The sequence below is a fragment of the Salvelinus fontinalis genome, chromosome 9, assembly GCF_029448725.1.
Source record: "Salvelinus fontinalis isolate EN_2023a chromosome 9, ASM2944872v1, whole genome shotgun sequence".
Lineage (NCBI taxonomy): Eukaryota > Metazoa > Chordata > Actinopteri > Salmoniformes > Salmonidae > Salvelinus > Salvelinus fontinalis.
The window spans coordinates 59953598-60097776 of NC_074673.1; the positions used below are offsets into that span (position 1 = coordinate 59953598).

General features: G+C 42.3%; 2 protein-coding genes across 7 annotated transcripts in view; one reads left to right on the top strand and one right to left on the bottom strand.

Moving 5' to 3' along the window:
- Positions 1-8531: 8531 nt before the first annotated feature.
- Positions 8532-64485, bottom strand: LOC129861849 (forkhead box protein P2-like). The gene is made up of 18 exons (XM_055932988.1): positions 64480-64485; positions 64155-64333; positions 50005-50107; positions 42737-42829; positions 35848-35910; positions 35361-35465; positions 29340-29433; positions 27538-27748; positions 26423-26527; positions 26245-26332; positions 25848-25931; positions 23198-23396; positions 22877-22953; positions 22654-22755; positions 22324-22445; positions 21879-21948; positions 20665-20819; positions 8532-9556 (listed from the first exon to the last, which is right to left on the bottom strand). The coding sequence occupies exons 1-18, from the start codon at positions 64483-64485 to the stop codon at positions 9403-9405; spliced, it is 2010 nt and encodes a 669-aa protein (XP_055788963.1). The 3' UTR covers positions 8532-9402.
- A 40588-nt stretch (positions 64486-105073) lies between these two features.
- LOC129862896 (membrane-associated guanylate kinase, WW and PDZ domain-containing protein 2-like) overlaps positions 105074-144179 on the top strand; it is a 362503-nt gene continuing 323397 nt past the window's right edge. For 3 of the 6 annotated variants that reach the window (XM_055934975.1, XM_055934978.1, XM_055934979.1), the window contains exon 1: positions 105075-105750. In XM_055934975.1, coding sequence (XP_055790950.1) covers positions 105450-105750 — 301 coding nt within the window. In that variant the 5' untranslated portion in view covers positions 105075-105449. Of the gene's footprint in view, positions 105751-144179 lie in introns of all 6 variants that reach the window. The other 3 variants (XM_055934977.1, XM_055934980.1, XM_055934982.1) reach the window with 2 other exon arrangements.

Here is a 144179-nt window from a genome sequence, read left to right on the forward strand (position 1 = left end):
CAGAGGTGTATTTGGAGTGCAGGTTGGTTAGGATGATATCTATGAGGGTGCCCATGTTTACGGATTCGGGGTTGTACCTGATAGGTTCATTGATAATTTGTGTGCGATTGAGGACATCAAGCTTAGATTGTAGGACGGCCGGGGTGTTAAGCATGTTCCGGTTTAGGTCACCTAGCAGCACGAGCTCTGAAGATAGATGGGGGGCAATCAATTCACATATGGAGACCAGAGCACAGCTGGGGGCAGAGGGTGGCCTATAGCAAGCGACAACGGTGAGAGACTTGTTTCTGGAAAGGTCTATTTTTAAAAGTTGAGGCACGAATTTTTTGGGTACAGACCTGGATAGTAAGACAGAACTCTGTAGGCTATCTCTGCAGTAGATTGCAACTCCGCCCCCTTTGGCAGTTCTATCTTGGCGGAAAATGTTATAGTTAGGGATGAAAATTTCAGGGTTTTTGGTGGTCTTCCTAAGCCAGGACTCAGACACGGTTCAGACATCCGGGTTGGCAGAGTGTGCTAAAGCAGTGAATAAAACAAACTTAGGGAGGAGGCTTCTAATGTTAACATGCATGAAACCAAGGCTTTTATGGTTACAGAAGTCAACAAATGAGAGAACCTGAGGAATAGGAGTAGAGCTAGGCACTGCAGGTCCTGGATTAAACTCTACATTACCAGAGGAACAGAGGAGGAATAGGATAAGGGTACGGCTAAAGGCTATAAGAACTGGTCGTCTAGTATGTTCGGAACAGAGTAAAAGAAGCAGGTTTCTGGGCGCGATAGAATAGATTCAAGGCATAATGAATGTACAGACAAAGGTATAGTAGGATGTGAGTACATTGGAGGTAGACCTAGGCACTGAGTGATGATGAGAGATATTGTCTCTAGAAACATTTAAACCAGGTGATGTCATCGCATATGTGGGAGGTGGAACTAAAATGGTTGGTTAAGGCATATTGAGCAGGGCTATAGGCTCTACAGTGAAATAAAACAATAATCACTAACCAGAACAGTAATGGACAAGGCATATTGACATTAGTGAGAGGCATGCATAGCCGAGTGATCATAAGGGTCCAGTGAATGGTTGGGCTGGCTGGAGACACGGCGATTCAGACAGCTAGCAGGCCAGGGCTAGCAGAAAGGGCCTTAGAGGGACGTCGCGACAGAGGAAAGTCTGTTTTAGCCTCCTCGTGCGGATGGATTAGTAGGGTTCTGTGTAGCAGAGGGGTCCAGTCCAATTGGCAAATGGATCTATTCAGCTAACATTCCAATATGCCCTAGACAGCTAGTTGGCCGCGGCTAGCAGGCTAGCAGATGGACATTCAGGGGACGTCGCGACGAAGGGGCTTGTTGGGAAAAAAACTCTCGGTCAGATTACGTCAGTAGTCCAGTCTTGATGGATAAGCAGGGCTTTGTGTGGTAAAAGGGGCCCAGGCCGATTGGCAAAATAGAAATAGTGGCACGAGAAATTGGCCGATGGACCTATTAGCTAACATGCCTCAGCTAGCGCCACTACGACAAAAGACAGAAGCTTCAGAGCTGGAGAGAGAGTTCTTGCTCGGAGCTACTACAAAAGTTCAAAGTGAGTACCAGCAACAGTGGTCGCACAAACAGGACCTGTGTCCTACACAGTTCACACACCGGAGAACATAATCTGGAGGAGACATGTGGATCAAATGTTGCCAGGAACCAACCTCAGAGATGACTCATGTCAAGTGACAAACCAAGATCAGCTACTGGAGATCTACCATGACTACGAACCATCACCTGAACATCCACAGCAGCAACCTACAAATGTGGAAAGTGCACTTGACTCACCTGAAACAGCCAGAGTGCCTACTCAGGGTACTGTTACACCCCATTCTGGGCATACACCATCACCACTCAGACTCAGAGACAAAGGGACTGTAGACTCACCTGTACGTCGTCATTACCCTGCAAGAGAAAGACGACCCCTGAAAGATGAAAGGATTAATATTTAGTTCAGAATAACCTCCAACTTTGGGGCAGAATACACCACAGGGTTAAGTCTGGGAAATGAGGCAGTCTACCCTCTTTCCTTAGGTCAGAAAAGGTTATTCTGAAAAGTTCCTTTATTTACATAAAGAGAACAGTTATGTTGAAAAGAAAATAATATGAAAAACAGTGAATATTTACTTGTTCCTTACGAGGTATCAAAAGTAAAGGGGGAGGAATATGTTGTGTATTGATATTCTAGTTTGTCCCTTTATGGCACCTCTAACACCCCCCTTTTTACGTACATTGCAATGCTTGGATTTTTTTGGTCCTGTGGAACGCATTAAACAATGCCCACGTTAGTTTCTACTCCTGTCTAATGTCCTGTCCTTATATTAGCTGTAGAAGTAATAGTGTGCTATACAAATCAAATCAAATCCAGCTTTATTTGCCACCTGCGCCGAATACAACAAGTGTAGACTTTACCGTGAAATGCTTACTTACAAGCCCTTAACCAACAGTGCAGTTCAAGAAGAATAAAATATTTACCAAGTAGGCTAAAATAAAAAGTAACCCAATAAGAATAACAATAACGAGGCTATATACAGGGGGCATCGGTACCAAGTCAGTGTGCAGGGATACAGGCTAGTTGAAGTAATCTGTACATGTAGGTGACTATAGGTGTACCAAAACACTGAAGTGACATTTTTTCAAAACCTCCATACATCATCCTGCGGCTATGGTTAAGTGCCTTGCTCAAGAGCACATCAACAGATTTTTTACACCAAGGTCGGCTCAGGGATTCAAACCAGAGACCTTTACGTTTTTGTCCCAACACTTTTAACCACCACCTGCCGACTTCTCACCCACACCATTTCCTGGCAGAACATTGCTCCTGTCCTATAATTATTCTCAGAGTGTAGTGGTTAAACCATGCCCTATAAGGAATTAGTAGGAATTGTAAATTGGTAGGGGCCATGTCTATCTGTGCTTTGACTGGATGACTATTTGAATACACATTTGTGTAGGGGCCGTGGTCACCACCTGGAGATTCCTAAAGATCTATTCTCGGGTAGATTTTAGGATTCCACCAAACAAGTTTTTGGTGAGGAGCTAAGTGTAATTGTGTCGATGCAATAATTGTGCAATACTGCAACTCTTCCACTTTTCCTGTCAGGGGATGGGATTACAGTTGTGTATACACTCTAAAAGGGTTAATTGGCTGTCCCCATAGGAGAACCATTTTTGATCCCAGGCAGAACCCTTTTTGATACCAGGTAAAAACCCTTTTGGGTTCCATGTAGAACTTTCTGTGGAAAGGGATCTACATGGAACCCAAAAGGGTTCTACCTGGAACCCAAACGGTTCTGCCTGGGTTATCCTATGGGGTTAGCCAAAGAAACTTTTTAGGTTCTAGATGGCACCTATTTTTTGAAGAGTGTTGTAATGCAGACTCAGTAGCCTCGGTTTTTCTAATGGCTGCCTTGCCTGGTTCACCAACTACTTCGCAGACAGAGTTCAGTGTGTCAAATCAGAGGGCATGTTGTCCGGTCCTCTGGCAGTCTCTATGGGGGTACCACAGGGTTCAATTCTCGGGCCGACTCTTTTCTCTGTATATATCAATGATGTTGCTCTTGCTGCGGGCGATTCCCTGATCCACCTCTACGCAGACGACACCATTCTGTATACTTCTGGCCCTTCCTTGGACACTGTGCTATCTAACCTCCAAACGAGCTTCAATGCCATACAACACTCCTTCCGTGGCCTCCAACTGCTCTTAAACGCTAGTAAAACCAAATGCATGCTTTTCAACCAGTCGCTGCCTGCACCCGCACGCCCGACTAGCATCACCACCCTGGATGGTTCCGACCTAGAATATGTGGACATCTATAAGTACCTAGGTGTCTGGCTAGACTGCAAACTCTCCTTCCAGACTCATATCAAACATCTCCAATCCAAAATCAAATCGAGAGTCGGCTTTCTATTTCGCAACAAAGCCTCCTTCACTCACGTCGCCAAACTTACCCTAGTAAAACTGACTATCCTACCGATCCTCGACTTCGGCGATGTCATCTACAAAATAGCTTCCAATACTCTACTCAGCAAACTGGATGCAGTTTATCACAGTGCCATCCGTTTTGTTACTAAAGCACCTTATACCACCCACCACTGCGACCTGTATGCTCTAGTCGGCTGGCCCTCGCTGCATGTTCGTCGTCAGACCCACTGGCTCCAGGTCATCTACAAGGCTATGCTAGGTAAAGCGCCACCTTATCTCAGTTCACTGATCACGATGGCAACACCCACCCATAGTACGCGCTCCAGCAGGTGTATCTCACTGATCATCCCTAAAGCCAAAACCTCATTTGGCCGCCTTTCCTTCCAGTTCTCTGCTGCCTGCGACTGGAATGAATTGCAAAAATCTCTGAAGTTGGAGACTTTTATCTCCCTCAACAACTTTAAACATCTGCTATCTGAGCAGCTAACCGATCGCTGCAGCTGTACATAGTCCATCGGTATATAGCCCACCCAATTTACCTACCTCATCCCCATACTGTTTTCATTTATTGACTTTTCTGCTCTTTTGCACACCAGTATCTCTATTTGCACATGATCATCTGATGATTTATCACCCCAGTGTTAATCTGCTAAATTGTAATTATTCGCTCCTATGGCCTATTTATTGCCTACCTCCTCATGCCTTTTGCACACATTGTATATAGATTCTCTTTTTTTTCTTTTTTTCCCCTACTAGGTTATTGACTTGTTTATTGTTTACTCCATGTGTAACTCTGTGTTGTTGTCTGTTCACACTGCTATGCTTTATCTTGGCCAGGTCGCAGTTGCAAATGAGAACTTGTTCTCAACTAGCCTACCTGGTTAAATAAAGGTGAAATAAAAAAAAATGTCATTGTTCAAGAAAGCTGGTGATGACAATGCAAATAAAACCACAACTTTTTATCATAGATGAATATTCTGTTTCTGCACTATACCTCCTATACGAATTTGTTCAGCTAACACCTTCCTGTTTTCACCATGATCTATTGGATACATGCCATGATTTTGACTTTAATTATAACCTTGTTTATGATCTGTTTGATGTTATGTACAGTAAATAACTGACAAGCGAATTTATGAAGAATGACAACCATCCATTGCGGTCTGGTTTCTTTATCAGCAGTTCGCCCACAAGTCTCCAGAAAAAGTGTGTTTTTGGAGTAAGAGGCACCTTTCCGTTATAACGTGTGAAGAACTTGTTTATTGGCCTCGTAAATGATAGCCAGCTAGCTAATATTGAGTTATGCGAACCCATTTGAAACCCCTTTTGCTTTGCTAGCTATCTTGATGGATAGATATTGAGGTTAGTTACCGACAGTTGTTAGCTACAGCCATCAAGTTCTTGTGTTATTATCATATTTTGCCTATTCCACTGTTTGCAGAATGCATACTGGCATTTAAATATAGTGGGGAAAGGGAATCCAGACACGGTATACACATTTAAATGTAGGTGTAGATGCGTGATGAGTTCGGAATTCCATGATCAGAACTCCATGATTAGAATAAAAAAACTGCATTAACTGTTAATATTGACACGGCCTGTTTTCCACTAGTGGCAATAAATATTATTGTTGCCTAAGGTTTTCGGCAGATCCACTAGTGGCAAACATTTGCAAACTTCTAGCCACATTTTGTGTCACACGATTTAGTTTGTGCCAAATTTGATTTAAAAAAATTAGGACCTCAGTCGGGGTCTCAACTTACTGTTGTCAAAATAGTAGAATAAACAAGGTGCAATTTTGAAATTTGATAATATATCAGCTATTTTTAGTTTGTCAGTCACTGATAGTCAGTAAATTAGTCCATGTCAGGGTAACCTTTTTTAGATTGCTAAGTTAGTTTAGCGGCCAGCTATCTTAACTTCTACTTGGTCACAATCCCGGATCCGGGAGCACCCCCATCAGTAAAAAAGCTGACTAGCATAGCCTAGCATAGCGTCACAAGTAAATACTAGCATCTAAATATCATTAAATCACAAGTCCAAGACACCAGATGAAAGATACACATCTGTAGTTATTCTAGTTGCTTTGGTGAGAGTTGTGATGGTGGCTGCAATGGTAAACTATGATTTATACCTGAAATATGCACATTTTTCTAACAAAACATATGCTATACAATAAATATGTTATCAGACTGTCATCTGATGAAGTTGTTTCTTGGTTAGTGGCTATTTATATCTTTATTTGGTCGAAATTGTAATAGCTACCTATGCAGGAAAAAAATGGTGGGAAAAAAAAGTTGTGTCTTTTGCTATCGTGGTTAGCTAATAGATTTACATATTGTGTCTTCCCTGTAAAACATTTCAAAAATCAGAAATGATGGCTGGATTCACAAGATGTGTATCTTTCATCTGGTGTCTTGGACTTGTGATTTCATGATATTTAGATTTACTTGTGACGCTATGCTAGGCTATGCTAGTCAGCTTTTTTACTGATGGGGGTGCTCCCGGATCCGGGATTGTGTGCAAGTAGAAGTTAACAAAAGACTTCACCAGGCAAGTAACTATTTTGGGTGCGATTGTAAATTCAGTCTGGCCATCTACTCTTGTCTGAGTGTGCCAGAGCGCAGAATAACTGATGGATTTATGAACGCTCAACACCCGTTTTAATATGGCCAGTGTCCGTAAACAGGCAAAAAAACGTAATTAAATTGTTGCCAGCAGCACAGTTAGACACCAATGCTCTAGATAACATGAAAACAGCCTAACCAGCTCTGCTAGGGAGAGTAAAATGGTCAGAGTGGGGTGTACTCTCAGTTGTGTCTGGAAGTAGCAAGCCAATGTTAGCCAGTTAGCTTGGGTGCTTGACTGAGGTCAGAGCGTTCGGATCAACCCTACTCATCGGCCAGAGCGTCCAGTGTGCACTCTGAATGCTCCGAGAGCGGAACGCTCTGAATTTATGAACGGACAATCTGACAGCACAGTTTCAGTCACCAACGCCCTGGATAACATAACAGCCTAACCAGCTCTGCTTGGGCGAGTAATGTTCAGTCAGCTGTTCTCTCATGTGTGTCTGGAAGTAGCTAGCACGTTATATTGGGTGCTTGACTGCTGTTGTTAGTACAGAACGCTCGGATCAACCTTTAAAGATATTGGTGGGGCTAAAGCTTAAGAGGATGTGAACAATGCTGAATGGGAGTAGACAAAGAAGGACTCTCCAATAGTAGTAGTACCAAAACATTCAAAGGCCATTTTCTCAAAGTGAGTTTCAAGTTCATCAACTTTCAAAGCAGAATTACTGTAGCATATGATATACCATTTTCTAGCGAGTCTCTACTTTCATCCTATGTAAAGAAACAACAACACAATTTCACATTTTGCTATATTAAGACCGATTTGAGACGTTCTGTCACAAATGAGTAGTTGCATGAAATAAGCTATAAAATTGCAAAATATTCTCTCCGACCCATGAAAAAATGGGTCTTATGTAGCAAAATTTGAAGTTGTGTTTTTTTACATTGGATAAAAGTAGCTAACAGTACACTTTAACTTGAAACTAAACCACTTTCTGTCAAATTGTGTATTATCTGAAAATGTAGCTAGCTAGACTATCGATGTCTCATGTCAAGGATGCCATTGTTGCCCTTAGTTTGAAGATGTAATCTAGAGACAGCTTTTTTTTCTCTATCTCCTTAGCTATCATACCTGAAATCCACTGATTTCAGAAAGTGGAGAGCAACACTTACACAAAAAAAAAAAGCTGCGTTAGACAGGATTACCTACATATACTGACTAGCTCAAATAGACAAAGGCGTGCTATATGGCAGACCAATCCAAACTCATCTCTCGGCATGTCATGCCCACTCATTATCTTAGCCAATCATGGCTAGCGGGAAGGTTGCTGTCTTTCTGTGGGTGGCTAAACCAACTAGGCTTGTAATTTTACAATTTTATTTGTATTTACAGATGGCATACACGTTTGTTATTAAGGCACATGAAAGTTCACATGTTCGAGACGGCATTTCTGCCCAAAAAAGTTTACGTTCAAATGGCTCTCCTGTGAAGAAGTGACCTGCGACATACGCCTAGTTTCCTGAAACAGGTCAGAATTGTAGCAAAATTGCTTTAAAACTGCAACATTTTCTTTACACCCCTTTGCAAAATGTTTAGATTGCACAAAATTAACTCTAAATCGTAACATTTTGGGGATATGGGTACACAGAACCGTGAGCAACTGCGGCCCCTCATGATGAGTTTAGATTTTTTTGTGGCCCCCACCACCATCAAAGTTCCTCATCCCTGGTCTACCTTCTGAGGACCTAGCCAGTGGCTGACATAGCTAGCTCGATTTTTCTCCCCAAAGGTCACCAAAGAAAAATCCTGATTTGGATATTTTTTTTCTCTTCAGTTTTTTCCCAACACAAACTGAAGTGAAGAAATCAGAATATATTTTAAATGATCGAAAAGACTAAAATGAAATAAAAACGAAAATTTGTTTTGCATAGAAGGCCATTACGGTTCCCCACTGTTCAAACACACACTGTAATTCACATTCATTTATTGTTGTAGTGTAGTAAAAAAACGGTGTTTTTGCATTTGTGTAACTACTATACTGCATGAGCCAAACAGAAGTAGAGATAAGGACATACTTGTCACATTTACATCTTACTTTTAGAAGCAAGTAAAAGACAAAACAACGATTAAACATTAAACAAGCTTACGTATCTCTGTGAATCACATATTTGCATCTGGGTTGTGCTCATTAGGCACCAAATGGAAGAAAATGGACTGAAACAGGGAGAGAATACCTGGGCATGTCCAATAAGAAAGTCTCATTTACACTTTCCATTGCAATACGCTTTAAAACGTTTTCTGTTGCGTGCCCAAAGAACACGGCCCTGGTCAAATCGGTGCTGCTCATTCAGATTCTATTATGTTTGGTTTGCATGTTTTTTTGTGTTGTGGGCTAAAGATTTCAAGAGAAGCAATCATATTCAATATATTGTTTTGATGTACTCCTTGGGTGCATGTTTATGTTACAATAATATCTTTACAGTTCTGCAAAAAGCAACTTTGACAGAGAAGACAATCATGAATAAAAAATCACTACAATACAATAGTTTGACACATCTCGTAATATTGTAAACAAATGACCATAATCTGTGAGCCATTATTACATTAAGTGATTATAAAGGATATTTTGTCCAGTTAGAGAAACAAATGCAAACTGGACACACTGGAAGTTGAGAGTTCTCACAGTCATGGAATGTAAGTCTTATTAACAATAAAATAGAGTTGGGCAACAAAGGCCAGTCGGTAAGGTTTCTGACCGTAGGGTGGAGTCCATTCCAGATTACGGTGTCCATATTAGGACAGTTTCAGAGTTAGAAGGCGTTGGTGTCAGAGTCAGGGTGTTGAGTTGTAGCCATATTCAATCATTGAGGTTCCCATTGTTATTCCAGATCTGATTGATGTCCCTCCTTTTGCTCCATGTCCTGCTGCATCTCTGAACTGGGATTAGCTGTTGTCAGCAATTGCAGCAGACATTCTTTATCCTCCAAATTCTTAATCACTGGTGGTGTCTCCTCTTCCTTGACAACGAGGGGCCTGCGATTAAAAGAAATACATTACATTATCAAGAAGACTTAGTTCTTCTCAATCAATCAACCAATCAACCAACCAAACAATGTCCGTCAATCAATATATTTATTGTCCAAACTGGGAAAGTTATAGTGCGGTCAGGGAAAAAGATCACATCACACCTAGTCTCCATAGGCAGACGGGTTGCGTCCCACTGACACTTACTTCCTGATTTGGCCTTGTTTTTCATCAATGCTCATTAAGAAATGCTAGCGGCCATGATTGAAGGCAAACAAGAGTTGCCTTGGGGGTGTGGTTTGATGTGGGTGCAGGGCTGTCACCTTTCGAAGATAGCGTGGAGTGATATTTCCTACTGTGAATGTCATAGTCGGGGGGGAGAGTCGAGTCGGAAAATTAAGCTAATTTCCTCCAATTCTACATATTTTCACATTGCTTAGGCCCTTGACCAGGGTGGAATAAACACGTTAAAAATCACAAGTCGGGTGTATTCAGGATTATTTAAAAGTTGAATACACACTAAAAATTGTACCACTTTGTTTGAAGTTACTTTCAGATTATTTGGCCATGAAATTTAGAGTATGCTAACTGGGGGACATTAAATATGGTGGCGCACAATTGGCCCAGCGTCGTCCGGGTTAGGGTTTGGCCGGGGTAGGCCGTCATTGTAAATAAGAATTTGTTCTTAACTGACTTGATTAGTTAAAAAATAAATAATAATAATTACATTGGTTTTTGGTTAGAAAATGCTAACTAATTAACGGTTGTTGGCAGTGGCTAAACATATGATGGATTGCAGTCTTTCCTTGTTCATAAGAAACAAACATGTAAATATGTAATTCATTTGGGTGAAATAGGCTATCCCTTTAAAATAGGACCATAGACAATCCTGCCTAGTGGTAACTCTCCAAGAGGGTTGGCCACCCCTGATCTATGTTCACAAGTACTGGGCATTTGAATATGTTCATGTGACATTTGATTTCTACAAATTACTCCACATTTAAGACAAATCTAAATCATGTAAATCTTCAGGTGGCTTTTAATCATCTTACTCTACTCAATGTTTCCCAACTCCAATCGTTGAGTACGCCCAACAGCACACATTTGTATTATAGCTCCAGACAAACTCACCTGATTCAACTGATTGAGGGCTTGATAATTAGTTGACAAGTTGAATCAGGTGTGCTTGACCGGGGCAACATAAAAAATGTGCGCTGTTGGGGGGTACTCAAGTGGTGGAGTTGGGAAACACTGCATACATGTACATGGGCAACATCTTTTGCATATCTGACTCCCATTTTTGTTTAGCAGGCTTGTGCACAACACTAAAATGACAAAACAGTATATTTGAGCAAGGGGCATTTCAATATAACCTATTCTCATTTTACGACTTAGCCTGTACTCAACACTGTTCATAAATGCTTAGAAAAATGCATGGTCTATTTTAGCCCATAGTAGGGGAGTAGGGGATGAGAATTGTTGAGAATTGTTCTGACTTACATAAGCTATTGTAAAAGAACAAATAAATACATAATAATACATAATACAATCTCCTGAAGATGCAATAAATCTGCCCCTAAACCCAACGCAAATCAATGGATTGTTGTCCCACTAGAAACAGTAACACATTTGGGTTCACAATCTGTTTGCGCAAAATAATGTTCATAACAGTTAGACAAATCTGGTCATCCTACCAAAATTCCTGCTGAATGCTGCCTTTTCGATGTTACAGCCTAATGAACCTAGTGTTAAATTTACATTGACCAAACGAGGTAAATAATGTAGCCTATGTATCTGGGCTCATGCAAGTGGTGGATTAAAATCACTAGTATTAGGCTATAGCCTATTATCACCTGCTGTCATAAGGAAGCATTCTGCGACAGGAACAGGAGTGACAGCAAGTTAATTTGTTGACAAGTATGTGTACAAAACAGCGCTACAAGTTGCCATGCTGCTCTTTTGACACAACATTTTGAGTTCATAGACGTTCAGCGGAAAATGAACATGGCAGCCTGCTCCACTCTAATCTTGAGGGGCATTTCTTTACAAACGTGCATCCAATCCCCTTACTAAACCAAACACGTTTAAATTTGTTTTTGTATGTGAAGAGGGTCAAATGCATGTCTCACGCACACTGGGAGAGTTGGCAGCACAAGTGGGTGTTTCTTGGGTGTGTCTTTGCCTTTCAATCACAACAAACAAGGGCAGTAGTGAGTACAGCAAGGCAAGCAAAGATAGCTTTGCTATGGAGAGAACAAAGTTTTGAAGTTGGACTTCTACCCTCCTGACTCGCCATATCAAGATGGTCAGCTAATTCAGTTTTATGTGTAGGCTAAATCCTGGACTGACCTTGCGTTTTGCAGCAGCTAGCAAGCATAGCTAGGAAATAGCTGCAGGTGGCTATCTTATCTAACTGATATTTCTCTGTCAAATCAGTTATGGCAAGATAGCAAGAGGAAACTTTGCATCATTCAGTAGCCTACCTAGTAATATGAGTGCAATTGCTAAAGTTATGTAGATATTCTAAAAAGTGTTTTGATAACTTTCAAGTGTAACAGTTCAATGTAAACCATACGCCACATAATATTGTAGAAGCAGTGTTCTGTTAATATGTGACACTGTGCAAATATTGTACCTTCCTGTATGGTGTCCCATTTAAAACAGGAGTTCCCTGACATGTTTGAAGAATACACTCCCCCGCAAACACACACACACATTGATAGTACTATGATTAAATAATAACAAAAGATGATCAAAAGTAAGTCTTTAATGCTGAGTGCAAGGTCTCCCCCAATTCAGACATCAGTATCAACCTGTTTCAGTCTCTCTCATCATCACCCATTACCTAGGTTTACCTCCACTGTATTCACTTCCTACCATACGTTTGTCTGTACATTATTCCTTGAAGCTATTTTATCGCCCCCAGAAACTTCCTTTTACTCTCTGTTCTAGACGTTCCAAACGACCAATTCTCATAGCTTTTAGCCGTACCTTTATCCTACTCCTCCTCTGTTCCTCTGGTGATGTAGAGGTGAATCCAGGCCCTGCAGTACCTAGCTCCACTCCTATTCCCCAGGCGCTCTCTTCTGATGACTTCTGTAACCGTAATAGCCTTGGTTTCATGCATGTTAACATTAGAAGCCTCCTCCCTAAGTTTGTTTTGTTCACTGCTTTAGCACACTCTGCCAACCCAGATGTTTTAGCCGTGTCTGAATCCTGGCTTAGGAAGACCACCAAAAATTCTGACATTTTCATCCCTAACTACAAGATTTTCAGACAAGATAGAACGGCCAAAGGGGGCGGTGTTGCAATCTACTGCAAGGATTGCCTGCAGAGTTCTGTTTTACTATCCAGGTCTGTTCCGAAACAATTTGAACTCCTACTTTTAAAAATCCACCTCTCTAAAAACAAGTCTCTCACTGTTGCCGCCTGCTATAGACCACCCTCTGCCCCCAGCTGTGCTCTGGACACCATATGTGAACTGATTGCCCCCCATCTCTCTTCAGAGCTTGTGCTGCTAGGCGACCTAAATTGGAACATGCTTAACACCCCAGCCATCCTACAATCTAAGCTTGATGCCCTCAATCTCACACAAATTATCAATGAACCTACCAGGTATCACCCCAATTCCGTAAACACGGGTACCCTCATAGACATCATCCTAACCAACTTGCCCTCCAAATACACCTCTGCTGTTTTCAACCAAGATCTCAGCGATCACTGCCTCATTGCCTGTATCCGTAATGGGTCAGCGATCAAACGACCTCCACTCATCACTGTCAAACGCTCCCTGAAACACTTCAGCAAGCAGGCCTTTCTAATCGACCTGGCCGAGGTATCCTGGAAGGATATTGATCTCATCCCGTCAGTAGAGGATGCCTGGATATTTTTTTTAAATGCCTTCCTCACCATCTTGAATAAGCATGCCCCATTCAAGAAATTTAGAACCAGAAACAGATATAGCCCTTGGTTCTCTCCTGACCTGACTGCCCTTAACCAACAGAAAAACATCCTATGGCGTTCTGCATTAGCATCGAACAGCCCCTGTGATATGCAACTTTTCAGGGAAGCTAGAAACCAGTATACACAGGCAATTAGAAAAGCCAAGCTAGCTTTTTCAAGCAGAAATTTGCTTCCTGCAACACAAACTCAAAAAAGTTCTGGGACACTGTAAAGTCCATGGAGAATAAGAACACCTCCTCCCAGCTTCCAACTGCACTGAAGATAGGAAATACTGTCACCACCGACAAATCCATTATAATTGAGAATTTCAATAAGCATTTTTCTACGGCTGGCCATGCTTTCCACCTGGCTACCCCTACCCCGGTCAACAGCACTGCCCTCCCCTCTGCTACTCGCCCAAGCCTTCCCCATTTCTCTTTCTCCCAAATACAGTCAGCTGATGTTCTGAAAGAGTTGCAAAATCTGGACCCTTACAAATCAGCCGGGCTAGATAATCTGGACCCTTTCTTTCTAAAACTATCTGCTGAAATTGTTGCCACCCCTATTACCAGACTTTTCAACCTCTCTTTTGTGTCGTCTGAGATTCCCAAAGATTGGAAAGCAGCTGCGGTTATCCCCCTCTTCAAAGGGGGAGACACTCTAGACCCAAACTGCTACAGACCTATATCTATCCTACCCTGCCTTTCTAAGGTCTTCGAAAGCCAAGTCAACAAACAGATTACCGACCATCTCGAATCCCACCATACCTTCTCCGCTATGCAATCTGGTTTCAGAGCTGGTCATGGGTGCACCTCAGCCACCCTCAAGGTCATAAACGATATCTTAACCGCTATCGATAGGAAACAGTACTGTGCAGCCATATTCATTGACCTGGCCAAGGCTTTTGACTCTGTCAATCACCACATCCTCATCGGCAGACTCGACAGCCTTGGTTTCTCTAATGATTGCCTCGCCTGGTTCACCAACTACTTCTCTGATCGAGTTCAGTGTGTCAAATCGGAGGGTCTGTTGTCCGGACCTCTGGCAGTCTCTATGGGGGTGCCACAGGGTTCAATTCTTGGACCGACTCTCTTCTCTGTATACATCAATGATGTCGCTCTTGCTGCTGGTGATTCTCTGATCCACCTCTACGCAGACAACACTATTCTGTATACTTCTGGCCCTTCTCTTGACACTGTGTTAACAACCCTCCAGGCGAGCTTCAATGCCATACAACTCTCCTTCCGTGGCCTCCAATTGCTCTTAAATACAAGTAAAACTAAATGCATGCTCTTCAACCGATCGCTGCCTGCACCTGCCCGCCTGTCCAGCATCACTACTCTGGACGGCTCTGACTTAGAATATGTGGACAACTACAAATACCTAGGTGTCTGGTTAGACTGTAAACTCTCCTTCCAGACTCACATCAAGCATCTCCAATCCAAAGTTAAATCTAGAATCGGCTTCCTATTCCGCAACAAAGCATCCTTCACTCATGCTGCCAAACATACCCTTGTAAAACTGACCATCCTACCAATCCTCGACTTCGGTGATGTCATTTACAAAATAGCCTCCAAAACCCTACTCAATAAATTGGATGCAGTCTATCACAGTGCCATCCGTTTTGTCACCAAAGCCCCATATACTACCCACCACTGCGACCTGTACGCTCTCGTTGGCTGGCCCTCGCTTCACACTCGTCGCCAAACCCACTGGCTCCAGGTCATCTACAAGACCCTGCTAGGTAAAGTCCCCCCTTATCTCAGCTCGCTGGTCACCATAGCAACGCCCACCCGTAGCACGCGCTCCAGCAGGTATATCTCTCTGGTCACCCCCAAAACCAATTCTTCCTTTGGCCGCCTCTCCTTCCAGTTCTCTGCTGCCAATGACTGGAACGAACTACAAAAATCTCTGAAACTGGAAACACTTATCTCCCTCACTAGCTTTAAGCACCAGCTGTCAGAGCAGCTCATAGATTACTGCACCTGTACATAGCCCATCTATAATTTAGCCCAAACAACTACCTCTTTACCTACTGTATTTATTTATTTTGCTCCTTTGCACCCCATTATTTCTATCTCTACTTTGCACCTTCTTCCACTGCAAACCAACCATTCCAGTGTTATTTTTTTTACTTGCTATATTGTATTTACTTCGCCACCATGGCCTTTTTATATATATTTTTATTTATTTATATATATATTTTGTTTGCCTTCACCTCCCTTATCTCACCTCACTTGCTCATATTGTATATAGACTTATTTTCACTGTATTATTGACTGTATGTTTGTTTTACTCCATGTGTAACTATGTGTTGTTGTATGTGTCGAACTGCTTTGCTTTATCTTGGCCAGGTCGCAATTGTAAATGAGAACATGTTCTCAATTTGCCTACCTGGTTAAATAAAGGTGAAATAAAATAAATAAATAAATTTCAAAAGCATCTCTTCTGCCAATCTGTAGAAAAACGAGGAAGAGTTGATGAGTGACACGCATTGAAAGGGTGATATTACTAAACACTTGTGATGTACTGTCTTAATATTCTGAACAGAAGCATAAATGCAACATGCATCAATTTCAAACATTTCACTGAGTTAGTGAAATAAATTCAATAGGCCCTAATCAATGGATTTCACATGACTGGGATTACATATCAAATTTTATTCGTCACATGTGCCTAACACAACAGGTGTAGACCTTACCGTGAAATGCTTACTTACAAGGCCTTAAGCAGATATGCATCTGTTGGTCACAGATACCAATAACAAAAAAAGTAGGGGCTTGGATCAGAAAACCAGTCAGTGTGACTGTCATTTGCCTCATGCAGTGCAACATCTCCTTCACATACAGTTGATCAGGCTGTTGATCGTGTGGAATGTTGTCCCACTCCTCTTCAATGACCGAAGTTGCTCTTCAATGACCGAAGTTGCTGAATATTGGCGGGAACTAGAACACGCTGTTGTACACGTCGATCCAGACCATCCCAAACATTCTCAATGGGTGTTATTTCTGGTGAGTATGCAGGCCTTGGAAGAACTGGGACATTTTCAGATTCCAGGAATTGTGTACAGATCCTTGTGACACGGGGCTGTGCATTATCATGCTGAAACGTAAGGTGATGGTGGCAGATGAATGGCACGACAATGGGCCTCAGGATCTCGTCACAATGCATTCAAATTGCCATCGATAGAATGCAATTGTGTTCGTTGTCCGTAGCTTATGCCTGCCCAAACCATAACCCCACAGCCACCATGGGGGACTCTGTTCACAACATTGACATCAGAAAAACGCTCGCCCACATGACGCTATACACTTGGTCTGTGGTTGTGAGGCCGGTTGGAGGTACTGCCAAATTCTCTAAAATGATATTGGAGGCAGCTTCTGGTAGAGAAATTAACATTCGATGCTCTGGTGGACATTCGAGCAGTCGGCATGCCAATTGCACCGCCACTCAAAACTTAAGACATCTGTGGCATTGTGTTGCAAAAATGCACATTTTAGAGTGGCCTTTTATTGTCGCCATCACACGGTCCACATGTGTAATGATCATGCTGTTTAAACATGGAACAATGTTATGGCACATTTCTGGGATCTTTTATTTCAGCTCATGAAACATAGGACCAACACTTTACTTGTTGCATTTATGTTCAGTGTAGTAATCACATTTTGTCCCTTCTGAGGTGTTTGTCAACACCTGCTTTCATGGCAGCATAGATCAGCTCCAGGCCCCTCTCATCACAGAGACTGGTCATGAAGGAGACTGACTTCTGCTCCTATATCTGACACAGCTCCTACAGTATATCACAGAGTGCGTGAGGGAGAAAGACAGTCACCATACAGTCATGAAAGCCAACAGTAAATACACAGCTGAACATAGCAAATCAGAGATTCTGATTCACAGCTAATTCACAATGGACATGTGCCTGGTTGGCATTACTCACTCAGGCCAATGGCACAGTGGAAGGTGACCTCCGTACAAAGTACAAGACAAACATATTCACACAGCACTGATTACATTATCAATGGTGGTTAGGTGAATTCCAGGAAAGATGGAATTTTGACCAGATCAAGTGTCCTCCATTACTCTGCAGTGGGACTGGTGTCTGGCCACTGCCTGAGCCTTCTATAACAACTCCTGATATGGTAGGAGGGTTCCCATGATGCCGCTGAACAACAAATACACCAGGTTTTGTATGTAGGTTGTGAATGTAACCAAAATATCATCACACAAATGGTGTATATGCTAATAAGAGGGACTGTTGTCGATTCAGAATAAATTCAGGCTGGTGACACTGATGCCATTACTATGCAACCAGCTGTGTACGTTGCCGAATGCTTGCTGATACGTTTTGCTATTTCCTCCCAGAGCTATATTTGTAGTAGACAAGTACCATCCTTCATGTATCTTTGCTCTAGAAAATACACAAACTTTCATGAGAACAGAGATGTTCTCTTGGGTTAGCCCCCAAATGCTATCTATCTAGCTAGCTAGCTACCTAACTTGCAAAGCCGGGATAGTTATCATATCTTTGTCTGAGTTGAAATGAGTTGGCTAGCTAGCTAACGTTAGCTAGCCAGTTTGAGTTGAAACATTATTGAAATCAAGCTGACTAACGTAAACTCACCCCATTCCGTACAAATGTGCGTAACCGCGGCATTCAAACGAGGCTGCAATGAAAGCGAATGGGACTGTAGTGACTGTGTTGGCATCAAAATCCGGGGTGTGAAACTACGTCTCGATTCAGCGTTGATTGACATGGTAATGGGCTAACAGTATTGGTGAAAAGATGAAAAAAACTAGCCCCTCTCATGCTGTACGTTACATTGTGACGTGTCACTACGTAACGTACAGCGCGTATTTGCAACTCATTTTGTGCCGTACAGCCTCTTTCCACCAGGGGTAGCCCTTCTCTCGCAGATTAAAATCATGCTTTACCATATACACTTCATTATTTTTGTCTAAATTAATATAATTATTGCTAATATTAAACTAATATTTCATGACTAGGGTGCCAATTGCATCTTTTTGCGAGCCATCATGACACTCAAAAGCCGGAACAGCTGCAGTTCACTTGTGAATCTAACGTTAGCGCAGCCCTAAACCCCTCTTCAAATTCGACACAAACCTTCAAACAGGTATGTGATGAGACATTACATAAACTCTTTACGTTTTATTTACATTTTAAAGTTGGTTACTTGGACAAATCGGGTGAAAAAAAAACTGTTTTCTTCACACAACATACTTCCCCCTTTCAAGATCACTTCGTAGCTTTCACTCCCCACTTGCCATTTTTAAAAAGACCCGACGGAGCTCATTGCCTTGTTGAATAATTGAGAGATGGGCATCATGAAGGTCTCGTCATTAATTTAGTTGGAACGGGGAGAAATTGTGCTTTACATTGTTATTGATATTACAGTTGATGTGGTAGTATTACGTTTTTTGGGGGCGCAAAAATAAGCTCAATTGTATGGACCAAGGCGATGTACAAAAGTGAGTGAGTTTACGTTACATCCTATTGTTAGCTAGCATCTAAGTGTAAGTTTATTGACCCTACATGCCAATGGGCTACAGTTTGCTGATTTTAGCAAGGTAGCTGGCTAACGTGAGCTATGCATCTCCTTTGACATGGCACATTACACGTTAGCTTGATGTATTTATCTATCTACAGTATCATTCCCCTGTCATCTGTGGTATCATAGTAGAACCCTGCACGGGCCCGCAATATTCAGGCCCTACCCTCCGCAGGCCCAATTGCTTCTACTAAATTTAAGGCCCTGCCTGAAACACAAAATCAGAAATAACTTCCCTGTTAGTAAATCCATTAGCTGTTCCTCTCGGTCTGTGACTTGTTCCCTGCATGCAGCTCACTCTGCTCATGGTGCACTGACTTTGTGAAGAGAGAGCAGTTAGCTACTTGTCGTCACTTTCAACTCCGACAAAAGTAAAGGAACATTTTTATTTTCTGTGAAATAATCTCCCCTGTTTTATATTTGAGGTTGAAGCACTTCTGACACCATGTTATGCTCTTAGTCAGATATGACTATACTGCGCAGCAGAACATGTGCAAATGTCTCAGCTTCAAAATGTTAGTGATCAATTCGGTGATACCAGAGCCCTGCATGTACTCTAGTAATTTATGAAAAAGAGGCCCTAATCCATTGTATAATGTCGGGCCCTGGTCGGGTAGCAGAGGTCTATATCATAGCTAGCCTGGCTCAAATAATATTGTTCAACCAAACAGTAGGTACTAGCTAGCTTGAACCAGTTATCTACTTAGCTAACATACTCACCAACACCAGTGGTTTGACAGTTGACAGGCAGCAGAATTGACTGTGTCGGAATGCATTGGAAGTTTGCACCAACTTTACGGAAGCCCATTTTCACTCCTATTTGCCGAACGAAATGTACTTGCATTACACCCATATGCACACTTTACAAGAAATGTCCACATGGCAGCTGGGGGCAGACCACAACATGTTGTCTCTGGGCAATTGGGGCATCATTGGCAAAAGTGGGGAAGTAAGTAATCCTTACCCAACCCTCCAGTAAATTGTGACGAACTCACAAAACAAAATTTGGACGAGACTGACTTTATGACCAAAGTTATCCTATTAACACTTTGTAGTTCATTTTGACACTGTAATTAATGTTTCTGGCTCATATAGATGCCACCTAAACTGTTTAAAAACAAATACGAGATCAGATACTAAAGTCCGGGGTTATTATAGTCCTAAATAGACGTGCAAGAAATCTGTCCACAGCTTTATGCTCTGGCATAAACATTCCCACCGGATACAAAGTTGATAGCTAGCTAAATGGAAATCATGGAGGATTTTTTCAATGAGTGTATTTCACACGTGAGTAGGATGCATGCGCTATGGACAGCCAACGTTAGTGTTACAAGTTTATCACCACTGACTGGCTGTGGCTATAATTAGCCTCGCTTTCTGCGTCCGTATTGTGTCCGACTCTGTCATGTTTCTGGTGGGATCATTTTTCAAGAGCCCAATTCCTGCCCACATTTTATTAAGCCCCGTCTACCCAAAAATCATGATTTTGGGGGGGGGAGTTGTCTGTCCAAGTAGCCAATAAAACTTCCCAGGTCTGGGATTTCCGGGACAACATGACACCTGTCTTGTCTTTACCATAACAGTGATATACTGTGACATACTCACAGCTGGGCCAGTGAAGTGGAGTGTGGGCTGCGTTGTCCAATGGTGTCCTGGAGGTCAGGATGTTTTAGGTGTACCAGACCCAAATGACTGCTGCCTGTCAGGCCTGCGGGGCTCTTGTTCTTTAATACAGTCAGAGCATTCTCAGTCAGTGGAGCCTGAGTAGATGTGATTGGGGAGGGAATGGATGACACAATGTGTCACTCATAAACCTCATGTCAACACTAAGAGGAACTTTAAAAACTTTAGTGAACAATCTTTTTTTTTTTACATTATCTTGATTTTAGTGACCTTGGATTGTATCTCATCTATCCCTGAACCTGATTTAATCTTCTTGCAAATGTATTCAAAACAATTGTAGATAATCGTTCCCCCTTCAAAACTCAGAGTTAAATAGATTGCATGCCTGGTTAATTCCTGAATTATTTGAAATCATTCATAAATCAAGGCCAGGAACAAAGGCTTGGACCCAGATTGGCAATCTATTAGGTAATTGAGGATTAAACTGTAAAACTGATCAGAAAGGCTAAATCTAATTATTATGTAACTACCCATTCTGATTGTAAGGCGAATCCAGCAAAATTCTGGAAAACGGTCAAATGTGACCCTTTTTCAGGTAGCTTAGGCGTATGTCACACATCACACATGAGAGGAATTTTCATTTTTATCAAAATATGTTTTGGGGCAGAAATGCCTTCTGGACCATGTTAACTTTCATGTGCATTAACAACAAACTTGTATTCCATCCGTAAATAAGAATACAATTGTTAAATTACAATCCTAGTTCGTTTAGCCACGGAAAAATACGGAATCCCAACTCTAGCCATGATTGGCTGAGATGATGGATGGGCTGGAGTTGAGTTTGAGTTTGGTACTTTTTTTAGGGGGTAGGATACCTTTTTACGGAAGAAGAATGTGTTTTTTTATGATTGATTTTATTTAGCTTTTTGTGTATTGTTTAAATGAATGTGTATATGGATGTGTAGTTTGAGGTGTATATTGGATCTTGATCTGTGTTGTTGTGAAAACGAAAAACCATCTGAAAACGAGACCTTGGTCTCAGCTTTGACTCCTTGTCTCCCTGTTATTTGTTTTTGCCAGAGTAGGAGTTCGTATAGTTTTGCTTTATAAAGTTTCACGTTTTAATGTCACATGCACAAGTACAGTGAAATGCCTTTTGTAACAGTTCTGAAGATTAGTAATAAAGGTACACTCACTTGTAAACTGGTATTTAGAGCAGTCCAATAAGCAAGGCTGGAGAGAAGGTTCTTCCCTAGCGTTGGGCTTCTACAAAATGACAACAAGGTCTTATAGTATTATATATAGTATACTATATATAGTATTCTCATAAATCAATACAACTCCAAGGCAACTGATATAGTTAGAGCCAACACGAATTAAATCTGACTGGTTCGATCTCTTTTGTTTTCAAAACAAAAACAAAAAAAATCTGAAAAGCCAGATTTCATAGACATCCTTAAAAGAAATACATACAGTATGTGTACAAAATACTGTATAAAAGGCCTATTTGGAGATATAACACTCTTCATTGTAAATAAGAATGTGTTCTTAACTGACTTGCTTGGGGGGAAAAAAGGTGAAATAAATAAACTGTATGCTTTATATCATTTTTTTAAAAGGTATCGACCCAATATACAATACCTTGTGATCTTCTGAGACCTCCTTCTCTGGTACTCCACCTCGTCCACTGTCCACACGGCCCCCTTCACGTTTTCCACACGCACAAAACACTTGTGCAGGCTCAGGTTGTGGCGGACTGCATTCTGTGTGTGGTTGACAGGCAATAGGGTCAGAAAGGCTTCACGTACAGAACTCAAGGGAGTATCACAGTTATGGCATCCCTATTAGGAAGTCGTCACGTCAGACAAAACTGAAAACGGACGACTTCCTAATATGGATGCTGTACACTTTATTATTTTCAACTTGTAAGTCACAATCAACATTATAACAAAGATTAAGTCAATACAGTACCTTCCACGTTGCAGCATTGCGTCTGAAGTAGGCAAAGGTCCGTGTAAACCATCTGTATATCTCATTTAGTGTTAACTGCATGTCCGATGCATCCATTATAGCCTAAAACGATGACAACAAAAAACATGTAGGTTGTAACCCATCAAATGGGGCGAATGCTGATATGCCCCTTTTTACGCAGGGATTACAGGGGAAACTACAAGTTAAATTCATGTCTTCTTACCTGTCTTATCAGAGTAGCGTAGGTAAAAGGTGGCCTGATATCTGCATTTCTGTACATCTCATGATTTGGGCTAAATTCTATAAAATAAAATTAACATTGTACAATTGGTTACTTTCATTCACACAGATATTTCAACCAGGTTGGTTAATATTCAGCAAAAATCCTGAGTATTAAATACGTGTCACAGATGATTTTGAAAAGGACATATAAAGGCCAAAATTGACTTTTTCATAGCACACGACTGGAGCAACAGTAAAGCAGGGACAAAGCTATGTACATCTATTCAGTATGGACTGTGTTGACATCTGTGCGGGTTGTTACCTGAAGACAGAGAGCAGAGAGAGGGGTGCTTGTCTGAGTGGTGTCTTCGCATTGCCCCCACACTTGTGGGGCAGAGTCCTGCAGGCCCCCGGGGTGAGGATGGGGAGGTGACAGGGGCCGTTGGAGACATCTGAGGGTCATCTTGAGGGGACAGTGGTGGCAGGCTCTTGGACATGGTGACACCGGACCCAGAACTCAGCTGCACACAGAAGAAGAAGTAGAAACACAGACCAAAAAGGAGAAAGGAGAGGAAAGAAAAAGACCAGAGGGAGAGGGAGCTTTTTAAATGGGTGTGACCGATGCCATTAAATTTGCTTCTACATTGGCGCTTCCACTAATATCCTTTGGAGAAGGAAGTCAATCGTCAGTAATTAAAGGGTGAAATTGTATCATAAGTATTGTCATTACAGCGTCATGTTAGCTAGATTAGTTAATGATTAGCTTCTCTATTATCCAAGCTTGTGTCTTAGCCTGCTGTCTTCAAAATGTCTGATCAATGTCTGATGTAAACAGAATTCGCAAAAACAAAATGTTATTGTGATCACGTTCATTTAATGTCAGCTTAATTTCAGCTTTATTTTTGCATTGCTGCTATTTTAAGCACTGTATGTCATGTTCAGGTTGAAAATATCAGGCCTCTAGATATCATTTAGACAATAAAGATAAAATATAGCTGTGAGCAGCAGCAATGAATGGGGTTCACAGGATGACTAAAAGGACACAAGATCAGTTGGATAACAAAGCAACCACTCTATCATGTAGGAACTATCTTCCTTAAGGCGCAATCAGTGAAATGATTACCATGTTTATCTCTGAATACCACACGGAGGATGCAAGGGAAGTGTAGTATAGTGCTGCAGGTTGATTCTTTGAATGCAGCAGGTAACGATTGTTAAAGTAGTTCATTATTGAGTTTATATACCAATTCTGGGGTCAATTTGACTAGTGGTTTATGTTAAGATTAGTGAAATATTTTCAGCATTAGTGTATTGGTATATTGTGGTCATCTTTGAATTCTGGGACTTCTGGGTCAATCTGTTTGTAAAGGATTTATATCTCAGTTTGTACACTCTACATTAGCGTATACATATATAACACACTGACTGTTGAAGTGGCAGGACTGCCGGTTTCAAATTTTCCCGAATAAAATATCGACTTTCACTAGGTTCAGACCACACAATGGGGCAACAATATGTAACCTCCTTCCTATACCGGTACCCCTGTATATAGCCTCACTACTGTTATTTTATTGTTGCTCCTTAATTATTTGTTATTTTTCTTTCTTTTTTCCTTCAGTTTATTTTAGTAAATACTTTCTTAACACTTATTTTCTTTACTGCGTTGTTGGTTAAGGGCTTGAAAAGTAAGTATTTCACTTTTGTTGACATTGAGTGTCAGGAAAATAACCTCACACTCAATGTCAACAAAACAAAGGAGATGATCGTGGACTTCAGGAAACAGCAGAGGGAGCACCCCCCTATCCACATTGACGGGACAGTAGTGGAGAAGGTGGAAAGTTTTAAGTTCCTCGGCGTACACATCACGGACAAACTAAAATGGTCAACACACACAGACAGCGTGGTGAAGAAGGCGCAACAGTGTCTCTTCACCCTCAGGAGGCTGAAGAAATTTGGCTTGTCACCAAAAACACTCACAAACTATTACAGATGCACAATCGAGAGCATCCTGTCGGGCTGTATTCCCGCCTGGTACCGCAACTGCTCCTCCCACAACTGCAAGGCTCTCCAGAGGGTAGTGAGGTCTGCACAACGCATCACCGGGGGCAAACTACCTGCCCTCCAGGACACCTACACCACCCGATGTCACAGGAAGGCCAAAAAGATCATCAAGGACAGCAACCACCCGAGCCACTGCCTGTTCACCCCACTATGATCCAGAAGGCAAGGTCAGTACAGGTGCATCAAAGCTGGGACCGAGAGACTGAAAAACAGCTTCTATCTCAAGGCCATCAGACTGTTAAACAGCCATCACTAATATTGAGTGGCTGCTGCCAACATACTGACTTTAATCTCTAGCCATTTTAATAATAAAAAAAATTGGATGTAATAAATGTATCACTAGTCACTTTAAACATTGCCACTTTATATAATGTTTACATTCCCTACATTACTCAACTCATGTGGATATACTGTACTCTATACCATCTGCTGCATCTTGCCTATGCTGTTCGGCCATCGCTCATCCATATATATTTTTATGTACATATTCTTATTCATTCCTTTACACTGTGTATAAGGTAGTTGTTGTGAAATTGTTAGATCACTTGTTAGATATTACTGCATGGTCGGAACTAGAAGCACAAGCATTTCGCTACACTCGCATTAACATCTGCTAACCATGTGTGTGTGACCAAATGTATTGTATTTTATTTGGGACGCATACAATAGCTAGAGCAATATACCAAAGGACTCCAGAAATATAATTTGCCTGCTCATGCTCATGTGTAGTGTCACCTACACCTACACTTGGATTTCTGAATGGAATTTTTATGGTATGGCATTATCTCTGAAGAACCATACAATTTTAAAATATGTTGTTCACAACTCATTCTTCAAAGCGCGTCATACATGTTGACTGAATAGGTCATTTTCTGTGAGACACTATAGGTGTGGTCTCTCTGTATACTTACAGGTTTGGAAGAGGACTGTGGTTCCAAAGGTGGCAGGTGTAAGTGGGCCATCATAGCTTGGAGACGCTCCCGTTCTTTAGAGAGCTGATAGAGGAGAGGCGGAGCGAGGAGGAGGAGAGAGAGCAAGAAGAGGAGAGAGAGGGGGAGGAAAAAGAGAGAGGTACCAAGGGATGGAGGAAGCAAGAAGAGGTGAAGAAACCCCAAATTAGTTTGAGCTGAGGTACGCCGTCACAACAGTCTCACACACACACACACACACACACACACACACACACACACACACACACACACACACACACACACACACACACACACACACACACACACACACACACACACACACACACACACACACACACACACACACACACACACACACACACACACACACACCTACCTGGAGGTCTAACTGCTGCACCACCTGCATCTGGACTCTGCACTGGTCTGTGCTCCTTTCATCCAGCATGTGCTCAATACTTAGGTGCCTGAGAATGCTCACATGAGTTACTGGGGTGATACACGCATGCAGAAACTGCTTTATACACTATACATACACTCTCCATAGGAAAACTTACTTGATAAACTGGCTGGCGTTTTCACAAACAGTCTCACAGCCCGGCCAAATACACACACCATATCCATAGAGTGAGTGTGTGATTGTTTGATCCACATTCAGCAAGCTGTAGGTAGAGGAGGAAGGTTTAAGGGTTACACATACAAAAAAGCATCAGCGTCATAAAAAAAAATACATGAAATAAATAAATAAATAATATTTTACAGTCTGAGGAACAAAGAGAGAGGGGTTAAAATAAAAATGAAAAGCACCTTGATTTTGAACAAGCTGCTACAGTGCTTTACTATAAACTTTACTACAGATGTTGCTGGTAAAAAAAAAACTAAATCAAAACAACAAACAAACAAAATAAGTTGTCCCAGTGGGACTCTTACTAAAATTGAGAACAAACGACTTGGGGAAGTGAAGCTGTCTGTGGCAAACAGCTTAATTGATGTTTACAAGCAGACCGTTTTAAATAAAAAATGTTCAGTAGGCTGCACAGAGAAAGTGGTACCACTTTACCCTAAGGCAGGGGTGTCAAAATCAATCAGCGCAAGGGCCATATTGAAAAAATACAACGAATGTGTGTGCCAGACATGTATTTTTTTTTTATTATTGCATACAACTCCTACCCAAACTGGCCATTGTTTTATTTAAAAAATATGTCCCTTTATAATGTCCACTTATGTATATAGGTGTCACGACTTCTGCCAAAGTCGGTCCCTCTCCTTGTTCGGGCGGCGGTCAACGTCACCGGCTTTTTAGGCATCTCTGATCCACTTTTAATTTTCCATTTGTTTTGTCTTTGTTTTCTACACACCTGGTTTCTATTCCCCAATTACATGTTCATTATTTAACCCTCTGTTTCCCCCATGTTTGTGTGCGTGTTTGTATATAATGTTCAGGCAATTTGGCGTGCAGCACATTGGCAGTGCTTGCTGTGATTTATAGTTGAGAGTATTGCGGGCTGTATGGAAAATAGCCAAAATTAATTGACAACCCATGTAATTGCGCAGGCCGGAGAGAAATGTGTTATGGGCCGGATTCGGCCAGCTGGCCGTGTGCTTGACACATGTGCCCTAAGGATTCTAATCCATATACCTTTATTGTAAAGTGTTATGGAGAAGCCTTTACCCTTCTCTTGGGCTGGAACTAAGAGATTGGCCGTTGGTAGGGAAGTTGTGGGTGTTTGATGCTTTGGCTGTGGTTACGGGTTCAGTAGGGGACGGAGTGCTGGTGGTGGTGATGACACGGTCTGGACAGCTATCCTTTGTGCTTTTCTCTTCCATTGTGCTGTTTGTTAGCTCCTTCCATATCTGCTGGAGCTCAATAGTACTCAAGCCAGCTGAAACACATAAACATACATGTACAATATTACCTTGCAACACTGGGGTTAAAGGTTATAGCTTCAGGGAGAGAGTATGTGTAGGTAGGGGTATAGTTTTACTTGTCTTTCTGAGCCATGAAAGTAAGGGCAGATATAAGAGTATGCTTGATGAGAATATGTTGGGTCGCCTGATTTGAAAATGGGGCCACAAAAGAAACTCTGGAAAAATGTAAACGGGCTGCTTTGTTCATAGAACTCGGGTAACGTGAGTAACCTCCGACATCCGCTAAATGACAAATGTGTCTCTAACTTTTGAACGGTTGGAGTTATACACTATTATGACCCATTTCCTGAAAGCTAAGACTCTCGGGAATATGTGCTGTTTTCATGAATTTCATGAACGTCTAATAACAGGTCCGGAACGCATTATTATAGGTCAATGAAATATATCCATAGCATAGTGCATTCATGTCATGCTATGAAAGACCTCATATTTAGGTATCTTAATAGCTGCATTACTTCAATGACAGTGTAGTGTCATCATAATTGCTGTTCTCAAAAGTGTTTCTACCATACCACTCCCTTAATTTGTCCTGTTTTCAAAATGTCCACAATGTGCAAATGCACAATGGAGATGGTGAAATAACATTACTAACTAAATGCCTCATGATTTTTTTTTACATTTTGTAATGTTTATTGACAGAGTTAGAACACGTGCTGACATTGTGCCAGGGGCTTAGCTAGCTAGCTGTAAAGAAAACAAAACCCCAAAACATGTCAATAGTAGTTAGGAGTCTTCGGCGAAGTCCTCAGCACTACCTATGTTACATCTGGGAAAATTGTAAGGAAAAGTTCATATTTTATGACTTACGAAAGAGTTTCTTCGTAGTACTACTAGTACTAGTAGTAGTAGTACTAGTAGTAGTAGTAGATCGAAACTCTTTCGTAAGTCATTACCAGCCCTCCTCCACATCACAAATTAGTTGGTCATACTAGTCTAAAGTCAAATTTATTTTCCCCTTCATAAAGCATTTATAAACATTACTCACTTCTCAAAAAGAATATGGACACAACACAGAATGTTAATCAAATATGAACTTTTCCTTACAGAAGAAGAAGGAAACGAAAACTGGCCGGTGAGGGGAAATGGTGCTGGTACAGGCTATATATCAATATAAAAATACACTTTTGAGAACAGCCATAATGATGACACTACATGTATCAAGATACCTACATATGAGCTCTTGCATGACATGAATATTCTATGGAGATATTTCATGAACCTTTAATAATGCGGTTGGGATCTGTTATAACACGTTAATGAAATGCTTATGGATGTGTATTGAATGCGTTATTGCTATAAGGTCAAAATGAAACGTTACCCTTCAAACCATACTTTCTTCAGACTGACAGTACTGTCAGACTGATTTGTTATAGACTGTCATAGCCCCAAATAAAAAAGTAAACATTGGCTGTTGATTTCATCAACATATTTTGGTGTGGTCTCAATTTTTTCTTAAATATCAAGATATGGTCCTGGTCCAAAAAAAGTTTGGGGAACCCCTGCACTAAGAAAACCAAGGAGTTAGCTACAGTAGAGAGGATTTACCTGGAAACAAGGTGTGGGAGGCCAGGCCTGGTCTCTGCACTTTGAACAGCTCCTGCTGGAGGAGCTGCTGGAACACTAGCTGCTGCCTAGAGAGCTGAGTGAGAGAGTGAGTAAGACATGCTAAGGGTTCAGTGTCTATGTTCACAGTGCTCATATTCACAATTCCATAGAAGTTGTGTCAGTGTCACTTGGAGTCTGGAGCAGGTGCTGTAGTCCGAGCGACTCTGAACTCATTGTTACTCTGAGGCTGTCCTAATATGGACACCGTATCTTGGCTACATTGTCCATCAGCATAGAAACACACACAAAATAACTAACATTTTACTTGGATAGATTATGCGAGACAAGTTCCAAGTACTGCAACGCCTACTTACTTGTAGGTTACTTCTCAACAATGCCACAACAATAAGAAATAATACAAGATACGAATACGAACATAATGTAAATGGCTTAGTAGAATAGAATATTAGAATAGAATAGAACATTTTAGCATAAGTATAATACAGGAAGGCACCATTTATAGTCCAATATTTACATGTGTATTGGAGAAAGGGGGGGGATAGTGAGCAGTGCATAAACTGAGCATTATAATAAGAGTCTGTTAGCAGCAGTTGTGATGTGTGTGTGCATGAATGAGTGCATGTGTGCTAAGTGTGGAGCATCAGAGCGTGTTCAGCAGTCTGATGGTTTGTATATCGAAACTTTCTCATAGCCTCTTATCAGACCTCATGCTTTGATACCATCTGCCCCACGGTAAGGGAGAGAACAGCTCGTGGCGGTGGTGTGTGGGGTCCTTGATGATGCTGCGTTCACTCACTCGTCGTCGTTGGTTATCAGGCCTACAACCATGGTGTCGTGCAAAGCCTCGCAGTCGTGGGTGAACAGGGGACAGAGGACTGTGTTAAGAGTCAGTGTGGAGGAAGTGCCAATCCTCACAGCCTGTGGTCCAGGATCCAGTTGCAGAGGGTGATGTCCAGAACCAGGGCTCTAAGCTTGCTGACAAGCTTATTTTTTATTTTACCTTTATTTAACTAGGCAAGTCAGTTAAGAAAAAAATCTTATTTTCAATGACGGCCTAGGAACAGTGGGTTAACTGCCATGTTCAGTGGCAGAACGACCTTCTTTTCTTTTTTACCTTGTCAGCTCAGGGATTCGATCTTGCAACCTTCCGGTTACTAGTCCAACGCTCTAACCACTGGGCTACCTGTCGCCCCGAGCTTTGAGGAAACAATAGTGTTGAATGCCGAACAGCATGCTCATATACAGTAGTTGTTCCTCTTGTCAATAGCGAATTAATAGAGATGGAAATGGCATCTTCCATGGATCTGTTGGAGCGGTAGGAAAATTGGAGTGGGTCCAGTGTGCCTGGCATCCTGGCCTTGATGTTGGCCATGACCAGCCTCTCGAAGCACTTCGTGATGTGAGGTGAGCGAGGTGGGGCGATAGTCGTTTGGGCATGTCATTTTTTTTTCTTGGATACTGGGATGATGGTTGTCTCCTTAAAGCAGGTGGGGACTACAGCCTGGGACAGGGACATTACATTATAGTATCATATAGAATAGCAGGGGTGCTCAACTGGGGGTCTGCGGAGGTACTGCAGGGGGTCCACGAAAAAAAAAATATACATATATTGTCACGTTCCTGACCTGTTTTCTGTTAGTTTGTGTATGTGTTAGCTGGTCAGGACGTGAGTTTGGGTGGGCAGTCTATGTTTTCTGTTTCTATGTTGGTTTAAGGGTGACCTGATATGGCTCTCAATTAGAGGCAGGTGGTTTTCATTTCCTCTGATTGAGAGCCATATTACGGTAGGTGTTTTCACACTGTTTGTTTGTGGGTGGTTGTCTTCCGTGTCTGTATGTTATTTCGTACCACACGGGACTGTTTCGGTGTGTATGTAGTCTGTTCCTGTTCATGCGTTCTTCGTGTCTATGTAAGTTCTCATGTTTAGGTCAGTCTACGTCGTTTGTTATTTTGTATCATTTCAAGTGTAGTTCGTGTTCGTTTTTCGTCTTGTCAATAAATTCATTATGGATTCACAACCCGCTGCACCTTGGTTCAATCCCTGCTCCTCCTCTTCGGATGAAGAGGAGGAGGACAGCCGTTACATATATATAAAACGTGGATTTATTTTAATGCAATGTTTTTATGAATATCACTAGCAACAACATACAAAATATTTTTATTACATACCTACAGTATAAAAGAGGGGAATATCATATTCTAATGACATCTCAACTCTGAATATTGAGCAAATTACACTCATTGGAGCTAATTGCACTCACTGGAGTATCTGAATTAGGCTTTCAAAAAGCACCCGAAGTGATGATGGCTGCTGGCAAGCTTTTAACAAGAAATGGCGTTGCTTATGGGTACCTTCACGTGTGTGTAAAATATTACCGTGCTCAGATGAAAAAATATATATCTTTTAGGTTTGTAATAAAATGTTGTTGATTTTTTTAGCTACAATGGCATTTTCATTTACTGTATATTTGACTGTGATATGTGGTTGTCCCACCTAGCTATTTTAAGATGAATGCACTAACTGTAAATCACTCTGGATAAGAGCATCTGCTAAATTACAAAAATGTCAAATGTACATGTTTTATGTACATATCTCATTGCTGTATTGATTGACCCAAAAAATATGTTGCCATCACAAATGTATTATTTGTACAGTTCTTTATTTATGTATTTTATTTAACCAGGCAAGTCAGTTAAGAACAAATTCTTATTTACACTGACGACCTACACCGGCAAATTGTGCGCTGCCCTACCGGACTCCCAATCACGGCCGGCCTGGATTCAAACCAGAGTGTCGGTAATGACGCAGAGATGCAGTGCCTTAGACCGCTGCGCCACTCGGGAACCCAACTAGATATACAAATGTAGTTATTTGTTACATTTGACTGTGTAAAACCTAGCAGTACTATGTGAGGCAGATATATAGTGTTTTGCAAAAAAACATTTGTCTCTCTGAAATGTAGCCATCAAGTGATAGATTTCAAACAAATGTATCTTCCATTGAACAACCCCATGCCGGGATTTGATACTTAAAAAACACACGTATAAGTTCTTTAAAAAATAAAAGCTCATTTACCAACATTTCCGAAAATATGATATACACTGAGTGTACAAAACATTAGGAACACCTTCCTAATATTGAGTTGCACCCCCTTTTGCCCTCAGAATAGCCTCCATTCATCGGGGCATGGATTCTACAAGGTGCCAAAAGTGTTCCACTGGGATGCTGGCCTATGTTGACCCCAATGCTTCCCACTGTTGTGTCAAGTTGGCTGGATATCCCTTGGGTGGTGGACCATTCTTGATAGACACAGGTGTCATGACGTTGCCTGCGTGGGTATAGCAAACCCCATCCCCCTCTCCCTGCCTCCCCCTTTCCTCCTTCAACCCATGCTGTGATCACAGAGAGACGTTGTAAATTCTTGAGGATCTCCTCATGGCTAAACAGTATTAAGAGAGAGGGTAAACTTTCAGGACAAAGGAATTCTCTTCCACCTCACAGAACTTGAGGTACGAACAGATTTCATGTTCCGGAAAAAGTATTAAAGGTCGGTGGGGAGTCCAGCTATTAACATGTCCATTGGTCACCACGTGGGAAACTCACGTGAGACTGTGGGACCACATTACCATACCGCTGTTTATATAATAACCTCAGATATGAGGTTTACATCTGTGTGTTGTATAAAATGAATGAGTGAGTATGCTACTGTTTGTATAATTGTGTAATATGATTTTGGACTGTTTAATTAAGAAAAATACAAATACCTTTTTGATTTGAACTAAATCCAAGGACCGCCCTGAGCCCAGTATGGGTCAGAGACCATGGGACCACCCCTCTCTGCTATCTGAATAAAAGCCAACTCTTAAGAAATTACCCCAGACCATGTTTCTCTCAATCACGAGAGGACAAAGGTTGCAGACCAGCTTACCTCGATAACGAGAGGGCCAAGGTTTGCGACCAGACTGCTGAATCTTTTAACCATCCCACGTGGTTAAAACTCTTATACGAATCATAACAAGTCTTTGATATTGACTTCTAGTCTGCAGCTAGGAATTCGGTATCATTGAACGCGAAGAAAGACAACCGCCGAAACATCCATTCTATAACGAATGTCACTCTGAACTCTCCACATTAACTCCAACAAAAACGAACTTCTCTCCAACGATCAAGACGACACACACACTGAACGTAACTATATATATATTGATTGCAATTGTTCCCGAATGAGTGAGCGTTCATGTGTAAGGATTAGCATGTCAATTGTTATAGTTATGGACTCTGTAGTGAATTATTAGTCGAACGCAACTTTCCCTTTGTCTAACAGCCGCCATGCCGGTTCAGCCCACTAGGGTATATTGCTCCCATCATTTCATGTAACTATTTTAAGTTTGTTTGTTTGTTTATGCATTTCTGTCAATTAATTAGTTAGTAATAAATAAATGATTTAAGACAATTGATGTATGGATGACTCATAGTGAAGACTGGGTTCGTGCAGATAATCAATGATTTACGACGTTTGGAATGAGACTGACGAGGTAGAGTAAATAAATCATTAATTAGAAGACTATTGATCAGATATGAAAATATTTGAAAGGTTATATTGGGAAATTATAACTTTGTAATCTAATAACTTTCCCTGGTGCCCTCGAATTCATAGTTAATTGGTTACGTTATTACTCAAGTGATAGCGTAAGCCCTAATTACAGGAATATATGATAAAAACTATAAGTCTTCAATTTAACGATAGCAAAGACACGACACAGGGAAACTGTTGAGTGTGGAAAAACCCAGCAGCGTTGCAGTTCTTGACACAAACCGGTGTTCCTGGCACCTACTATCATACCATGTTCAAATGCACTTAAATCTTTAGCATTGCCCATTCACCCTCTGAATGGCAAACATACGTAATCCATGTCTCAATTGTCTCAAGGCTGAAAAATCCTTCTTTAACCTGTCTCCTCCCCATCATATACACTGACTAGCTTTCACCTGGATTCACCTGGTTAGTCTATGTCACGGAAGGAGCAGATGTTCATAATGTTTTGTGCACTCAGTGTATAGCGTTTTGGCAAACACGCTTCAGTTGGACATACACATTGCTAACCAGAGTAGTTACAAACAGCACAGGAATGAAATCCTCAACATGTACACATGGATTTTGTGTTGTAGATATGTGGTAGTGGAGTAGAGGCCAGAGGGCACACACTTAGTGTGTTGTGAAATCTGTTATGAATGTATTGTAATGTTTTTAAAATTGTATAACTGCCTTAATTTTGCCGGATCCCAGGAAAACTAGCTGCCTATAATAAATACAGATTAAAATACAAACCTTGTTTAACCAGCTAAACAGCTGCTATTAGTGAAGATGTGTTTGGGCTGATATTAATCCATTCGTTTAGGAGACAGGTGGATTCAACTTTATAATCAAGTAGATATAGTTTACCCAAGTTCAGTTTTTCAAGTGGGTAAAGTTGGTAATCATTTTACAAGCAGAGTGGCTCAGTTGGGAGGAGAAGCTTCATTTCCAAAAGTTGTAAGCGGTCAAAACCATTGGTTTTTGAGACAGCAGTGTCTAATTAGCACATTTTAAAAGATGCGTTACAAGCTCAAAACTTTTTTTCAGCAAAAATGACAATTATGACAATAATTGTGGGCATTTGCATGACAATGAATCGTTACCACAAATTCCATAATCGTCCCAGCCCGAGTTACCTTTCTAGCAATAGGCTATGCTAGACTTTACACTTCTTCCAATTATAGTGTGGGGAGGTCAAAATAATGAAAACCAAATATATTCATTTTAAAGTGTTGATTACTTGTCTTTGCCATTACCATTCACCGGATAATAAGACAAGACATGGAAAAAAACATATGATGGGAATCCCTTGGTCGCCAGATTGCCAGGGCGGTGGTCCCTGGGCAAGAAAAGGTTGAAGACCTTTGTAGTATAGTATAGTAATACAGCATAGTATAGTAATTTGGATTGGATCGTGCTGTACCTGCTGGAGCAGGATAGCGTGCTGCTGCTGTTGGAGCAGAGCCTGGAGCTGACCCGGGGACAGAAGCTGCTGCATCTGCTGAGGACTCATCGTAGTCATTGAGACCTGTGTGAAGAAGAAGCGGCGGATTGGACATTGAGGAGACAAATAGGATGTTCTGGTGCTTACCTCTCTTGGAGGCTTTTATTTACAATATTAACAGGTGCTGGACTTATTGGCCCATAAACTTCGTACAGAAAATATCCCCTGCTTAGCCTGCTCTCCCTCAGGCAAAATCAACTGAGCACCTAGTACTCTTTCCTGGAACTCCCTTCAGCTAGGAATGTTCCACCATGACCGCCCTATAACACAGTTCTACCATAAATACGTAATTTCTCATGGACATATGATATCCTAAACAACAGTTTTACAAAAAACAGAGACTTCAATAACTTGTGCCATAACTTCTTCTTCAAGTCACACAACGCACATTCATTAAGTGATTCACCTCAGGATAATTAATCACTTTGGCTATTCCCGTCAACCAATAAATGTTCCTCGATGACTCTGACTAATTTGCGCCATGCGCTCCATGACCCCTGTCATACACACAGGTGAGAAGAGAGAGCGTTTTCAGTGTAAAAGTGTTGCATAGGAAATGACACCCTATTCCAGGCAAATTAAAAACTGGACCTCAATGCCAGTTCCACTGCAAATATGTATTCTTCCCCTTTAATAAAGGACTGATTTAGACCTGGGACAGCAGGTCAGTGCAATTAATTATCAGGTAGAACACAAATCCAGCAGCACCTCCTGGCTTGGATTTTAATACCAATGCCCTATTTCCTATATCAGGGCTCTCCAACCCTTTTCCTGGAGAGCTACCCTCCTGTATGTTTTCGCTCCAACCCCAGTTTTAAGTTACGTGATTCAGCTTATCAACCAGATAATTATTAGAGTCATGTCTGCTAGATTAGGGTTGGAGCGAAAACCTACAGGACTGTAGCTTTCCAGTAACAAGGTTGGAGAACGCTGTCCTATATAGTGCACTACCTTGACCTGAATTGAAAACATTGTACCATGCTCTTGTGGACTATCCATGTGCATATATTCATTATATTGTCCACTCATTTTGACTGAAAATACCACCTTTCCCTGTATCATGCACTACTTTACACTCAGAATGTATATGATGGCGCCGGAGGAGAAGGCTGTCGTTTACGGGTTCCTAACAAATTGTGCTATTATGTGTAGTGTATGTTTTTTCGCATTATTTGTAACTTATTTTGTACATAATGTTTCTGCCACCATCTCTTATGACCAGAAAGAGCTTCTGAATATCAGAACAGCGATTGCTTACCTTGTACTGGACAAATATTTTTTCTTTAACGAGTCGGACGCAAGGTATTTACTTCAGACACAAGACAAGGCACAAATACCATTCATTTGCATGAAGAAGAGACGGAGATAGCGCGAGGTGCCATGTAAGGATCCGATGGTGAGTGAGTAATCCCCCTGTACCATCAGTCCTATTAGCCAATGTGCAATCATTGGATAACAAAATGGTTGAGCTCCGATCCAAGACAATCTTACCAACGCGACATTAAAAACTGTAATATCTTATGTTTCACCAAGTCGTGGCTGAATGACGACATGGATAACATACAGCTGGCTGGGTTTTCAGTGCATCGGCAAAATAGAACAGCTGCCTCCGGTAAGACAAGGGATGGCGGTCTGTGTCTATTTGTAAATAACAGCTGGTGCACAAAATTGAATATTAAGGAAGTCTCAAGCTTTCTTATCATGTTAAGCGGTACTCCACACTATTTACCAAGAGAGTTTTCATCTATATTTTTCGTAGCTGTCTATTTACCACCTCAAACCGATGCTGGCACTAAGACAGCACTCAATGAGCTGTATAAGGCCATAAGCAAACAAGAAAATGCTCATCCAGATGCGGTGTTCCTAGTGGCCGGGGACTTTAATGCAGGGAAACTTAAATCCGTTTTACCTAATTTCTACCAGCATGTTAAATGTGCAACCAGAAGTAAAAAACCTCTAGACCACCTTTACTCCACATAGAGACACGTACAAAGCCCTCCATTTGGCAAATCTGACCATACCTCTATCCTTATGATCCTGCTTACAAGCCAAAACTAAAGCAGTCCTTGGTGTCCACATCACCAACAAATGATCATGGTCCAAACACACCAAGACAGTCGTGAAGAGGGCACGACCAATGCCCCTCAAGAGACTGAAAAGATTTGGCAAGGGTCCTCATATCCTCAAAAAGTTCTACAGCTGCACCATTGAGAGCGTCCTGACTGGTTGCATCATCGCCTGGTATGGAAACTGCTCGGCCTCCGACCGCAAGGCACTACAGAGGGTAGTGCATACGGCCCAGTACATCACTTGGACCAAACTTCCTGCCATCCAGGACCTCTATACCAGGCAGTGTCAGAGGAAGGCCCAAAAAATTGTCAAAGACTCCAGCAACCCTAGTCATAGACTGTTCTCTCTGCTACCGCATGGCAAGCGGTACCGGAGAACCATGTGTAGGCCCAAAAGGCTTCTTAACAGCTTCTACCACTAAGCCATAAGACACCATAACAGCTAATCAAATGGCTACCCGGACTATTTGCATTGTCCCCCCCCATTTTTACTTTGCTGCTACTGTTTTTTTAGTACACTTTTTCTTACAACTGCATTATTGGTTGTAAGTAAGCATTTTACTGTAAGGTCTACACCGGTTGTTTTTTTTTTTTTCACCTGTAAACCATATGGAATAGTATGGAATTTTGAAGACACAAGGGTAGCGCACAAGAGAACAGACATGTTCATAAATGTCTGACTACATGACCGCATAACAATAGGCTGCGTCCATTTCTAAAGGTGACCCTAGAATGAGAAGGAGCTGTGTTCACCGGTTAATTAACAACATAATTACACGCATGATGTCACTCCTAATGGGAATTTATGGACATTATTCGAGACAAATACACACTGAATACTAACTGACCAGTGCCCAATGACACCGGTGAATTGCCACAATGATAAAGAATAAACAGCAGCATGTTTTATCTTATTTTGTATCAGGAACCTAAACAACTGACATGACTAAGTTAAACGTATGTCTTATGCATTCTGAGGACAAACTACACCTCTTGACAGATCTTATGCCAATTGGAAATAAATATGTTATCAGTGTTTCAATTGCAAGAAAGCATCAAATAAAAGACTGCAAAACAGAATATCAAATAAAAATGTACACTGTCAATATTTTGGTAATGCAAACAGACTTAAAAAGGTACTTTTTTTGTTCAGAAAACACACAAATGACGCAAACTATGATTCTGGAATGATGAAATAATAATCATTGTCGGCTCAATCATTTTATTTAACATTGATATCATGAAATATAAATATGGAAATCACCTCTTGTGCTGCCACTCCATAAGTGCGGGGATAGTAGTGATCTTCATAACTATTGCCCCATTTCAAGGCTTCCTTGTCTAGCTACAATTCTTGAATCGTTGGTAAATGTACAACTTTGCTCTTTATTTGGTAAATGTACTTTTTTTTACATTCAAAACAATCAGGGTTTAGACCTGGGCATAGCACTATTACAGAAACCACTTTAGTTGTTAATGATCTTGACAATGCTTTAGACAAAAAAATCTAATGTACTGCTTTGTTAAAGGACCTGTCAAAAGCTTTTGATACTGTTGCTCATGCTATTTTATTGAATAAGTTGTCTTCTATAGGCCTGATCATGGTTTCATATTTGTCTTAGTGACAGAACTCAGGCCATTGATGGGAGTTTCTTGAAGTACATGAAGGTGTACCACAGGGGTCGATTTTGGGACCTGTTCTCATCACTATTTATATTAAAACCATTGGTCAGTATGTTAAAAATGGTTCATCTATATGCGGATGAGACTATTATGTATGCTAATTCCCTGACTGTTGATCTGACTGTGTCAAAACTACAGTCCGATTCTATAGCTATGCAGGAATCCCTTGGTAATTTAAACTTGTGCAGCAATGACAGAAAGGTGAACGCGGTCAGAGACCCACTAAAGCAGCACCGCCCCCTCAAGAGTCTGAGCATGCCTGGTCCAAAAGCCAAAGTCCCCAGATGGGTGAGCGTAATATACAAGGATTATCTTAAAGCTGCTAATGAGAACCTTGACAACCTTGTACCTAGCTGTTAGGAATTCCGGTGGAGTACCATACCAAGGTAATGGCAGTGCTGGCAACAATTATCGTGGCCCTGGCGGTACAGAATAATCAAACGGTCTGACTGCACAGAGGTACTTGGAAAAATGACCAGCGTGTGTGGGTGTTGGGGGGGAAGGGGGTATCCGAGCTCCATCAGCTAGGACTAGATATTGGTTAATCAAATCTTTCCATTCCTGCTCAATTTGGCAATTTGGCATGCCTTCTTAAAAAGAATAACTGTATACGCATTAACACATCAAGTCTTCTGTTGAGTTGGGCTCGGGGATTGAACAACTGTTAAATATTTGAGTTTGTGCTTGTGTGTGTGTGCGCCTTTGTGTGTATATATATTTTTTTTTAAATCACTAGATGCACTATACCCGAGGCGAAGCCGTTCACAATTATGTTGGCTGCGGATCTGGTTCTGTCCTATAGGTGGCACTATGTGCTATTTTTTAAAGGATGGGCTAAAGGCCCTAGGATCCATGTGAACAGGTCAGCCAGTCACTGGAATGACAACCCAACTTGACACGTGGGGGAGGCTTTAGAGGGTGGAATATTTGAGGATAATTAGAGGTTTACTTAGTCGCAGCTACAGTATGCTTAACAGTGCAAATATCCTGGTACAGCTATATGGACACTTAATTATCATGGTACTTCTTAATGGTACGTTTACAAATATATATTATGGTAAGTACAATCAAAACTTTTATTTCTTTATGGTAAGTGATGTGAAATAAGTATATCTAGTTATAATTGTCATGGCTTAGCAGATAATAAGAAAAGACAATCAGTTTTTACCTGGGGCAGGCAAGAGGATGAGATTCCAAATCTGTCCCCGAAAGCAGGACTGTAAAATAAATATTATGTGCTGCACATGTGAGAAATACATCTGCAAAGTCCATGCACACACACTTGCATACTCTCCTACTTGTGCTAATTAGAGTTGCTTGATTTATTTTTTTTGTTTTTGTTTTTTAAAATCTATTATCTTACTTATTGTTGTTGCTTATACACCTTGTGGGTGGGGGCAATTTTAAAAAATATGGGAGAAGACTAGAATTTTGTAGTTGAATTCCTCATTGTTCATTATGTAAGGATATATCACTATGTTGCCAAAAAAGTTGAAGACAATGTTTCCCTTCAATAAAATGCATGCAAAACAAATTTCTGCACATTTCTTAGGCTATACAAGTGCTACTTCTTGCTAAAAAAAAGTATGTTTACACCTATGCAGTACCTTTAGTAATAATAATAAACCTGTACTTTAATAAAGAAAACAATTATGACAGGTGTTGTAATAAAAATTTGTGGTGTCCACTGATTAAATGCAGTCTTTCTGCATTGTGAAGAGGGAAAACTTAGATATTCACAAAGTTTGTGATGAAGGACAGGTTGTTTCCTCATGCAAAATAGATTTGGGGTTTAAAATTCAACTAAGCTGCTTTATTTTGGAGGATTTATTGAAGGCGGGTCATTTTTTACCCTTAGGACTAGGGGAGTATACATAATGTTAAGACTACACAAGGGATAAGGGCCAAACATTTGAAGTTGGGAGGAGATTTTTGATGTACCGATTCCATAGCACATGGTGTATGAATTGATACATAAAATGACGCCACATTCAAAACTTTTCTATGGTCTTCAGAGATGGGAGGGGTTGAGGGTAGCTGAAGGCTCGGACTAAAAACAAACAAAAGATAACTAATGTAAAATATACTGTCCGTGAAATGTATGTAGTACGTATAAGCTGGAAGTGTACGCTTAAGTATGGTTGTCGATTAGTTTACTGGACTACTGTTCAGTCGTGTGGTCAGGTGCTACAAAGAGGGAAAATAATAAAGAAGGAAAATATTTAAAAACATATATAAATATATTATATATTTACCCAGACAATTACATTGAGAGAAGCCACAATATCTGCAATATTAACGCTGATCTAACCCCTACAAAAATATATAAAAACAAATTCAAATTAAAGAAAAAAACGTGTTGTCTTTAAACTCTCGTAAGAATGTTCACTTATTCGATGGTTCTCCAATTGAACGTGCTTCCTGCATACAAATACTTACAGGGCCTTCAGAAAGTATTCACATCCCTTGACTTTTTCCACATTTTGTTGTGTTACAGCCTGAATTAAAAAATGATTACATTTAGATTTTTTGACATTGGCCTACATGTTTACTAATTCATTAAAAATGAAAGGCTGAAATGTCTTGAGTCAATAAGTATTTAACTCCATTGTTATGGAAAGCCTTAATAAGTTCAGCAGTAAAAATTTGCTTAACAAGTCACATATACAATTGCATGGACTCACTTTATGTGCAATAATGGCATTTAACAGGATTTTTGAATGACTACTTCATCACTGTACAACACACAAACAATTACAGTGCCTTTGGAAAGTATTCAGATATCTTGACTTTTTCCACATTTTGTTACATTACAGTTCCTTCAACCTAATGGCTTGTTTTTTGCTCTGACTTGCACTGTCAACTGTGGGACCTTATGTAGACAGATGTGTCCAAATCATGTCCAATCAATTGAATTTACCACAAGTGGACTCCATTCAAGGTGTGGAAACATCTCAATGATGATCAATGGAAACAGGACGCACCTGAGCTCAATATCGAGTGTCATAGCAAAGGCTATGAATAATTATGTAAATAAGGTATTTTATTTGTAATTTTTTTAATACATCTGCAAAAATGTCTAAAAACCTGTTTTCACTTTGTCGTTATGGGGTATTATGTGTAGATTGCTGAGGATTCTTAATTTTTTTAGAATAAAGCAGTAACGTAACAAGATGTGGAAAAAGTCAAGGGGTCTGAATACTTTCATATATATATATATAGTATAATGTGTATTTTTTGTTGTATTATACAGTGTCTCAATATGTCTTCCCTGTTAAAATAAAGGTAAAACAAATTAATAATAATATATGGTATAATATAATTTTAGTATAATTAAATTATTTTTCTATTTTTCTTATTTTTAATTTTTCTATTTTCAATTTTTATTTTTTATTTTTATTTTGTATTTTTTACTTCTACTTTCTTTCCACTTATTTTTCTTAAAACTGCATTGTTGGTTAAGGGCTTGTAAGTAAGCATTTCACTGTAAGGTTGTATTCGGGTGCATAACAAAATAAAATTTGATTTTGATTTAATACGCACCTGTAGGGGCCGTGGTTTGGTATGGCTCTTTGCAGAGTTCAAACCACTCTTCTTCTGTTGCTGCTGGAGTAATATCTTAGCTGCTTGCAGAACCTGAAATGAGAGGACACATCCAGGATTCTGCCAGTATCATCCCACTACCAACCCAGTACCATTGTGGTATAATCACAGTACCATGCTAGCACAAACCCAGTATCATCAGACTATTGAAATATGTCTTAAACCAGTGAGGTAGACTTTTTATTGTTTTTCTGAGTGGCAGAAGGTAGCAGGAGGAGCCATACCAGACAAAAGGAGAAGGGGAATATCATAACAAGAAAGTGTAGGCTGTATAGAAATAATATTGCTTAAAATAATGATGCTTAGCGATTGACATTATACCTAAAGCGGACATTGCCATTGGCTGCATGGAATCACATTAAGTTTGAACATTGGAATGTGGGATGTAATCTACATCGCCTCTATTAGGCTGATAAAACTCCAAATTATTTTATTTAATAATTTTCAATTTAAGCATAATTATTTCTATATAGCCTACACTTTCTCGTTCTGAACTAGTGGGACCTTCTAACATGAGTGGGATGAGTGTGGCTTCTTGACAATGATCAAGAGCAGCTGCTCACCAATTTGACAGCTCCAATACAGTTTCACCTCCGACACCACCAAACCATCAGCTATGCGGGTGTCGGCTATCGCAGGTTACCTTGATCTGTAGCTGGCTAGATTAACTAGACTAAGGCCTAGATTCCCTAGGCCTTAGTCTAGTTAATCTAGCTAGCTACAGAATCTAAACTTGTAGTAATTATGGCCTTATTGATTTAGCTAGTGACTCTCACTCAGATATCATGGCATGAGCCATTGCAACATTTGTAGAATTGCAGGAAATTAGCTGTAAAACTGCAAAAAAATATTGTTCGGTAAAGCAAACTCATTTGTTAACTTTAGTCATGACTTCCGCAGAAGTCTGCTCCTCTCCTCACCAGTCTTCTAGCCATCGCCGCTCCATTTTTCATTTGTTCCGTTTCCCGCACACCTGGTTTACATTCCCTAATCACACTGCATATATATATTCCTCTGTTCCCCCTGTGTCTGTGTGGAATTGTTTTGTTTTGTGTTTATTGTATCGTGCCAGTCTGGGTTTTTCACCCTGGGCATTGCCTGTACCCTATCGGGGAAATTTTGGTGAAACTTATGGTTGTATTCTTGACGTATTTTGCGCTTGTCACTTTTGCCGGTTGGCTTGAGATGTAGCTGTTTGCGCCCGTCTGTTATCTTGGCAAATAAAGTCGCCTGATCACCTATCTCTGCTCTCCTGCACTTGACTCGAATGACCAGCATTGAAAACCCTGACAACTTTTTGTTCATATACATTTTTCTGCCTACAGATCCTTCTGTATGTATTCCATTATAGTTTTTAATGTGAGTTAATGTGTAGCGGCTAATTGCATAGCTAATCAGCCATGTGAGTGAAGCTACAGCAACCAATGTGATCATGGCTGGGGTAATTTTTGCTTGTTTTTGCTGTTCTCCAAATAGCATTTGAGAGTTTTTAAAAATTGTATATAAATGCAGTAAATGAACTCCAACGTAAAATATATTGGATGGGCGATGGGAGGTAAACCCCAATAAGAATTTATAATGGATTATTCGTATAAGTTATTATAAAGTGTTACCAACTCAGTAAAGTGGGAAAGACCACATATTAACACACACAGACCATGGTCTCAGCAGGACTCCCTGATTAAATAAAGGTTAAATGACAGGTTTTGACAAGGAAGAAAATTGCATCATTGTATGCACAGACATTACCAGCCTCTCTTTTGTTAGAACAAACAGTGTTGCTAAACTCATCCAATTTGTCCCACATTTCAAGCAGAGCCATGATTTTGAGCTATGAATAATTAGACTACTATCAAACACTCTATACAACAAAGACAAGATACATGGCCAGTTTCAAAGTCACTGACTGAGGTGTGTAAGATGCACACGCGTGTGCATGTAGGCTAGTGTCTGCATGCACGCACACACACACACACATTAAATACAAACATAGTCAACTAAAAAAACACATTCTTCCTTATAAAAATCCTTTGTCAGCTGTCTGAATTGCCCTAGGGACACCAAAGCATCAAATCGAAACGTCTTTTAGAGAATATTGCAAACATAGGTAAATCAGCCTTTAACTTCCTTGCACCCTAACTCTGTAGACACCAAAAGGAGTCTCCAGAGTTAACCAAACCTGTGAACGGGTTTGCTAACTAGTCATTTTAAATCTTACAGTGATGTTAGGTAAGTTGGAAGATTGTGGAGCAGGGCTTTGTAAACAAAAATTGCGAAATGATGTGATCAACGGGACTTCAAAGAGGTCCAGCTAACCTTTTGGTAAATAATTTAGTGATGAGTAATAAAACTGTCTCCTGTGATAAAACGAAGGGCACTTTGATAAATGACATCCAGGGGTATACGAGCGGTGGCAGCTGCAATTTGATAAATAGTATCACCATAATCAAGAACAGGTAGAAAGGTTGACTGCACGATCTGCTTCCTACTGACGTGAGAGGCAAGATCTGTTTCTGTAAAAAGAAGCCCACTTTAAATCAACATGTACTTTGTTTTGCCTTTATTAAAACACAAGTTTTAAGTGAGTAAGGGCTTCCTACACAGCTGTAAAATCTGACTGTAGCCTTGTCACAACCAGGTCATGCGTCAGGGCAATTGCTTACATAATAGTAATATCCACATATAGATTCAATATATATTCTTTTACAGATTGACCAATAGCATCTATATGAATACTGAAAAGAGCAGGTCTGTCACGACTTCCGCCGAAGTTGACTCCCCTGCCTGTTCGGGCGGTGCTCGGCGGTCGTCGTCACCGTCCTACTAGCCGCCACCGGCTAGTCTTATTAGTTGCACCTGTTGTTTTTGTTTCGTAATGAGCTTCCCTATAATTAGGAGTTTGACCCGCCCTTGTTTTGTGCGGGATTGTTTTTTGTTACGTGTGTGTATTTTGGGTTGTTGGCAAGTGTTTCTCTGCGCCCTGGATGTTCGGGCTTATTCAGTTTTGGTTAAGAGTAAAAAAGGAATATTTTTCCCAAGCGGCTCTCTCTCTCTGCGTCTGGTTCTTTCGCCCACCTAGTCCCGCGTGACAAGGTCCTAGTATCGTATTCTGGCATTAAGATAATCATGTAACCATCAGCAGGTGTCAGAGCCCAGGCCAATCGATGACAACTTGCTCAATAAAATAGCATGATCAGCAGTATCAAGTCCACAAACAAGGCAGCATAATTAATTTTAGAGTCTAAAGCACAGGTGTCAAGCTCATTCAACAGAGAGCCAAGTGTGTGTGGGTTCTCCCTCTTCACTTGTATTTGATTGATGAATTAAGGTTACTCATGAGTAAGGTACTCCCAACACCTGGTTGTCTAGGGCTAAATTGAAAACCTGCAGTTACACTAGGTCCTCCATGGAATGTGTTTGACACCCCTGGTCTAAAGCAATGACAATATCATTAACAACTAATGTGGTTGCAGTGATAGTCTTGTGCCCTGGCCTAAACCCAGATTGATTTACATTCAAAATACCATGCTCAGATAAAAGAGTGAAGTTGCTTATTTACCAAAGATACGAGCTAGACATGGAAGCCTGGAGATGGGACAATAATTATCAAGATCACTACTATCCCTGCTCTTAATGGTTTCCATACTTCTGGAATATTTCCTGATTAACAATGTTAGATTTCAAGATATGGGTTACTGAGCCAGCAATGAAGGTGGCAGCACACTTGAGTAGACTCTGTTCCAATTGATCAGCCCCTGTGGATTTCTTGGATTTTTGCCAAAATGCAAAAACTTAACGACCATATTCCGAGTCAATCTGCAAAATTCCAGAAACAACGTTTAAGCCACCCTTAGAGAAAGTAGAGTTAGACGACCTTTCCAAAATATAGCCTGTTTATGTTAAATGAAGATAAAATGCATCAATGATGAGTCTGAATTAATGTGTTGAGGCAGAGAGGAGGAAGTGCAACCCTTCAGAGATTGTACAGTTTTCCAGAATTTAGCCAGATTCCCCTTACAATTAGAAAGAGTGGTTACATATTAATCATATTTTGCATTTCTGATTAGTCTTACACATTGATTCCTTAAATGCCTAAAAGATTGCCAATCCGAACCTAAGCGTGTGTTTTTGGCCTTGTCTCAGGCGACATTTCTCTTATGAACGACTAAGGATAAGTCAGAAGTGAACCAGGCATTCGATCTACAGTACCTTAAACTCTCAGAGTTTTGAAGGAGGCATGATTATCTACAATAGTATTGAAGACATTTGTAAAAAAAGCTTAAAGGTAAATCATGCTCAGGGATAGCTGAAATAAATGTAATTAAAATAAAGATAATGTAAAAAAAACTTGTTCACAAAAGTTTTTAAAAGTTCTTAAACGCATAGATTTATGCATTCTCACATTTCTGACACAGACAACTAGGCAATGGTCACAAAGATCCAGTGTGGAAACTCCACTAGCGACATATTTATCTAGTGTATTCGTCAAAAAAAGATCAATCAGGGTAGATTAGGATTCGGACATGGAAGCTCAGTTATCAGCTGAGGTAGGTTTTGCTCAGAACAAATATCCTTCAGCGTCGCTGACACTGGCGTCCTCCAATCAATATCAAAATCGCCCATAATTAGTAGTTCAGATTAACCATGCTTAGATAGCAATTCAGAAAAAATTGCTAGGAGCACATGAGGGAGCAGAGGGAGGGTGATACTCTGCTATTAGTGTCAGATGGTTATCATGACCAAGGCTCACATTAACAATGAGACAATCAAACTTCTTAGGGATTGAGGTAGCAAGAGATACAGAAACATTTCAATTGTCCTTTGTAAATATGGCAACACCCCTACTTCTGCCAATTTTGTCTGACCTGTAAACATTATAACCAGACAGAGACACGTCAGAGTCCAGCACAAACTATTCAACCAAGATTCAGAAATTACCAGAATGTCCACATTGGATAGAGAAGCCAGAATTTCAATAAAATCCTTCTTTGAAATCAAACTTCTGGCATTTACCTGAACAAATTCAAAAACGCAGCTGCGGGATTTCAGGTCAGATGGAGTCTCTAATACAAGGTAAGCCGTTATTAGAAAATACAATGGGATTGCTTTGAATTGGTATAGGCACAAGATTGTCTAGAACTGAAACATTTGGCCTACAGTATGCCTCTAGCAAAGACGTGGGTTGAAACAAGAGTCAATGAGGGTTACCTGTTGCGGATCTCCCAATTAGAGGTTGATGCGTGAACATGGCTACTGGCTATCCCTGTGGGATTCTGGCAGAAATGGGACTAAAGTTCTAGTCAAGCTCGAGATGGGACAGGATCGACAAGGGGCATTTCATAAAAAATAAAAATCGATAAAAAATAAATGATCCCCTTCGACTCACTCTCGCACCTTGCAGTTGGAGCCAGTCACTACTTTACCTCAGATGCCAATGTAGGCTATGTCTGTGAATAAAGAAGCACTCAAGAGAGGAAATGCATCATCTAGTTGCAGCCAAGGACTCATCACTAACATTAACATTAGAACCAAGGAAAGAGCGATGTTTTAGCTGTATTTGATAGAGTTGTCTTTGACCGAGTACATGGCTGTGGTTTAACCAAATAGGCTAGGCTACCAATCGGAGAGCGGGACAAGCGGCCTGACGCGCTTAGCTGCTCTACTCCCAAAAACTTTACCCAATTATTTGCTATTTAATTAAACCTGTGGCATCTGAAGTAAAGAGATAAATAACACAGATTGACTGATGCAGTACTGCTGTTGTAAATGTCAATGTTCTTGTTGTAAGTGTTGTAGCCTAAGTGTTCATATTTGTGCAGTGCTCAGCTGTAGGCTAGGGTTTTATATGCTGAGCAGACCATCCTACTAGGATCTCTGTCCTCATCATCAAGCCTTAATCATCTACATTTTGGTCATTTAAAAGATACTCATCCAGACTGACTACAGTCAGTGCATTTAACTAAGATAGGTAAGACAACCATATTGCATTAATGAAATTATTTTCAATACTTCCTAAAAATACATAATAGCCTACATATTTCTGCACATAGAAATTAGCCCGAAGCCAGGAGTGATTTAAAACATGCTCTTTGACTACAGTCAGTGCATTTAACTAAGATAGGTAAGACAACCATATTGCATTACTGAAATGATGTTCAATACTTCCTAAACACAAGCAATAGCTTACATATTTCTGCACATAGAAATTAGCCCGAAGCCAGGAGTGATTTAAAACATGCTCTTTGACTACAGTCAGTGCATTTAACTAAGATAGGTAAGACAACCATATTGCATTACTGAAATGATGTTCAATACTTCCTAAACACAAGCAATAGCCTACATATTTCTGCACATAGAATTTTGCATGGGACGGGTGTGATTTTTATCAGAAGGGACAGGAAAGTTCCGTGGTAATAGAACTGTTGCTGGTTCAGGACATTTTTTTACAGGAAAAGACAGCAACAGGAATTAATTTTCACCCGTGCTAACCTCTACTCCCAATCCCACCCACGAAAAAAATATATACATTATCTGCATATTTCAAATAATTTAACTCAATGTACATTTCAGATAGCTTAGAATAATTGTGAGTTATTTAGATGACTAAATAGAAAAAAACTTACCATCTAGACTGAGAAGTTCAAGCATAACAGTGTTGGGCTTTCCAAGACCTGCAGTCATTGAGAGAATGAGAGAGGATAATAGGATGGAACGAGTTGAGTGTTTATCTGGGGAGGAGGAGTTGGAGGGGGAGGAGTTGCAGTGGATGGAGACATGGAGGGAATGGCAGTTGTGGTTTGAAGTGATGGGTAATTTCAAGAATTGTGGAAGCAGGATCATGTTTGGGTATGCTTGTCACCGGCAGGGGCTGGGGAGTTTGTCAGGATCAAAAGAAATATGAAAGGAGCAAAGCTGAGGTAAAAAGTTAGAGGGAAACCTGTCTCAGTCTTCTGAATACCTAACATTGGGCGTAAGGACCGACGCTGGAGTAGAGAAGCAGGTATGGAGAGTCAAAGATTTGATTGAAACAAGACAGGAACAGCGTCAGCACATGGGTATACAAGGACATATGACAATCAATTCTGAAGCGGGGAACAAACAGCTATAGGGGAGGTAATGACAGAGCTAATTGGGTGCAGGTGAGTCCAATAATCGCTGATGCGTGTGCCGGGGAAGGCAGGTGTGCATAATGATGGTGGCAGGAGTACGTAATGCTGGGGAGCCTGGTGCCCTCGAGCACCAGGGGGGAAGAGTGGGAGCAGGCGTGACACTTGGAATAGGATACCATTTCTCAGCGTGACAGTTGCACACCTTTTAATGCCAAAGACACGCCAGAATGGCTTTACAAGAGGTGTTGAGTGTTCCAGGTGGGTCCAGTCTCAGTCCTGAAGTTAAATCTGCTTGAAAATCAGACACGGTTTGAATATTGATGTCCATTTATGATTTCCAAATAAATGTACTGAGCATGAGCAGTTTTGACAATATCAATGAATATACACTGCTCAAAAAAAATAAAGGGAACACTTAAACAGCACAATGTAACTCCAAGTCAATCACACTTCTGTGAAATCAAACTGTCCACTTAGGAAGCAACACTGATTGACAATATATTTCACATGTTGTTGTGCAAATGGAATAGACAATATGTGGAAATTATAGGCAATTAGCAAGACACCCCCAATAAAGGAGTGGTTCTGCAGGTGGTGACCACAGACCACTTCTCAGTTCCTATGCTTCCTGGCTGATGTTTTGGTCACTTTTGAATGCTGGCGGTGCTTTCACTCTAGTGGTAGCATGAGACGGAGTCTACAAACCACACAAGTGGCTCAGGTAGTGCAGCTCATCCAGGATGGCACATCAACGCGAGCTGTGGCAAGAAGGTTTGCTGTGTCTGCTGTGTCAGCGTAGTGTCCAGAGCATGGAGGCGCTACCAGGAGACAGGCCAGTACATCAGGAGACGTGGAGGAGGCCGTAGGAGGGCAACAACCCAGCAGCAGGACCGCTACCTCCGCCTTTGTGCAAGAAGGAGCAGGAGGAGCACTGCCAGAGCCCTGCAAAATGACCTCCAGCAGGCCACAAATGTGCATGTGTCTGCTCAAATTGTCAGAAACAGACTCCATGAGGGTGGTATGAGGGCCCGACGTCCACAGGTGGGGGTTGTGCTTACAGCCCAACACAGTGCAGGACATTTGGCATTTGCCAGAGAACACCAAGATTGGCAAATTCGCCACTGGCGCCCTGTGCTCTTCACAGATGAAAGCAGGTTCACACTGAGCACATGTGACAGACGTGACAGAGTCTGGAGACGCCGTGGAGAACGTTCTGCTGCCTGCAACATCCTCCAGCATGACTGGTTTGGCGGTGGGTCAGTCATGGTGTGGGGTGGCATTTCTTTGGGGGGCCGCACAGCCCTCCATGTGCTCGCCAGAGGTAGCCTGACTGCCATTAGGTACCGAGATGAGATCCTCAGACCCCTTATATGATATGAGACCATATGAGACCATATGCTGGTGCGGTTGGCCCTGGGTTCCTCCTAATGCAAGACAATGCTAGACCTCATGTGGCTGGAGTGTGTCAGCAGTTCCTGCAAGAGGAAGGCATTGATGCTATGGACTGGCCCGCCCGTTCCCCAGACCTGAATCCAATTGAGCACATCTGGGACATCATGTCTCGCTCCATCCACCAACGCCACGTTGAACCACATGTCCAGGAGTTGATGGATGCTTTAGTCCAGGTCTGGGAGGAGATCCCTCAGGAGACCATCCGCCACCTCATCAGGAGCATGCCCAGGCGTTGTAGGGAGGTCATACAGGCACGTGGAGGCCACACACAATGCTGAGCCTCATTTGGACTTGTTTTAAGGACATTGCATCAAAGTTGGATCAGCCTGTAGTGTGGTTTTCCACTTAAATTTTGAGTGTGACTCCAAATCCAGACCTCCATGGGTTGATAAATTTGATTTCCATTGATCATTTTTGTGTGATTCTGTTGTCAGCACATTCAACTATGTAAAGAAAAAAGTATTTAATAAGAATATTTCATTCATTCAGATCTAGGATGTGTTATTTTAGTGTTCCCTTAATTTTTTTGAGCAGTGTATCTTACCTTAAGAGTTGTGCAGAGTTGGTAGAATCTTATTCAAAATGATTTACACCTGTAATTGCTGCCAAAGGTACTTCCACCAGGTATTCACTCTGAGGTGTGAAGACAAATGCAACATCTGTTTTAGATTTTTTATTAATTTAGAAAATGTTATGTACTTTTTCTTTCACTTTGAAAATGTGGAGAAGTTTGTGGAGATTTGAAGGAAGAAAATGTAATGCAATATCTTTTTAGATTTAATTTTAAGGCAGCAAAATGTAACAACTGTGCAGACTTTTCCTTGGCACTGTCACGTTCGTTTAGATATGGATTGCACCAAGGTGCAGCGTGGTAGGCGTACATCATAAATGAATTAAATGAACACCAAAAACAAGAAAGAATCAACGACACGTAAAGTTTTGTAGCGCTAACACAGCAACTATCCAAAAACAAGATCCCACAAACTAAAGGTGGAAAAAAGGCTGCCTAAGTATGATCCCCAATCAGAGACAACGATAGACAGCTGCCTCTGATTGGAAACCATACCCGGCCAACATAGAAATAGAAAAACCAGAATGCCCACCCAAATCACACCCTGACCTAACCAAATAGAGGAATAATAAGGCTCTCTAAGGTCAGGGCGTGACAGGCACTGTATCTTTAAAATATCTTAGAGTGGTATCATGCTTCAAAAAGAAAATGAAATGCCATTGATAGATAGCAGCGTGAAGAACAAAAACAAAAGTCTGCAGCCCAGCTGTCATAGCATTTGTCAAACAACTATTTGCAGTAGTGTTTGTGCAACACTTAGCTCAGGCTCCATCTGAGGATGATGGCATTATGCACTGCTAATTAAAAACAAATGGAAATGCCTGTGATTGCACTGTAACACAGGGACAAGTGGTAAACAAAAGCAGCATTTAAACGCATTTGCATGTCGCCTATTCAAAATGTTATAATATATTTAATAATTTAGGTAAAACCAAGTATATGTTATTTTCTAAATAATGTAAAAATGTATCTGATGATTTAAGCATATGTACTTTGGATGGTGCCCTCAGGGCTGTAACCAGGGTCTGAGTTTTAGTGAAGTTCGGTTAAAGAATGTTAATTAAGAAAGTTTAAGCTCATTTAAACAATTTAAAAACTCTAAAATGCTATTTCGAGAACAGCAAAAACGAAATAATTCAGTCACCATTTATTCCGGTTATTGACTATGGTCGATATCGCCTATATCAGTGGTTCCCAAACTTTTATAGTCCCGTACCCCTTCAAACATTCAACCTCCAGCTGCATATCTCCTCTAGCACCAGGGTCAGCACACTCTCAAATGTTGTTTTTTGCCATCATTGTACGCCTGCCACACACACTATACAATATATTTATTAAACATAAACATGAGTGCGAGTTTTTGTCACAACCCGGCTTGTGGGAAGTGACAAAGAGCTCATATAGGACCAGGTAACAAATTGTGAATAACTCACCACAGGTTAATGAGAAGGATGTGCTTGAAAGGATCCACATAACTCTGCAATGTTGGGTAGTATAGGAGAGAGTCTCAATCTTTATTCATTTTCCACACACAGTCTGTGTCTGTATTTAGTTTTCATTCTAGTGAGTGCTGAGAATCCACTCTCACATAGGTACTTGGTTGCAAAGGGCATCAGTGTCTTAACAGCGCAATTTGCCAAGGGTAGGATACTCTGAGCGCAGCCCAATTCAGAAATCCGTCAGTGGCTTCTGATTAAATAACATTTTCACAGAACTGCTTGTTGCAATGTCGATGAGGCTCTCTTGTTCAGATATCAGTAAGTGGACTGGAGGCAGGGCATGAAAGGGATAATGAATCCAGTTGTTTGTGTCATCTGTTTCGGGAAAGAAGCTCTGTAATTGCGCACCCAACTCACTCAGGTGCTTTGCTATATCACATTTGACAATGTCCGTAAGCCTGAGTTCATTTGCACACTAAAAACATACAATGATGAAAAGACCTGTGTGCTGTCCTTGTTAATGCAGACAGAGAAGAGCTCCAACTTCTTAATCATAGTCTAAATTTTGTCCCGCACATTGAATATAGTTGCGGAGAGTCCCTATAAACCTAGATTCAGATCATTCCAGCGAGAAAAAACAACACCCACACAGACCAGTCGTGTGAGAAAGATTTTCATATAAAGTTTAACTTGTCAGTGGCCACGCCCCCGTGAGGTTAGACATCAGGCGTCATGGAATTGCCCCTTTTTCCATAGAGTATAAAACCACTTCTTACAAAATGTACAGTAAGTCAGAGAATGCCAAAATGGAGTCCCCACGTTGAAATGGCTACAATTCTATAGGCCATTAGACTAGAAAACATGCAGCTGATGCTATAGGCCATTATAGCTACATGTTTTCTAGTCTAATGGCCTATAGCGTCAGCTGCATGATTTCTAGTCTATGTTTAAGAACTACAACTCAAATAAATATTTATTGTCAGTTTCAATTAAGTCTACTAAAAAGTGTGAGCTGGTGCACACCACCCAAAAAGTTAGTAGAGCTGCTGACTATTGGAGAGTAAACTAAAGGAAATAAAAATAATGAAAGCGTCAATTAAAAGCTCTCTATGGTCAGGGCGTGACAGAAAGGCGCACACTGTGTATAAGCACCAGCGTTTCGGCATCGCATGCCTTCTTCAGGGTAATATCACGAATGCTTGAACCAGGTTACGTTGACAAAAAGTGCAATTAGTGCAACCAATGATCACAGTGAGGGGTGTGTCATAGTAATTAGGGTGATGAAGGTTGAAAATAATAATTAACAGCATGTTGAATATATGGGGATATTATTTTCGTAATCATATTGCAACATGATTAGATATTGTATATCATTTTAACATAATTCATCATTATTGTTTTATTTCATTTCATATTTGATGATTTTTTTTCCATTTAATTTTGTTTAATCTTTTAGTTCGAACATAATGCAAAATAAGCATAATCAACATAGGGAACATTATGGGGCCATAATTGCAAACATTAGAAAACGTTTCTCATCAGCCTATCAAAGCCTATTGAATTTGGATGTTTACACGTATCCCTCTGGCGGCCGAGTTAACCTCTTTTGAGAAATGCTATTGTTTGTGGAGGAAAACCTTTGATAGGCTGATGAAGTATTTATTGCAGGAAATAATCACTGCCACCTGGTGAAGTTACCATAGGACTAACATGTGCCAGGTCATCTGATGTTACCAGCTACAATGTAGCATTCTTTCACATGACACTAAGTCAACGATTTTAATTGGCTGATGCTTAAATTTGACCTTTTTATGATGTTCATTCAGCAGATATTCATAAAACGGGTCTGAGGCCAAAGTCAATATTCAGACCACCAGGGATCAGCATTTTTAGAGATTCTGTATGCTTCCCTCTGTAGTAGAAGGGTTTTGATGTTAAATCCTCTCCAGAAGTAGTGCCTCGAAGATCATTTGTCATATCATTAAAAAAAAGTATACTTATTGGTGATGGGAAGTTTTACTCTTTTTACTGACATCTTTTGACTAATTTCATTCATTTGAGTCATTAATGCCTAAACTCTAAAGAGTCATGATTCCACTAGCCTCTCGTTCACATAGAGGTCTTAGTGTAGTTACAGTTGAAGTCGGAAGTTAACATACACCTTACCCAAATACAAACTCAGTTTTTCACTATTCCTGACATTTAATCTTAGTAAAAATTCCCTGTCTTAGGTCAGTTAGGATCACCACTTTATTTTAAGAATGTAAAATGTCAGAATAACAGTAGAGCGAACGATTTATTTCAGCCTTTATTTCTTTTTTTCCTAATGGGTCAGAAGTTTACATACACTCAATTAGTATTCGGTACCATTGCCTTTAAAATGTTTAACTTGGGTCAAACATTTCACAAGGTTCCCACAATAAGTTGGGTGAATTTTGGCCCATTCCTCCTGACAAAGCTGGTGTAACTGAGTCAGGTTAGTAGGCCTCCTTGCTCGCACACGCTTTTTCAGTTCTGCCCACACATTTTCTATAGGACTGAGGTCAGGGCTTTGTGATGGCCACTCCAATACCTTGACTTTGTTGTCCTTAAGCCATTTTGCCACAACTTTGGAAGTATGCTTGGGGTCATTGTCCATTTTGAAGACCCATTTGCGACCAAGCTCCTGACTGATATCTTGAGATCTTTCTTCAATATATCACATCATTTTTCTTCCCTCATGATGCCATCTATTTTGTGAAATGCACCAGTCCCTCCTGCAGCAAAGCACCCCCACAACATGATGCTGCCACCCCGTGCTACACGGTTGGGATAGTGTTCTTCGGCTTGCAAGCCTCCCCTTTTTTCCTCCAAACATAACGATAGTCAATATGGCCAAACAGTTATATTTTTGTTTCATCAGACCAGATGACATTTCTCCAAAAAGTACGATCTTTGTCCCCATGTGCAGTTGCAAACCGTAGTCTGGCTTTTTTATGGCGGTTTTGGAGCATTGGCTTCTTCCTTGCTGAGCGGCCTTCCAGGATATGTTGATATAGGACTCGTTTTAATGTGGAAATGGATACTTTTTATTTTTTTATTTTTAAAAATGTTATCCCATTTTCTCCCCAATTTTCGTGGTATCCAAGCGCTAGTAATTATTATCTTGTCTCATCGCTACAACTCCCGTACGGGCTCGGGAGAGACGAAGGTCGAAAGCCATGCGTCCTCCGAAGCACAACCCAACCAAGCCGCACTGCTTCTTATCAAAGTGCGCCTCCAACCCGGAAGCCAGCCGCACCAATGTGTCGGAGGAAACACCGTGTACCTGGCCCCCTTGGTTAGCGCGCACTGCGCCCGGCCCGCCACAGGAGTCGCTGGAGCGCGATGTTACAAGGATATCCCTACCGGCCAAACCCTCCCTAACCCGGACGACGCTAACCATTGTGCGTCGCCCCACGGACCTCCCGGTCGCGGCCGCCTGCGACAGAGCCTGGGCGCGAAACCAAGAGACTCTGGTGGTGCAGCTAGCCCTGCGATGCAGTGCCCTAGACCACTGTGCCACCCGGGAGGCTGGAAATAGATACTTTTGTACCTGTTTCCTCCAGCATCTTCACAAGGTCCTTTGCTGTTGTTCTGGGATTGATTTGCACTTTTCGCACCAAAATACATTAATCTCTAGGAGACAGAACGCGTCGCCTTCCTGAGCAGTATGATGGCTGCTTGGTCCCATGGTGTTAATACTTGCGTACTATTGTTTGTACAGATGAACGTGGTACCTTCAGGTGTTTGGAAATTTACTGAGGTCTTGGCTGATTTCTTTTGATTTTCCCATGATGTCAAGCAAAGAGTCACTGAGTTTGAAAGTAGCCCTTGAAATACATCCACAGGTACACTTCCAATTAACTCAAATTATGTCAATTAGCCTATCAGAAGCTTCTAAAGCCATGACATCATTTTCTGGAATTTTCCAAGCTGTTTAAAAGGCACAGTCAACTTAGTGTATGTAAACTTCGGACACACTGGAATTGTGATACAGTGAATTATAAGTGAAATAATCTGTCTGTAAACAATTGTTGGAAAAATTACTTTTGTCATGCACAAAGTACATGTCCTAACCGACTTGCCCAAAAAATAGATTGTTAACAAGAAATTTGTGGAGTGGTTGAAAAACGACTTTTAATGACTCCAACTTAAGTGTATGTCAACTTCCGACTTCAACTGTTTCAATCGTGACTGAGACTTATAAACGTGTGCTTTAAACCATGTACTTTTTTTCAGTGCTAGGCATACAAATAACAATATTTCTTGATACATTTGAAACAAGGTCTAGTTGTGGCCACAATCGGACTAGATTGTGAACGACTCTTGGCGGAATGCATTGCTTGACTGCCATGAGAGTGATTAGTAAGTAGCCTGACTTCTCACACAATTCTTCCACTGCTCTGTTGTTCTCTGCATATGAAACTAATGTCCGTGGGCGTAGCGTTTGGCCGGAACAAGGAGTCTGGGTAGCCAGGCAAGATGATAAGCACAGTTGTTGCAAACTACAGCCCCCCCCCAAAGGATTTGTTCTAAAGTTCGAGTTTGTTGAGCAGAGGCTGTGTATGTTTTGATTCCACAAAGCTGTGTCCATCACAACATTCAATAATCAATGAATTGCAGTCACTCTTGCACCATGCGATCAGTTATAATTTCTAAACATCTGTGGCGATTTTAGCATGAAATCTTGGTGGGGCAAATTATCCCAAAAATTGGGGGATGCATGCCAGCAAAGCACAACACAACACAACACAAAACAATACATTCATGGCACTATGACGGTGCCCACAAACTGTTAGGGCCTACATAAAGCTGTCCCAAAAGCAGTCCCAAATGCAGTCCCAAAACCTTACCACTACTACACCTGGCTATCAGCGGAGCCTTGTCTGGCAGCGAAACAGTTCATTCAGAATAATTTTCTGCCTTCTAAAAAAAAACAGCTGATATGGCTGACTTGCTTAAGCAAATGTGGTTTCTACTGACAATTGAGATGTACAAACTATGGCATAAGGGGATGACAAGCGCATAAGAGGCAATCCGTAATTTCGATTAAGACATTAATGAGCGAGCTAGGACGGACGTCGTCAATATAACTATTTGCACAGAACTTTTGAAATGTACAGCGACATCATTCAGAACATGGACCGTTCTTACAGTATTCTCCCTGTACACAAAGTCAGAACCGTAGGATAAATAAAGGGGGCATATGAGCAGACAATGAAAGGTATTTCAGTTTACTACACAACATACACTTAGTACACTTAGTATTAGTTTCTTAGCTTCAGTAAACTTAGCTGGCACATTACATAATTTATGCAGCAGCATTCAATACATTTTTGGACTCACCTTGTTGTGCTGTGATCAATTGAACAGGAAGGTGGCGTGGCGGTCCTTCGTGGGCAAATTTTGTCATCAAACTTTGTCATCAAAGTCTGGCATTCTCTGGATTTATGACACTTTCAAGACAACTGGGGACTGACAAAAACAAGGTCAAATCATGATGACATCAGTGATCCTCAGGTCGTAATTATAGAAAGAGGAAAGAGTTCCCGACTTACAATTCCGAGTTGGATGACCGTTCAAAACTTATTTTCCCAGTCGGAGCTCATTTTTTTCCAGAGTTCCCAGTTGTCTTGAACTCACTGAAGTCAGATTTCCCAGTTCGGAGTTAACAGTTGTTTTGAGAGTGGCAGAAATAATGCTGGATTGACAGCATAGCCAATGTTGATTTATTAACATTTTAAACTTGTAAAATAGACCCTTAAACCCATACTTGGGACTACACAGCCACACCACTGAATAGCAGACTAGTGATTGCCTTGCAGTTAGCCACTAATTCCTTCCAAACCACTCATTGTTGAATTTGCGTTTTCCAACTTGTTCTGTAATATTTATGTCCAATGGCCGATGAGCACTGATACGTTTTATCTAAAAATTCACTTCATCCCGTCAGTAAAGGATGCCTGGTTGCTCTTCAAAAGTGTTTTCCTCGCAATCTTAAATAAGCATGCCCCATTCAAAAAATGTAGATCTAAGAACAGATATAGCCCTTGGTTCACCCCAGGTTTGACTGCCCTTGACCAGCACAAAAACATCCTGTGGCATTAGCATCGAATAGCCCCCGCAATATGCAACTTTTCAGGGAAGTCAGGAACCAATATACTCAGTCAGTTAGGAAAGCTAAGGCTAGCTTTTTCAAACAGAAATTTGCTTCCTGTAGCACTGGTTCCAAAAGGTTTTGGGACACTGTAAAGTCCATGGAGAATAAGAGCACCTCTGCCCAGCTGCCCACTGCGCTGAGGATAGGAAACACTGTCACCACCGACAAATCTACGATAATCAATCATTTCAATAAGCATTTTTTCCACGGCTGGCCATTCTTTCCACCTGGCTACCCTTACCCTGGCCAACATCTCAGCACCCCCGGCAACAACTTGCCCAACCCCCCCCCCCCCACCCCGCTTCTCCTTCACCCAAATCCAGACAGCTGATGTTCTGAAAGAACTGTAAAATCTGGATCCCTACAAATTAGCTGTGCCAGACAATCTGGACCTTCTCTTTCTAAAATGATCAGCCGATATTGTTGCAACCCCTATTACTAGCTTATTCAACCTCTCTTTCGTATCGTCTGAGATCCCCAAAGATTGGAAAGCTGCCGCGGTCATCCCCCTCTTCAAAGGGGGAGACACACTAGACCCAAACTGCTACAGACCTACAGTATATCTATCATACCTTGCCTTTCTAAAGTCTTCGAAATCCAAGTTAACAAACAGATAATTTCGAATCCCACCGCACCTTCTCCGCTATGCAATCTGGTTTCCGAGCTGGTCAAGGATTCACCTCAATCACGCTCAAGGTCCTAAACGATATCATAACCGCCATCGATAAAAGACAATACTGTGCAGCAGTATTCATCGACCGGCTTTCGACTCTGTCAATCACCGCATTCTTATCGGCAGACTCAACAGCCTTGGTTTCTCAAATGACTGCCTTGCCTGGTTCACCAACTACTTCTCAGACAAAGTTTAGTGTGTCAAATCTGAGGGCCTGTTGTCCTGACCTCTAGCAGTCTCTATGGGGGTGCCACAGGGTTCAGTTCATGGGCGGACACTTTTCTCTGTATACATCAATGATGTCGCTCTTGATGCTGGTGATTCTCTGATACACCTCTACACAGACGACACCATTCTGTATACTTCTGGCCCTTCCTTGGACACTGTGTTAACTAACCTCCAGACGAGCTTCAAGGCCATACAACACATGTGTGTCTTTTGACACTATATAAACGAGTCATCCCGCAGTGTTTGTGATTATACCCTGATGAAGACAGCTTGGCTGTCGAAACGTTGGTAATTACATTTTTGCATCTGAGCTCCTAGAGTGGGCGTCTCTCCTTTATTTTCAAGTTTTCTCTCCGCTAGCCAGCACCTCGCCTAAATAGGTGTGCGTTTCTTTTTCTTCTAGATTGTGATGGCTGTTTAACAGTCTGATGGCCTTGCGATAGAAGCTGTTTTTCAGTCTCTCGGTCCCTGCTTTGATGCGCCTGTACTGACCTCGCCTTCTGGATGATAGCGGGGTGAACAGGCAGAGGCTCGGGTGATTGTTGTCCTTGATGATCTTTTTGGCCTTCCTGTGACATCGGGTGATGTAGGTGTCTTGGAGGGCAGGTAGTTTTCCCCTGGTGATGCGTTGTGCAGACCTCACTACCCTCTGGAGAGCCTTACGGTTATGGGCGGAGCAGTTGCCGTACCAGGCGGTGATACAGCTCGACAGGATGCTCTCGATTGTGCATCTGTAAAAGTTTGTGAGTGTTTTTGGTGACAAGCCGAATTTCTTCAGCCTCCTGAGGTTCCTCTACTACTGTCCCGTCGATGTGGATAGGGGGGTGCTCCCTCTGCTGTTTCCTGAAGTCCACGATCATCTCCTTTGTTTTGTTGACGTTGAGTGTGAGTTTTTTTTCCTGACACCACACTCCGAGGGCCCTCACCTCCTCCCTGTAGGCCGTCTTGTTGTTGTTGGTAATCAAGCCTACCACTGTAGTGTCGTCCGCAAACTTTTTTTATTTTATTTTTTATTTTACCGTTATTTTACCAGGTAAGTTGACTGAGAACACGTTCTCATTTGCAGCAACGACCTGGGGAATAGTTACAGGGGAGAGGAGGGGGATGAATGAGTCAATTGTAAACTGGGGATTATTAGGTGACCATGATGGTTTGAGGGCCAGATTGGGAATTTAGCCAGGACACCGGGGTTAACACCCCTACTCAACTTGATGATTGAGTTGGAGGCGTGCATGGCCATGCAGTCATGGGTGAACAGGGAGTACAGGAGAGGGCTGAGAACGCACCCTTGTGGGGCCCCAGTGTTGAGGATCAGCGGGGTGGAGATGTTGTTACCTACCCTCACCACCTGGGGGCGGCCTGTCAGGAAGTCCAGATGACGAGTTTGGAGGGTACTATGGTGTTAAATGTTGAGCTGTAGTCGATGAACAGCATTCTCACATAGGTATTCCTCTTGTCCAGATGGGTTAGGGCAGTGTGCAGTGTGATTGCGATTGCGTCATCTGTGGACCTATTGGGGTGGTAAGCAAATTGGAGTGGGTCTAGGGTGTCAGGTAGGGTGGAGGTGATATAGTCCTTGACTAGTCTCTCAAAGCACTACATGATGATGGAAGTGAGTGCTACGGGGTGGTAGTCATTTAGCTCAGTTACCTTAACTTTCTTGGGAATAGTGGTGGCCCTCTTCAAGCATGTGGGAACAGCAGACTGGGATAAGGATTGATTGAATATGTCCGTAAACACACCAGCCAGCTGGTCTGCGCATGCTCTGAGGACGCGGCTGGGGATGCCGTTTGGGCCTGCATCCTTGCGAAGGTTGACACGTATAAATGTTTTGCTCACGTCGGCTGCAGTGAAGGAGAGCCCGCTGGTTTTGATTGGCCGTGTCAGTGGCACTGTGTTGTCCTCAAAGCGAGCAAAGAAGTTGTTTAGTCTGTCTGGGGGCAAGACATCCTGGTCCGCGACTGGGCTGGTTTTCCTTTTTTTAGTCCATGATTGACTGTAGACCCTGCCACATACCTCTCGTTTCTGAGCCTTTGAATTGTGACTCTACTTTGTCTCTATACTGCCGCCTAGCTTGTTTGATTGCCTTGCGGAGGGAATAGCTACACTGTTTGTATTCGGTCATGTTTCCGGTCACCTTGCCCTGTTTAAAAGCAGTGGTTCTCGCTCTCAGTTTTATGCGAATGCTGCCTTCCATCCGCGGTTTCAGGTTTGGGAATGTTTTAATAGACACTGTGGGTACGACATCGTTGATGCACTTGCGAATAAACCCGCTCACCGAATCAGTGTATACATCAATGTTGTTGTTCGCCGCAATGCGGAACATTTCCCAGTCCACGTGATCGAAGCAATCTTGAAGCGTGGAATCCGATTGGTCGGACCAGCGTTGAATAGACCTGAGCGCGGGAGCTTCCTGTTTTAGTTTCTGTTTATAGGCTGGGAGCAACAAAATGGAGTCGTGGTCAGCTTTTCCGAAAGGAGGGTGGGGGAGGGCCTTATATGCATTGCGGAAGTTAGAATAATGATCTAGGGTTTTGCTAGCCCTGGTTGCACAATCGATATGCTGATAGAATTTAGGGAGCCTTGTTTTCAGATTAGCCTTGTTAAAATCCCCAGCTACAATAAATGCAGCCTCAGGATATGTGGTTTCCAGTTTACATAGAGTCAAATGAAGTTCATTCAGGGCCATTGATGTGTCTGCTTGGGGGGGATATATACTGCTTTGAATATAATCGAAGAGAATTCTCTAGGTAGATAATGCGGTCGGCATTTGATTGTGAGGAATTCTAAGTCAGGTGAACAGAAGGACTTGAGTTCCTGTATGTTGTTATGATCACACCACGCCTCGTTAATCATAAGGCATACACCCCCGCCCTTCTTCTTACCAGAAAGATGCTTGTTTCTGTCAGCGCGATGCGTGAAGAAACCATCTGGCTGTACCGACTCCGATAGCGTGTCTCGAGTGAACCATGTTTCCGTGAAACAAAGAACGTTACAGTCTCTGATGTCTCTCTGGAAGGCTACCCGGATTTCGTCTACCTTGTTGTCAAGAGACTGGACATTGGCGAGTAGTATGCTCGGGAGCGGTGCGCAATGTGTGCAATTTTTTCTCAGGTTTTGCCTGCCATATGAGTTCTGTTATAGTCACATACATGATTCAAACATTTTTAGAAACTTCAGAGTGTTTTCTATCCAATAGTAAAAATACTATGCATATATTAGCATCTGGGGCTGAGTAGGAGGCAGTTCACTCTGGGCACGCAATTCATCCAAAAGTGAAAATGCTGCCCCCTATCCCAAACAAGCTAAAGAAAGGATTGTTACTCTTCATGAAGAAATAAAACATTTGACCATGCACCTTGAACTGAATAAGGATTACATGAGACTATCGGCACCTTTAAATGCTTCCGGTCAAAACATCCAAGAGGATCATAATGGGACCTTCCTGGACTATGATACATTTCTGACACTGCATCCTTCTACTATTTTGAACCAGAAAATGGCTGCTCATTGTTCGACTCCAGGTGAGCGTGAATGGATGCGTGTCGGAACCAGAAAGAAGGAGAAGAATCGTTCTCGGCACGCCTGCCTTCTTTCCCTGCGTCCGGACTTAAGACTTTCAAATCGCTTTGAGCCCCTGTACCAGCTGTCTTCTGCTGGGGACTTGGGTGTTCCCTCCATGGCTGTGGATATCCCTCCAGCTACCTCTCCCTGTCCTTGTCAATCAACTGCCTGGGCACAGCCTGGACCACCACGGCCCCCCTCTGCTGGGCCGTGCTCTCTGGATCAGAGCTCTGTCCCTTTGGCTGCTGTGGTCTGCATGCAGCAGGCGTCTTAGCAGCCCTCTCCTCAGGTGAGATCTGTGGCTCTGTCCTCACAATCAGCTTTGAGACACGGCAGAGGCCAGATCATTCCGGCTATTGCGATAGGGAGTTCAATGGGCAAAGACTTTGTGTTTTCCTGGGGCAAAAGTTCAAAATATCACCAGGTTGCTTCCAGAGGCTATGTATCAGCCACCAGTGGCTCATACCGTCATGGTTCATGTGGGGTCGAATGACATTATGAAGGGAAGCTCAGAACAGTTGAAGATGGATTATAAAGAAATGATTGGGTCACTAATTGACACCAACAAATGCCACATAATATTGCCCTCTGCCCTCCCCAAATCGTGGCGTTGAACAGTTCAGAAGACTTTTAGCTCGCCACAACTGGCTACGAGATTATTGCAGCTCTGTGAGTGTAACATTTATTCACAATTTTGATATTTTCTGGAACAAAGCCCCTATTATAAGGAGGATGGGATGCACCAAAATAATTTTGGTTTCTGGGTCCTTTCACAGCATTATAAGGCTTTGTTGAGACAATGACTTATCAATGACCCATTTCCAGCTCATTTAATTCCTACCATTGTGTTGCTGAGTTGTCATAATGCTTCAGCAAATGTTCATTATCCAAGGAAGTTGGAAAACACAATGCAAGTCATCTAAATGATGTCCCTCTTCCCGCATTGAAATGCCTCTGCTGATCCTACAGCTATTGTATGCATTAATCATATGCCTATGAACCAGAGTCATAACGTTAGCACTGAGGTGGTGTGCCCTAGCAGGAAGTCCACTGTATGCAGCTCAACCTGCACTAACATACATAACCTACACATGTCTCCCTCTGTTTTTCTTCCTTTACTGGCAGGCTTAGCAATCAAGCATTCCAGAAAAGTGCTAAAAATGTCCCATGTTAACATATGTAGCTAAAGAAACAAGGTACACTAAATCAATAATTCACTAGTAAGAGCTGACATTCATATTGGTAGCAATACATGGTTATAAGATCTACAGAAAATACAGAAATGCCAAAGGTGGAGGTGTAGCTGTTTATATTCAGAACCACATTCCTGTCAGAGGATCTCATGTTAAATACTATTGAAGAAATATGGCTACAGGTTAATCTGCCTCACCTAAAGCCCATTCTGGTGGGAAGCTGCTATAGACCACAAAGTGTTAACAGTCAGTGTCTGGATAACACATGTGAAATGCTTGATAATGTATGTGGTATCAATAGAGAGGTATATTTTCCGGGTGATTAAATATTGACTGACTTTCTTCAGGCTGCCCACTCAAGAGAAAGCTTCAAACTGTAACTGGTGCCTGCAACCTGGTACAGGTTATCGATCAACCTACCAGGGCAGTTACAAACAACACAGGAAGGAAATCATCAACATGTATTGATCACATTTTTATTAATGCTGCAGAAATGTGTTTGAAAGCAGTATCCAAATCCATTTGAGTGTAGTGATCACAATATAGTAGCCATATCTCGGAAAACCAAAGTTCCAAAGGCTGGGCCTAATATAACGTATAAGAGGTCATACAAGGTATTTCGTAGCAATTCCTATGTTGTTGATGTAAAGAATATTTGCTGGTGTGTAATGAGGAGCAACCAGATGCTGCACTTGACACATTTACTAATAAGCATGCATCCATTAAGAAAATTACTGTAAAAATGGTTAAATCCCCATGGACTGATGAGAAATTGAAAAAGTGTATGGTTGAGCGGGACAAGGTAAAAGACATGTCAAATTGGTCTGGCTGTACAACCGATTGGCAAACGTACTGCAAATTGAGAAATCATGTGACTAAACAATCATTAAAAAAAAAAACAATTCAATATGAAACAAAGATACATGACCTAATGTAACGATGTGCGCTGAGAGTCGGGAAGCAAGTTCAGGGAGTGAGTGTTTTAATAACAAAACACAACATATTACAAAATAAGAGACACGAACAACGCACAGACATGACACAGGAACAGAAACAATAACGCCTGGGGAAGGAACCAAAGGGAGTGACATATATCCCCATATTGTTTTTTATTTTTTTGCTCCTTTGCACCCCAGTATCTCTACTTGCACATTCATCTTCTGCACATCTTTCACTCCAGTGTTTAATTGCTAAATTGTAATTTTTTTGCCACTATGGTCTATTTATTGCCTTACATCCCTAATCTTACTACATTTACACACACTGTATTTAGATTTTTCTATTGTGTTATTGACTGTATGTCAATGACTGTATGTTTCCAGGTAGTCACCTGGAATGCAATTCAATTAACAGGTGTGCCATGTTTCTTTCCTTCTTAATGCATTTGAGCCAATCAGTTGTGTTGTGACAAGGAAGGGCTGGTATACAGAAGATAGCCCTATTTGGTAAAATACCAAGTTCATATTATGGCAAAACAGCTCAAAAAAGCAACAGTCCATCATTACTTTAACTTCTTATGGCTGCAGGGGCAGTATTGAGTAGCTTGGATGAAAAGGTGCCCAGAGGTGCCCAGAGTAAGCTGCCTGTTCCTCAGTCTCCAGTTGCTAATATATGCATATCATTAGTCTATTTGTATAGAAAACACTCTGAAGTTTCTAAAACGGTTTGAATGATGTCTGTGAGTAACACAGAATTCATATGGCAGGCAAAAACCTGAGAAAAAAAATCCAACCAGGATTTGGGAAATCTGAGGTTTGTAGGTTTTCAACTCATCGCCTATCGAATACACAATGTGATACGGGTCATTTTGCAATTCCTACGGCTTCCACTAGATGTCAACAGTCTTTAGAACCGTGTCTGATGCTTCTACTGTGAAGTGGGGCCGAAGGAGAGGGGATTGAGTAAGGTCTATCATGAGCTGAACATGCGCTGACCATGCACGTTCATGTGAGAGCGAGCTCTGTTTTATCGTATTTCTGAAGACAAAAGAATTCTCCGGTTGGAACATTATTGAAGATATGTTAAAAACATCCTAAAGATTGATTCAATACATCGTTTGACATGTTTCTACTGACTGTTACGGAACTTTTTGACATTTCGTCTGCTTTTAGTTATTGTTTAACTGGGATTCCTGGGAGTGCATTCTGATGAAGATCATCAAAGGTAAGTGAATATTTATAATTTTATTTCGGACTTCTGTTCTGTTCTGCACAATATGGCTGGTACCTGTATGGCTTGATTGGGCTCTGAGCGCCGACCTCAGATTATTGCATGGTTTTTGCTTTTTCCGTAAAGCTTTTTTGAAATCTGACACAGCGGTTGCATTAAGAACAAGTTTATCTTTAATTCTATGTAAAACATGTATCTTTCATCAAAGTTTATGATGAGTATTTCTGTTATTTGATGTGGCTCTCTGGAGTCACAAAAATCTGAAATAGAGATAAAATGAATCACTAACCTTTGATGATCTTCATCAGATGACACTCATAGGACTTCATGTTACACAATACATATATTTTTTGTTCGATAAAGTTCATATTTATATCCAAAAACCTCAGTTTACATTGGCGCCATGTTCAGAAATGCCTCCAAAATATCAGGAGAAATGTCTTTGGCTGGAAAAATGGCTGTGTTTTTCTGTGATTTGGCGGTGACCTAACATAATCATTTGTGGTGCTTTCGCTGTAAAGCCTTTTTGAAATCGGACACTGTGGTGGGATTAACAAGAAGTGTATCTTTAAAATGGTGTGAAATACTTGTATGCTTGAGGAATTTTAATTATGAGATTTCTGTTGTTTGAATTTGGCACCCTGCACTTTCACTGGCTGTTGTCATATCGATCCCGTTAACGGGATTGCAGCCCTAAGAAGTTTTTAAGACATGAAGGTCAGTCAATCCGCATTGTATTTGGGACAAATCATTCGCTTAACCCTAAACCTCAACTAAATATTGTAAGAAATAATGTGGAAATTGAGCAAGTTGCGCAAGATTTGCTCAAACAAAAAAAACAAAATAGCACATTGACATAAGTATTCAGACCCTTTACTCAGGACTTTGTTGAATCACCTTTGGCAGCGATTACAGCCTTTTGTCTTCTTGGGTATGACGCTACAGGCTTGGCACATGTATTTGGGGAGTTTCTCCCATTCTTCTCTGCAGATCCTCTCAAGCTCTGTCAGGTTTCATGGGGAGCGTTGCTGCACAGCTATATTCAGTTTTTTTCCCCTTTTTTTCCCCCCGATTGGGTTCAAGTCCAGGCTCTGGCTGGGCCATTCAAGGACATTCAGAGACTTGTCCAGAAGCCACTCTTGCATTTTCTCGTTGTCCTGTTGGAAGGTGAACCGTCGACCCAGTACTTTGCTCCATTCATCTTTCCCTCGATCCTGACTAGTCTCCCAGTCCCTACTGCTAAAAATTCTGAAAGATTCTGCCACCATCATGTTTCACCGTAGGGAGGGTGCCAGGTTTCCTCCAGAAATGACGCGTTGCATTCAGGCCAAGGAGTTAAATCTTGGTTTCATCAAATACTTATGTCATCATGTCACTTAATAATCATACAATGTGATTTTCTGGATTTTTGTTTTAGATTCCGTCTCTCACAGTTGAAGTGTACCTATGATAAAAATGACAGACCTCTACATGCTTTGTAAGTAGGAAAACCTGCAAAATCGGCAGTGTATCAAATTCTTGTTCTCCCCACTGTATATCTAAACGTAATGTAGTGGAGTAAAAGTTGGTCAAATATAAATACTAAAGTAAATTACAGATACACAAAAAAATTACTAAAGTCGTACTTTTTTTTTTTTTTTACTTAAGTAATTTACATCACTGGACTTGAAAGGAACATTGATACACATGAAGACATTCTGAACCTGGTGTAAAAATATTGAAACTGTGCTGACACATAGTGGACATCTAGAGGAACTACACCACACACACACACACTAACCTTAAAACAGATGCATGCTTTACATACATTGCTCTTTTTACTAGACATTATTTGATATTTCCAATCAATAGACATTCAAAAGTACAAGTTGGAATGTGAAGTCGGAATGTAAAGCACAAACGACTGGAAAGTTCTTTAAAAGCAGCTGTAGTGAGTCAAGCATCTTAAGGTTACGTGAAATTGGTCAAAGCTTATATTAAACTGAACTCAATAACATCGTCAACACAGACACAAGTTACCTGCTATATTTGGGCAACAGGATTAACACAGAGAGAACTTTGCAAAATACAATGTATGTTTCTATAGTATGAGTATCAACTCAAATTGGTCACATACACATATTTAGCAGATGTTATTGCGGGTGTAGTGAAACGCTTGTGTTCCTCATGCAGTAATATCTAACAATTCACAACAATACACACAAATCTAAAAGTAAAAGAATGGAGTTAAAAAATATATACATTTTAGGACTAGCAACGTTGGTGTGGCATTGACTAAAATACAGTATATACATATGAAAAAAAGTATGTAAACATTATTAAAATTACTAGTGATCCATTATTAAAGTGACCAGTGATTCAATGTCTATGTATACAGGGCAGCAGCCTCTAAGGTGCAAGGTTGAGTAACTGGGAGGTAAACGGCTAGTGATGACTATCTGACAGTCTGATGGCCTTGAGATAGAGACTGAAAAACAGCTTCTCTGTCCAAGCTTTGATGCACCTATACTGACTTCGCCTTCTGGATGGTAGCGGTGTGAACAGGCCGTGGCTCGGGTGGTTGATGTCCTTGATGATCTTTTTGGCCTTCCTGTGACATCGAGTGCTGTAGATGTCCTGGAGTGCAGGCAATGTGCCCCCAGTGATGCGTTGGGCAGACCGCACCACCTTCTGGAGAGCCCTGTGATTCTGGGCAGTGCAGTTGCCGTACCAGGCGATCATACAATTGATCTCAATTGTGCATCTGTAAAAGTTTGTGAGGGTCTTAGGGGCCAAGTCAAATTTCTTCTGCCTCCTGAGGTTGAAGAGGCGCTGTTGCGACTTCTTCACCACACTGTCTGTATGGGTGGACCAGTAACATGAAGCTTTTCACCTTCTCCACTGCGGTCCCGTCGATTTGAATAGGGGTGTGCTCTCTCTGCTCTTTCCTGAAGTCCACGATCAGTCTCTTTGTTTTGTTGACGTTGAGGGAGAGGCTATTTTCCTGGCACCACTCCGCCAGGGCCCTCACCCCCTGTCTCGTCATTGTTGGTAATCAGGCCTACAACTGTTGTGTTGTCTGCGAACTTGATGATTGAGTTAGAGGCATGCGTGGTCACACAGTCATGGGTGAACAGGGAGTACAGGAGGGGGTGAGCAGCACCCTTGTGGGGCACCCTGTGTTGAGGATCAGCAAAGTGGAGGTGTTGTTTCCTACCTTCAACACCTGGGGGTGGCCCGTCAGGAATTCCAGGACCCGGTTGCACAGGGCAGGGTTCAGACCCAGGGCCCCAAGTCCAGATGGGATAGGGCAGTGTGCAGTGCAATGGTCATTGCATTGTCTTTCGATCTATTGGGGCGGTATGCTAATTTAAGTGGGTCTAGGGTGTCAGGCAAGGTAGAGGTGATATGATCCTTAACTAGCCTCTCAAAGCACTTTATGATGACAGAAGTGAGTGCTACGGGGCGCTAGTCATTTAGTTCAGTTACCTTTGCTCTCTTGGGTACAGGAACAACGGTGGACATCTTGAAGCAAGTGGTGACAGCAGACTGGGTTAGGGAGAGATTGAATATGTCCATAAACACTCCAGCCAGCTGGACTGCGCATGCTCTGAGGACACGGCTAGGGATGCCATCTAGGCCGGCGGTCTTGCCAGGATTAACACTTTTAAATGTCGGACGCGGAGAGCGAGAGCCCACAGTCCTTGGGAGCGGGCCGTGTCGGTGGCACTGTGCTATCCTCGAATCAGGTGAAGAAGATGTTTAGCTTGTCCGGGAGCAAGACGTTGGTGTCCTGGTTTTCCCTTTGTAATCCGTGATTGTCTGTAGACTCTGCCACATAATGGCTCGCGTCTTTGCCGTTGACTCCACTTCATCTCTGTAGTGAAGATTTGCCTGTTTGAGTGCCTTAATTTCGGAGGGAATAACTACACTGTTTATATTCAACCATATTCCCAGTCACATTGCCAAGGTTAAATGCGGTGGTATCCATGGTTTCTGATTTGGGTAGGTTTTAACCTCTACAGAGTACCTAACCCGGATCCGGGAGCACCCCCCCACACCCCCCACACTGATTAGCATCGCTAGCATAGCGTCACAATTAAATAGTAGCATCTAAATATCATTAAATCACAAGTCCAAGACACCCAATGAAAGACACAGATCTTGTGAATAAAACCACCATTTCAGATTTTTTTAAATGTTTTACAGGGAAGACACAATATGTAAATCTATTAGCTAAACACGTTAGCAAAATGACACCATTTTCTTACTCCAACAGTTTCTTACTCCATCAGGTGCTATCACCAATTCGGCTAAACTAAGATATTGATAGCCACTAACCAACAAACAAATTCTTAAGATGACAGTCTGATAACATATTTATGGTATAGCATAGTTTTTTTTTTTTAAATGTGCATTTTTCAGGTATAAATCACAGTTCTACATTGCAGCTGCAATCTGATATAGTGCTGATGCAGCTAGAACAATTACAGAGACCAACGTTATATAACTAATTACTTGTCTTAAAACATTTCAGAAAAAATACACAGCGTACAGACATTGAAAGCCCAACATCTGGTGAATCCAAACAATATTTCAGATTTTTTAAATGTTTTATAGCGAAAACAAAATGTAGCGCTAAATTAGCATAACCAGGCCAGCCAGAACCAGCTGGACGCGCGCGACCAGTTCACATGCACGACAGATATATGAAATAACATCGTAAATTGGGTCTTACTATTGCTGGTCTTTCATCAGAATGTTGATCAAGGTGTCCTTAGTCCTGATGAGTCGTTCAATCCATTCACAATGGCAACTTCCCCTCTTCATTTAGCCTGGGTACTGGTCGACTGGCACGGCCCCTGTCCAAAGTTAAAAAACTCAAAGAACGGAACACGGCAAAACTCCCAAAAAAATTCTAATAATCTGATTAAACTATATTGAAAAAACATACATTACGGTGATATGGTCACATGTATCAAACAAACTTCGACACGGAGATAGTTTTCATCCGTAACGTCAGCATAACAAAAGTCAATGGCTTCTCTAAAACGCGCATCTCAGGAAACCGGAAGTTGTCGGTCACGCTAAAGAAATAGGTCTTATTTCACGTCAGTACAAGATAAACAAAAAATTTCTCCTCTGACGTCTTCCAGACACCCAGAGGAAGAAGAAGGAAGTGTGTTTCGGGTCATAGGTCGCGTGACCATATATAGGCAGAGCTTTGAAGCGAGCATACACATCTTGCAATCTTCTTCTGGCTCAGGGAAAGTGCTGTGAAATGACCTGTGTTTGACTCAGAGACAAAATTGGAACGGTTTTAGAAACCATAGCTTGTTTTCTATCCAATGGTATATGGTTATATGCATATAGTAACAGCAATAATTGAATAAGAGGCAGTTTTATCTGTAGAGGCAATTATGCTAATGTGAAAACAGCACCCCCTGTATTCTCAAGAAGTTAATAGTCACAGTAGGAACAACATCCCCATACACTTTTTGCTGAACTTAGTCACCGTGTCAGTGTATACGTCAATGTTATTCTCAGAGGCTACCCGGAACATATCCCAGTCTGCGTCATTAAACCAATCTTGAAGTATGGATTCCGATTGGTCAGACCAGCACTGAATAGACCTTAGCACGGGTACATCCTTTTTGAGTTTCTGCCTATAGGAAGGGATGAGCAAAATGGAGTCATTATCTGATTTGCCGAAGGGTGGGTTGGGGAGGGCCTTGTAGGCATCCTGGAAGTTGGAGTAGCAGTGGTCGAGTGTTTTAGCAGCGTGAGTACTGCAGTCAATTTGTTGATAGAACCTCGGTAGCGTTTTCCTAAAATTTGCTCTGTTAAAATCCCCATCTACAATAAATGCGGCATCAGGATATGTGGTTTCCAATTGGCACAAAGTCCAGTGTAGTTCCTTGAGGGCCGTCGTGGTATCGGCTTGAAGTGAAATATACACGGCTGTGACTATAACCGAAGATAATTATCTTGGGAGGTAGTACGGTCGGCATTTGATTGTGAGGTTTTCTAGGTCGGGTGAACAAAAGGACTTGAGTTTCTGTACGTTATCACAATCACACCATAAGTAGTTAATCATGAAACATACATCTGTTGTACGGACTTTTCTTATTCCTGTCTGTGCGATGTACTGAGAACCCAGCTGGCTGTATTGGCTGGTGTATACAGTATCATCGGTAACAATAGTGTACAAGCCATCTAGCAAATAAAATATTGGAGGTGGCATTCATTACGTTTTTTTATTTTTGCAATCATTTTTTATTTTTTTAAGGGGTGGATCAGCTTAATATTGCGGAAAGAATGTTCCTTCCAATGTAATTGTCTGCATCATTTCCAATCCCCCATATTTTTGGGGTAAATATATATATCCATACACGCATGCATACATATACACATATATACATACACACTTTTTTAAAGAATATACCTTTATTATTATTCCCTGCAAACCCTACCACCGATCCCCCAATTGGAGTAAACTAATAAACACTTCTGCTTTTACCTTCAATTTATACATCTTATACACATTTTACAGACACAGTCTACTTTACAATAGTTCTCTCTTGTTTGTTCTTAGTCCTTCCTCTATTTCTGATGTCCATCCAGTTTGATTTCTATTTGTAACTGTGCTATTTCACAAAAGTTCCGATCCTATATACATTTTACCGATCCCGTATGCTTTACATTGTTTATCTTGTTATTAGTCCCACCCTTCAGCTCCATTCAACCCCTCCCATCTATCTCTCAACATCATCCATTTTGGATTTCTATTTGCTATATATTTTTCAACTGTGCTGTGATGCTTCACAAAAGAATTGAACCTTCCTATTCTCATAGCTTCTACAGATTGTACATTAAAAATATTTTTTTTTTGCTAAAATATTTATTATATTATTGATTGATTGAATTATTAATTATTTTAGCAAAAAATTGTATTTTTAATGTACAATCTGTAGAAGCTATGAGAATAGGAAGGTTCAATTCTTTTGTGAAGCATCACAGCACAGGCATTTCAAATCACCCAGTATTGCTATCTGTAGCGTTAGTTCTATGCAAATGTTGCAATTCTTCAGCCTATCCTGGACCTGTGACCAAAAACGAACTACATATGGACAATACCAAAATAAATGATCTAATGACTCTGCCTCCTCACAGCAGAATCTGCAGAGCTGGGAAGATTGTATCCCCCATATCACATTCTATTAGTTGCAATAATTTTGTATAGTAATTTAAATTGAAAAATTCAAAGTTCTGAATCCGGCGTTGTTTTGCGTATCAATTCATAAACTATGTGCCACGGAATGGGTACATCGAAAATCTCTTCCCAACTATTTTGCAATTTATATGGCACAGCTGTCAGTTTTTTGGTCCTTAAATGAAATTGGTATATGTTTTTATTTATCACACTTTTCTTTAACCATTTATGTTCTTTAATACATGGCCGACATACAAGTTCCTTACTTTTTCCCCCTTCTTACTTGTCTCTTCCATTTGTGGTAATGCTGCAATTAATTGGTTGTAATTTTGGGTAGAGCAAACATTTCCATATGTCTGTGTTAGCTGCAAGTGTGACAACTCCACCAGTCCTATTTATGATATCATTCACTAAAATTATACCTTTAAAAAAAAAAATGTCTTCGATAAATACAGTTTTTTTAATCAATTAGTATATTTGAATTTAACTACAATATTTGTACTATTTGTACTGTTGTACTATTTGTTCCGTCCTTTCTTGTGGATTAAACTGAAATTGCAACCAACTTTCTAAGGCTTGTTTAAAAAATAAAGATATTTTGGAGATTATTTCCTTTTCAAACAACCGAAAGTGAGCAGGTGTACTCTGAATAAAGAGGAAAAGGCCCTTCTTGAATATAGGATGAGACATTTGTACCAATTGACTAGAGAACCAGTTTGGATTTAAGTATAATTTTTGTATGACTGATGCCTTTAGTGAGAGGTCTACTGCTTTAATATTTAATAATTTCTGCCCTCCGAATTCAAATTCGTTATATAAATAGGCCCTTTTAATTTTATCTGGCTTGCCGTTCCAAATAAAATTGAATATTTTTTGTTCATATAATTTAAAAAGCAGGTCACTAGGTGTAGGCAAAACCATAAGCAAATAGACTAATTGAGACACAATAGAGTTCACCGGTGAATACCGACACACAGGAAATAACTAAACCAACTTTGTATGCGTTGTTTGATGTCAACCTTGTTATTTACGAAGTTTTTGGAACAGATTCCCGTTGGAACATTTCACAAATTATACTCACCCCTGGCATACTCTGTAATCATAAAAAAGCACACCTCTTCCAGGAACACCCACTGGTGGTCTTTGGTGAAAAGTAGAAAAAATGTTAGTCAACATGATGCTCTCGGCTTTCCTAATCAACTTCAGGCGGCTGAAAGACCGCCCTGCCTCCGTGATGCTGATGGGAATTGGTCATGTTTAGTTTGCGAACAATTCGTTCTTTTTTAACAACTTTTTTTCCTGACTCGAGAGTCTTTCTTTGATTTTCTAACATGCTGACTAGGCCATTGCACGAATGTTGATTTTATCCATTCACACCAGACGCAATCAGGACACGCAGGTTGAAATATCAAAATGATCTCTAAACCAACTATATTAATTTGTGGACAGGTCAGAACACTTTAAACACTGATGGCAATTTAGCAAGCTAGCTTGCTGTTGGTAGCTAATTTGTCCTGGTATATAAATAATGGGTTGTTATTTTACCTGAAATGCACAAGGTCCTCTACTCCAACAATTAATCCACAGATAAAAGGGTAAACCTAGTTAGTTTCTAGTAATCGCTCCTCCTTCAGTCTTCTTCTTCTTCTTTGGACTTTATATGGCGGTTGGCAACCAACTTTAAGGTGCATAACATGTCACGCCCTGACCATAGAGAGCCTTGTTATTCTCTCTTGGTTAGGTCGGGGTGTGACTATTGGGGGTGTTCCTATCTAGGTTAATATTTTCTATGTTGGCCTGGTATGGTTCTCAATCAGAGGCAGCTGTTTTACGTTGTCTCTGATTGGGGATCATATTTAGGCAGCCATTTCCCCACTGGTTTTTGTGGGATCTTGTTGTGGGATCTGTATTTGTTGCATGTTTCATTTGCTGTTTATTGTTTTTGTGAGTTTCATTTAATAAACATGTGGAACTCTACGTACGTCTTTCAATCACCCACGTGGGTATATGCTCCTAAAAACCACTGAGGAGATGGGAGAGGCAGACTTGCAGCGTGTCAAGCGTCAAAAATAGAACCAACTTCTTTTTTAGCGCCTGGCTACGCTGACACTCGATGACGCATGTGAGCAGTTTGGATTAAATAATTAAATAACATGTATGTTTACATTTATTTTGCAACGCTTGCACACCTAATGTAACGGCAGCCTTCCCTCTCTTCACGAGAAGAGAGGGTGTAACAGGGATCGGACCAACACGCAGCGTAGCCAGTGCTCAACATGTTTAATTACAAACGAATACTGTGAACACTTACAACAATTACAAAATAACAAATGTGGCAAACCGATACAGCCCTATCTGGTGCAGAGAAAACACAGAGACAGGAAACAACCACCCACAATCCCCAACACAAAACAAGCCACCTATATATGATTCCCAATCAGAGACAACACAAAACATCTGCCTCTGATTGAGAACCATATTAAGCCAAACATAGAAATGGACAAACAAGACACACAACATAGAATGCCCACCCAGCTCACGTCCTGACCAACACTAAAACAAGCAAAACACACAAGAACTATGGTCAGAATGTGAGTGAGTAACATTTTTATTTATTTATTTTACTTCACATTTATTTAACCAGGTAGGCCAGTTGAGAACAAATTCTCATTTACAACTGCAACCTGATAGATAAAGCAAAGCAAAGCAGTGCAACAAAAACAACAACAGAGTTACACATAAACAAACGTACAGTCAATAACAGAAAATAATAGGAAAATTGAAAAGTCTATGTACAGTGTGTGCAAATGTAGAAGAGTAGGGAGGTAGACAAGGCCCTAGAGGAGAAAATAATTACAACTTAGCATTAATACTGGAGTGATAGATGTGCAGATGATGATGTGCAAGTAGAGTTACTAGGGTGCAAGAGGGTAAGTAATACTATGGGGACGAGGTAGTCAGGTGTGCTATTTGCAGATTGGCTGTGTACAGGTACAGTGATCGTAAGCTGCTCAGACAACTGATGCATAAAGTTAGAGAGGGAGAAATAAGACTCCAGCTTCAGAGATTTTTGCAATTCGTTCCAGTCATTGGTAGCAGAGAACTGGAAGGAACGGCGGCCTAGGGAAGTGTTGGCTTTGGGGATGACCAGTGCAATATACTTGCTGGAGTGTGTGCTACGGGTGGGTGTTGCTATGGTGACCAGTAAGCTGAGATAAGGCGGGTCTTTACATAGCAAAGACTTAGATGACCTGGAGCCAGTGGGTTTGATGACGGATATGTAGAGAAGGCCAATCAACGAGAGCAAACAGGTCACAGCGGTGGGTAGTATATGAGGCATTGGTGATAAAACGGATGGCACTGTGATAGACTACATCCAGTTTGCTGAGTATAGTGTTGGGGTCTATTTTGTAAATGACATCGCCAAAGTCAAGGATCGGTAAGATAGTCAGTTTTACGAGGGCATGTTTGGCGACATGAGTGGCGACATGAGTGAAGGAGGCTTTGTTGCGAAATAGGAAGCCGATTCTAGATTTAATTTTGGATTGGAGATGCTTAATGTGAGTCTGGAAGGAGAGTTTACAGTCTAACCAGACATCTAGGTATTTGTAGTTGTCCACATATTCAAGGTCAGAACAGGCCAGAGTAGTGATGCTAGTCGGGAGAGGGTGCGGGCAGCAATCGGTTAAAGAGCATGCACTTAATTTTACTAGCATTTAAAAGCCATCGAAGGAGTGTTGTATGGCATTGAAGCTCGTTTGGAGGTTTGTTAGCACAGTGTCCAAAGAAGGGCCAGATCTACAGAATGGTGTCGTCTGTGTAGAGGTGGATCAGAGAATCACCAGCAGCAAGAGCGACATCATTGATATATACAGAGAAAAGAGTCAGCCAGAGAATTGAACTCTGTGGCACCCCCATAAAGACTGCCAGAGGTCCGGACAACAGGTCCTCCGATTTGACACACTGAACTCTATCTGAGAATTAGTTGGTGAACCAGGTGAGGCAGTCATTTGAGAAGCCAAGGCTATTGAGTCTGCCGATAAGAATGTGGTGATTGACAGAGTCGAAAGCCTTGGCTAGGTCGATGAAGACGGCTGCACAGTACTGTCTTTTATCAATGGCAGTTATAAAATCGTTTAGGACCTTGAGCGTGGCTGAGGTACACCCATGACCAGCTTGGAAACCAGATTGCATAGTGGAGAAGGTACGGCGGGATTCGAGGTGTTCGGTGTTCTGTTTATTAACTTGGCTTTTGAAGATTTTAGAAAGGCAGGGCAGGATGGATAAAGGTCTATAACAGTTTGGGTCTCGAGTGTCTACCCCTTTGAAGAGGGGGATGACCGCGGCAGCTTCCCAATCTTTGGGGATCTCAGACGTTACGAAAGAGAGGTTGAATAGGCTAGTAATAGGGGTTGCAACAATATCGGCTGATAATTTTAGAAAGAGAGGGTTTTAGATTGACTAGCCCGGCTGATTTGTAGGTTACAGATTTTGCAGTTCTTTCAGAACATCAGCTGTCTGGATTTGGGTGAAGGAGAAAAGGGGGGGGGGGGGGGGGGGGGGAGTTGCTGCAGGGGGTGCTTTAGATGTTGGCCAGGGTAAGGGTAGCCAGGTGGAAAGAATGGCCAGCCATGGTAAATGCTGATTGAAAATATCGATTATCGTAGATTTATCGGTGGTGGCAGTGTTTCCTATCCTCAGTGCAGTGTGCAGCTGGGCGGAGGTGCTCTTATTCTCCATGGACTTTACAGAGTTCCAAAACCTTTTGGAATTAGTGCTACAGGAAGCAAATTTCTGTTTCTGCTAGCATTAGCTTTTCTAACTGACTGAGTATAATGGTTCCTGACTTCCCTGAAAAGTTGCATATCGCGGGGGATTTTTGATGCTAATGCAGAACACCGCAGGATGTTTTGGTGCTGGTCAAGGGCAGTCAAGTTTGGAGTGAACCAAGAACTTTATCTGTTCTTAGTTCTAATTTTTTTTGAATGGGGCATGTTTATTTAAGATGGAGAGGAAAGCACTTTTGAAGAGCAACCAGGCATCCTCTACTGAGGGGATGAGGTCAATATCCTTCCAGGGTACCCGTGCCAGGTCGATTAGAAAGGCCTGCTCGTTGAAGTGTTTTGGGGAGCATTTGACAGTGATGGGGGTGGTCGTTTGACCGCGGACCTAGTATGCACGCAAGCAATGAGGCAGCGATCGCTGAGATCCTGGTTGAAGACAGCAGAGGTGTATTTAGAGGGCTGGTTGGTCATGATGATATCTAAGAGGGTGCCCATGGTTACGGATTTAGGGTTGTACCTGGTAGGTTCCTTGATGATTTGTGTGTTATTGAAGGCATCTATCTTAGATTGTAGGACGGCCAGGGTGTTAAGCATGTCCCAGTTTAGGTCACGTAACAGTACGAACTCTGAAGATAGATGGGGGGGCGATCAATTCACATGTGGTGTCCAGGGAACAGCTTGGGGCCGAGGGGTGTCTATAACAAGTGGCAACGGTGAGCGACTTGTTTCTGGGAAAGTGGAATTTTAAAAGTAGAAGCTTTAATTGTTTGGGCACAGACCTGGATAGTATGACAGAACTCTGTAGGCTATCTCTGCAGTAGATTACAACTCCGCCCCCTTTGACAGTTCTATCTTGTCGAAAATGTTATAGTTAGGGATGGAATTTCAGGATTTTTGGTGGCCATCCTAAGCCAGGATTCAGACATGCCTAGGACAACCGGGTTGGCGGAGTGTGCTAAAGCAGTGATTAAAACAAACTTAGGGAGGTGGCTTCTAATGTTAACATGCATGAAACCATTGCTTTTACGGTAACAGAATTCAACAAATGAGAGCGCCTGGGGAATGGGAGTGATGCTGGGAGCTTCAGGGCCTGGGTTAACCTCTACATCACCAGAGGAACAAAGGAGGAGAAGGATAAGATTACGGCGAAAGGCTAAAAGAACTGGTCGTCGAGTGCGTTCAAAACAGAGAGTAAAAGTAGTAGGTTTCCGGGTGCGGAAGAATAGATTCAAGGCATAATGTACAGACAATGTCAGAAGATGAGTGTTAGCTAAGGCATATTGAGCAGGGCTGGAGGCTCTACAGTGAAATAAGACAAAACTTACTAACCAAAGCTGCAATAGACAAGGCATATTGACATTTGTGACATTCGGCCTGTGTAGCCGAGGGGTCCAGTGAGTAGCTAGGCGAGCTGGAGACACAGTGATTAAGACAGCTAGCAGGCCGGGGATAGCAGCAGGCTAGCAGATGGGCCTCAGAGGGACGTCGCAATGAGAGAGTTTGTTGAAACCCCCTCGGATGGTTACGTCGGCAGACCAGTCGTGATGTATCGGCTGGGCTCCGTGTCGGCAGGAAAGGGTGCAGGTCAAATTGGCAGAAGAGGTATTGAAGCCCAGTGATTGCTTGATGGAATCTCTTCGGCTTGCCAGATTTGCCTAGTTCGAGGCTAGCTCCAGGCTAACTGGTGCTTGCTTCGGGACAGAGTCGTTGGAAAAAAAGAGTAGCCGCTCGGATAGCAGCTAGCTAGCTGTGAAGATCCAGAGTAAAGGTTCAAAGATTGCGGTAGGAATCCGGAGAAGTGGTAGAGAAAAGCAGTCCGATATGCTCTGGGTAGATATCGCACTGTGCAGACTGGCAGGAGTTTCCTGGACTGAGGCTGGCAGTCCGCGTTAACGGTGATGACCGCTAGCAGTGGCTAACTGACTAGTAGCTAGTTAGCTGGCTAGCTACTGAAGGGGGTTCCGGTTCAAAAGTGTAACAATAGCAGATCCATACCAATATGGGTGAGGCGGGTTGCAGGAGAGTATGTTCAGTCCGTAGATGGAAAATGAGATGAAAAAAATAAAATAAAAATATATACGAAGAAAAACGATATATACAATGGACGGGACAAGACAATCAAAACAGACATTCCCACTGCTACGCCATCTTAGATAAAAAAAAACATGATGACTAGACTGGGCACGTGTGTGCGCCATCGCATGCATGTTGATTTTGTCCATCCACACCAGATGCTATCAAGACACCCAGGTTGAAAAATCGAATTTAACTGAGTAAACCTAGTTAGTTTCTAGTAACCTCTCCTTCAGTTTTCTTATTATTCTTCGGACTTTATATGGCGGTTGGCAACCAACTTTAAGGTGCATTAACACCATCAACTGGACTGGAGTGTGGACCTCAGTTCATCTTTCAATCACCCACGAGAGGGGGGAGAGCCGGGACTTCATGCGAAGTCAACACGTCATGCGTCACATTTATAACCAAGTTCTATTTAGCGCCTGGCTACGCAGATGCGCGAGAGCAGTGTGGGTGCAATGATTGAATAAAATGTATACATTTATTTTGCTATGCGCACTCGATGCAGGCGGTGTGGTCAGCATGTTAGAATTTATAATGTAGTCGGCCTGCTACTTTGACCTCCTCGTGGGCTAAAAATATAACAAAATGTTTCTAACCTCAAACATGGCAGGTAAGGCAAAAGTGCTGTCAAACTCTTAATAGTCTAAAAAAGTGGGGCCAGGACAATGTGGCAACAGTAAATGAGATAAACCAGCAGTGATTTGGGCTTGGCTGCTGGGCTGTAGCACCTTATATCCCATCACATGGTAATGACACAAGGAGCAGTGTATGATGTAGACTAGGCTACCATCTTCAGCTTTACATTGTCTGATTTTTTTGAAGAGATAGACAATCTCACCTTTGTCCAGGATCTCTTTGGCCACCTCTATTCTGGCTCCACCGATGTTAACATGCATTGGGACAACTTGGTCAATTAGTGCCTTCTCACTCTGCATTAACTCTCTGGCTATCTAGGTAGTACATAAACAACAAATGATGGGATAAATAATGTCTACATCTATAGGTCATTGGGAAACACACAATAATGTGAAAGCAGGCCTCCAACTGCCTTGTCATCTTAACAATAGTAATCAGCTGATTCATTGTGATAGTCTATGACCTTGGAAAACCTTTCTTGCTTGACTGTAATCATGAAAATAAGCCAGCTCACTGGGGATGTTAAAGCTCCAATGATTTGATGGATATTACACCAACATTTCATATAGAGTTTGTCACATAGCAACCAGGTACTCCATTGACCTGGGTCATATTCATTAGTGCATACCATAGCACATCGGTTAGCAACAGAAAAGCAGAATCTTCTTGAACACATGCACACGGGTCCCTTCCCGTTTAAGACCATTTTCTTAGGTATACCTATACCTATACTAATTTGTTATGCTAATCTAATCCTTTCAATGGAAGGACTGGCTAAACCCTCAGAAAGAGCTCTGCATGTAAACATTGGGTGCATTTGCTTTTGGCCCACTTTTGGGTGACCTACCCTTAAGGGTTACGCACAGATTTCTAACATCCCATTGATTTGCCTTTGATTACTGAATTATCCTGGGAACTAATTAGCACATGAACTCACCAGCAGCACATAAACTCCACAATTGTAGCCGTCTCTTTGCTTGTGTGAAGTATTGTTGTCGCCTGCCAGGAAACATTGCTGAACACAGATTCTGTGCCGGTTCAGTAGGTTTGTTTCTCAAACCAGTATCTGGTTGGGGAGGAAAACATGAATTGTTTACACATAGATCATGATATTCCGTCTTCACTTCTATAGTTCCAACAACATTCATACACCTGCATAGCATTACATAACACATGAACAATGGCGGCTCATGATTGAGACGGCATGTTTGAACGAAAATCAATAATGCTTTATAATTATCTCTTCATAGCCTAGAACATTCTAAACATGAATACATAGCCTAATTGAGTCATCAATATGTAACTGGACTATAAATGTAACAATAGTCTCAACATCATTGACAGGTGAACTTAACTTGACATTAGGAATAGTATGCAAGTCTTTGGAGAAATGGCCGAAAATTATTTTTGCCAGATCATAGAATAGATTTACCATACCTGATGTGCTTGACTAGGTTCTCACTCATATGGCGCTCCGCATTAGGGGAACCAGTAAGGTCCAGGACAATGGCAGAGTAGGTCCTGCGATTGACGTACTAAATGCAAGCGGTAAGACCAAGTCAGTGTGTCAAAATGGCCTCATAAACATAATATACTCAAGTATAGGACTGTCCAATCTCGCACTAAATGGTCCATCTTGTGCAGCTCAGCAAGACTATCCAGTGGTAGTTTGCCACGTTGCAAGCTCCAATCAACTAACTGTGCTGCTCCAGACTGTTCTACAGGAAGAGGAATGAAGATACATTTATATGTCAGGAAGGTGGCATCTCTCCACATATTGGCCCCTCTATAGCCTCTCATATAGAAGCATGACACAAAAACAACTCTACGGAAATGCATTTACCTTTGACAAGGAATTCTTGCGCATCATCACCTTATCCCCGTGCAGGATATTCCCTGCCAGAAGGTGATCCACAAGGAAAAACATCCCTCTCCACTTGAAGGTCAATCCGCTACAGTTGGAGGTAAAAGTCAGTAATCTAAACCAGAAAGGAATATGGTTGGTCAAAGTTGAATTGATGGGTAGGCAAGACAGTCAGCCAAGGCAACAACTCTAATTGTACTTTAAACCAACTGCACGTATGGCTATTTCATACCATTCAACCATGACATGTGAGCGACCTGAACATACCTCCCCACAAAGCCACTCATTGGGCTTCAACGTAAGGAAGTCATGGAGGTGCAGGATGGCAACGGATCCCTCCAACAAAATCCTTGAATTTGCCCTGTCCACTCCATCCGACGACATGGCCCACAGTTTCTTTACCTACACAAACAGATCATGGGCATAAACATGGTGTCCAAATTGCCTGACTGTACAGACGTGATTAACATGCAGTAGGAAGACATTCAGTATGTAACCAAAACAGTCACATTGCCCTATTCTCCAATTCGTCGTCCCTGCTGGGGTGTTTCTCAGACAGAGGCTGTTTGAATTGGTCACTCTATCGAACAAATGGTGGCAGTTCAGTTTTGGACAGACCTGCATTTTGTGTTCATGGATATACAGAAAACCCATGATGACCACATGACTTAGTAAAATGGTCACCATTTTGTGACATTCCCAAACAAGACGAAATCCAGTAACAAGTAAGACCGACCTGTTGATCAATGGTCGATTGTTCTTCCTGGCGTTTGGCCGGCATCTGGGCATGCTCCTTGATGGTACACTTATGGCCAGAGCGTTTTGCGCCAAGATGCCTTGTCCTTAGTTTTATTGGCATAGAACTATCCACACTTCCGCCAATGGCCAGTACAGCTGCCAGTCGGTGCAGGAGCACGTCTCCATTGGAAATAGGTCAAGGCATAAGCTCCAGTTTCTGCCATGTCAATGTCTTCCTGTGTCACACAGGACTGGATGCCTTCAGCAAAGGACACCATGTCTTCCTCCGACATGTGGTAGGAGAAAGTGGTGGTGGGCATTCGCCTGGAAAATTGTTCATGGCACTCAGTGGTCAGGTGGAAACTCTAAACTCCTATGTTACAGTAGCTCCACAGCACCTCCCTCAAGGCATTGGTTTGGAGTTGGTAGAGTAGATAAAATATCTACTTTGACGTTCTTCCATCCAATCAATGCCTTGAGGACAGCATTGAAGCTGTCTGAGCAGTTTGTAAATCCGTCTGACTGGATGCCCAAGCTGTATCAAATCAAATTGTATTGGTCACATACACATGGTTAGCAGATGCGAGTGTAGCAAAATGTTTGTATAGTACATACTGTGCGCTCTTGTCCATGGCGTCAGACAGCGACTGATGGAAATAAGCCTCGAAATCAGGGCTTCAGTGTGCATTTGTAGTCACTCCTTGGTTTCGAAGCCAAGAGCTCTTGGATGGCTTGCTGATAATCGGCCACAGCTTGGGCATCCTCCGACCCCATCTTGTGCTTCACATTGTTCGAGATGTGGTTCCAGCAATTGACAATCCTGGCTTGCGGCAGCTCAGACTGGATTGCTCCCTCAATAGTCACCTCACGGTCTGTGCAGAAGATTGCTGTTGATAGTTTGGGAAGGAGTGAAAGGATGGGGTGAAATAACTGTTTGTGGTTTTCCATGTGCCGGGTGGTGTGAATGAGGAATGCCAGGGGAAGCATTACGAGGAAATACCCACGAACATAAAATGTCTCCAGGCTTGGGGTGGAGTGGTGGAAGGTGGTATACCTTAGTGGGATCAACCATTTCAATCATTTCAGCTGATTGTGCTGATGTCAAAGGCAGGGGCGTGTCGAGTATAATTGCTGGGGTAGTGCTTGGGGGACCTGGGGTAGTGATGAGGACATCTGGGAGATGGAGTGGGGTTATGCATTGGCCATACTTCTCTTACTCCGCACGTTGTAGAGTTGACAGCGATAGCTGAGGGTGTTCCACCTTTCCAGTTCATTGACCAGCACAGAAAATCAAAATATTTTGCTGATGGTAGCCCGCTACTGTAACTTTCTCTGGTGAGAGCCCTTGCCTTCAAACAACTGAGGCGATGTCATCAAAAGTTGGGGCGCTCTTCTTTGGCATTCTGATGTATGTAGATAGCATAAGGACAATTGGTGTCAATAACAATGATGTGAGTTTAGTGTCTTGTCAACTAGCACAATTTATTCAAAACACTGGTCAATAGATAACGCAAAGTCCAGGTAATCAAAGCCCCACTCGGGCTGAACATGTTCAATTAAGAACTGTCTGAGCTCTCGTTATTTTTCTGGCTGCTACTTAGTAAGTCCTGGATAAAACCCACTGCAATACACTTATATTAGCATAACTACACAGAACTGCCGCGGACCATTGTGCAATGAGAGGACTATCTGGCATTCTCATTGTAAAATGTGCCCTAATGAACAAGAAACATGCCACTAGGGTGTGGTTTACGGAGCGCTCTTTGCAATTTGCGCTCGGTAGCCTTTCACTGTTCTGGTTGAGAGTTCTCTCATAACACAGCACTCACTGAGGCAGATCCAACACAGGGATGTAATAAATGGAGGGTAAACACACTTAAACACAGTTTACACACCATTATTTTATACAGTTTTGTAAGGAAAATGGCTATAGACTCATGGCTTGAGTTACTCATGATTATTTTTTGACTGCAACTTTAACACAATGTACATGGCTGCATTACACCCTCCCCTCATTCCCATCTTCTTCATGCACGGTGCACTTCAGAGGGAATAATGCCATTTTTATTGACACCATCCACACGACAGAGAATAGTCCAAAAACTGGAACAATCTTACTTGGCTTAAGTGACTCAGCGTGTCAGTCAACAGGAAGCCTGTGAATCTGTGCTGCACTGTTATGTGCCATCAATAATGTGTGGATATGTTACTGGTGGGGAAGTCTTGTGACCTTTCATAGGCTACTTCATGATTTTACCATAGGAGTAAAATAATCCGCCCACTTACTGCCACATCAAAGTAGTATCTTTGTCACCTACAATTGAATTGTTGCAGACATTACACCAGAGCCATGTGTGAAATATTATTTTGGCCAGAAGACTGTTCTGTTAGTACCCAAATAAAACACCCACTCTTCAAGCAAAACATTGTGTTCTCTCTGTGTGTGTTTGTGTATCAACAAATGAAATCACATTTTATTAGCCACTAGCCAACAAAGCAGTTAAAAAAATACAGATAAGAATAAGAATTAAAAGTAACAAGTAAGAACAGTAGTAAAACAACAGTAGTGAGACAATTTACAAAGGGATACCGGTACAGTGTCAATGTGCAGGGGCACCGGTTAGTTGAGGTAATATGTACATGTAGGTAGAGTTATTAAAGTGACTATACAAAGATGATAACAACAGAGAGTAGCAGCGGTGTAAGAGGGGGGGGGGGGGGGCAACGCAAATAGTCTGGGTATCCATTTGATTAGGTGTTCAGGAGTCTTATGGCTTGGTGGTAGAAGCTGTAAAGAAGCCTTTTGAACCTAGACTTGGTGCTCCGGTACCGCTTGCCATTCGGGAGAAGAGAGAACAGTGTATGACTAGGGTGGCTGGAGTCTTTGACAATTTTTAGGGCCTTCCCCTGACACCGGCTGATATAGAGGTCCTGGATGGCAGGAAGCTTGGCCCTCTGTAGTGCCTTGCGGTTGGAGGCAGAGCAGTTGCCATACCAGACAGTGATGCAACCAGTCAGGATGCTCTCGATGGTGCAGCTGTAGGTCCGCTGCACCACTCGGGAGCCCCTTGATGACAGCTTTGCACACTCTTGGCATTCTCTCAACCAGCTTAACCTGGAATGCTTTACCAACAGTCTTGAAAGAGTTTCCACATATGCTGAGCACTTGTTGGCTGCTTTTCCTTCACTCTGTGGTCCAACTCATCCAAAACCATCTCAATTGCGTTGAGGTCCCGTGACTGTGCAGACCAGGTCATCTGATGCAGCACTCCATCACTCTCCTTCTTGGTCAAATAGCCCGTACACAGCCTGGAGGTGTGTTGGGTCATTGTCCTGTTGAAAAACAAATGATAGTCCTACTAAGCGCACACCAGATGGGATGGCGTATCGCTGCAGAATGCTGTGGTAGCCATGCTGGTTAAGTGTGCATTGAATTCCAAATAATTCACTGACAGTGTCACCAGCAAAGCACCCCCACACCTTCACACCTCCTCCTCCATGTTTCAGGGTGGGAACCACACATGCGGAGATCATTCGTTCACCTATTCTGCGTCTCACATAGACATGGCGGTTGGAACCAAAAATCTCAAATTTGGACTCATCAGACCAAAGGACAGATTTCCACCGGTCAAATGTCCATTGCTCGTGTTTCTTGGCCCAAGCTTGTCTCTTCCTATTATTGGCGTCCTTCAGTATTGGTTTCTTTGCAGCAATTCTGCCATGAAGGGCTGATTCACGCAGTCTCCTCTAAACAGTTGATGTTGAGATGTGTCTGTTACTTGAACTCTGTGAAGTATTTATTTGGGCTGCAATCTGAGGTGCAGTTAACGCTCATGAACTTGTCCTCAGCAGAGGTAACTCTGGGTCTTCCTTTCCTGTGGCGGTCCTAATGAGAGCCAGTTTCATCATAACGCTTGATGGTTTTTGCGACTGCACTTTAAAAGTTCTTGAAATTTTCCAGATTGTGTGACCTTCATGTCTTAAAGTAATGATTGACTGTCTTTTCTCTTTATTGGAGCTGTTCTTGCCATAATATGGACTTGGTCTTTTACCAAATAGGGCTATCTTCTCTATGCCACCCCTACCTTGTCACAAGACAACTAATTGGCTCAAATGCATTAAGACGGAAATATTTAAAAGGCACACCTGTTAATTGAAATGCATTCTAGGTGACTACCTCATGAAGCTGGTTGAGAGTGTCAAGTGTGCAAAGCTGTCATCAAGGCAAAGGGTGGCTACTTTGAAGAATTTCAAATATAAATATGTTTTGATTTGTTTAAAAATTATTTGGTTACTACATGATTCCATATGCCTTATTTCATAGTTTTGATGTCTTCACTATTATTCTACAATGTAGAATGTAGTCAAATTAAAAAAGAAAAACCCTGGAATGAGTAGGTGTGTCCAAACCTTTAACTGGTACTGTATGTTTTCAGTAATAATAATAATCAAAGCTAACGTGATCCTTAGACAAACACAGAAAGGCTAAATGCCTCTGACAAGCTTGAAGCTACTTTAAACCAATAATGATAATGAGTACTCCTGGGTTAGGGAGAGAAGATGAATTATTCACTGTTATAGGTGCATGATCTATCTACCTTTTCATGACTCATATTTCACTGGGTCTGAAGTAGAGGGATCTGGCCCATAGATTCAAAATCCACCAGTTGACAGTGAGCCACAACGTGGGCAACTTTATTTACACATTTCTTGGGTCAGTGTGTATCTGGATGTCCAAGGAAGCAGTCAAGGCTCACTTGCCAGAGGAATTCAAGGAATACCCAGACACACAAGTGTTGACAGACTGCACAGAGTTGCATTACCAAACGCTATCTTCTTTCCTGCTTCAGAGAGAAGGGATCTTAACTTACAAGTTCCACTGCACCTCCAAGGGGATGATTGACATGGCACCACATGGTGAAATCACCTTTGTTTCAGCCCTTCACGCTTGCTCTGTCAGCAAAAAGGAGACCCTGAAGTAGTCCGGCATTGTGTCTCTGCTAAAACCAGGGATGACCATAATGGTGGACAAAGTTTCACTGTGGACGATTGTGTGCCCTGCACGGTCTACAGAAAGGCTTTCCTCTTAAAGAGAGCACAGAGATGTCAGCAGCAAACGTCAGGGAGACAATCCATTACTCGGCTGAGGGTTCTTGTGGAGCAGCTGATTCGCAGAGTGAAGGAGCACAAACTGCTTAAAAACTTCTTGACGCACGGATCCCTTTAGCGGGATCATTTTCGTAAACAACCGCTGAATTGCAGAGCACCAAATTCAAAAAGAATTTCTAAAAATATTTATAATCACGAAATCACAAGTGCAATATAGCAAAACACAGTTTAGCTTGTTGTTAATCCACCTGTCGTGAAAATATGCTTTACAGCGTAAGCAATCCAAGCGTTTGTGAGGTTATCGATCACTAGACAAAACATTAAGAACACCTAGCAGCAATGTGGATTGGTCACGAAAGCCAGAAAATAAATATAATTAATCGCTTACCTTTTGATGATCTTCGGATGTTTGCACTCACGAGACTCCCAGTTATACAATACATGTTCCTTTTGTTCGATAAAGATCATTTTTATATAAAAAAAACTCAATTTGTTTGGCGCGTTATGTTCAGTATTCCACAGCCTTAGGCAGGTCATCAAGGCTTGACGCAAATTCCAAATAGTGTCCGTAAAGTTCGTAGAAACATGTCAAACGTTTTTAATAATCAATCCTCAGGTTGTTTTTAACATCAATAATCGATAATATTTAAACCGGACTGTAAACTATTCAGTACTGGAGAGAAAGAAAATGTCGAGCAACCAGTGTCGCGTGCATCAACTAATGGAGGGACATCCGCCTATCCACTGACGTGTTTTGATAAATCTCGCTCATTTTTAAGAATAAAAGCTTGAAACTATGTCTAAAGACTGTACACACCCTGACGAAGCCACAGGAAAATAAATCTAGTTGATATCCCTTTAAATGGACGAAAGGCAGGCAATGGAACAGTGATTTTTCAAAATAAGAGTCACTTCCGGGTTGGATTTCCTCAGGTTTTTGCCTGCAAAATCAGTTCTGTTATACTCACAGACAACATTTTGACAGTTTTGGAAACTTTAGAGTATTTTCTATTCTACTCTGTCAATTCTAGCATATTCTAGCATCTGGACCTGAGAAATAGGCAGCTTACAATGGGAAGTTATTTTTCCAAACATAAAAATTCTGCTCCCTAGCTTCTAGAGGTTTTAACACTGTCATCCCTCTCCCCATCAACTGGGAGCATCAACCAGCTCTACACCATTGCCTGCCTCCTCGTAAACTACCAGAATGGGCTACTGGTCAAAGCATGGGCAAAGGGCTAGTGATGCTGTCAGTTTCAATACTTTTAGACTGGTAACTTATTGGCATGTTTTTAGCTCTGCTTCTGTTTATGTTCAGTGTTGCAAATCTACAGTCTGTGTTTAACTTCCTGACCGATATCTTGAGATGTTGCTTCAATATATCCACATAATTTTCCCTCATTATGATGCCATCTATTTTGTGAAGTGCACCAGTCCCTCCTGCAGCAAAGTACCCCCACAACATGATGTGCTACACCCCCGTGCTACACGGTTGAGATGGTGTTCTTCAGCGTGCAAGCCTCCCCTTTTTCCTCCAAACATAACAATGGTCATTATGGCCAAACAGTTCTATTTTTTTCCGTCAGACCAGAGGACATTTCTCCAAAATGTACGATCTTTGTCCCCATGTGCAGTTGCAAACCTTAGTCTGACTTTTTTATGGCGTGTTTGGAGCAGTGGTTTCTTCCTTTGCCTAGCGTCCTTTCTGGTTATGTCGATATAGGACTCGTTTTGCTGTGGATATAGATATTTTTGTACCTGTTTCCTCCAGCATCTTCACAAGGTCCTTTGCTGTTGTTCTGGGATTGATTTTCACTTTTCCCACCAACATACGTTCATCTCTAGGAGACAGAACGCGTCTCCTTCCTAAGCGGTATGACGGCTGCGTGGTCTTATGTTGTTTATACATGCTTACTATTGTTTGTAGTACGCGGTACCTTCAGGCATTTGGAAATTGCTCCCAAGGATGAGCCAGACTTCTTGTGCCAATATTTCAGATTTTTTAAGTGTTTTACAGCGAAAACACAATATAGCATTATATTAGCTTACTACAATAGCCAACCACACAACAGCATTGATTCAAGCCAACAATAGCAATAACGAATAAACCAGCAAAAGATATACATTTTTTCACTAACCTTCTCAAACATCTTCAGATGACAGTCCTATAACATCATATTACACAATACATATAGAGTTTGTTCGAAAATGTGCATATTTAGCGGCACAAATCGTGGTTATACAAAGAGAATAGTAGCCAAGCTGCCAACAATATGTTGGGAGAAATCTTGGGAGAGGCACCTAATCTAATCAGTAACTAAATTTAAACTTGACAAAAACATACAGGTTGGACAGCAAATGAAAGATACATTAGTTCTTAATGCAATCGCTGTGTTAGATTTTTAAAATTAACGTTACTACGACATACAGCATGCGTTAAAGCGAGACTGCACCAAAATTAATGGCGGAATATGAGTTTTACATTTTTCAACAGAACAACGAATTAACATCATAAATCAGAATCTTGGGCAAGTTGTCCTTTTTCCAAAAGAATCATTGCTCGGTTTTAGATTGTCGCCTTCAACTTTGGAATTAGCAGTAAACATTAGCCATGTGGGCCAGACGTGCCCAACTCCCTAGAACGCAGCACAAATAAATACCCAAAAATCGCAATATACTGATAAACTGATATAACTCGGTTTAAAATAACAACATTATGATGTCTTTAACACCTATATCGAATAAAATCAGAGCCGGATATATCTAAGGGCTATAACGGGAGCTTTCTAGAACGCCATCCTGAGGTCTGTCTTGCGTCATGGCGAAGAGAAGAAAGAGAGGACCCCACGTTGCCAGCCCATTTATAAGGCCTCAGATCTGCCTAGCAACTCCATTCCAATTCTCACTATTTGCTGACATCCAGGGGAAGGCATATACAGTGCATCTCAACCAATAGAAGACATGCAAATTAATAAACCGACCTCAGAACAGCCTGCAGATTTCAGATTTCTCACTTCCTCATAGGAAATTTGCTCCAACTCGAGTTCTGTTTTACTCAGAGATATAATTCAAACGGTTTTAGAAACTAGAGAGTGTTTTCTATCCAATAGTAATAATAATATGCATATTGTACGAGCAAGAATTGAGTACGAGGCAGTTTAATTTGGGAACGAAATTATTACAAAGTGCAAACAGCACCCCCTATTGAGAAAAGGTTAATGCAGGGCTGAAAGACAGGTTCCTTACTTTCTCCCCCTTCCACTTGCCTATTCTATTTTTGAGGTAATGCTGCAATTAGTTGGTTGTAATATTTTAATATCCTTCTATCTGATATTGCTCAAATAAACAGCAAACCTGGTTTAAAAAAAATAGATAAAGCAACACCTCTTGGCACAATGCCTCTCCCCTATTTGACCTAGATAGTTTGAGTGTATGCATTGATATGTAGGCTACGTGTGCCTTTTTAAAGAATGTATGTAGTTCTGTCCTTGAGCTGTTCTTGTCTATTGATGTTCTGCATTATGCAATGCTGTATTATGTTTCATGTTTTGTTTGGACCCCAGGAAGAGTAGCTGCTGCTTTTTCAACAGCTAATGGCATCCTAATAAAATATCAAATACCAAAATTGTACAGTATTAATAGAAAAAACATCAACTGGTACCGGGTGACCTTCAGACATTCCTAGAGAAAATCAACCGACATGTGGGTGTCCACATATTAGTGTGTAGCCCAAACATGTTCGGACGCTACAGACAGAAGTTCAGCAGTACCGACTACAGACAAGTCCCAAGACGCTTGTGGGGGTAGTACAGCAAAACGGTGAACACCATTTTATTTGTGAGAGTCTCATCGTTCCATAGAAGAGTCATAAGAGTTTGCTGGCTTAACCTACAAACTATCAGACGCTACAAACAATATCAGAAGACCCATTTTCGGGATGTCTCATGGTCTGACAAACACCACTCTAGCTCCTTCACCTTTCACTGCAGATGCGGAAGTGCGACATTGGTGGATGCGGTGGATTGAGACGCATCCAATGGCCCCAAAAAAACATTCTAACTTGAACTGACAGATTTTTATGGGGATTTTTATATTATGCTAATTCGATTTCCACGGAGGGTCAAACATAGAATACGTAGCCTGTAGAGTACATAAACGAATTGTTTAAAATCCCAATTATATACATTTTATGACATTTGTATTTTTATATAAGAAAGGCAGCAGCTACTCTTCCTGGAGTCCAAACACATTAAGGCACTTACATAATACATAAAACAATAGATAATACAGTACATCATATAATATTATTACACCACTACATACACTGTATCTACAATGCAAAGTGTATAATAACGGCATACAACAATATTACAATGTACATGTGTATAGTACGTGTGATACTGTTTTGTTGCGTACGCATGTGTCTGTACCTGTGTGTGTCTCTTCTCAGTACCCGCTGTTCCATAAGTTGTATTTTTATCTTTTTTTTTTAAATATTTTTTTTATCTGATTCTACTGCTTGCATCCGTTACCTGATGTGGAATACAATTCCATCTAGTACTGCACACCTCCCATAGTCTGTTCTGGACTTGGGGACTGTGAAGAGACCTCGGGTGGCATGTCTTGTGGGGTATTAATGAGTGTCCGAGCTGTGTGCTAGTAGTTAAAACAGAGTTCTTTGCATTCAGCTTGTCAACACTTCTTATAAAAATAATTTGTGATGTAGTCAATCTCTCCTCCACTTTGAGCAATGAGAGATTGACATGCATATTATTAATGTTAGCTCTACTGTGCTGCCTTGTTCTGAGCCAATTGTAATTTTCATAAGTTCCTCTTTGTGGCACCTGACCACACGACTGAACAGTAGTCCAGGTTTGACAAAACTAAGGCCTGTGGGACCTGCCTTGTTGATAGTGTTGTTAAGAAGGCGGAGCAGCGCTTTATTATGGACAGACTTCTCCCCATCTTAGCTACTGTTGTATCAACATGTTTTGACCATGACAGTTTACAATGCAGGGTTACTCCAAGCAGTTTAGTCACCTCAACTTGCTCAATTACCACGTGTTCATTACAAGATTTAGGGTTTAGTGAATGATTTGTTCCAAATACTATGCTTTTAGTTTTGAAACATTTAGGACTAACTTATTTTTTGCCACCCATTTCAAAACTAACTGCAGCTCTTTGTTAAGTCTTCATTCATTTTCGTCACTGTAGTAGCTGACATATAGTGTTGAGCCACCCGCATACATAGTAAAGTCAGTGTGTCTGAGTGCACACAGTTTCTAGTAGGATTAGATTGACAATAAGGAAAATAGGAGTGGTAATATCTTCCGCTATTATCCTCAGTAATTTTCTATTCAAGTTGTCTGAACCCGGTGGCTGATCATTGTTGATAAAACAACAAAACATTTTTCACCTCTTCCACATTCACTTTACGGAATTCAAAATCCCAGTGCTTGTCGTTCATAATGTAGTCAGTTATACTTGGATGTGTGGTGTCGGCGTTTGTTGTTGGCATGTCATGCCTAAGTTTGCTAATCTTACCAACGAAAAAAGTATTAAAGCAGTTGGCAATATCAGTGGGTTGTGTGATGAAGGAGCCATCAGATTCAATGATTGACGGAGCTGAGTTTGCCTTTTTGCCCAAAATTTAATTTAAGGTGTTCCAAATCTTTTTACTATCATCCTTTGTATCATTTATCTTTGATTCATAGTGTAGTTCTTTTTATTCAGTTTCTCAATTTGCAGTTTGTTTGCCAATCGCTTGTGCAGCCAGACTTATTTGCCATACCTGTTGCCTCATCCCTTTCAATAATACCATTTTTCAATTCCTCTTCATTCCAATTTGACAGCTTCTACACTCATTTTCTTAAAAGATGCATGCTTATTAGTAACTGGAATAAGACATTTCATAAATGAAAGTGCATTAACTGGTTTCTCCTCATTACACACCACAGACTAGCACATATTCTTTACATCATCAACCTAAGAATTACTGCAAAACTTATTGTGTGACCTCTTATACACTATATTAGGCCCAGCCTTTGGACCTTAAGTAAAAGTAAAAGTTGCCTAGTAAAATACTACTTGAGTAAAAGTCTAAAAGCATTTGGTTTAAAATATACTTAAGTATCAAAAGTAAAAGTAGAAGTATAAATTATTTCAAATTCCTTATATTAAGCAAACCAGATGGCACCATTTTATTATTTTATTTTATTGACGGATAGCCAGGGGAACACTCCAACACAGACATCAATTACAAATGTGTGTAAATTGAACCATTTTCCTGCCCTGCTAAGCATTCAAAATATAACAAGGACTTTTGTGTGTCAGGTAAATGTATGCAGTAAAAAGTACAATATTTTCTTCAGGAATGTAGACAGGGAAAAAGTAGTAGTCAAAAATATAAATAATAATATACAGATACCCCCAAAAAACTACTTAAGTAGTACTTAAGTAATACCACTGGGTATGGTTACTATATTGTGATCACTACATCCAATGGTTTTGAATACTGCTTTAAAGAAAATGTCTGCATCATTAGTAAAGTTGTGATCAATACATGTTGATGATTTCAGTCCTGTGCTGTATGTTACTACCCTGGTAGATTGACTGATAACCTGAGCCAGGTTGCTCTCACTGGTTAAAGTTTGAAGCTTTTTCTCGAGTGGGCAGCTTGATGAAAGCCAGTCAATATTGAAATAGCCAGAAAATATACCTCTGTTGATATCACATACATTATCAAGAATTTCACTCATAGGTGACCAACCAGTTTGATTCGGTCTTATGTAGCAACATTTTAAATTGGATAAAAGTAGGGACTCAGAAATAAAAAATGATATATCACACACTACAGTTGATGAAAAATGGGAAAGTAATTCTGCTTTGAAAGTTTGAGAAAATGGCCTTTGAATGTTTTGGTAAACCTACCGGAAAGCTCTTCTTTGTCTACACGTATTCAGCATCGTTCACACCATCTTAAGCCTTAGCCCCACCCACCTCTTTCGGGATTCACATGTGAGACCATGTACTAAACAACCAAAGATTTCAAGACAAAAGCTTGGTTTATACTACGGGTGTGTTTGTATATTCAATCTGGAGTACCAGAGTGTGCTCTGGGCGTTCGTAAACACAAAGCATTGTCAGATTGTCCGTAAGTAAATTCTAGAGCGCTTTGCTCTTGGAGTGTTCAAAGCGCACACTGGATGCTCTGGCCGAGGAGTAGGGTTGATCCGAGTCTTCTGACCTAACAACAGCAGTCAAGCATCCAAGCTAGCTTGCTAGCTAATTCCAGACACAGATGAGAGAACAGCTGACTGACCATTTTACTCACCCTAGCAGAGCTGGTTAGGCTGTTTTTTTGTGTGACTGCAACTGTGCTGCTGGCAACAATTTAAATACGTTGTTTTGCCTACATTTACTGACACCGGCCATATTCAACAGGTGTTGAGCATTTGTCAGTTATTCTGCGCTCTGGCACACTCAGATGAGAGGGCTCTGAAATCGGAGTAGATAGCCAGAGCGAATTTACCAGCTACGTGTATCGACTGTTGTCGCAGTGACATCATGAACATTCTATTGAAATTGTTACTTGCATAGTGGAGTCTTTAGTTTAGACATGTAGCTAGCTAGCTAAACAATTAACCCTAATCCCAACTCATAAGGTTACTGCCCTGCATGAACTTGCAGGTAGCTAACCAATCAGATTTGATGTTATCTAGCTAGTTAACATTAGGCTATAACTAGCAAAGCAAATGTCTCTGAGATACAAATAATATTACTACACAGATCATACACATAACGTTAGCTAGCGAGCCAGCCAGCTAAAGTTAGCTAGATAGTAACAGTACACTTTAACATCAAATGAAAACAACTTTCTGACAAAATTAGAAATGTTGAATATCTGAAAAAGTAGCTAGCTTGACTGTCTTACAAGTATACATGGTTGGACGCTTCTCCCTTTGTCATGGATGCCATGGTTGCCCTTAGTTTGAAGATGTAATCCGTCCGGAGACATGTTTTATACAATAGTCTTCTGTGTGTTCTCTTTTCGACTCCCTTTGCATATGTGGAATAAAACGCCAGCATTCTCTCCATCTCCTTAGCTATTGTACTCTAATTCCACTGAGTTCAAATCTCGTTTCTCCAGAAAGTGTAGAGCAACACTTTTCCAGTTCTACTACGTGATATCTTTCAAAAAAGCAGCATTAGAAAGGATTACCTACTCATACTGACCAGTTCATGTTATAGACAGAAGCGTTCTACATGGCAGACCAATCCAAACTCTTCTCTCGGCATGTCAAGCCCACCCATTATCTCAGTCAAACATAGATAGCGGGAAGGTTCCTCACTTTTTCCGTGGCTAAACCAACTAGGCTCATAATTTAACAATTGTATTTGTATTTACAGATGGCATACAAGTTTGTTATTAAGTCACATGAAAGTTTACATGTTCCAGAAGGCATTTATGCAAAAAAATCATTTTGATAATTAAACAAAGTTTATGTTCAAATGGCTCTCCTGTGAAGTACTGACGCACAACATAAGTATTAACATGAGATCCTCTCTTAGTTTTACAAGAATGTGGTTCTGAATATAGACCGCAACACCGCCCCAATGGCATTTCTGTATTTTCTGTAGATGTTTTAACCATGTATTGCTGCCACTGTATTATCAACGGTATTATGTAAGTGATTAGTCCGAGATTGTCCGAAAATGAATGTCATCTGTTGCTAGCAAGTTATTGATTTTATTAACCTTTTTTCTTAAGCTACATATGTTAATGTGGGGTATTGTTTTGAACTTCTGGGATGCTTGATTGTTTTTATTGCTTTACTGGGAAGCTTATCAGAAGTAGACATGCTCATGTTATTTATATTTGACCTGATAGTGCAGGGTGAGCTGCACACAGTGGACTTCCTACGAGGGCACACGGCCTCAGTGCTAACAGTATAACTCTGGTTCATAGGCTCATGATTACTGCATACAATAGTTGTAGGATCAACAGAGGAATTCAGGTAGTTAGGGGGACATAAATTAATTTACTCATATTGCCTGCTGAGATAATGTACATTTGCTGCAGCATTATGATAACTCAGCGACACAATGGTAGGTATTAAGAGCTGGTATTTCGGTCATTGATAAGTCATTGTCTCAATGCAGCCTAGACATGCTTGGAAAGAGTCCAGGAGCCAAGATGATTTGGGTGGACTCCGTCATTCTTGTAGAGCATCTTTTGTTTCCAGAAGATGACAAAAATATAAAAAAAGTGATTACAACAGAGCTACAGTAATCTTTAAGTGAGGTCTATAATGCCAGTAGCCTGCTGAATCTTTCACACCCGCGGCCCAAAGATAGTAGATAGAGGACGAAGGCACATGTACCTCTGAATCCGATCTCGAATCGTAAACCCCCAGGGAAGAAGGCACCAGAACCTCTGGGCCCAGGGCGCTGAAGCTGCTTTGGTGTGTGTCCGGTCCGGGCTTAAGCTCTCCAAGGAGGACTCCATTGCCAGAGGACGCTGTTTTCGACTTCCAAGGTGAGTGACATATCTCCATGTCTGGTTGGTAGAATCGAGAAAAGGAACATCCCCCAAGTCATCCAGGAGCATCCTACTAGCTCCATTCTCCAGGGAAGGGGGAGACCCCTTCGGGCAGGGATCACTTCAGAGTACTGGTCAGTTGGCTGTGGAGAGCCGACACAGCAGAAACACTTTCACCCAGCCAGAGCGGCGTCCAGCTACTGGGGTAGAAGAGAAAGAAAAAGTAGGCTGGTATGAATTCTGCAGTAGCTTGTGTAGGTTTGCCACTTCGCCCCTGTAGTCCTCGGCTAGGCTAGGTGGGCTTCCGTTTCTCTCTCCTTACATTGAATTCTAAACTAAGTGAACAAAAAGAGCTTACACAAATTGCAAAATCTGAGATGCAGAAATATGTGTCCCCCTTTAAATCCTGTCACAGCGGTGAGCACGAAAGCAGTGTCTTTGAACATACTGTTTGTAGCAGCATTGGCTAACAATGCAGTTCCAGCCAGGTCAGGTTCCAGGGAAAACACAACAGGCATCAGGGAATACAGACACAATTAGCGTGGGACAACTCTGCGGTCCCAGCCACAAGTGCTGACCACGTCGCGGGCTGTGTTCAAGCCGTTTGTGGAAAATACTGATAGCTCCCAGCTAGGCTAGTAGCTAGCTACGGCAAACAAGTTGACTTTTTGGTCTGGCAAGATCCCGGACAGATAGTAGTGGTCACAGCAACTGAGGCTAACCGGGTTGCAGGATCCAAAATCATAAAGTATATTACTCAAACTTGGCAAGGAAACACTGTCACAACTTTACAAAAAGTAAAGTCTCTCGTTCAGCGTTCTGATGACGTCAGAGTCAATGATCTGAGCTCCAGCAAGCTGAGGAAAATCCAGCAAACAGGAAAATTGGAAGATAGATATCACATTCTTTCAGGTTATATCAACATGTCATGAGTCCAACCGTTTGATACATTGATAAAAAAACATGTTTAATATGTTCTGGAATTACAGACAACGAACACAATTGCAATTTATCATTGGCAATTTGAATGCACTGTCACACCCTGATCTGTTTCACCTATTTTTGTGCTAGTCTCCACCCCCCTCCAAGTGTCGCCAATCTTTCCCTTTATCCCCAGTGTATTTACACCTCTGTTCTCTGTTTGTCTGTTGCCAGTTATTTTTGTTTCTGGAACCAACGTTTTTCTCCTTGCTCCTGTCTGTTCTAGTTCCTGTTTTCTATTTTTTCACGGTTTTGACCATTCTGCCTGCCCTGACCCTGTGCCTGCCTGCCTTTCTGTACCTTGCCACACCACACTGGATTACTGACCCCTGCCTGCTCTGACCCAGAGACTGCCTGTAGTTCTGGACATTTTGCACCCTATCTGGGTTACTGACCTCTGCCTTGACCTGTCGTTTTGCCTGCCACTGTACTAGTAATACACTTTTGTTACTTCGACACTGCCTGCATCTGGGTCTGACCTGAAACGTTATATGCACAGAGATACCGTGACGAAATCGTGAGGCCCATTGTTGTACCATTCATCCACCGCAATAACTTAATTTTTCAGCATAATAATGCACTGCCCCATGTCACAAGGATCTGTACACAATTCCTGGAAGTTGAAAATGTCCATGATCTTCAATGGCCTGCATACTTAGCAGACATGTCACCCATTGAGCATGTTTGGGCTAAATGAGGCAAATGGTGGTCACACCAGATACTGACTGGTTTTCTAGTCCACGCCCCCACCTTTAAGGTACAGTGCCTGCGAAAGTATTCACCCCCTTGGCATTTTTCCTATTTTGTTGCCTTATAACCTGGAATTAAATTGATTTTGGGGGGGGGGGGGGGGGGGGGGGGGGGTTGTGTCATTTGATTTACACAATATGCCTACCACTTTGAAAATGCTAAATATATTTTTTTGGCAAACCAGAAATAAGACAAAAAAACAGAAAACTTGAGGCTGCATAACTATTCACCCCCCCCAAAGTCAGTACTTTGTAGAGCCACCTTTTGCAGCAATTGCAGCTGCAAGTCTCTTGGGATATGTCTCTATAAGCTTGGCACATCTAGCCACTGGTATTTTTGCCCATTCTTCAAGGCAAAACTGCTCCAGTTCCTTCAAGTTGGATGGGTTCCGCTGGTGTACAGCAATATTTAAGTCATACCACAGATTCTCAATTGGATTGAGGTCTGGGCTTTGACTAGGCCATTCCAAGACGTTTAAATGTGTCCCCTTAAACCACTCGAGTGTTGCTTTAGCAGTATGCTTAGGGTCATTGTCCTGCTGGAAGGTGAACCTCCGTGCCAGACTCAAATTTCTGGAAGACTGAAACAGGTTTCCCTCAAGAATTTCCCTGTATTTAGCGCCATCCATCATTCCATCAATTCTGACCAGTTTCCCTGTCCCTGCGATGAAAAACTTCCCCTCAGCATGATGCTACCACCATCATGCTTCACTGTAGGGATGGGTTTGTGCCAGACATGTTTTCCTTGATGGCCCAAAATGTTTGTCTCATCTGACCAGAGTACCTTCTTCCATATGTTTGGGGAGTCTCCCACATGCCTTTTGGCGAACACCAAACGTGTTTGCTTATTTTTTTCTTTAAGCAATGGATTTTTTCTGGCCACTCTTGCGTAAAACCCAGCTCTGTGGAGTGTACAACTTAAAGTGGTCCTATGGACAGATAATCCAATCGCCACTGTGGAGCTTTGCAGCTCCTTCAGGGTTATCTTTGGTCTCTTTGTTGCCTCTCTGAGTAATGCCCTCCTTGCCTGGTCTGTAAGTTTTGGTGGGCGGCCCTCTCTTGGCAGGTTTGTTGTGGTGCCATATTCTTTCCATTTCTAATAATGGATTTAATGGTGCTCTGTGGGATGTTCAAAGTTTCGGATATTTTTTTACAACCCAACCCTGATCCCCACTTCTCCACAACTTTGTCCCTGACCTGTTTGGAGAGCTCATTGGTCTTCATAGTGCCGCTTGCTTAGTGGTATTGCAGACTCTGGGGCCTTTCAGAACAAGTGACAGATCATGTCACACTTAGATTGCACACAGGTGGACTTTATCTAATTATGTGACTTCTGAAGGTAATTGGTTGCACCATATCTTATTTAGGGGCTTCATAGCAAAGGGGAGTGAATACATATACACGCACCACTTCCCCGTTTACATTTTATTTGAATTTTTTTGAAACAATTTTTTTTTCACTTCACCAATTTGGACTATTTTGTCTGTCCATTACATGAAATAAAAATATATTTAAATGACAGGTTGTAATGAAACAAAAGGGTTTTCTAATGATCAATTAGCCTTTTAAAATGATGAACTTGGATTAGCTAACACAACGGCCATTGGAACACAGGAGTGATGGTTGCTGATAATGGGTCTCTGTAAATATTCCATAAAAAATCTGCTGTTTCCAGCTACAATATTCATTTACAACATTAACAATTTCTACACTGTATTTCTGATCAATTTGATGTTATTTTAATGGACAAAATTTGCCTTTATTTCAAAAACAAGGACATTTCTAAGTGACTCCAAACTTTTGAACGATAGTGTCGATCAACGACTAGATAAAGTGCATTTTTGCTACTACTTTCACCACATTTCAGTCTTGAAATCTTTGGTTGTTTATTACACTACCTTACTCACTCTATTTAGCATATGGCCTCACATTAATCCTTAACGAGATAAGTGGGGCTAAGGCTTAAGAGGGTGTGAATGATTCTGAATGGGTGTAGATAAAGAAGAGCTTTCGGTACCAAAACATCAACTTTCAAAGCAGAATTACTTTCCCATTGTTCCTCAACTGCAATGTCTGGTATAACATTTTCTAGCTCTGTCTCTTATCCAATGTAAAAAAAAATGCTACATAGGAGCCGGTCGGTCAAATATTTCCACACTATGAGGTATAATGCTGGAATAATATTGTGAACTTGTGAAAATTAGGATAATGCCCTTTTAGTGTAAGAGCTGTCTGAAAAGATCACATGAAATTTCAGCCTATTTTGGTGGGATGGAATTTGGCCTGCCTGGTGACATCAGTTCCAAACCTCTCTGTCAATAGCAGCTAGTTTTCAGTTTTCCCTTCCCCACTCAGACCACTCACAGACTGTTACGGTTGTTGTAAGAACCAAGGCACAGTGTACGTAGAGTTCCACATCTTTAATATAAAGTGAAACTTAAGCAAAATAATAAACAAACAACAAAACGTGACCACGTGGTGACCAAACACTAAATAATATCCCACAAAACAGGTGAGAACAGGGAACCCTCAAGTATGATCCCCAATTAGAGACAACGATAATCCGCAGCCTCTAATTGGGAACCATACTCAATCCCAAAACATAGAAACAAAATGACTAGAACACCCCCCTAGTCACGCTCTGACCTAAACACCATAGAGAACCAAGGGCTCTCTATGGTCAGGGCGTGACACAGACAGTCCTAGCAATTTTTTTGAGAACAATCACAGTAAGGTACTTAATCATTACCTGGAAATTATTTGATATTGAGATAAAATTTACTACAATTCTACACATTTTGCCATGATTCATGCCATGTTAATATGATACTTCTATAAGAGTGAGAGTGACTAACAAATCAATGGGGGCACCCTGGAAACAGGGCCTCTGGGCTCATGCCCAGTGTGCCCGGTCGGTATTCGGCCATGATTACAACAAGTTTATATAGCTGGCTAGACTAACTTGTTCGGTGATATGGTTAGTTGAGTGCCTGTCAGTAACTCACATAACAAGAGGAAAACTGCTGATACACAACCAAATTTCGAATTTGAACCCCGTGTATTCTTCTATTCTAACTCTGAACAGTAAGTTGAGACCCTGACTGAGTTCCTGACTGAGGGTTTAGACCCTCTGACATATCCCGACCCACCATTTACATGTCTGCCACACACTTTGGGTCACGACCCAAACTTTAAGAAAGGCGGGACTACTGAGATCTGATTTTGACATAATGACAGTGTTTTGATGATTGATTTATAAGCGATAGTGGGCTACATCATGAACAATTTATTTGACATTGTGACCATTGAGAAAACTCAACTGGAAAGATGCCATAATGTGTAGCTGCACGGACTTTATTCATATGGAATTCATTGTTGAGAAATGTGTGTTTGTCTACGCCCATGCCAGACAGAAACACTTCCTTTAAAAATACCATTACAGTAACAGTGCTGTTACAGAAATCCTAAAATATCCTATTACAAGTACATTTACTATAAGTATTATAAGAGAGCCTTCCCACTGTGCACACACTGTTTCCATGTCATTTAAATGACGTTGAACCAATGTGGTATAGACGTTGAATTGACGTCTGTGCCCAGTGGGTTTATTACTATTGTTGTAGTAGTTGTAGTAGGCTAGTATAAGTAGTACTAGTACAGCAGCAGCAGCAGCTGTTGTTGCTGTTGTTGTTGTAGCAGCACTAGTAGTAGTAGTATAGCGGCAGTAGAAGTTGTAGTAGTGTATGTCAACATCAGAGATACACTCCCTTCTACTTGACTAAACACAGACCATTAAGTCTCTGTGCCTGTGTGTCTGAGTGTGTATGTATTCTGCCTATTGGAGGCAAGTCAGACAACTGACATTCGATACTTGTTTTGCTCTTAGCCTACTGCAATAGCATAATAATACATGGAAAAAGCTTGCAGTGGGGGGCAAACAAAAGAAACAATTTGATGCCATTTATAAGTGATGCTTGTCGCTTTAAATCTGTGTGTGGTCAGTCTCAGCTGGTCTATGCGCTCTGAGCGATCTGGCGGTGCAGACTAAAGAACATACATTTGCACATCCTTTCATTTTTACTTTCCATCCCTACTCTACGAACCTGAATTGGAAGCATTAATCTCCCCTCCTCCAAACTTCACATCCGGGTCACCCACTAGTAGCCTATCTCCTGTGTCTTGCCTGTGTGTGTGTGACAGCGTAGTTCTCCACCCAACTGTACTGCAGACCTCTACCCTAATGCGCTGCATGCTAGACAGATACTATGCCTGGCATGTGTCGGTGATGGAGCTACCGTCGGCGCTCTGAGCTGGTGAGAGCCGAGACCTGCATGACACACACAGGCGGGGATGAGACGATAGACTGTCGGATAGGCACCCCGGCTTGATAAGACTAGCTCAATGATGTCCAATAGCCTGAAGAAAAAAAATCACTGGACCAACAAAGTCCACGAAGCGGTTGTCATCAGGAGCAAAGAAGGGGAATTTGGCTTCGAGCTGAGGGGGGGCGCGGAGATTGGGCAGTTCCCCTACTTCGGCGAGGTGAAACAAGGCAAAGCGGCTGTCCAGAGCGGCAAGCTGGCTCAGAGTGAGTTGCTGCTGGAGGTCAACAACACAGCGGTGGCTGGGCTCACCACCCGGGATGTTCTGGCCGTCATCAAACACTGCAAAGACCCGGTCCGCTTCAAGTGTGTCAAACAAGGTGAGGTATGCCAGACAGTGGGCTAATGGCGTAAAAGCGTAAACATTGAACGAGTGTGAGTGCGCCGCCGCCACCTTCGAAATATAAGGACCTGTCTGTCTGGTTGTAGCCTATTTTATGTCTGTCTGCGCATCATAAATAACCTCTCTCTATGTCATCAATGGGTGGGCCTATTGTAAACTATGTCACTCAAAACTGCAAGGGTGAAATCGTGGTGTAGATATTGGGGATGGGTATTTTGAGTGGCATATGGAGGGATATTTGAAAACACAGTATAAGTGGAAGGATATGTTGTCACCATCATTAATGAAGGCATTTCTAGGCAAATATTAAGAAGACAAAATATGGAGACTGAGTTGTATTATAATGATACAGATGCATATCTATTCATATTAAGAAGACACAGATGAAGACTCCGTTTTATCATAATGATGCACAAACGTATTTACATATAAAATAGTTCCTGCAATTCTACAGTTTGACATGACTTTATGGTATAAAAACACTAGAAGTGGAAGGATAAGTCACCGCCAATGAAAGTATTTCAAGGCAAATATTAATAAGACAGAAAAGATGAAGACTGAGTATAATGATGGACATGAATATTTATATGGGATATCATTTACTAAAACGATCATACATTGAGTATCACGTTTTGTAGTTTACATAGATTACAGGTGGATAACATACGCTTGAGTGGCTGAGCTGAAATATACCTTCCAGTTTATTTAGAGTTTTGATATTCAGTCTAACAAACAGATGTCATTTAAGACAATAGTTGAAGTGGCTTCAAGATATTTCACTTAGGGTTCAGGGTGGTCTGAGTTTAACTAAGGAGAGAGCGAGACCATTATTACCAGACATGCTTTTTGTACTTTAACAATTTGCACATTGTAAAACACTGTACATTGCCTTAATATGAAATTAGAACATTAGTGTGTGTGTGCCAGAGGAGAGTCTCCATTGAAGCTGTAAATAAGTCCAGGAGTAATATTTAACATACTACTACTGAAGCTTGAGGGTTGATGTAATCTGAATGTGGCTGACAGAGCCTGGACTTGATCTTTTTAGAAGGCAGACAGTGGCTGGACTCTGAAGGTGTCTGACAGAGGCTGGACTTGACCTTTCTAGGAGGCAGACAATGGCTGGGCTCTGAATGTGGTTTACTGGTCTGGACTTTGATGGCGGCAGACATTTTCTGGGCTCTGAATGCAGCTGACAGAGACTGGACTGGAGTTTTCTAGGAGGCAGACAGCTGGACTCTGAAGATGGCTGACAGAGCCTGGACTGGACTAAACTTGGAAGGCAGGCAGTGGCTGGGCTCTGGGGGTGGCTGACAGAGACTGGATATCTTTAGGAGGCAGACAGTAGCTGGACTCTGAAGATGGCTGACAGAGACTGCACTAAACTTGGCTGGTTGATTTTGATGGAGGCAGACATTATTTGTTTCCATCTTCAACATCAGTAAAATATACACCTTGACAGGGACCACGGTTTTCTGGGACTACTGTTTATTTTTTTAGATAATTAATCTCACTCACCTGTAGATCAACACTGATGCTATACCTGTCTGTGCTGACATCACTTTCTTGTCTATCACTTGTTTCTTTCACACCCTATCACAGCAGACATTGAGCCAGACAGAGACAATGAACATTGTCCTGTGTTTCTGGATAACCTATAAAGTTTACTTTAAAGGACACAGTGAGTTGCTCTATGTCCCAAAAGATTCACAGATGACACATTCTATATTGCACTATACACTGCCCTTTCCCACCTGGACAAAAGGAACACCTACGTGAGAATACTGTTAATTATCTACAGCTAAGCGTTCAACCCCATAGTGCCCTCTAAGCTCACCACTAAGCTAAGGACCTTGGGACTAAACATCTTCCTCTGCAAATGGATCCTGGACTTCCCAATGTGCCGCCGCCAGGTGGTAAGGGTAGGCAACAACACATCTGCCACACTGATCCTCAACACGGGGGCCCTTCAGGGGTGCGTGTTTAGTCCATTCCTGTACTCCCTGTTTACCCACGACTGTGTGGTCAAGCATGACTCCAACACCATCATTAAGTTTGCAGACGACACAATGGTTTTTGCCTGATCACTGACAACGATGAGATAGCCTATAGGGAGGAGGTCAGAGACCTGGCAGAGTGGTGCCAGGACAACAACCTCTTCCTCGTCGCTATCAAGACAAAGGAGCTAATCGTGGGAAGCTCCTTTGGAATGAGGGCCGAGCATGCCCCCATTCATATCGGCGGGGCTGTAGGGGACTGGGTCAAGAGTTTCAAGTTCCTTGGTGTCCACATCACCAAACTATCATGGTCCAAACACACCAAGAGAGTTGCGAAGAGGGCATGACAATGCCTATTCCCCCTCAGGAGACTGGAAAAAGTTATACAGCTGCACCATCGAGAGCCTCTTGACGTATTGCATATGGTATGGCAGCTGCTCGGCATTCTCCAGCCTCCCTAGTTATAGACTGTTCTTTCTGCTACCGCATGGCAAGCAGTGCCGGAGCGCAAAGTCTAGGTCCAAAAGGCTCCTTAACAAGCCATAAGACTGCTGAACAGGTAATGAAATGGCTACCCGGGGTATTTGAATTGACCCCCTTTTTTACGCTGCTGCTCTCGCTGTTTATTATCTACGCATACCGACTTTACCCCTACCTACATGTACATTAGACATCAATTACCTCGACTAACCTGTACCCCTGCACATTGACTCGGTAACGGTACCAGCTGTATTTAGCCTTGTTATTTTTTTATTTAATTTTTACATTTTGTTTATTTAGCAAATATTTTTTTCATTCTGCACTGTTCATCAAGGGTTTGTATGTAAGCATTTCACGGTAAGGTGTAACCTGTTGTATTTGGCGCATGTGACAAATAACATTTGATTTGATCAACAATCAATTCTGTCTCATTGATTTTTAACCTAGGTAAAAAAGTAGATAAGAATATGTGATGATCGCTGAAGGCAGAGAGCGCGCAGTATGAGGTTATGTGTCTGTGCATGACTGGTTACCAAAGGAAGCCAAATGTTGTATTTGCCACTATCATCATCAGTAAAGATATACCTTCACAGGGACCACACAGTTTTGTGATGGTTTATTTTTACTTTAGGGGATAAGTCATCTCAGTCACCTGTAGATCAACACTGCTGCTGCCCTGCCCCTGCCTGCACTGACATCATTCTCTTCACTGTCAATTGCTCCTCTCGCACCCTATCACAGCAGACATGGATGTATACAGTGACCCAGACAGAGACAGTGAACAATGAAGTTTACTTTACAGGACACATTTACTTTGAGTTCAGCAATCACATTTAACTGGGACTACATTTTTTATTCAACCAGGCAAGTCAGTTAAGACCAAATTCTTATTTACAATGACGGCCTACCCTGGCCAAACCCTAACCCGGACGATGTTGGATCAAATGTGCGCCACCCTATGGGACTCCCAACCACAGCCGGTTGTGATACAGCCTGGAATCGAACCAGGGTGTCTGTAGTGACGCCTCAAGCCGATGACTGGGATGAATGCAGTGTAGTGACGCCTCTAGCACTGAGATGCAGTGCCTTAGACTGCTACGCCACATGAATTCTAAATGACATGACCAAATGACCAAACAGTTTCCATCCCCCCTCTGAACTACTGTCTTCCACTGAGTTCACAGTGTGCACTGCTCAGTGGGACAGAAGTTCCAGCTCAGTGGGACAGAAATTCCGAGGGGGATGGGCGTGCTGCTAACTCTTCTTTTAGGTTGATGCCCAAAGACAATGCGGATATCTGGTCCCTTTTACCTGGCGGTGGCATGTCGAGACAGATTAGCCTGAGACTCACTACTCACTCACACTGTGAATGAAATAATATAGCTAATAACCTCGTCCCAAGGCTCGAATTGCTGGCACATAGAGCATGGTAACACTATGCCTACAGCACTCCATAGCGATAAAATCTGACTGTAGTTTTAACACAGTCAGATCAACAGTCGGGGCAATAGCATATACAGTGCTTTCGAAAAGCATCCAGACCCCTTGACTTTTTCCACATTTTGTTAGGTTACAGCATTATTCAAAAATATAATAAATAGTTTTATTCCTTCATCAATCTACACACAATACCCCATAATGACAAAGCAAAAACAGGTTTTTAGAAATTGAGCTAAAAACGGAATTATCACTCCTTTCAGGAAACTAGGCATATGTCGTGTGTCACTTCTTCACAGCAGCGCCATTTAAACCTAAACTTCTTCTTATTATTATTTTTTAAGTCTATGCGTTTTTTGGCAGAAATGCCTTCTGGAACATGTGAACATGTGCCTTAAAACATGTGCCTTAATAACAAACTTGTATGCTGTCTGTAAACATGAATACAATTGTTAAATTAGGAGCCCAGTTGGTTTAGCCACGGACAAAGTCAGCAACCTTTCTGCTAGCCTAGATTGATTGAGATAATGAGTGGGCTGGACATGCCTAGAGATGAGTTTGGATTGGTCTGCCATCAGGTAGGCTGCTGTTTATAAATAACATGAGCTGGTCAGTATGTGTAGGTAATCCTTTCTAACGTGGCTTTTTTGAAAGATATCAAGTAGTAGAACTGCATAAGTGTTGCTCTCCACTTTCTGGTGGACCGCGTTTTGAAATCAGTGGAATTCGAGTATGACAGCTAAGGAGATGGAGAAAATTCTGGCGTTTGATTGCAAATATACAGACAGAGTCGAAAAGAGAACACACAGAAGGCTGTTGTAAAACACCTGTCTCCGGATTACATCTTCAAACTAAGGGCAACCATGGCATCTGTGACAGGGAGGGAGAAGCGTCCATTTTCAGATATTACACGTTCCAATTTTTGGCAGAAAGTCATTTTAATTTCAAGTTAAAGTGTACTGTTAGCTAGCTAGCTAATGTTACGTGTATGATATGTGTAGTAATATTATTCATATCTCAGAGACAGCTAGCTAACATTGAACCTGGTTGGTTAGCTACCTGCAGATTCATGCAGGGTAGTAACGTTATGAGTTGGGATTATGGTTCATTGTTTACCTAGCTAGCTACATGTCTGAACAAAAGACTTCACTGTGCAAGTAACTATTTCAATAGAATGTTTATGATGTCACTGCTACAAATGTCGATAGACGTAGCTGGTAAATTCACTCTGGCTATCTACTCTGATTTCAGAGCACTCTCTAAATTGTTGCCAGCAGCACAGTTGCAGTCACCAATGCTCTGGATAAAATAACATAGCCTAACCAGCTCTGCTAGGGTGTGTAAAATGGTCAGTGAGCTGTTCTCTCATTTGTGTCTGGAAGTACCTAGCAAGCTAGCCAACGTTAGTTTGTTAGCTTGGGTGCTTGACAGCTGTTAGGGCCGAATGCTGCTCCTCGGCCAGTGTGCGCTCTAAATGCTTCGAAAGCGAAAGGCTCTAAATTTACGAATGGACGAATAACATTCTCAGTTTACGAATGCATAGAGTACACTCTGGCACTCCAGATGACATTTACGAACACACCCGTAGTATAAACCAATATTTAGTCTTGATATCTTTGGTTGTTTAGATCATGGCCTCACATGTGAATCCTTGAATCTTAAGAGGATGTGAACGATGCTGAATGGGTGTAGACAAAGAAGAGGCCATTTTCTCAAAGTGAGGTTACAAGTGTGTCAACTTTCAAAGCAGAATTACTTTCCCATTGTTCCTCAACTGTAGTGTATGATATACCATTTTCTAGCTCTGAGTCTCTACTTTTATCTAATGTAAAATACACCATTTAAAATGTTGCTACATAAGAGCCGGTCAGTCACATTTCATTTTAGTGTCTAAAGCTCATTAACCTTAACCTGTCCGCTAGCGGAACTCCTCCCACATCCCACAGAAAAAGCAGAGCGCTAAATTCAAAAAATATTTTTTAGAAATATTTAACTTTCACACATTAACAAGTCCAATACAGCAAATGAAAGATACACATCTTGTGAATCCAGTCAACATGTCCGATTTTTAAAATGTTTTACAGCGAAAACACCACATATATTTACGTTAGCTCACCACCAAATACAAAAAAGGACAGACATTTTTCACAGCACAGGTAGCATGCACAAAGCCAACCTAACTAACCAAGAACTAACCAAACTAACCAAGAAAACTTCAGATGACAGTTTTATAACATGTTATACAATAAATCTATGTTTTGTTCGAAAAATGTGCATATTTGAGGTATAAATCAGTTTTACATTGCAGCTACCGTCACAGCTACCGTCAGAAATAGCACCGAAGCAGCCAGAGTAATTACAGACACCAACGTCAAATACCTAAATACTCATCATAAAAGATTTCTGAAAAATTGATGGTGTACAGCAAATTAAAGACAAACATCTTGTGAATCCAGCCAATATTTCCGATTTTTTAAGTGTTTTACAGCGAAAACACAATATAGCATTATATTAGCTTACTACAATAGCCCACCACACTACCGCATTCATTCATCAAGGCACGTTAGCGATAGCAATAGGCACGTTAGCGATAGCGAATAAACCAGCAAAAGATATTAATTTTCACTAACCTTCATAAACCTTCATCAGATGACAGTCCTATAACATCAGGTTATACATGCACTTATTTTTTGTTCGAAAATGTGCATATTTAGAGCTGAAATCAGTGGTTATACATTGTGCTAACGTAGCTACTTTTTCTCACGCGCTCCAGAAAACAGGAAACTGGTGACACGTCATGCCAAGAGCTTTTATTCGACCCCAGATCAAGTTATACACTCCATTTCTTCTCTCACTGCCTGAAGACATCTATTGGAAGACGTATGAAGTGCATGTATACTGTCAAGTTGTCTAGGTGTTATAATTATTTCAGCTCTGCCCAAACTTGAAAACGGCTTGCTCAACCCGTGAAGGATGCAAAGGGACAACTCAATTCCTTTCCAGTGTTTTATTATGGTTTTGATGCCATTTGTTGAATATGTTGAAACAGTTGATTTGTTGAATAGAGTAGTTGAATGACAGAGGAATAAGGAATAGGAGTATGGAGTAGGAATAGCAATAGGTTGATAACCTTAACTTCTTATGGCTGCAAGGCAAAGTGTTGAGTAGCCAGTGAAATCGTGCCCATTTCAAACGGCCTCCTACTCAAATCTTGCTCGTACAATATGAATATTATTATTCTTTTTGGATAGAAAACACTTTCTAGTTTCTAAAAGAGTTGGAATTATTTCTCTGAGTGAAACAGAAGTCCTTCTGCAGCACTTTTCCTGACCAGGAAGTAATATTGTCAGAAATCGATGCTCTTTTCAATTTGATGCCTATACATGGTCTTAACACTTAGGAGTCTGCTGACAATCTATACGCCTTCCTATTGGTGTAAAGAGGATGTCAGAGAAGAAATTTTTCTGCTCATAATAAAACATCATCGCAATGTATGTTTTATTATATGGTCACGTAGCAAAAAAAATTCGAGCCGGAGACGTTGGCCGTTCGTTACCAAGGCAAAACAGAAGTCCATCTCACTTCCTCCAGAGTACCGGAAGTGGACGGTCAGGACAAAGGAATAGGTTTTTTTCCACCACAGAAAAAAACCTATTTCTTTGTCCTGACCGTCCACTTCCGGTACTCTGGAGGAAGTGAGATGGACTTCTGTTTTGCCTTGGTAACGAACGGCCAACGTCTCCGGCTCGATTTTTTTTTGCTACATGCTACATATCATCGCAATGTATGTTTTTTCAATATCGTTTAATCAGATTATTGAAACTTTATTCGGGAGTTTTGCCGTGTTCCGTCATCTGACTGTGTTTACGTTGGAGAAATTTATGCCACTACGCTAGTGCCAATGCTAATTGAAGAGGGACATTTGCCATTCTGAATCGAAACAACGACTCATCTGGACAGAGTACACGTTCTTCAACATTCTGATGAAAAATAAGCAAAAGTAAGACCCATTTTATGATGTTATTTCATATATCTGTCGTGCATGTGAATTGGCCGTGGGCGCCCAATTATTTCTGTCTATTGTATCTACGCTAATATAGCGATACATTTTGTTTGTGCTGTAAAACATTTAATAAATCGGAAATATTGTTTGGAATCAAGAGATGCCTGTCTTTCAATTGCTGCAGACTATGTATTTTTCAGAAATGCTTCATGATGAGTAATTAGCTATTTGACGTTGGTGTCTGTAAATATTATGGCTGCTTTTGGTGATTTCGGATTGTAGCTGAAATGTAAACTATGGTTTATACATGAAATATGCACATTTTTCGAACAAAACATATGCTATACAATAAATATGTTATCAGACTGTCATCTGATGAATTTGTTTCTTGGTTAGTGGCTATTTATATCTTTATTTGGTCGAATTTGTGATAGCACCTGATGGAGTAAGAAACTGATGGAGTTAGAAAAAGTTGTCTTTTGCTAACGTGGTTAGCTAATAGATTACATATTTTGTCTTCCCTGTAAAACATTTTAAAAATCAGACATGTTGGCTTGATTCACAAGATGTGCCCCTTTCATCTGGTGTCTTGGACTTGTTAATGTGTGAAAGTTAAATATAAAAAAAAAAATTGATTTTGAATTTCGCGCCGTGCATTTTGAGCTGGATGTTGTCATAAGTGTACCGGTGTCGGGCTGCCCCCGTAAAAGGTTAAACAGAGAATAAACATGCATTATTTTACACTAAACAATGCATGACACAGCAACAAAGCATGGCTTTGAATAAAGTAAACGTTTAAACTATTTAATCTAGCACTTCTAGCAATTACTTCTGCAGTCAGAAAATATCCACAACAAAAGTCAACACTCCTACCAGAGTTAAACATGTAAATTGTGCTAAGCACTGGATGCAACATTATAAATAATTCCAAACATTACATACCAGTTGCGCCTTTAGGGTTGAACAATGAGCTGTGTATGTGTTGAGGACCAAACATTTTATACCCATGCTTATCTGCCAGGTGCGCATGTAAAAGTAGTCCCTCCAGAAATCCTGGCTCAATTTTTTAGTTCCACCCGTGTTTTTGGGTTATCTGCCCTCTTGAGGCCTGGAGGTCTTTAAAGGAAGAGCTGCCATTGTGCTCATGTTTTGAGTGCTCTGTTTTTTTTGACACAACATATACTAATAAATATCAAGGACATTTACAGGCAGGCCCTAGAACAGAGCATCGATTTCAGATTTTCCACTTCCTGTTAGGAAGTTTGCTGCAAAATTAGTTCTGTTTTACTCACAGATATAATTCAAACGGTTTTAGAAACTAGAGAGTGTTGTCTATCCAATAGTAATAATAATATGCATATTGTACTAGCAAGAATTGAGTACGAGGCCGTTTAAATTGGGCACGATTTTCCCCCAAAGTGAAATCAGCGCCCTCTGTCCTCAACAGGTTAACAACTAAGTGGTTGCTGTAATAGTGCTGTGCCCATGTGTAAACCCTGATTGGTTTACATTCAAAATACATTTCTCAGATAAGAAAGATAAAATGTGTACATTTACCAAGGATTCAAGAATCTTAGCCCAAATAAGTTTTGACTATCATTTCTTGGATCATTCAGCAAGTTGACCCTATCAGCATCCAGCCTAATATAATTGTAAATAGGCACAGAAGTTATTTTAACAAGATAAAATGGTGATTACATGCATCAATTATGACCATTTTTCCCATAATGTGGCCAGTGGCTGAATTCATTTGTTATGGCATAGAGGAGGAAGTAGAACGCTTAAGGGATGTGATATGCTGTTTAGCATCTCCAGGCCTCCGCACATACAAGCCACTGATGCACGCCTTTAGAACATCTACATTTCAAGAAGTCTAATAAATCAATTTAATATACACAATCACACTACATCCATTATTTATTTTAGGCAGGTTTAAAGAAGCATTATGATATGGAGAAAATGTAGTTCAGAAGCACAGAATATGAGTTGGCCTACTGTATGTTGTCATGACTGGTCTGTGAGAATCAGGCTACAGTGGATCACAGTTCTACAGAGGTATCTCTCCCTCCCACAGAAGGGGAAAGGTATAGAGGGATTGATGGGGGGGGGGGGGGGGTTATGACTTACATTTTTCACAGCACAGGTAGCATGCACAAAGCCAACCTAACTAACCAAGAACCAACCAAACTAACCAAGAAACAACTTCATCAGATGACAGTCTTATAACATGTTATACAATAAATCTATGTTTTGTTCGAAAAATGTGCATATTTGAGGTATAAATCAGTTTTACATTGCAGCTACCATCACAGCTACCGTCAGAAATAGCACCGAAGCAGTCAGAGTAATTACAGACACCAACGTCAAATACCTAAATACTCATCATAAAATATTTCGGAAAAATCGATGGTGTACAGCAAATTAAAGACAAACATCTTGTGAATCCAGCCAATATTTCCGATTTTTTAAGTGTTTTACAGCGAAAACACAATATAGCATTATATTAGCTTACTACAATAGCCTACCACACTACCGCATTCATTCATCAAGGCACGTTAGCGATAGCAATAGGCACGTTAGCGATAGCGAATAAACCAGCAAAAGATATTAATTTTCACTAACCTTCATAAACCTTCATCAGATGACAGTCCTTCACAATCAGATGACAACTTCACAAGACAGCCGTTTGAGCGTAAAACATTTTTGGGGGCAGAAATGCCTTCTTGAACATGCAAACTTTCATGTGTCTTAATAACAAACTTGTATGCCATCTGTTAATATGAATACAATTGCGAGCCTTGTTGGTTTTAAAGCCACAGAAAAAGTAAGCAACCTTCCCGCTAGCCATGATTGGCTGAGATAATGAGTGGGCTGGACATGCCGAGAGAGGAGTTCGGATTGGTCTGCCATTGAAGCTTGTCAGTCTGTGTTGGTAATCCTGGCAATACTGTAGTGGAGCTGCATAAGTGTGGCACTCCACTTTCTGGAGGATCAAGTTTTGAAATCAGTGGAATTAGAGTATGATAGTTAAAGAGATGGAGGAAACACCTGTCTCCGGATTACATCTTCAAACTAAGGGCAACCGTGGCATGGCATTACTGACAGGGAGACGCGTTCATGCAAAATTATGTATACAGCTAAGATAGTCTAGCATTAGCTAGCTACATTTTCAAATATTACACGTTTTCTAATTTTGACAGAAAGTGGTTTCATGTCAAGCTAATGTGTACTGTTACCTAGCTAGCTAAAGTTAGCTGGCTGGCTCCCTAGCTCATGTTATTATTGGTTTCCCAGAGCTGTTTGCTGTTCTAGTTAGAGCCTAATGTTAGCTAGCTAACATTGAACATGGTTGGTTAACTCCCAGCACTGTGGCATTGTTGGCACTGTTCATTGTTGTTTAACTAGCTAACGTTAGCTGGCTGGCTTGTTAGCTAACGTTATGTGGTGTGTGTGAACTTACACTTTGTTCACCTACCTAGCAAGCTATATGTCTTAAGCTAAAGTGTACTGTTAGCTAGCTAGCTAACGTTAGCTGGCTGGCTTCCTGGCTGATGTAATTATTAATTTCCCGAATTACGAATTACGAATTATGCGATGTTCAGAATGAGACTGATGAGGAAATTAATTAGTGACTGCTATGACATCGATATATTCTGATATTCTTTGAACTAATTCGGGAAACAGTAACTTATGAAACAAACTTTTCCTGTGGTGCCCCATGTTACTGAGTTAATTGTTACATGATTAATGAATTACTTTATTCACGTAATAAGAAATATAGTTATTATTCGATAAATAGCATGTCATCACATTAACGATAACATTGTCATAACGTTGCTATCTGGCTATGCGCCATGCAATAGGCTTTCCTAAATGTCGGCAACTTACCTGACAGTTAATTTTTCACTCATCCCCTGTAGGCTACTCCAGATATTTCACTCCACACATCAACCACTGTTTGAGGAACATGCAGCCTCTTGCTCCAGGTGATATTCTGCCCAAACTCTGTATGCCATGGCCTTTCCAACCCTGTTCCTGCAGCTACCCAGCACTTAATTTGGGAAACCAAGTGAACTCTGTTCGGAAACATTGATGGTAACATGTTTCCACAACAAAACATGTTTCATTGAAATGTTGACAGCCCCTCTCTTTGTGCGTTCGAGAAAGGAATGAAGGAGAGAGGGGAGGAGATGGAAATGCACAGTGGTGACATACTCTGAAGCTAAAGGTAATGTATCAGCCTATTAACTATTCAAAACCAAATTCCCTATAATTGTAGGCTAACTCTGTAAGACGCCCACCCTGCACAATCAATTAACCAACAGCATCGCCTAGGCCTATACATTCTCTCCCAGACTCGTGGATATGAAGTTTGGAGCGTAGCATAAGGTAACCAGTCCATCCGGTATGCATAATAATACAGTCAACACTCAAGAGGTGATTACTAGAATTTGTTTAATTTTGGAATATAGGCTAGACCAATTATGTACCAAAGACATCTTAAATCAGTTTAAAAAAAATGTTTTTCTACCATGCGTAATAGACTATGTATTGTATAACCGTGCAGGGGAGGGCAATTCCTCGACTCGAGGGCCTGATTTGGTGTCATAGTTTTTTCCCCAGCCCCAGCTAACACACCTGACTCCAATAATCACCTAATCATGATCTTCAGATTGGAATGCAATTTTATTAAATCAGCTGTGTTTGCTAGGGATGGAGAAAAAGGGACACCAATCAGGCCCTCAAGGACTGGAGTTGCTCACCCCTGCATAACGGCACAATTGATGTTTTAATTCAGTTTTTTGGGTGGGCGGGGGCTCATGTATAGGCCTATTCTATGCATAAGCTTTAATATGCGTATGGATGGTTTGAATTACTTACAACGCACTGTCATTTTCATTGTTAAGCGTTTTCAACTCAGTTTCAACCTGTTGAACTTTCTTCAAATTGATCAATCACCGTCAGATGAGTTTTAAAAGCACATACTGTTTTGATGATGTGTTTGATGTGATTTTCGATTTGCATTGATGTCAGAGTGGTTAGAGGGACAATAGAGCCCTGAGTACCAGGCCTTTAGCGACCTGGTACTACCAACGCATGTCCCGAGTGCATTAAAGGAGATTAACGTGACTCAACGGTCACATGGAATTTTACTGCGGTCATGACTCATGACTGCTGGTGTGGCGGTAATACAGTCACCACAACCCTAGCCCCTGTTCCTCCTCTCTGGTCTCCCACTGTGCAGTGCCATTGTAATCCCCCTGCCATAGAGACAGAGTGAAGCCCTGTTACGAAGGTGGTCTGACACACACTCAAGGCTCACTGAGAAATCCTCTAGAAAGAATCCACTGGCTCAGCTAGTACGAGGCTACACGCATGCACGCACAGATAGTAGCAGTGCTCTTTCTATAACTCACTTCAATGAGAATGAAGGCTTAATGGAGGGTGATGCAAGAACTGTGTGTATGTGTGTGTAGTTGTGTGTGTAGTTGTGTGGATGGTTCTGTGGTTGTGAGACAAAGAAATGTGGCTTCTAGTACTCCATTGGCAGGACCAACACACACACACACACAAAGGCTTGCTCCCAGAGGGAGTGTAGCGCTCATGTTGAGGGCCGCTAGTACATCCAGCATTGCTGCTGAGCATTGCTTTGACGTCAACCTCTGTCCCTGGCCTGACCTCCACATAATGACAGAGGAGAGGCTCAGACAGACATCTGACTAGGCTTGGGCAGTTTAACTTATATACCGTAAACCGAGGTATTTTGAAATAGTCATGGGATGGTTTTTCAATACCGTTGAAAAATGTTCTTGAAGTTTTTCAATAAAATGTAATATTTATAGCTACGTTTTAAGTAAATACCTGCAGTCAACTTGTGCAATACGGAGATAAAGCAGATTGCGTTCTTCATTTCAACTGTCAAATTATTTTACATTATGAAGCTTATCGTCGTTCTCCAGAACAGTTGAGCCAGTCACGTGTTTGTTTGTAAATAGCACAACGGGCGAAAGCGGGAGCAGGTGAGTCCAGTTGTGTATTGACAGGGGTTGTATTTTATATTGAAAGTCAACGCTCTATTGGAGATAAAATATATACTGATCAGGGACATGTAACTATAATTGTCCTTCACCGAAAATACCTTAGTGCGACATTTCTGCTCAAGATCAAACACATTTTGTGCTTCAGCTGCATTTCTCCACTCAGATGAGGTCCCGTCTCCACTCAGACGTGGTCCCGTGTGGCTCAGTTGTTAGAGCATGGCGCTTGCAACGCCAGGGTTGTGGGTTCAATTCCCACGGGGGGACCAGGGTTGGGGACCAGGATGAATATGTATGAACTTTCCAATTTGTAAGTCGCTCTGGATAAGAGCGTCTGTTAAATGTAAATGTAAATGAGGACTCACAAACAGGAATTATATTTCTGCAGGGAGAGAGGGGCAGAAATAGATGGGTCAGAGAGTGTGTGTGTGTGGGGGGTGGGCAGAGAGAGAGAGAGAGAGGCATAAAGACATAAACAGGAAGGAGATGAGGGGAGAAAGAGGGGAAGAAAGAGAGAAGACTTGAATGGGGGAAAGTAGTGAGTGTGTGTGTGTGTGTGTGTGTGTGTGTGTGTGTAGGCTCTGCCCTAATTTATGTGCTCTCTGACACAAGGAGTTGGCAAATGGTATTTGAGGATTTTTTTTTATTTTTTTATTTTTATATACAGTACCATTGAAAAGTTTGGACACCTACTCATTCAAGGGTTTTTCTTTATTTTTAAAATGTTCTACATTGTCAAATAATAGTGAAGACATCAAAACTATGAAATAACACATATAGAATCATGTAGTAACCACAGAAGTGTTAAACAGGTGCATATTTAACATTTTAGATTCTTCAAAGTAGATATCCTTTGCCTTGTTGAAAGCTTTGCACACTCTTGGCATTCTCTCAACCAGCTTCATGAGGTAGTTACCTGGAATGCTTTTCCAACAGTCTTGAAGGAGTTCCCACATATTCTGATAACTTGTTGGCTGCTTTTCCTTCACTCTGTGGTCCAACTCATCCCAAACCATCTCAATTGGGTTGAGGTCGGGTGGTTGTGGAGGCCAGGTCATCTGATGCAGCACTCCATCACTTTCTTTCTTGGTCAAGTAGCCCTTACACAGCCTGGAGGTGTGTTTTGGGTCATTGTCCTGTTGAAAAACAAATGATAGTCCTACTAAGCGCAAACCAGATGGGATGGCATATTGCTGCAGAATGCTGTGGTAGCCATGCTGGTTAAGTGAGCCTTGATTTCAAAATAAATCACAGACAGTGTCACCATTTTAAATATAAAAAATGTGGACTTAGCAGACCAAAGGACAGATTTCCACCAGTCTAATGTCCATTGCTCATGTTTCTTGGCCCAAGCAAGTATCTTCCTCTTATTGGGGTACTTTAGAAGTGGTTTCTTTGCAGAAATTTTACCATGAAGGCCTGATTCACGTAGTCTCCTCTGAACAGTTGATGTTGAGATGTGTCTGTTACTTGAACTCTGCGAAACATTTTTTTTGTGCTGCAATCTGAGGTGCAGTAATTGCCGATTTCTGAATCTGGTAACTCTAATGAACTTATCCTCTGCAGTAGAGGTAACTCTGGGTCTTCCTTTCCTGTCGCTGTCCTCATGAGAGCCAGTTTCATCGTAGCGCTGATGAAAAGTAATGATGGACTGTAATTTCATTTTGCTTATTTGAGCTGTTATTGCCATAATATGGACTTGGTTTTTTACCAAATAGAGCTATCTTCTGTATACCACTCTGGCCTTGTCACAACACAACTGAGTGGCTCAAACACATTAAGAAGGAAAGAAATGCCACAAATGAACTTTTAACAAGGCACACCTGTTAATTGAAATACATTCCAGGTGACTACCACATAAAGCTGGTTGAGAGAATGCCAAGAGTGTGCAAAGATGTCATCAAGGCAAAGGGAGGCTATTTGAAGAATCCCAAATATAAAATATATTTTGATTTGTTTAACACTATTTTGGTTACTACATGATTCCATATGTGTTATTTCATCGTTATCACGTTCTGACAATAGTTATTGTGTGTTTTGCTTGTTTTAGTGTTGGTCAGGACGTGAGCTGGGTGGGCATTCTATGTTGTGTTTCTATGTTTGGCCTAATATGGTTCCCAATCAGAGGCAGGGGTTTTGTGTTGTCTCTGATTGGGAATCATATTTAGGTGGCTTGTTTTGTGTTGGGGATTGTGGGTGATTGTTTCCTGTCTTTGTGTTTTCTCTGCACCAGATAGGGCTGTATCGGTTTGCCACATTTTGTTATTTTGTATTGTTGTAAGTGTTCACGTTGTTCGTCAATAAACATGTTGAGTACTGGCTACGCTGCTTGTTGGTCGGATCTTGAAGAGGAGGAAGGCTACCGTTACAGAACCACCCACCAAACTCGGACCAAGCAGCGTGGCTACGGGCAGCAGCAGCAGCAGCAGCGAGTTTAGGAATGGACATGGGAGGACGAGCTGGACGGTAAAGGACCCTGGGCAGAGCCAGGGGAATATCGCCGCCCCAAAGCGGAGCTGGAGGCAGCGAAAGCGGAGAGGCTGCGTTTTGAGGAGCTAGCTCGGCAGCGTGAGCAGGATCTGGGTTATACCACTTGGGAGGAAATAGACAGGTGGTCGATCGACCCAGGGAGAGTGCCGGAGCCCGCCTGGGATTCCATGGAGGAATGTGCAGAGGGATACCGGCGAATGAGGTTAGCACGACGCGGTAGGAAGCCCGAGAAGAAACCCCAAAAAATTCTTGGGGGGGGGGGGCTAAAAGGGAGTGTAGCTGGGTCAAGTAGGAGACTTGAGCCAACTCCCCCCCTGCTTACCGTAAGGAGCCAAGGATGGAACCAGAGCCGGTCACGGCGGTATTGGAGGTGAGCGAAGTAGAGACTGTGAAGGATCTAATGGGGAAATTGGAGGAGAGAGTTATGCAGGAGGTGTTGTGTTGGTGTTTGAGGCACGACATCCGCCCGACGAAGCGTGTGGGTACTTGATGTCACCTGGGTCGGCTCTCCATACTCGTCCTGAGGTGCGGGCTAGCCGTCTGGTGAAGACTGTGCCAGCCTCACGCACCAGGCCTCCTGTGCGCCTCCCTACCCCTGCACGTCCTGTGCCAGCTCAGCGCACCAGCTCTCCTGTGGCAGCCCCATTCATCAGCTCTCCGGTGCCAGCGCCACGTACCAGGCCTCCAGTTCCAGCACCCCGCACTCGCCTTGAGGTGCGTGCCCTCAGCCCAGTACCATCGGTGCCAACACCACGCACCAGGCTTACAGTGCTTCTCCAGAGCCCTGTTCCTCTTCCACGCACTCTCCTTGTGGTGCGTGTCTCCAGCCCGGTACCAGCAGTTCCGGCACCACGCACCAAGCCTCCTGTGCGTCTCCAAAGCCCTGTATGCACTGTTCCATCTCCCCGCACACGCCCTGAGGTGTGTGCCCTCAGCCCGGTACCACCAGTGCCAGTACCACGCACCAGGCCTATAGTGCGCCTTGAGAGTCCAGTGTGCCCTGTTCCTGCTCCCCGCACTCGCCTAGTGGTGCGTGTCTCCAGTCCGGTACCACCAGTTCCGGCACCAAGCACCAGGACTACTGTGCGCCTCAGCAGGTCAGAGTCGGCCGTCTGCCCAGCGCCGTCTGAGCTGCCCGTCTGCCCAGCGCCGTCTGAGCTGCCCGCCTGCCCAGCGCCGTCTGAGCTGCCCGCCTGCCCAGCGCCATCTGAGCTGCCCGCCTGCCCAGCGCCATCTGAGCTGCCCGCCTGCCCAGCGCCATCTGAGCTGCCCGCCTGCCCAGCGCCGTCTGAGCCGTCCGTCTGTCCCGAGCCGTCAGAGCCGTCCGTCTGTCCCGAGCCGTCAGAGCCGTCCGTCAGTCGGGAGCCGCCAGAGCCGCCCGCCAACCAGGAGCCGCCAGAGCCGCCAGCCAGTAATCAGCTGCCTTCCAGTCATGAGCTGCCCTCCAGTCATGAGCTGCCCTCCAGCCATGAGCTGCCCTCCAGCCATGAGCTGCCCTCCAGCCATGAGCTGCCCTCCAGCCATGAGCTGCCCTCCAGCCATGAGCTGCCCTCCAGCCATGAGCTGCCCTCCAGCCATGAGCTGCCCTCCAGTCATGAGCTGCCCTCCAGTCATGAGCTGCCCTCCAGTCATGAGCTGCCCTCCAGTCATGAGCTGCCCTCCAGTCATGAGCTGCCCTCCAGTCCGGAACTGCCATTCAGTCCGGTGCTGCCATTCAGTCCGGAGCTGCCATTCAGTCCGGAGCTGCCATTCAGTCCGGAGCTGCCATTCAGTCCGGAGCTGCCATTCGTCCTGAGCTACCTCTCTGTCCTGAGCTGCCCTCCAGTCATGAGCTGCACTCCAGTCATGAGCTGCCCTCCAGTCATGAGCTGCCCTCCAGTCCGGAACTGCCACTCAGTCCGGAGCTGCCATTCAGTCCGGAGCTGCCATTCAGTCCGGAGCTGCCATTCAGTCCGGAGCTGCCATTCAGTCCGGAGCTGCCATTCAGTCCGGAGCTGCCATTCAGTCCGGAGCTGCCATTCGTCCTGAGCTACCTCTCTGTCCTGAGCTACCTCTCTGTCCTGAGCTACCTCTCTGTCCTGAGCTACCTCTCTGTCCTGAGCTACCTCTCTGTCCTGAGCTACCTCTCTGTCCTGAGCTACCTCTCTGTCCTGAGCTACCTCTCTGTCCTGAGCTACTTCTCAGTCCGGAGCTGTCTCCTCAGTCTGATGGGGCCCTTTGTGAAGGTTCCTAGGCCAAGGTCGGCTGCAAGGGTCGCCACTCAAAGGACGCTAAGGAGGGGGACAAAGACAATGGTGGAGTGGTGTCCTCGTCCTGCGCCGGAGCCGCCACAGAGACAGATGCCCACCCAGACCCTCCCCTAGAGTTTTAGGGGGTGCGTTCGGAGTCCGCACCTTAGGAGGGGGGTACTGTCACGTTCTGACCATAGTTCTTGTGTGTTTTGCTTGTTTTAGTGTTGGTCAGGACGTGAGCTGGGTGGGCATTCTATGTTGTGTGTCTAGTTTGTCTGTTTCTATGTTTGGCCTAATATGGTTCCCAATCAGAGGCAGGGGTTTTGTGTTGTCTCTGATTGGGAATCATATTTAGGTGGCTTGTTTTGTGTTGGGGATTGTGGGTGTTTGTTTCCTGTCTTTGTGTTTTCTCTGCACCAGATGGGGCTGTGACGGTTTGCCACATTTTGTTATTTTGTATTGTTGTAAGTGTTCACGTTGTTCGTCATTAACCTGTCTAGGATCAGCGTGCCGCTAGCGGCACACCCCCCCCCCCCCACTGAAAAACCAGTGCCGCGAAATTCAAAAAAAATATTTTTTTAAAATATTTAACTTTCACACATTAAAGTCCAATACAGCTAATGAAAGACACAGATCTTGTGAATCCAGTCAACATGTCCGATTTTTAAAATGTTTTACAGGGAAGACACAATATGTAAAGATGTACATCTATTACCTAAAAACACATTAGCATAATCCACCATCTTTTATTTGTCCACCAACACCAGTAGCTATCACCAATTCGGCTAAACTAAGATATTTATAGCCCCTAACCAAGAAAAAAACTCATCAGATGACAGTCTGATAACATATTTATGGTATGGGATAGGTTTTGTTAGAAAAAAGTGCATATTTCAGGTAGATGGCATAGGTTACAATTGCACCCACCGTCACAAATGGACTAGAATAATTACTATGAGCAACGTGTTTACCTACTTACTAATCATCAAACATTTCGTAAAAATACACAGCATACACGAATCGAAAGACACAGATCCTGTGAATACAGACAATATTTCAGATTTTCTAAGTGTCTTACAGCGAAAACACAATAAATCGTTATATTAGCATAGCACATAGCACATAGCAGCCCAGCATTGATTCTAGCCAAAGTGGGCGATAACGTCAACATCGCCAAAAATATATTAATTTTTTCACTAACCTTCTCAGAATTCTTCAGATGACACTCCTGTAATATCATATTACACAATCCATATAGAGTTTGATCGAAAATGTTTATATTTAGCCACCAAAATCATGGTTAGACAATGTGAAATGTAGCTCAGCTGGTCAGAAAATGTCCTTGCGCCACTTAGACAGTGATCTACTCTTATACATAAATACTCATAAACGTGACTAAAAAATATAGGGTGGACAGGGATTGATAGACAATTTAATTCTTAATACAATTGTGGAATTACATTTTTTAATTTATCCTTACTTTTCAATACAGTTTGCGCCAAGCGAAGCTACGTCAAAAAACATGGCGTCCTAAGCCTGTCACGAATCCCGCCGAGGATGGTGCCTCTTCCTGTTCGGGCGGGGCTCGGCGGTCGTCGTCACCGGCCTACTAGCTGCCATCGTTTCTTTCGTTTTGGTTTCTGTTCATTTGGGCTGATTGGGTGCACCTGTTTTAGTTTAGGTTGGTTGGGTAGGCTATATAAGGTTAGGTAGCCCGCTGGCTGTTGTGCGGGCTTACTTACTGTTATGTTGGTGTAGGATCTTGTAGTGGATTTTGTTATTTTCCTCGGAACAGTTTAGTCTGGTGTTACTTGGACTTTTCTGATGTGCCCGTATGTGTTAGGGCAGGATTTCCCGTGCATTGGAAAATAAATCCACAAACCTTAATTTGCTCTCTGCGTTTGACTCCATTCCACCCAGCACTCCTAGTAGCTCTGACAGAAGCCCGCAACATCTATGGAATTAGCAGGAGCCACGACCACCCCTCTCCCAACTATGGAGGAGCGTGTCCAGCATCATACCGCTGTACTTCAGCGTATCGGATCAGCGATGGACATGATGATGGAGAGGATGGAACGATGGGAGAGGAGTGGTCTCCCGACGCCCCCTACAGCTCCCCTGCAGACGACACAACCCACTCCCACAGGGTCATCGGCTGGGACCAGCTCTTTGCGTCTCACCCCACCGAAGGAGTACGATGGAGCAGCGGCTGGTTGTCAGGGGTTTTTGCTCCAGCTTGAGCTATACCTGGCTACCGTGCGTCCGACTCCCTCGGAGGAAGAGAGGGTAAGCCTCCTTGTCTCCTGTTTATCGGGGAGAGCCCTGGACTGGGCCAACGCGGTATGGAACAGCCCAGACTCTGCTCGGGACCATTATGCAGAGTTCACCCGTCGGTTTCGGGCTGTGTTCGACCACCCACCAGAGGGCCGAGCGGCGGGTGAGCGTCTGTTCCACCTGAGACAGGAGACGAGGAGCGCCCAGGAGTTCGCTTTAGAGTTCCGGACTTTGGCTGCTGGAGCGGGGTGGAATGACAGGGCCTTAATAGATCATTACCGTTGTAGCCTTCGGGAGGACGTCCGTCGGGAGCTAGCTTGTAGGGACACCACACTATCTCTAGATGAACTGATCGACATGTCGATTCGACTGGATAACCTGCTAGCTGCCCGCGGGCGTTCAGAGGGGGTCCTGTCCATTCCACCTCCCAGCTCTCCCGCTCCAACTCCAATGGAGTTGGGAGGAGCTGCATCTAGGGGGACCGGAGGAGGTGGCTCTTCCTGCACCTACTGTGGCCGGAGAGGACACACTTCGGACCGGTGCTGGAGGAGTCCATCTGGGAGTCGGGATGGCAGGCGGAATACTCCTCGGCCACCTCAGGTGAGTAGGCACAAGACTCACCCAGAGCTCCCTGTTGGTCATATGTTTTTGGTTATTTTTTTCCCTGCGTTTTTCCCCTCTCTTCAGCATAAGGCGCTAGTCGACTCAGGCGCAGCTGGGAGTTTTATGGATCGCGGACTCGCCCGTAGGTTGGGTGTTCCGGTGGTGCAGATAGACCCACCATTTCCCGTGCACTCCCTAGATAGCCGACCGTTAGGGTCAGGACTGGTCAGGGAGGCCACGATTCCGCTGGACATGGTAACCCAGGGGGATCATAGGGAGCAGATCAGTTTTTACCTTATTGATTCACCTGGTTTTCCAGTGGTATTGGGGATTCCCTGGCTAGCCATTCACAATCCCCTCATTTCCTGGCGACAGGGAGCTCTTCAGGGGTGGTCAGATGAGTGTTCAGGTAGGTGTGTGGGAGTTTCCATCGGTGCCACATCGGTGGAGAGTTCAGACCAGGTTTCCACTGTGCGCATTCCCCCAGAATATGCCGATTTGGCTATCGCTTTTAGTAAAAAGGAAGCGACTAAATTACCCCCTCATCGACGGTGGGATTGCGTGATAAACCTTCAGGAGAACGCTGCACTTCCCAGGAGTCACGTGTACCCTTTGTCACAGGAGGAGACGTTGGCTATGGAGACATATGTCACGGAAGCTCTGGGACAGGGGTTCATTCGGCCCTCCATGTCACCCGCTTCCTCGAGTTTCTTTTTTGTGAGAAAAAAGGACGGAGGACTGCGTCCGTGCATTGATTATCGAGGTCTAAATTCAATCACAGTGGGATTTAGTTATCCACTACCTCTGATCGCTACGGCGATGGAATCATTCCACGGAGCGCGTTTTTTCACAAAACTGGATCTCAGGAGCGCGTATAATCTGGTGCGTATTCGGGGAGGAGACGAGTGGAAAACAGCGTTTAGTACCACATCAGGCCACTATGAGTACCTCGTCATGCCGTATGGGTTGAAGAATGCTCCAGCCGTTTTCCAATCCTTTGTAGATGAGATTCTCAGAGACTTGCAGGGGCTGGGTGTGGTAGTATATATTGATGACATTTTGATCTATTCGGCCACACGCGCTGCACATGTCTCCTTGGTGCGCAGGGTGCTTGGGCGACTGCTGGAGCATGACTTATACGTCAAGGCTGAGAAATGTGTGTTCTCCAAACCAGCCGTTTCCTTCCTGGGTTATCGCATTTCCACCTCGGGGGTGAGGATGGAGTGTGACCGCGTAAACGCCGTGCGTAATTGGCCGACTCCAACCACGGTAAAGGAGGTGCAGCGGTTTTTAGGGTTTGCCAATTACTACCGGAGGTTTATCCGGGGTTTTGGTCAAGTGGCGGCACCAATTACCTCACTGCTTAAGAAGGGGGCCGGTGCATTTACGGTGGTCGGCTGAGGCAGATGGAGCCTTCAACCAGTTGAAGGCAAGGTTTACTGAAGCTCCCGTGTTGGCGCATCCGGACCCTTCGTTAGCGTTCATAGTGGAGGTGGATGCGTCCGAGGCTGGCGTTGGAGCCGTGCTATCCCAGCGCTCGGGCGCGCCGCCGAAGCTCCGTCCCTGTGCTTTTTTTTCTAAGAAGCTGGAGCCGGCGGAGCGGAACTATGATGTGGGGGATCGGGAGTTACTAGCTATGGTAAAAGCCCTGAAAGTGTGGAGACACTGGCTTGAGGGGGCCAAATACCCTTTTCTCATCTGGACTGACCACCGAAATCTGGAGTATATCCGAGAGGCGAAGAGACTGAGTCCGCGTCAGGCTAGGTGGGCCATGTTTTTTACTCGTTTTAGATTTAAGATCTCTTACCGACCAGGTTCCCTTAACACCAAGGCTGACGCGCTGTCACGTCTGTATGACACGGATGACCGGTCCATCGATCCGACTCCCATCCTTCCAGCCTCGTGTCTGGTGGCCCCGGTGGTATGGGAGGTGGACGCGGACATCGAGCGGGCGTTAAGGGTAGAACCTGTGCCATCCCAGTGTCCAACTGGCCGTAAGTACGTACCGCTTGGTGTTCGTGATCGTTTGATTCGGTGGGCTCATACACTACCTTCTTCGGGTCATCCGGGGATTGAGAGAACAGTGCGGGATCTTAGGAGGAAATACTGGTGGCCCACCTTGGCTAAGGACGTGAGACTCTATGTCTCTTCCTGCTCGGTATGCGCACAGAGTAAGGCTCCTAGGCACCTACCGAGAGGGAAGTTACAACCCCTCCCGGTTCCACAACGGCCATGGTCTCATTTATCGGTAGATTTCCTGACTGATCTTCCTCCTTCTCAGGGGAACACTACCGTTTTGGTCGTTGTGGATCGGTTTTCTAAGTCCTGTCGTCTCCTTCCATTGCCTGGTCTCCCTACGGCCCTACAGACTGCGGAGGCTCTTTTTACTCACGTCTTCCGGCATTACGGGGTGCCGGAGGACATCGTATCTGATCGAGGTCCCCAGTTCACTTCCCGGGTATGGAGGGCGTTTATGGAGCGTCTGGGGGTCTCGGTCAGCCTTACCTCTGGGTATCACCCTGAAAGTAATGGGCAGGTAGAACGGGTGAACCAGGAAGTGGGTAGGTTTCTGAGGTCGTATTGCCAGGACCGGCCTGGAGAATGGGCAAGGTATGTTCCGTGGGCAGAGTTGGCCCAGAATTCACTCCGCCACTCCTCAACTAACATGTCGCCATTTGAGTGCGTATTGGGGTACCAGCCGGTCCTGGCTCCGTGGCATCAGAGCCAGACCGAAGCTCCTGCGGTGGAGGAGTGGGTCCAGCGCTCTAGAGAGACCTGGCGGGCAGTCCAGGCCTCTCTCAGGCAGGCCAGTGAGCGTCAGAAGAGGAGCGCTGACCGCCACCGCAGTGAGGCCCCTGTGTTCGCACCAGGGGACAGGGTCTGGCTCTCGACCCGAAACCTGCCCCTCCGCCTGCCCTGCCGGAAGCTGGGGCCGCAGTGTGTGGGGCCATTTAAAGTCCTGAGGAGGATAAACGAGGTGTGTTATAGATTACAACTCCCCTCTTATTATCGTATTAACCCCTCGTTTCATGTGTCTCTCCTCAGGCCGGTGGTAGCTGGTCCCCTTCAGGAAAGTGAGGTGCCGGAGGTCCCTCCGCCCCCTCTGGATATCGAGGGGTCCCCGGCGTACGCTGTACGAGCTATTCTGGACTCGAGACGCCGGGTGAGGGGCCTGCAGTACCTCGTTGACTGGGAGGGGTACGGTCCGGAGGAGAGGTGCTGGGTACCTGGGAAGGATATTTTAGATCCTTCCCTCTTGGCTGATTTCCACCGTCGCCACCCGGATTGTCCTGCGCCTCGCCCTCCGGGTCGTCCTCGAGGCCGGGGTCGGCGCGCTGCGGGAGCCGCGCGTCAGAGGGGGGGTACTGTCACGAATCCCGCCGAGGATGGTGCCTCTTCCTGTTCGGGCGGGGCTCGGCGGTCGTCGTCACCGGCCTACTAGCTGCCATCGTTTCTTTCGTTTTGGTCTCTGTTCATTTGGGCTGATTGGGTGCACCTGTTTTAGTTTAGGTTGGTTGGGTAGGCTATATAAGGTTAGGTAGCCCGCTGGCTGTTGTGCGTTATGTTGTGTTATGTTGGTGTAGGATCTTGTAGTGGATTTTGTTATTTTCCTCGGAACAGTTTAGTCTGGTGTTACTTGGACTTTTCTGATGTGCCCGTATGTGTTAGGGCAGGATTTCCCGTGCATTGGAAAATAAATCCACAAACCTTAACCTGTTGGGGATGGGGGCGCTGTTTAGACTATTTATGCTAATGTGGCTAATTTTTTAAACGGCTTCCCACAAAATCCTTGATCGTACAATATGCATATTATTATTATTATTGGATAGAAAACAGTCTATAGTTTCTATAGGAGTTGAAATTTTGTCTCTAAGTGGAACAGAGCCCATTCTACAGCAATTTCCCTGACATGGAGTCAGATTTGAGAAACGTTGGCCACTTTTCTGAAGTCATTTAAAAGGGCTCTGTCGTTGCTATGACTATACGGACACTTCTTACGTCTTCCCCTGGATGCCTTTACGTGATGACGATTCCAACGGGCTCGATTGCTCGTTCACAGGCCCTACAAATGAAAAAAACCTTTAGCTAGCAAGTCTTTTCTTGCTGCGTAACGCGCGTGGAAGACACCGACCCTCTCCTGTTCCAAGCGTTAGTTTAGCCTGTTATATTTCTCCGGTCATCTTTTCACTCGTTATAGGAGTTACAAACATCACAAAGTAGTTAATTTAAAGCGTTTTATAGCAATTTATATCCGTTTAGTGCGATTTTGGGACATTTATTTTTGCAACGATGTGAAAAGTTGGAAACGCTTTTCAGTTCATCCCGAACGTAGTTGACATTTCCACATGGCAAGAGGACAGCTTTCCACCAAAAGACGATTGCTCCCAAGAAAGGATCCTTTGCCCAAGATACTGATGGAAGAACAGCTCAAGGTAGGACATTTTTATTATGATAAATCGTGTTTCTGTCGAAACATTTTAGTGGCTTAGGACGCCATGTTTTTTGACGTAGCTTCGCTTGGCGCAAACTGTATTGAAAAGTAAGGATAAATTAAAAAATGTAATAACGCAATTGTATTAAGAATTAAATTGTCTATCAATCCCTGTCCACCCTATATTTTTTAGTCACGTTTATGAGTATTTATGTATAAGAGTAGATCACTGTCTAAGTGGCGCAAGGACGTTTTCTTTACCAGCTTGTCTACATTTCACATTGTCTAACCATGATTTTGGTGGCTAAATATAAACATTTTCGATCAAACTGTATATGCATGTTGTAATGTGATGTTACAGGAGTGTCATCGGAAGAATTCTGAGAAGGTTAGTGAAAAAATTAATATCTTTTGGCGATGTTGACTTTTATCGCTCACTTTGGCTAGAATCAATGCTGGGCTGCTAATTGCTATGTGCTAAGCTAATATAACGATTTATTGTGTTTTCGCTGTAAGACACTTAGAAAATCTGAAATATTGTCTGTATTCACAGGATCTGTGTCTTTCGATTCGTGTATGCTGTGTATTTTTACGAAATGTTTGATGATTAGTAGTTAGGTAAACACGTTGCTCATTGTAATTATTCTAGTCCATTTGTGATGGTGGGTGCAATTGTAAACTATGCCATATACCTGAAATATGCACTTTTTTCTAACAAAACCTATCCCATACCATAAATATGTTATCAGACTGTCATCTAATGAGTTTTTTTGTTGGTTAGGGGCTATAAATATCTTAGTTTAGCCGAATTGGTGATGGCTACTGGTGTTGGTGGACAAATAAAAGATGGTGGAATATGCTAATGTGTTTTTAGGTAATAGATGTACATCTTTACATATTGTGTCTTCCCTGTAAAACATTTTAAAAATCGGAAATGTTGACTGGATTCATAAGATCTGTGTCTTTCATTAGCTGTATTGGACTTTAATGTGTGAAAGTTAAATATTTTAAAAAAATATTTTTTTTGAATTTCGCGGCACTGGTTTTTCAGTGGGGGGGGGGGGGGGTGCCGCTAGCGCCACGCTGATCCTAGACAGGTTAATTTGCTCTCTGCGTTTGACTCCATTCCACCCAGCACTCCTAGTAGCTCTGACAAAGCCACTAAAATGTTTCGACAGAAACACGATTTATCATAATAAAAATGTCCTACTTTGAGCTGTTCTTCCATCAGTATCTTGGGCAAAGGATCCTTTCTTGGGAGTAATCGTCTTTTGGTGGAAAGCTGTCCTCTTGCCATGTGGAAATGCCAACTGCGTTCGAGATGAACTGGAAGCGTGCCCAGCAATTCAGAGCGTTTCAGAAATAAATGTCCCAAAATCGCACTAAACGGATATAAATTGCTATAAAACGCTTTAACCTGTTGGGGATGGGGGCGCTGTTTAGACTATTTATGCTAATTGGGTAATTTTTGAAACGGCTTCCCACAAAATCCTTGATCGTACAATATGCATATTATTATTATTATTTGATAGAAAACAGTCTATAGTTTCTATAGGAGTTGAAATTTTGTCTCTAAGTGGAACAGAGCCCATTCTACAGCAATTTCTCTGACATGGAGTCAGATTTCAGAAATGTTGGCCACTGTTCTGAAGTCAGTTAAAAGGGCACTGTTATTGCTATGACTATACGGACACTTCTTACGTCTTCCCCTGGATGCCTTTACGTGATGACGATTCCAATGGGGTCGATTGCGCGTTCACAGGCCCTATAAATTAAAAAACCCTGTAGCTAGCAAGTCTTTCCTTGGTGCGTAACGCGCGTGCTGGACACCGAACGCTCCTGTTCCAAGCGTTAGTTTAGCCTGTTTTATTTCTCCGGTCATCTTTTCACTCGTTATAGGAGTTAAAAACATCATAAGGTAGTTAATTTAAAGCGTTTTATAGCAATTTATATCCGTTTAGTGCGATTTTGGGACATTTATTTTTGAAACGATGTGAATAGCTGGGCACGCTTTTCAGTTCATCCCGAACGCAGTTGGCATTTCCACATGGCAAGAGGACAGCTTTCCACCAAAAGACGATTACTCCCAAGAAAGGATCCTTTGCCCAAGATACTGATGGAAGAACAGCTCAAGGTAGGACATTTTTATCATGATAAATCGTGTTTCTGTCGAAACATTTTAGTGGCTTAGGACGCCATGTTTTTTGACGTAGCTTCGCTTGGCGCAAACTGTATTGAAAAGTAAGGATAAATTAAAAAATGTAATTCCGCAATTGTATTAAGAATTAAATTGTCTATCAATCCCTGTCCACCCTATATTTTTTAGTCATGTTTATGAGTATTTATGTATAAGAGTAGATCACTGTCTAAGTGGCGCAAGGACATTTTCTGACCAGCTTGTCTACATTTCACATTGTCTAACCATGATTTTGGTGGCTAAATATAAACATTTGCGATCAAACTCTATATGGATTGTGTAATATGATGTTACAGGAGTGTCATCGGAAGAATTCTGAGAAGGTTAGTGAAAAAATTAATATCTTTTGGCGATGTTGACTTTTATCGCTCACTTTGGCTAGAATCAATGCTGGGCTGCTATGTGCTATGTGCTATGCTAATATAACGATTTATTGTGTTTTCGCTGTAAGACACTTAGAAAATCTGAAATATTGTCTGTATTCACAGGATCTGTGTCTTTCGATTCGTGTATGCTGTGTATTTTTACGAAATGTTTGATGATTAGTAAGTAGGTAAACACGTTGCTCTAAGTAGTTTTTCTATTCCATTTGTGACGGTGGGTGCAATTGTAACCTATGCCATCTACCTGAAATATGCACTTTTTTCTAACAAAACCTATCCCATACCATAAATATGTTATCAGACTGTCATCTAATGAGTTTTTTTGTTGGTTAGGGGCTATAAATATCTTAGTTTAGCCGAATTGGTGATGGCTACTGGTGTTGGTGGACAAATAAAAGATGGTGGATTATGCTAATGTGTTTTTAGGTAATAGATGTACATCTTTACATATTGTGTCTTCCCTGTAAAACATTTTAAAAATCGGACATGTTGACTGGATTCACAAGATCTGTGTCTTTCATTAGCTGTATTGGACTTTAATGTGTGAAAGTTAAATATTTAAAAAATATATTTTTTTTGAATTTCGCGGCACTGGTTTTTCAGTGGGGGGGGGGGGGTGTGCCGCTAGCGGCACGCTGATCCTAGACAGGTTAAATTAACTACCTTATGATGTTTTTAACTCCCATAACGAGTAGAAACATGACCCGAGTAATATTACCCCCTTCACTAATGCTTGGAACAGGTGCGGGCCGGTGTCCTCTAGGCGCATGACGCAGCTCCAAAAGAATGACTAGCCTCAGGGTTTTTTCATTTGTAGTGCCTGTGAACGCGCAATCGACCCCATTGAAATCGTCATCACGTAAAGGCATCCAGGGGAAGACGTAAGCAGTGTCCGTATAGTCATAGCAATAACAGTGCCCTTTTAACTGACTTCAGAACAGTGGCCAACATTTCTGAAATCTGACTCCATGTCAGGGTAATTGCTGTAGAATGGGCTCTGTTCCACTTAGAGACAAAATTTCAACTCCTATAGAAACTATAGACTGTTTTCTATCCAATAATAATAATAATATGCATATTGTACGATCAAGGATTTTGTGGGAAGCCGTTTCAAAAATTACCCGATTAGCATAAATAGTCTAAACAGCGCCCCCATCCTCAACAGGTTAAACATGTTGAGCACTGGCTACGCTGCGTGTTGGTCCGATCCCTGCTACACCTTCTCTTCTCTTGAAGAGGAGGAAGGCTGCCGTTACAATCGTTTTGAGGTCTTCACTATTATTCAACAATGTAGAAAGTAGTAAAAATAAAGAAAAACCCTTGATTGAGTAGGTCTGTCCAAACTTTCGACTGGTACTGTATTTATTTTTTTATACTTCAAGGGGTTTTAAAATTCTAAATCCAATAGCAAATTGATCCCTGGTATGAACTTTAATTTGAACTTAAAACAATTCCATTGTAAGGGGCGTGTACTGGCGGCAGAGAAGTCAGACGCAGGAGAGCAAAAACTGTGTTTCCAAATGTCGCAGTTTAATAACACAAAAACCCACCGGAAAACAGAACAATCAAATAATGGGTACATAACCCGACGCACACCAGGACAGACATTCACATGCACCTACAAAAAACAATCACCAAAAAGGACAGGAGGAAACATAAACCCTCACGTCCTTAGCCAAGGTAGGCCACCAGTACCTCCCGCTCAAACAGAGCACCGTCCGACCAATCCCAGGATGACCAGAGGAGGGTGACGTGTGGGCCCAATAGATCAACCGGTCACAAACAGCAGACAGGACGTACAGACGCCTAGCGGGACACTGGGCGGGAGCGGGCTCTGCACGTAATGCCTGCTCAATGTCCGTGTCCAGCTCCCACACTACCGGCGCCACCAGGCAGGGAGTATGGGAGTGGGATCCATGGGCCGATCCATGATCCATTCTTCTCTATAGTCCTCCTCTGTGACATACAGCCGGGACAATGCGTCTGCCTTAACATTCTGGGAGCCTGGTCTGTAGGAAAGGGTAAAGACAAAACGGGTGAAAAACATGGCCCACCTTGCCTGGCGAGGGTTCAGTCTCCTCGCTGCCCGGATGTACTCCAGATTGCGGTGGTCAGTCCAGATGAGAAAAGGGTGTCTAGCCCCCTCAAGCCAATGTCTCCACGCCTTCAAGGCCTTGACGACAGCCAACAGCTCCCGGTCTCCCACATCATAGTTTCACTCCACCGGGCTGAGTTTCTTCGAGAAGAAGGCATAGGGTCGGAGCTTCGGTGGCGTACCCGAGCACTGAGAGAGCACAGCTCCTATCCCAGCCTCGGATGCGTCCACCTCCACTATGAAGCCAAAGAGGGATCCGGATGGGCCAGCACAGGAGCCGAGGAAAACAGAGCCCTCAGGTGACTAAAGGCCCTTTCCACCTCAGCTGACCACTGCAAGCATACCAGGCCCCCCTTCACCAGTGAGGTAATAAGAGCCGCTACCTGACCAAAACCCCGATAAACCTCCGGGAATAGTTGGCAAACCCTAAGAACCACTGCACCTCCTTTACCGTGTTGGGAGTAGGCCAATTACGCACGGCTGGAATGCGGTCACTCTCCATCTCCACCCCTGAGGTGGAAATGCGATACCCTAGGAAGGAGACGGACTGTTGGAAGAACAGGCACTTCTCAGCCTTGACGTACAGGTCATGCTCCAACAGGCGACCAAGCACCCTGCGCACCAGGGTAACATGCTCGGCGCGTGTAGCGGAGTATATCAACATTTCATCAATATACACCACCACACCCTGCCCGTGCAGGTCCCAGAAAATCTCGTCTACAAAGGCTTGGAAGACTGATGGCGCATTCATCAACCCGTACGGCATGACGAGGTACTTATAGTGCCCTGAGGTGGTATTGAAAGCCGTCTTACACTCATCTCCCTCCCGGATATGCACCAGGTTGTAAGCGCTCCTGAGATTTAGTTTGGTGAAGAAGCGTGCCCCCGTGCATTGACTCAATCGCTGTGGCTATGAATGGTAGCAGGTAACAATACCTCACAGTAATCGGATTCAGACCCCGATAGTCATTACACGGGCGCAGACCTCCCTCCTTCTTCTTCACAAAAAAGGAACTCGAGGAGGCGGGTGAAGTGGAGGACCGAATGTACCCCTGACACAGGGATTCGGAGTCATATGTTTCCATAGCCTCCGTCTCCGCCTGTGAGAGTGGATACATGTGACTCCTGGGAAGTGCAGCGTCTACCAGGAGATTTATCGCACAATCGCCCCGTCGCTGAGGTGTTAATTGAGTCGCCTTTTTTTTTAGAGACGGTGAGAGCCAAATCGGCATATTCAGGGGGTATGCGCACGGTGTAGAAGTGGTCTGGACTCTCCACCGTAGTAGCACCAACGGAAACCCCTAAACACCTACCTGAGCACTCTCGCGACCACCCCGTGAGAGCCCTCTGTGGCCAAGAAACAGTGGGGTTATGACAAGCTAACCAGGGTAGGCCCAGCACCACGGGAAATGCAGGAGAGTCAATAAGGAAGAGACTATTTCTCTCCTTGTGACCCCCCTGCGTCACCATGCCCAAAGGAGCAGTGACCTCCCTAATCATCCCTGACCCTAATGGTCGACTATCTAAGGCGTGAACGGGGAAAGGCACAGCCACAGGAACAATGGGGATCCCTAAACTATAGGCTAACGCTCTATCAATAAAATTAACCCTCTGTTCCCCCCATGTCTTTGTGTGGGATTGTTTATTGTAGTGCTTGTACACGTTCCCCGTGAGCGGGCGACGGGTTATGTTTGTGCCTTTATCTTGTTGTTCTGGATGCCGTTGGTTTGCTTAATACATCTCCGGTTATCACCCAGTTCTGCTCTGCTGCGCCTGACTTCTCTGCCGACAATTACGCACCCCGCTACAGCAGCTCTCTAGGCCCTCTACTCTTTTCTATTTGCAGTCTATTTTGGAATGGGTGGCCAGTAATAAACTGGTCCTGAACATCTCAAAAACTAAGAGCATTGTATTTGGTACAAATCATTCCTTAAATTCTAGACCTCAACTGAATCTGGTAAGGAATGGTGTGGTTGTTGAACAAGTTGAGGCGAATAAATTACTTGGCGTTACCTTAGATTGTAAACATGGTCGATACATAAAGATTCAATGGTTGTAAAGATTGGGAGAGGTCTGGCCGTAATATAGAGATGATCTGCTTTTTTGACACCACACTCTAAAAAGCAAGGAAAGAGCTAGTTAAGCTTCAGCTGACCCAGAACAGAGCGGCACATTATGCTCTTTATTGTAGCTGATATAAATACTATGCATGCCAGTCTCTCTTGGCTAAGAGTTGAGGAGAGACCTACTGCATCACTTCTTCTTTTTATAAGAAACATTGTGTTGGAAATCCCAAATTGTTTGCATAGTCAACTTACACACAGCTCTGACACACACACGTATCCCACCAGACATGCCACCCAGGGATCTTTTCACAGTCCTGAAATCCAGAACAAATTCAAGAAAGCTTACTGTGTTATAAAGAGCCCTTGTTGCATGGAACTTCCTTCCATCTCATATTGCTCAAATAAACAGCAAACCTGGTTTAAAAAACTGCTAAAACAACACCTCATGGCACAACGACTTTCCCCTATTTGACCTAGAAAGTTTGTGTGTATGCATTGATATATATGTAGGCTACATGTACATCTAAATATGTATGTAGTTCTGTCCTTGAGCTGTTCTTGTCTATTGATGATGTTCTGTATTATGTCATTCTGTGTTATGTTTTGTGTGGACCCCAGGAAGAGTAGCTGCTGCTTTTGCAACAGCTTACGGGGATCCTAATAAAATATCCTACCCTTAAAAATAAATAACTATTAATGTTATTTCTGGTATGCAAGATTTAAATGTCTTGTCTAATTTTGTCTGCTTTTCTCCTTTACAGCTTTAATTATCTGGAGCCTGGTGTTGTTGTGGCCAAGGAGCTTTCACTCAGATGGAACCAGGTTTCCGCTGCTGTGCAATATTGACGCCCTTTCTCCCAGAGATGTGAAAGCATCCCCCGGACTGGACACAACCAGGCAAACATATAGGTTTGCAATGAAAGGCCATGGACATTTCTGTCCTTCCCTTTGGAGCAGGACATGTAATATGCCCTCAGGCTAGATTCCTTTGTCCATAACATGACCTGAACCGAAGTTACTCAAAGGATCTTATGATATAAGCCTAGGTTTAGATATTGTTTTTACCTAAGCCTTTGTGTGTTAAGTTTTTCCTAATTGTAGGCTACTACTAATAAATAATTTTATTGTTGAAACCTTTTCTTAGTTTTTTTAAGCACTACCTCACTGCTTTAGCACATGGTCACATTCATAATTGTTCCTATGTGAATTATTTAAGAGATGGTGTGTCTTTGGGCTTTAGAGCAGGCCTGGGCAATTATTTTCCATGGAGAGCCAAATTAGAATATATTTTTGCCATCACAGGCCAGAATCATATTACAGGATTATACATCATGTGTATGACTGTGTTGACAGATATCTACTGTAAATCACATCCAGATATGCTACTCATTTGACTTTTTAACACGCACAGAAATAAACCACATCCATGTTCTCCTTTTGGCACGTATTTTCATTATTAAACATGCAATGAACCACACGGAGGGAAAATTACACTGCATTCAGCACCACGGACAGAACTCTTGTTAACGGGTATGCACAAAAACACAAGAAAGAGAGAGACCTCAACACATTTAAGCTACTCAATCAGTGTGAGGAGTGAAGTCTCTGGGCATTGACTAAAGCAGTGAAGTCAAGTATAGTTTCTGACGTTGCTATGCACAGGATTGCTGAGAGGTGAGAGTTAGTATGTCACGTTCCTGACCTGTTTTCTGTTGTTTTGTATGTGTGTGATGGTCAGGGCGTGAGTTTTGGGTGGGCAGTCTATGTTTTCTGTTTCTATGTTGGTTTTGGGTTGCCTGGTATGGCTCTTAATTACAGGCAGGTGTTTTGCGTTTTCCTCTAATTGAGAGTCATATTAAGGTAGGTTGTTCTCACTGTTTGTTTGTGGGTGATTGTTGCTGTGTCTGTGTATTTTGCACCACACGGTACTGTCTCGTTTGTTCGGTCGTTCCTGTTTATGTGTTCCTCGTTTCATGTAAGTTCATAGTTTAGGTCTGTCTAGTTCGTTTTGTTATTTTGTTAATCATTCAAGTGTATTTCGTTTCGTGTTTTTCCGTCTTGTCAATAAAACATTATGTATTCATCACCCGCTGCGCCTTGGTCTACTCACTCACCGAAAGACGGCCGTTACATAGTAAGAGATTATCTGTGCCCTGACTTGTTATATTTCATCACTGAAAATGTCTGTTCACATACATAGGTTGACCCAAACAGTACAAACATCTTCTGAGCATGACTCCTAATCTTTGGAAAGTTTTTTGTTCATCAAGAGATGCATAGAACCTCATCAGTGACATTGTTTTGAATAGTTCTCCGATCCCTGCATCAGACTGAAGATCGATAAACTCAAGTTGCAGGTCAGTGGGAGCGTTATCCACAATGAAGGTGAAAGGAGAGGAAACCAACAGCATGTCATGTTCCAACACTTTGAAATCCTCAAAACGACGAGCAATGATGTATACTTTTCCCGCTGGTCATCTGATAGGGAACAGACTAGTAGTGTCGGAAGGTGGGTGAGATTGTTGGCTTCTACTTGGCGGGTCAGGAAAAGTAATTTTTCCTTGAAGGCTTTGACAAGGCTGTACATCTGATGTGCAAAAAGGCACTTCCCTTGTAGTCATTTATGAGGGCCGTGATGTCCAAGGTGAAGGCAAAATCAGCCAACAATTTTTTTGTCTTGCAGTTGAGGGAAATCCACATATTTTCCTTTAATTTGCAAAAACGCAGCCATCTCTGACCTCAGGTCCCACACCCTTTTAAGCACCTTCCCCAAACTCAGCCATCTCACGTTTGTGTGGTAGGGGAGATCTGCATTGCCCAACTCTTCCAACAGTGAGACAGATTTTGCTCTTATGAAATTTACCACTTTAGTGACTGTATCCACAATATGGCTCATTTTCAGAACACATTTACAGAGCACCTCCTGATGAATAATACATTGCAGGAAAATTATTTTCTGATCTAGGTTCAGCTCCACTACTTGATCTTGTATCCTTTTCAAAAGGCCAGCGTTTTTTCCTGTAAAGTTTGGCCACCCATCAGTGGTCACACTGGATACCTTTACAAAGTTACACACTTATTAACCTCCTACAATACATTTTCCCTGTGGTTGTGCTCTTCATTGACTGCTCTGAAGCATGTTCCTCTGTAATTTGAACAACATAGTCTTATAAGAATTTCAACAACTGTGCCATGTCACATGCGTCACTGCTCTCATCCAGGGCCAATGAGAAATAGGTGAAATACTTTACCTTGTCTTTCAACTGTTGTTCCATATTCCTTGTGATGTCCTCAACACTCCGTGTCACTGTTCGTCTTGACAGGGAAACATTTTCAAACAGGTCTTTCTTGTTGGGGTAAAGTATTGCTGCAGAGTCAATAACATTTTATTTTTATGAATTCGCCCTCAGCGAACGGCTTGCTATGTTTACCAATTTTGTTGGACAATAAATCAAATCAAATCAAATGTTATTTGACACATGTGCCAAATTCAACAGGTGTAGACCTTACAGTGAAATTCTCACTTACAAGCCCTTAACCAACAATTAAGTTAAGAAAATACCTAAAAAAAGTAAAATAAGAATAACAAATAATTGAAGAGCAGCAGTAAATAACAATAGGATCGACTTGACAACAGCCAGTGAAAGTGCAGGGTGCCAAATTTAAACCACAGAAATCTCATAATTGAAATTCCTCAAACATACAAGTTTTTTTACATCATTTTAAAGATAAACTTGTTGTTAATCCCACCACATTGTCCGATTTCAAAAAGGCTTTACGACGAAAGCACACCATCTGATTATGTTAGGTCAGTACCTAGTCACAGAAAAACACCGCCATTTTTTCAGTTAGAGAGGAGTCACAAAAAAGCAGAAATAGAGATAAAATGAATTACTAACCTTTGATCTTCATCAGATGACACTCATAGGACTTCGTGTTACACAATACATATATGTTTTGTTCGATAAAGTTCATATTTATATCCAAAATCTTAGTTTACATTGGCGCGTTATGTTCAGTATTGTTTTGCCTCCAAAACATCCGGTGATTTTGCACATCAATTTACAGAAATACTCAAAATAAACATTGATAAAAGATACAAGTGTTTCACATGGAACTTTAGATAAACCTCTCCTTAATGCAACCGCTGGGTCAGATTTAAAAAAAACTTTACGGAAAAAGCACACCATGCAATAATCTGAGTACGGCGCTCAGACACAAAAACAATGCAAATAGTCTGGGTAGCCTTTCATTAGACGTTCAGGAGTCTTATGGCTTGGGGGTAGAAGCTGTTTAGATGCCTCTTAGACCGAGACTTGATGCTCCGGTACCGCTTGACGTGTAATAGTACAGAGAACAGTCTATGACTAGAGTGGCTGGGGTCTTTGACAATTTTTAGGGCCTTCCTCTGACACTGCCTGGTATGTACTGGGCCGTATGCACTACCCTCTGCAGTGTCTTGCGGTCCGAGGCCGAGCAGTTGCCATACCAGGCAGTGATGCAACCTATCAGGATGCTCTCGATGGTGCAGCTGTAAAAACCTTTGAGGCTTTGAGGACCCATGCCAAATCTTTTCAGTCTCATGAGGGGGAATAGGTTTTCTCATGCCCTCTTCACAACTGTCCGTGTGTGCTTGGACCATGTTAGTTTGTTGGTGATGTGGACGCCAATGAACTTGAAGCTCTCAACCTGCTCCACCACAGCCCCGTTGATGAGAATGGGGTAGTGCTCAGTCCTTTTTTTCCTGTAGTCCACAATCATCTCCTTTGTCTTGATCACGTTGAGGGAGACGTTGTTGTTCTTGCACCCCGCGGTCAAATCTCTGACCTCCCTATAGGCTGTCTCATCGTTGTCGGTGATCGGGCCTACCACTATTGTGTCATCGGCAAACTTAATGATGGTGTTGGAGTCGTGCCTGGCCATGAAGTCATGAGTGAACAGGGAGTACAGGAGGGGACTAAGCATACACCCTTGAGGGGCCCCCGTGTTGAGGATCAGCGTGGCCGATGTGTTGTTACCTACCGTTACCACTTTTGGGAGGCCTGTCTGGAAGTCCAGGATCCAGTTGCAGAGGGAGGTGTTTAGTCCCAGGGTCCTTAGCTTAGTGATGAGCTTTGAGGGCACTATGGTGTTGAACGCTGAGCTTTAGTCAATGAATCGTATTCTCACATAGGTGTTCCTTTTGTCCAGGTGTGAAAGGGCAGTGTGGAGTGCAATAGAGAATGCATCATCTGTGGATCTGTTGGGGCGGTATGCAAATTGGAGTGGATCTAGGGTTTCTGGGATAATGGTGTTGATGTGAGCCATGACCAGCCTTTCAAAGCATTTCATGGCTACAGACGTGAGTGCTACGGGTCGATAGTAATTTAGGCAGGTTACCTTAGTGTTCTTGGGCACAGGGACTATGGTGGTCTGCTTGAAACATGTGGGTATTACAGACTCAGACAGGGAGAGGTTGAAAATGTCAGTGAAGAGACTTGCCAGTTGGTCAACGCATAATCGGAGTACCCATCCTGGTAATCCGTCTGGCCCTGCGGCCTTGTGAATGTTGACCTGTTTAAGGGTCTTACTCACATCGGCTGAGGAGAGCGTGATCACACAGTCATTTGGAACAGCTGATGCTCTCATGCATGTTTCAGTGTTACTTGCCTTGAAGCGAGCATACTTATTTAGCTCGTCT

Excerpts from the sequence above, each read along its gene's own strand:
- LOC129861849 (XM_055932988.1), bottom strand. Across the intron at positions 27,749-29,339 it reads CTCCCACACCTTGTTTCCAG|CTGGCTTGAGTACTATTGAG; the intron begins GTAAATCCTCTC and ends TATGTGTTTCAG. Across the intron at positions 22,954-23,197 it reads TCTCTGCTCTCTGTCTTCAG|AATTTAGCCCAAATCATGAG; the intron begins GTAACAACCCGC and ends TTTATTTTATAG.